Raw genomic sequence first — 144,179 nt, 5'->3', positions numbered from 1 at the left:
TGTTGAATCAAACCTTCTTTATAGTTTTTATACACAACTCTGTTTTATTCTTTTACTTGTCAACTCGACTTAATGTCATTCTCTCCATAAAATAAAATGTTCATTGTTTTACTTTAATTATCGTTTATTTTAAAATTCACAACAGTTACTAGTATAGGCTTTGCTTTTTACCCCGAAATATCCTAAATCCTGGTATTTTTAAAATTGTCTTTATCATCCAAAATATCAGCTATTTTTCCCTAAAAAAGGGAGAATTCCCTAAAAGTGGAAGCACTGCTTCAAAGTACGCTAACATTTTTATTGAGTCAGAACTCGTATCTGCCATCTAGTGAGTTTATTAGTTCATTAAGGCCAAAACGTTTCAAAAATGACCTCGCCGGTTCCTAAAGATGACGCTAGTTGAATGTTCTTTTCCTTTGTATGGGAGTTGCACCCCCCTGAACTCATCGCCCGCGCCGTCGCCGCGTCGCGCAGGGCCGGGACGTAATGATGACGTATCGAGCAAGCGCTAACTCACCTCAAATGAGGGGTACCTCATGAGTACCTCACGAGGTGAAATGAGGTGCTCCCTCATCCTCATTTAAAATAGACGAGTTACCCATCGCTAATAGTAGGTAAACAATAGAAAAACAAACAAAAGAAACTGATCACTGCTTATTGGCAAACGGACTGTCAAAACGTTTCGTTTCATAATTTCGACTAGGATAAAAATAGCAATACGTCCAATTTAAAAAAATCTACATATGTTTTTATTACTTTTTGTTATAAACAAATGTGTTTATGATAGTCTACAATATGCTGGTTAAATTATAGTTATAATTTAGAATAAAATAAAATAAGTCTTGATCCTGATGTTGTTTCGTATTTGTAGTAGAACGAAACGTATCAAGAGGCTCGGATAAATCGGAGGGAAGAAGCTATCTACTGTTGGTTAAAGAGAGATAGCACTTATCCGTGATTGTGAAACGCAAACTAAGGATAGATACGCTCTTGCTGATTTTCGGAGATAGCTATCTATCCGAAAACTCAGATACGTTATTGAAAACGGCCGTAAGCAGTAATCACTCGAGCCGAGGTGCGAGAGGACACGAAATAAGTTTCAGTACTTGCAAAGGAAACGTTAATAATGTTCAGATAATTATGAAATAAAGGAAATTCATCATATAATCCATTTCCTCCATCGTGCATACAAAAACTACGCCATCTTTTAAATAAAATGCCTTCTCCGTTGAAAAGGTTTCAGAATGTACTCGAATCTTGATCCCGGAATCCTAAACCCTTAACATGCGACATCAATAAGTGTCACTTTGTGCTCCACTCAAGTATAAAAGCAATAGGATAATAAACTTTATGTTTGTAGTGCATAGAATTGAAATTTGTGTATCTCACAAATAACAAATATTTTTAGATTAGCGTCACAAGCGAAATTGTAACTCGCCTCGTACAATGTAAAGGCTACTTGCTACGGATATATTTTTAGTCTTATGTGACATTTTTAGTGTCACGGCATCTGTATGCAACGACTCACCTAGAAGTGTACGTGCGTGTGTCGAGTAGGTAGGTAGGTATGTTGTGGCCAAACTGCATTGGTTCACACCATGCCTTTTTTTTCCTACCTATGCCTTGAGAGGCCATTTCAGCTTCAACCTAACGTGTAGGTGAGCTCACGGGGCTCAAACCGGATGTGTTGTTAACACTGACCCTAGCAAGAGCCGTGCTTCGCAGAATCTACCACCGGATCGGAAACGCGACCCACTGAGAAGATCCGGCGCGATACTCAGTGGGTTGTGTCTATGGGTTAATTCACTCGTCGAGCCCTTCGTCGCAAGCGACTGATTCGACGAGGACGGTGACCGGTGCTTGAGGGACCTAAAAGCATTGTTAGTGGATCGGGAGGATCCGTAATGACATGTTTAGGGGTACGTCGACTGTTTACCATTCGGTCCACAGGATCGGGTATGATAATGCCCTGCATTTTGTGGCAACGTATTCTTCAAAACTCTTCACAAATAATCCTGTATTTCTATGTTAGTTAGTAAACGTTTATTTAATATTTGAGAAAAGTATGAGTACATTTGCACGATAACACCTTTAGCAAAAAGCTGACTGATTGGAAACCGAACCTGGATCCAGTGGTATAGTAGTCAGGCTCCCCGATCACAGACCAAAGATGTGAACGATAGTATATGATTTTAAATTAAAGTATAATATTTTAAGTCCTATCTCTTCAAAATTATAAGGTTTAACATAAGTACATATATTAAAACCAGTATACTATTTAATTAATTCTATCTGCGGCACAAAAGCGAGGGGAAGGCATTCACGAAAAACTCACTACACCGGAATAAAAACCGACGCGTTACCGCCGAGCTAAGAAACTTAGGGCGTGGCATTTGAAACAAAAATGGCGCTTATTTGTTCTTACATTAATACTTGGTACGTAATTGATATTAGTCTAGTCACCCATTATTACTTTATATACATCTCTTATATATAATTCACATCTCAGGATATTTGTCCGGGATCAACTCCAAAACGAACTATCCGATTTTAATGTTATTTTTTTCTAAATATGTGCTGTGTTCCGATTTGTGAGATAGGATAGTTTACGGCAATTTAAAATCGATAGCAATATTTATAATTGTAAATATATTTTTTAGTACACGACAAAGGGTTATTATAGTCTGTGTGCTTATTAAGTTTTTAGCATGCGTTTTTGTACGACCTTATAAGCTTCGATACTGGGTTGGGAAAGTAGCTAGTAGGGGGCGCTGTGTTCAAAGTCTAAGCATTTCATTTAAATACTACAACTTGTTTACATATTTAAATAAAGTTCAATATGTCCTCTGTGAGTTTTTGAACAGTTTGCTACAGTTGTGGTTAGCGCTGCAGAGAAGGTTTCTATCGTAGTATCATCAAGGCAGATGGTGCGTAGAAATAAATGTTATTCAACCAATTAGCCATAGTCACAGCAAAGGGTGACCTGATTTGTTAGTTTTATACACAAACTAGCGGCCCGCTCCGGCTCCGCTCGGGTCTTTAACAAAAATTTCAACGTTTCAATTCATTCAACAACGTTGTTTTATTTTTTTAAATAAAAGAACGCTTAATACGGCATAACTACAATAGTTAGACATATGCTGTCGCGACACTTTTTGTAGTTAATAATGTATTCTATAAAGTCTATAGTCTAATACATTATTTTATTTTATCAACAATAGTTTTCGCAGGGCATGCGATGTAAATAATATTTTAGGTATTTTTTTTTTACACCTTGGGTTACATGATTGGAGTTTTAGTAAAGTTCCCTAATTTTTTTCAAATAAGATTTATTAGCCTATGTTACTCGGGAATAGCGTAGCTTCCAAACAGTGAAAGAGCCTATTCAATACAAATAAACAAACAAATCTTTTCTCTTTATAATATTAGTATAGATATAGATTTCAGGGACGGCCTGCAAGTAAGTGACTTTCAGAAAACTGCCACATTCAAATTTCTCACATCTCAGACTTACAATCAATCTGACATCGGGGCGCGACGCATTGGCACTGACAGCTGTCATTAAGTTCCCAGTAATTCGGGAGCGTTCCAAGTTTTACCAAAATTTAATTCGCCCATGAAAATGTTTTGTACAGTTGCGTACGACGCCGACGCGCCGACGCTCTGATCAATTGAATTATTTATTAGATAATTGACATATTTAGAAGCAATTTTCTTTCGCTTGCTTTAACGATGCTTTTTATCGATATTGTCGGGATGAAATGCTTTGTATAATCACGTTCTTTAAGATGGAAATGTTGAGATTCACGCGGTTTCAAGGAGTTAGAGATTCCTGACTGGGAACGTACCGCTGTGGCTTCAACCTATGATAGATATATATGAGTGACTAGCTGACCCGGCAGACTGCCTCAATCGATAAATAAAAGACCTAAACTTTTGTATAAAATTAACTTAAAAGAAACAAAGGGAATCCGTCCGACAGGGACACATCAAAGGAAAAACAAAATAGTTATTTTTATTTAATTCCGAGCATTTTCATTTTTGTCTACTTTTTAAACCTTCTCTGGACTTTCACAAATAATTAAAGACCAAAATTAGTCAAATCGGTCCAGCCTTTCTCGAGTTTTAGCGAGACTAACGAACAGTAATTCATTTTTATATATAGGTATATAGATATAAGATTAAGTTTGTATCGCACCAACTTCAAGACATTTCGCATGCGTTTCAACAACGGCTTCACTTACATTCTCATCTATATGTGTACATATATATCTCTTAGCAACAATGACAGTATTTACTGTGAATACAGTTTATAAGTATTGAGATGATCGATTAATATTAGCATTTTAGAAATGTATCACGCCAGGCAAATATTATATAATAACTATACTAATACCGATACGCTAGACTCAGGAGAGGGGATTGCTAATTCAATCAACATTGAAAAATAAATAGTACCTGACGTATTTTTATTTACATACATGTAATGGAAATAACGAGCATTTTGTGTATATATATATATATTCACATTTAGTTAAAAGTATTGTTATTGTTAGTAATAACTTTATTCCTTCTCTTTGCAGTTATAGAGCAAATAGATTTGGAGCAGAGAAAAATGTAAAAAGGTACATTTAGAAAATAAGAAGACAGCACTAAATAAAAAATGCACTAAATGTGCAGAAAGTATGCACTAAAATATACCAACCTAATTAAAAAAAAACATTGCACAGTTATCAAAATAAATATTTAAATTAAAAATATATCAAACAATGAGGTAATTAAAAATATCAAAAATTTTGCAAACGGTTATTCGTTCAAAAATAAGCCTTACCTTTTTACAATTAGGGTATATTTTGCACCGTAGAGCTTACGAATAGGTTGAATCACGTATAATATTAAGCCACGTACACACGGGTACAAAACGCGCGTCGCTTGCGTCGCGTTAGGCTAAATAAATGCTGATTTATACCGCTGTGTAGCACAGGCCTTGTTGATATGTAGTGATGTGCCTCGTCCCTAAACATAAATTCGATATGAGACAAGCTTTCTTAGATCTTAGAGAATCCAGACTCATACGATTGGATAAATCGCTTACTTACTGATCTTATTATTGTGTCTCGTCTGAACATTCAAACATTCCAAACTTCGCTCTGAGTATACTTATATTGATAACTGGCCTCAATCAACGTTTAAAGGACTGTATTGCAGCCAATGGAGACCACTTCGAATAAGCTTTTTATACTTTAAATTGTTTTATATTTATATATTAAACTAACACACTGTAAAAGTAATAAATGTTATTTGCAATAGAATCTTTTTTTTCCTTTGTCTCAGTATTTATGGCAAGATTAGGTATATAACAGGAAGATATTAGAAGGGTGACCCTGCAACCAGTCACAGCCATGCCCGACCCACGGAGCCCACGACGACAATTGACTCTAGGTGGCCATCACAGCCAGCGACTCGTCCAGTTACTTATCAATGAAAATTATCAGAAATAGGGTAGTTAAAAGGGTGATAATTTCACAGTAAATTGTGTTGAATAGTGACTCTTTGTCGCATTCGACGATAACGAAGAGCTGAGCTTGGAATTCCTAAATGCATCGGGAGGATCCTAAATGGCGTGTTTAGGGCGATAGCGCTTGTGCGTTGTCCCGTCTTCTGGGTCGAGGATCTAACTTGCAGCAGATACGATAATAGGTGCTACGTGCCGTACCACACTCTAAGAACTTATCGGTCCTAATTCTGAATAACATTAAGGGTGTATAGCAAGTAGGTGCGGGCCGCGTGAGCGAACAATACACTTGCATAGGTCATAACCGCAGTGCATATGCAAGATCCGTATAGTTACCCCGAAGGGACTATATAGGTACTTCATTTGATAATCATGGAATAGGGTTAACCGGGTAGGGACGCGACTGATTTTGTGTGGGAGTGGATTTTCATCCATGTATCGAGGATAACTCCTAGGTATTTGACCTATGTCCCGGGGTATATATAATATAGTCAAAGAAAGTGTTTGCTTGGATGGGATTGCTGCGCCTAATGCGAGAGTCCCACTTTCTTCTCTTATATGATAGCTAACGCTGCACAAAGGCCAATCTTATTCCCAACATACCTTGTTAGATCGATGTTTCCGAGCAGAGAGCAGAGGACTGCCCTAGCTACGTTAGTGCACGCTTCGAGGGTGTCCCGATGAGACGATATTATCATGACAGCTTTTTGTATCTCACGTTTATTTGAAAATATTGTTTATTCGCGTAACTTACTACTACAAGCTGTTATATGGAGGTGCTGGAAGAAAGGGTGGGTTTTATCATCCTATGAGCCAAAAACGTTAGCTACTACTTTACTTAATTTGCCATCTGAAAGGTAGTAATCTGGGTTCTGGAAGGAAGCAATCTGGGAAGTTAGGAATCGAATAATCTTTATCTCCATGAACTAGCGGCAGACTCAATGATCAAATACTTTAAAGTTTTCAGTGCAGTGTTTTCGAACGGGACTCCTGTGAGGAATTGTTTCAGATGTAACTCACGTTACAAGAGCTCATATCCATCGTCCGGAGCTACATTTGTCCACAGTGCATTACCAGATATTATATATTGTCTTCTGCAGATAAGGTTTTAAAAGAGTTTGGTTTCTTAATATCATAGAGGGATGTTAACAACACACCATTAGGTGCCTATCTGCTGAGAACTACAGCCTGCACTAGTTTAGTTGTCGTGGCCTAAAAGATAAAAGACGTCCGGTGCATCGGTGTACGAATTGCGCAGTTATATAGATACTAATTTTTCTAACGAAATACGTACTTGTCAAGTGTTCACGATTGACTCCCACGTTAAAGGAATAACATCGTCTAATAAAAATCAAACCCACAAAATTATAATTTGCGTAATTACTATTGGTAGGACATGTTGTGAGTATGCACGGGTAGGTACCACCACCCTGCCTATTTCTGCCCTGAAGCAGTAATGCGTTTTGGTTTGAAGTGCGGGGCAACCGTTGTAACTATACTGAGACCATAGAACTGATATCTCAAGGTGGGTGGCGCATTTACGTCGTAGATGTCTATGGGCTCCGATGACCACTTAAGATCAGATGAGCCATGTGCTCATCCACCTTTCTAACAAATTAAAGTTCTTCAACAAAGAGGAGAGATGTTTTCGACCTAAAGCCCTGAATTAAACAATACAATAATATTACATATACCCGCCTGTTATATGTATATATATACGAGTATAAAAGTCATCCGTGATTTATCCGGGCCACATATTGAAGGCGCGACGGACGGCGGTCACACGTCACGCGCGACGTGTCATATTTCATCCGTTCAACTTTATTACGACTCCTACGATTTTTTTTCATTTCCTACAACCCTAGGTTTGATAAAACTGATTTTTTTATAGAGATTATTTATGTGACTAGTGGATGTAATATGGTAGTAGTCGGATATTGATAAGAAGATATGGATTGGAGACAGGCGACCTTATGCTACAACTCCTAGTGTCTGTCATCTGACCATTGCCGTAGTATTTGTACCGTCTTTTTTCTCTGTAGCTTCCTAAATTCTAGTCTATATCTTAATGACTGATAGTAGGGAATGCTCAATACCTGCACCATTACCCGTCGTTCTTCCGCCGTGAAATAAGAAAAATAATTAAACATCAACTTTATTGAAGTGAAACTTCTTTATCGACGTAGGGAGGAAAAAACGTATGTAACGTTTTTCGGTTACGCGCCATGTTCATTTCTTCCGTTACGCGCCATGTTTATTTTATTTCTATTTAGTTTGTTATCAACGTCGAACGATGTCGTAAATCCCACAATTCCTGAATCGCGGTGACGAGATGTTACACAGTTGATAGACGTTCTCGTATTTCTCTTGCTAAGTTATACCTACCTGGCGTCGGGATACCGTGATCATGCAGGTGGTTCCCCCGGGATGCGGCTGCTCTATTGCACTGCGGAGTGGTTGACCCTTGCGATTATTTTCATATTTATATACATAAATATACAACTCCTGAAGTATCTTGAGGATCGCCAGCTGATCAGTGACCGACAGTACGGCTTCCGTCACGGTCGCTCAGCTGGCGATCTTGTATACCTTACTCACAGGTGGGCTGAAGCCTTGGAAAGCAAGGGCGAGGCTCTTGCTGTGAGCCTTGATATCGCGAAGGCCTTCGACAGGGTCTGGCATAGGGCACTTCTGTCGAAGCTACCATCTTACGGAATCCCCGAGAGTCTCTGCAAGTGGATCGCTAGCTTTTTGGATGGGCGGAGCATCACGGTCGTTGTAGACGGTGACTGTTCCGATACCATGACCATTAACGCTGGCGTTCCACAAGGTTCGGTGCTCTCCCCCACGCTTTTCATCCTGTATATCAATGACATGCTGTCTATTGATGGCATGCATTGCTATTCGGATGACAGCACGGGGGATGCGCGATATATCGGCCATCAGAGTCTCTCTCGGAGCGTGGTGCAAGAGAGACGATAAAAACTTGTGTCTGAAGTGGAGAACTCTCTGGGGCGAGTCTCCAAATGGGGTGAATTGAACTTGGTTCAATTCAACCCGTTAAAGACACAAGTTTGCGCGTTCACTGCGAAGAAGGACCCTTTTGTCATGGCGCCGCAATTCCAAGGAGTATCCCTGCAACCTTCCGAGAGTATCGGGATACTTGGGGTCGACATTTCGAGCGACGTCCAGTTTCGGAGTCATTTGGAAGGCAAAGCCAAGTTGGCGTCCAAAATGCTGGGAGTCCTCAACAGAGCGAAGAGGTACTTCACGCCTGGACAAAGGCTGTTGCTTTATAAAGCACAAGTCCGGCCTCGCGTGGAGTACTGCTTCCATCTCTGGGCCGGGGCTCCCAAATACCAGCTTCTTCCATTTGACTCCCTACAGAAGAGGGCCGTTCGGATTGTCGATAATCCCATTCTCTCGGATCGTTTGGAACCTCTGGGTCTGCGGAGGGACTTCGGTTCCCTCTGTATTTTATGTTCCATGGGGAGTGCTCTGAGGAATTATTCGAGATGATACCGGCATCTCGTTTTTACCACCGCACCGCCCGCCACCGGAGTAGAGTTCATCCATACTACCTGGAGCCACTGCGGCTATCCACAGTGCGCTTCCAGAGATCTTTTTTGCCACGCACCATCCGGCTATGGAATGAGCTCCCCTCTACGGTGTTCTCCGAGCGCTATGACATGTCCTTCTTCAAACGAGGCTTATGGAGAGTATTAAGCGGTAGGCAGCGGCTTGGCTCTGCCTCTGGCATTGCTGAAGTCCATGAGCGACGGTAACCACTCACCATCAGGTGGGCCGTATGCTCGTCTGCCTACAAGGGCAATAAAAAAAAAAATATTTTATATGTTTCACTTCTACCGTGTGTGACTTGCACACACACATTTTTTTCTCAATGTGAACAGCATCCCTGTGCTTGGATAACCGCTTAACTGTAAATGAGGCGTGAGCTTGGCTAATAATAAATATAACCAAACAATTGACCCTTAAAGCCTACAGCTAACAAAACAGCCAAGGGTCAAAAACGGCCTAAGATCAATCGACCGCAAAATCGCTGTTAAGAAGGTCATGCGGCCCTTTCCTAGTGATGGACTAAACATCGAAAATTTCATAATATCGATTATGTTGTAGCCTTTTCCTAAGGCGTTTCAATGCAAGCTTACTTATTGTTATGGAGAGTTAAATGATATTAGTAAGTTTGTATCTCTGTCTGCGTGATCTCTGAGGCCGTAATCAAGTTCTGGTTATTGTAGCGCAACACCGCTTGTAACAACAAGCGCCGTCTTCTACTGTTGAAATAGGGAGACTAAAGACTGTGAGGCAGATCAAATCGATGACTCAGGCACACTCACAATCAAACTCACGATCATACACACACTCAAAAAGGCGACCTTAAATCAAATTTAACTAAATAAAAACAAACTATCGTTTTAATTTGGTTAAATACCCCTTATAAATATTCATAAAAATTTAAAATTTCATTTGCATCGTAATGGTATTTATTATGAATCGATATGAAGAGTCGTTCCATCTCTTTTATCGTCCGGAGTGGAATATCAGCCGTCCCCTTCTTGTTTTCAATCGGATCTGGAAACGGCTTTGCAAGAACTACTAATAAAGCAGTCTATTCAATGCCGTATTTGTTGGGTTGTTTTATTACGTTAGCACAAGAATATCATTAGTGATGTCGGAAGCTCTTGCTGTGCGTTATGAGTAGTCTGGACACAGTCAAGCCTAATTAGTTTACTACGTGGTAACCGAATTGTTCTGGTTTTTTATCAGTTCGCATGTCTTAGGACGTTGGCGCGCACTGTGCACGTGTCGAATTCACCATACTGTCTATTTAAAGCACGAAGTAGGCAAGCGTTCCGTTTTATTTTTATTTTATTTTTTTGTTGCTTATATGGGTGGAAACAGTTTATATAACTCACAGCCCACCTGGTGTTAAGTGGTTACTGGAGCCCATATCCAGGACGTAAATGCGCCACCCACCTTGAGATATAAGTTCTAAGGTCTCAGTATAGTTACAACGGCTGCCCCACCCTTCAAACCAAAACGCATTACTGCTTCACGGCAGAAATAGGCGAGGTGGTGGTGGTACCTACCCGTGCGGACTCACAAGAGGTCCTACCACCAGTGTTTGTGATCTTACAACTCGATGTAGCTCGTTCGCTCGTTTGTAGCCGATTTCGCTTTTAGCACCGCACCGCCCGCCACCGGCGCGGCGCGGCGCAGACTTCATTCATTCTACTTTTAGCCGCTGAGTTAATCCATAGCGTGTTTTATCACCCGGACAGCCTCATCCCAGCGTTAGGGAAATTATACCGCTATTAAGCAAACGCCTCTGTGACTTCATTACCTTAATAGGCATCCTCGACGAACCATTTGGATTCCGCGCAAAACTCTCGTTTATTCAGCAAGTGCACCGCCTTACGGAATACATCTTAGTAGGGCTAAACAGACACAGACCCGTCCCCACGGGAGCCCCCATGAAGCCGTTCGATTGTTTGACCGAAACGCAAGACGGAATTAAGTTTATCACACAATATGTATATAGAAATTGCGCCAAAACCACTCGTGTTGGCCATTCTGCTGATGTTCATGTGCTTGTGGTGTAAATATAAATATATCGGAGACGGTCATTAGTTTGGTGGCTAAACGAAACGCAACACGACTCCCGAGAGATGGCGGCACGATTGCGGTAGCGTCGGGTGGGGAATTCGTTTTTTATAAAGGGAGCTTCTGTCCGGGCAGTGGGGTTTGCCCCGAGGGCCGTTCCGTGCCCCCGAGGGCCGTTCCGTGCCCCCGACGACCCTTCTTACTTATAAGCCGCCCCTACGACCGAAGGTCGACTGGGAGCTCTTTAAGAGACGCCTAGTCGACTTCCCGTAATTCAGGACCCCAACACCCCTGAGGGGGTCGACGACGCGGCAGTCCGCCTTGTCGACTCCATCAGGGGAGCGATCGACCAGGCGACGACTCTTGTGCCCAGCGGCGGGCCCAGAGATATACTCCCGGCCCATCTGAAAGCGATTATTCGCCGGAAGAGGGGCCTGAGGAGGCTCTGGGCGACAACTCGTTGTCCCAGGATCAAGCGCGAGCTTAATGAGCTGGAAGCGGAGTTGGCGGCGAAGATTAGCTCCTATCGGGGCTATGCGTGGGAGGAACGGATCGAGGAGGCCCGTGAGGACCCCTCGTCCGTGTCCCTCCACCGACTTTGCCGCCAGCTCTCAAATCGGCCTGCCCCGACTTGTCCACTCGTGGACGAGAGGGGCAACCGATGCTTCTCGGCTCAGGCCCGCGCCGATGTCCTGGCCGTAATGCTGGAGCGGCAGTTCGCTCCAAATAACTCTGCACCCTCAGAGGCCGCATTCCACCAATCGGTGGAAGAGAGCGTAGCAAGCCTACTCTCCTCCCCGGTGCCACCGTTGGGAGATGGTGATTTCATCACTCCCAGTGAATTGCGCCTCTCCATCAAGCGGATGAAGAGGCGCAAGGCGCCGGGCGAGGACGGTATTCCCTCCCTCGCATTTTTCCATTTCCCCGAAACGGTCGTGTCATTCATGACACGACTGTTCAATTCCATTCTGTCCACAGGACACTTCCCGGGAACTTGGAAATTGGGCAAGGTTATTGCCCTGCCCAAACCCGGCAAGGATAGGAGAAATCCCTCCAGTTATCGTCCGATCACTCTGCTGTCGCATATGGGCAAGTTGTTCGAGCGGCTGCTGCTGAGAAGGGTGTCGCCGCACATCCTTCTCAGACCCGAGCAATTCGGATTTCGCAGCGGTCACTCGACAACGCTGCAATTGGTCCGCGTTATGCACCACTTGGCGGATCGGTCCAACGCGTGCCAGTACACGGCCGCAGTCTTTCTCGATATCGAGAAGGCCTTCGACCGTGTCTGGCATGCGAGACTGATCTACAAGCTGTTGCAGAACATGGACCTCCAGCACGCCTATGTGCGACTGCTGGGGTCGTACCTGGAGGGAAGATCCTTCCTTGTCGCGGTCGAGGGCGCAAAGTCGTCGGTGCGCCCAGTCACGGCCGGAGTTCCCCAGGGAAGCGTCCTGGCACCAGTCCTCTACGCTCTCTACACCAACGACATTCCCACGCTTGAGGGCAACCTCCAAGCGTGGGAAGCCGACGTGAAGTTGGCGCTGTTTGCCGACGACAGCGCCTACTTCGCGTCCTCAAATTTCCCTTCTGCGGCCATTACGAGGATGCAGAGGCTGTTGGACCTATTGCCCCAGTGGCTGGACCGATGGAGGGTCGCGGTCAACGTGGGGAAGACCGCAGCTATTCTCTTCGGTCCGGTCCGCACAAGAGTCGTCCCAGGACAGCTCAGTCTTCGTGGAGTCAATGTCGAGTTTAGGCCCAGTGTCCGATACCTGGGAGTCAATATCGACCAGAGTTTGAGGATGACCGCCCACGCCAAGTCGGCGTTGGCGGCCGCCCGCTATGCGAGGTTTCTCCTCCGGCCGGTGTTGGCCTCCAGGTTGCCGACCAGGACTAGACTCGGCATTTACAAGACGTATGTTCGTTCCCGTATCACGAACGCAGCTGCGGCCTGGTATCACCTCATCCCGCAGATCATGCGGGTGAAGTTACAGGCCCAGCAGAATCTGGCTCATCGCACGAGAGTCGGAGCAGGGCGTTACGTCAGAAATGACGTAATCGCCCGGGATCTAGATGTGGAGTCGCTCGAGGAGTTCATTCGGAGGCTAGCTCGTAATATGTACGAGCGGGCTGACGGTGGACCCCACGAGCATCTCCACAATATAGCTCCCTTGCACGCCAGACCACCTGATGGTAGGGCGCTACCAAGGGAGCTACTGGAACCCCCGGCTATGGTAAGATAGTCGGCTTAACCGAGTGATATGGGAGTGCTCATAATGAGTGCCCCCATGGGACTGAGCTGTCCACACTCTTCATTTCCTCCCACACTGTTGGGGTGTCCCCCTATGGGGACCCATTCTACCGCCCGTTTGGGTGGACCACTCCCCCTTAAGGGGAGTGACTTTACGTCGGTCCCTCCCCGCGACGGTCTTCCCCTTCTGGGGAGCCCTTAGCGGGTGAGCGCCAAACTAGTGCCGCGGCTCCCCCTCTGACTTGTAGAGGTGGGGCCGCGGCATGGGGCCGGTGGCGGGCCCCACGGTGCTGACTGTTATCCCGCTTTGTATATATTGTAAATAGTAGTAGTTAATAGTTAGTATAGTAGTTTAGTTTTAGTTAGTTATAGTTAGTAGTTAGAAAAAAAAAAAAACAAGCAGAGGACAGCAGCCGGCGCCGGGGTGACTCCTCCGCGGGCATCACTCCGCCCAAGAGAACCAAGCCCATCGTATTATGTATAAGTATATATGTTTTGTCGATGCTATGCAACCGTATACGCGCTGCGAACAGTCCTCCCCCGTCTCGTCCTGCATCTATACCACCCCTGCCCTATGTAGCAGGGAGCTCCGTCCCGGGTAGTGGGGTTTGCCCCGAGGCCCGTTCCGTGCCCCCGAAAGGGGGTACGACGACCCTTCTTCTACTTATAAGCCAAGCGCTCTGGGCGCGCATTTTGAGCGGGTGCGTCTTGGTGTATGGATCACTGTCTTTGGACAGTCAGTACTGCACAGTATTGGATGTGGAACGTTGTCTTTGACGATTAGTACTGCCCCTATTGCAGTGGGTCCACGGGAGTCCGTGACAGATAGTACTTACTGCCTTATGTGCCCGTTATCATTCACGATTGTCATTTAATTAGTTCAGTCTCCATTTTTAGTTCAGTGATGATTACATTCCTGATGTATGAGTCTTTAATCCGACAAATATATAATTATTATGGAAAGCCCACAAGTGGCGCCGTGCATGCTCCGCATAAACTGAGACATTTGAACACGGCGCTTGATTTGCTGATCGGTGCGAGTCGGTGCGGGCGGCGCGGACACCTGACCCAGTAGAAACGAATTTATACTCCGCCCGAACTCTGCTGACGTACACGGAATAACAGTTTCATTACAGCGATTGTAGAATATGAGGTAGCGTTCAACAATTCAGAGGTTTAAATCGAACTCCATATAAAATATATCGACCGGTGAAAGCTGGTGTAAGCTCCATTTTTGCAACTTTACCGGACAACCATTTAAAATTTGAAAAAATATCATAACAAAAAAACTTCTTAGCTATTTCAATGGAGAATACCTCATTGAAGTTAACTTTCATTTAAAAAAAAAAGTTTTTAGGTGGATTTTCTATAAAAGCGTATTTTGTTAGCTTTCTTAAACTATTATTTATTTTTCATTTTTTAGTTGAATTTCAATTTTTTCAATATTCTTTTTAAATATTGTATTGTCATCGATCCTTTAAAAGTATACTTAATTTCGAGTTAATTCGACGTTTTGAAGGGGATCAAAATCATGTTCAAAGATTCCGTTACATACTAACATAGTAATACATACGTCTGAAGCTAATAAAAGTCGATGCTAATACCAAATAAAACAGACATTTAATTACAAAGATAGATGTTGCGTATTAACCAAAATGGCGCTTAAACTAGATATCTACCCCCCTCGTTATCTACTTTTGAGTTTATGTTGCGTATTAACCAAAATGGCGCTTAAACTAGATATCTAGACCCCTCGTTATCTACTTTTGAGTTTATGTTACACTAGCGACCCGCCCTCGCTTCGCTTCGGAAACATTAAAACACACATGAAACCAAAAAAAAAAATAGAAAAAAAAAAAAAAAGTAGCCTATGTTCATCAGGGACAATGTCGGCTTCTAATGGAAAAAGAATTTTTCAAATCGGTCCAGTAGTTTCGGAGCCTATTCGAAACAAACAAACAAACAAATCTTTCCTCTTTATAATATTAGTATAGATATAGATCACGTGTTACACAGGACACATCAACACGTGGGTAGAACCATAGTTGAAGAATGAGATCGAATTTATTGTATATATTTTCTAAATACTGCATTAGAAACTAGCTGCAAACACTAGCATATAGGATGGCTCTTCCGCAGTAATAGACATGTCGGTGGTATTAGCACTGTAGGTACAGTTGTCTTGAACAATACTGGTGCAGTGTAGGCTCAGTGGTTAGCGTTGTTAGTAATCCGGGGACACACAATGAGCGGGGCCGGGAAGTGCCCGAGACAATGCGCTTTTGTGCGTCGGGTACGTGCACAGTGAATATTATGTAGAGAGTTCACTTGAAATTTTGATTACCATAATTCTAATTAGAAAAGATTAAACTATAAAATACTCTTCCATCTCCCTGTGTAACTTCATTAAATTGGTAATTAATTACATAGTCTACCTATGAACACATATGTTTATTTGTTATTTAGTATTATAGAAGAGGTTTCATATTTTTTTATATTATGATACTAAATTCTCTAATGCTGACATATTTTGTGTATCACTCGTAGCTTATAGAAATGCTATTTTGGAATATTTTGATGTGACAACGTCTTATAATTCGATGGAGCTGGCTGCACGCACGAAAAAACATGACTCATGCGGCGTTATCTCGCTCTGAGGCGTTTCATTTAAGGCTTGAAGTGCAACCGAGAGCGTGCAACGAGCGACAAAGAGGCACAATCGGCCTCCGCGTTCGGCAACGTTCGACATCTGTCTCTCTCCTACTTGAGTGAGCGATGCATCCGCGTGGACAGCTGCTATACAATAATACATTTACATGTTTTCGTCAAGTATGAAGTTCAGTGAAAAGTGAATGTGGTCTCAATTGTTTATAGCAACAATAATTGTGATAATTGAAAAATGAAACCATTCCATCAGTATTTTCTTATGACGTTGTCACGTTCAACTATCGTCAGTAAACCGACTTTACAGACAACCGATTTTTTTTTTGCGATTTAGGTCCGATATTATGTATTATTAAGTTTAAAAGTATATATACACATGTATACAAATGAATTAGAGGTGGACGTACATATTTACGTATAGTGTTGCTTTCCGTTTTCTTTTGTGTAACTTTTATTTATAAATATCTCTTTTTTTCTTTTCCTGTTCACTTTCTACTTATATGTGATTTTGATGGTGGAAACTGGTTTGGTTATTGTTTTAGCTATGTTATAATAAATTATATGTTTGTTTTTCACTGTGGGTTTCCCAAATAAATAAATAAATAAAAGTAGAGACTAAGAAAGGAGTTGAAAAAAAAACAGCCTTCTGCCCGATATCAAACGAATCCGTAATTATTTTGTAATGTAGCTAAATTTAGTTATTTTAATTAAAAGTTTTAAATTGGAATTTCTACTTCAAACTTATAATATTAAATTAGGCAGTTAAAATTTGTAAAATTAAATAATTGATAATAGGGCCATTGAACTTCTGTTTACAAATAAACTGTGTAAAGCCCCCGACTTGAAATGAACGTGGTATCTTACTGGAAATGTTCATTTTTCTTTCAGTTTCTACCAGAACTGGTTTGTTGTGGTCAGACGCTCATAGTAAGGAATATGCGAGTCCGTCTCACAACGCAGCGAGTCGCACACATCCGAGTACCTGTTTAGTTGAAAATCACATTCACACTCAAGAATGCTCGGTAGGAATAATTGAGAATTTCACAGCTCATTTGAAGATATGGGTTTTTTTAACATTAAGATAAAATTGCCGTACAATATAAAAAAAAATTTAAATTTTACAAAATCTATTACTATTTTGTATTCTATGTGGTAAAGCATACATTGGGCTTCCTATAATACCGTATGCAAATTTTACATTTGAATATGATTTAAATGTTTTTTGAAAGAAGCTCGTTTTAAAAATGTATTATAGCCATGTGGAACTGTATTTTATAAACATCTACATCTCATAACAATTTTAAAAATAACCTGTGGTTTAAGATTTATTTTTTTATCAATATCAATAGAATAGTAAATTTTTGTAAGAAAATAAAATACATAGATATTTATCGAAAAGCTTTTATTACAATCCTTTATTTTATTTTTAGTACTAGAAATGCTTAAAATATCTTCGTCTAGCTTCTCTCGCCATGACTTCGAGACACCGCTCGAGAAATATAGGCGGGATGGTGCTGGTGACACCCGCAGATGAAGCCGGACTGTTGGTCGTCCCCGTGTGGCTGTCGGATACATTCCTGGAGTGGAGCGGTTATTTGTCCCCTGTCCTTTGTTATTTGCCCCCTAGGCGCGGACGCGTCTCATGAGGTTCGGCCCCCTACCCGAAATAAATAATAGTTTTAAAAAACTAATAAAATACGCTTTTATTGAAAATCCAACTAAAAAATTTAAACCAAAAAACCAAATTTTGAGTTAATCCGACATCTTTGAAGGGGGTCAAAATCGTGTTCAAAGATTCCGTTACATACTAACATACTAAAATACATACGTCTGAAGCTAATAAAAGCGTATTAATAAAAAAGCCGGTTATTTATCATACACAGTCAGAGTTTTACACAATCTTATAGCTTTCAACGTTTGCATGAAAATACTCGTGATACCACTTAGTCTTGTATCAGCACTTGGACTCACACGACCCCCACTTCTTACTACAAAAATGAACTCCCAGTGAAAAATTCTAAGGTCCGCTTATCAACAATCAACACGGGATCACAATCTGTATAAAGCACGTAATAAACTGAACTTAAATTAAAAAGTTTCATTCAAAGCTTTTCAAATAAAAAATGGTTGGTCCATTGTTAGGAAGCCCTTATCTCGAGGGTAGTCTAAACAAAAGTGTGAATGCAAGATAATGCGGTGTTAGTCTTATACTAGCGACGTCGGGGGTGAGGGGCGAGGGGTGAATAATGCCTCGAACCGGGAGGGAGTTATTGTCATTTATATTGTACAATGTCATGCCGACACCTTTATTTTAATTCAACTAAAAAGTTAACAGTTGCCTTTTTTTATTGCTTAGATGGGTGGACGAGCTCACAGCCCACCTGGTGTTAAGTGGTTACTGGAGCCCATAGACATCCACAACGTAAATGCGCCACCCTCCTTGAGATATAAGTTTTAAGGTCTCAAGTATAGTTACAACGGCTTCCCCACCCTTCAAACCGAAACGCATTACTGCTTCACGGCAGAAATAGGCAGGGTGGTGGTACCCATCCGCGCGGACTCACAAGAGGTCCTACCACCAAAAAGCCTCGGGAAGGCTCGCCGTAGCTCGGCAGGGGAACTTTAAAGGGACAGCTTAACACTTGATGTCCATATATCAAGATGGTGGTTGTGGTGGATGGCGTTGTGTTAGCTGCAGGTCCGATATCTTTTTTTTTTAGGATTGAAGGATTACTGGTGTCCCGGAGGCCTTTCCAACTTTACCAGGACAGGTGGGATTTGCTAACAGCTACCCAAGCGCTTCCGAAGGAGACCTAACAACTCAAGAGCAGCTGCTTCGCGAATGAATCTATTACCGGATCGGAATCGCGACCCGCTGAGAAGATCCGGCGAGAAACTCAGCGAGCTGATTCATGGGTTAGGTTGCACGGCGAACTCTTTGTCGAGTTCGACGAGTACGGTTACCGAGGTCCGATATCTGCTGACCGTCTGACTGTGAGGTTATTCTTAAACTAACATATCTTGTTTTCAGCTCGTGCCGGGTGTCTTCGCAACGTATTTTTGTCGGATGTTCGTTTGACGCGCGTTCGAAAACACAAGTGAAACTTTAAACGCTTCAAAAGCCACAGAGATATTCAGATATTCACAGTTTTGATTGTACAAAGGAACGTCGGCGCGACTTCACGCAACATTTCATAGCGTTTTCTGGTTTGAGAAGTTTGAAACTCGAGGAAAATAGCTGCGGCTCTAATACAGGAGCTACACGTTGTTTACTCGATTTTGTTGTGTTGCAATTGCAAGAGAAAATTGCCCATAGACACAGCCCACTGAGTTTCTGGCCGTATCTTCTCAGTGGGTCGTGTTTCCGATCCGGTGGTAGATTCTGCGAAGCACTGCTCTTGCTAGGGTCAGTGTTAGCATCACTCCGGCTTGAGCCCCGTGAGCTCACCTACTACGGTTACGCTGAAATAGCCTCTCAAGGCTGTCAGGCTATCAGCTTAGGTAGGAAAAAGAAAATTGAAAGGAATTTCGTTTGAAGGGTTTGTCATATCTCTAGGGATCGATGCAGATGTGAATAATGACGGATCGGGACTGACTGCTATTATGTTAAGCCCTCCAGTCTCGAATCTACATTAAACTGCCCAAAAGTACTAAAGATAGTCGAGCCGCATTCAGCTCCCGCTATTTCTTGTCACTTAAACCTAACACTTTTAATACATAGTTGTCACGTCCTCTGACACAGTGAGTCTGCGGTTATTTCCTCCAATCTCGATACATTTGATAGCATTCTGAAAGTTCTTCCTGATGTGGGCCTGTCACATGTAATGCTAATTTCTGTGCGTAGCTGTGCACACACATGCACACTACGACATATTCCAATCTATTCATTTTTAACCAATCATATGTTGCTTTTGCTGATTCATTAAACCATGTTCGAATCTTGGCTATGATTAAATATATATTTAGAGCTATCATGCTCACTTCATGATAAGTGTTTCTTTCTAGTTTTAGATACAATATTCAAATCTTAATAGAATCAGTGCAGTGCGGAAATCGCATTACATTCAAAGCGAAATGTATGCTTGCTTTGAAGAAATAGGCGGCATTGGGAGAGACTTGCGTTGGGAAATTTGTGAGGAAAATGCTGCAACGAATAGATGATAAGGAGGTAGCTGCAGAATTACGAAGAGTCCAGGGTTCCATACGTTTGTCATCTCACAATAAAAGAAGCAAGAGCTATCAGCGTTGAACAACGAACATGATCACGAAAATTAGTTTTCAGTACGACATTACCTTAAATATAATAGTGGTTCTATAATATCCGATACGAGAGGTATAGTTTGTGAGAACAACGTAACCAATAACTAGTTATTGATCTAATAAAACTGTTATTGTATTAGACTTTACTGTAATAATATTGTGTTTATTCGTCCATTCCATTCGATGGGCCCGAAGTTACCGGGAGATACCTATGTGGCTACTGGACATGAATGAAACGCGGTTATTGTAGCCGGCTGATTCCCGTGGCAATTAGACATCCCAACGTGAATACCAGTTCCCATCTTGAGACATGAGGTGAAGTTTGCTCAAACTGTGACGTTTATTGGATCTTAAATCGAAGCCCAGGCTTACTTCTCGGCAGAAATAGGCAGGGTAGTGGTAGTAGGTACCTGCGGACTCCTCTGTCGCTCTACCGCCGATACAAACATGATACACAACGACAAAATTAAATAAAATGGCGAATTTTTTTGCAGCAATTTTAATAAACAGGAAATTAAACTAAAGCATTTCCTATCATCAGAAAACACTAAAAATAATTTAAAACCATTTACTATCCATGTCATTTCAAAAACTATAAAAACGTCAATAATATGGGACACAATAAAGTAGATAATATTTTGAGTCGTAAAATCAGCGTTCGAACGCCCATCCCCGGGAGCGAACCCGATACGAGGAAACTACCGCCCCCCCCCCCAACACCCACCACCCCCTCTTCACAACGCAGCTCAAATTCGACGGCCACTTACCGTTTTAGTGATCGTTGGAACATAAGAAAATTTATGTTCACAGAAGATATTATTTCCTTCATAAAACAGCATTGGGTAAAAATGCAGTCTTCAGATTTCACGTCAGTATGGAATAATTCAGCAGATTCCTTTACTTCCATTTAACTTTGTCGCAAGCTCACGGATACTCAAGGCGCCTTGGAGCGGCGGTCTGCTGCTCGTAGTAGTCTACAAGAACACCCCAGGAAGCGTCTCCGTGTGTTTGTCATCAACATTATATTGGTTTTGTTTTAATACAAGTACAGTTCTATTATAGTTGGAGTCGGAGTTGAGACTGATCACAATCGAATCAAAATCGATATCATGTCTCAAGGTAGTGATGTCCATGGGCACCGGAAACTACTTGACAGCAGCGGGCCATGGATCTATCTGTCTACAGTTGTTGTTTGTTCATGACATTAATTTTGGTGTCCGATGGAGAGTGTATGTACATGATGTCACTACTGGGTTTCTGTTATCGTATCGTCACGTGGCTATAAAGTCCTGAAACACAGTTAAACAAAACTCACTGAGGTATAAAAATACTTGACACGCACACCTACTCCGGAATACGTACCTACAGCCAAATGGAATCTCGCAAATTGCAAAAAGCACTCTCTTTTTATAATGATTTGATTGGAATTAAAGAATCGTCCGGACCTCCCCCATTAATCTTATAGAGAATGAAATATTAATGTTTTTTGTTCACTCTTAAAGCCGGCTTCATTATCTAATTGGCCAGATGATTTGCTGACGATGGCGAAGGTTTTTCTGTGCGTCTGGCGTAATGCTGGTGTCGGTGGCCTGCCACTTCTGGTAATAGAAAAGGAGTTAGCTCATTGGTCAACCACAGTGGACTCATTGGTTCACCATCAACTACAGTAGACCCCTGACACCTTAACACATGGGAACGAGAAGTTCTCGAACTGAACTATTATAAACTGTTGAGATTATTATTTATTTGTCTTGTCTCAATTGAGGCCGTCAGAACCTGGTGTTGAATATAAATGGAGAAGATGGCTGCTGCTGGTCATTGCTACCACATAAGGGTAACGGTTTCTCAAGCGGCTGTATTATTTGAAAAATACATCTGCACCTATCAGTCTCTGAAGGCTTATTGAAGGTGGTATCGGCTAATGTGATTCCTGTTGGTATGGATATGTCTTTCTGTGGCAGGTTGCAAGTTATTTTGTTTATCACATGACAGTTAACAAGTGTAGTAAATGAGGAAGTCAGAGAATGAACTTGTAAAGGAATACAGTAGCTTACTTTGCTTTTGTTTTCAGTTACCCCGATTAAATTGATATCACTGCGATGAGGTGTCAAACCTAATACTTCTACAGCCTTTGTAGTAATGAGTGAAACTTGAGAACCAGGATCAAGAATACATTTTACATGCACTTCCCTGCCAATTTTGGAAAACAACTTAACCCGAGCTGTAGGAATTAGAATGTTGTCACCAGTACAGCCTCCGGAATGGAGCACCATTGGTTCTGGCTCAACTTGCTCAAGGTGCAGGAGGGTGTTATGCTGTCCTTTACATATTCCGCACCTAAAGTGGTATTTACATTTGCCATTATGTATGTTGAGACAGATGTGCCATAAATTCTTATCCTTACTGAAGGTTACTCTTTCTTTGGATGATAATAATTTAACAGCGTCTTGGCTCTGCCCCTGGCATTGCTGACGTCCATGAGCGACGGTGACCACTTACCATCAGGTGGGCCGTATGCTCGTCTGCCTACAAAGGCAATAAAAAAATATAAAAAAAAAATAAAAAAATTAACAATATTTAACTTAGCTATAAAAGCTTACAAAGCGATACGAGTAATCATATATGTAAAAAATTTAAAATTTGTCACTCGATAACAAAAATTATGGTCCTTGTAGGCAGACGAGCATACGGCCCACCTGATGGTGAGTGGTTACCGTCATTGATAGACGTTAGCAATGCCAGGGGTCAAGAGAACCGTTAAGAACTCTCCACAAGCCACTTTGAAGAAGGACTCGTTTGTAGTCGTCGTGGCCTAATGGATAAGACGTCTGGTGCATAAGTGTTGAGCCGATGCACCGATGTTCGAATCTCAGGCGGGTACCAATTTTTCTAATGAAATACGTACTCAACAATTGTTCACGTTTGACTTCCACGGTGAAGGAATAACATCGTGTAATAAAAATCAAACCTGCAAAATTCTAATTTGCGTAATTACTGGTGGTAGGACCTCTTGTGAGTCCGCACGGGTAGATACCACCACCCTGCCTATTTCTGCCGTGAAGCAGTAATGCGTTTCGGTTTGAAGGGTGGGGCAGCCGTTGTAACTATACTTGAGACCTTACGGGCTGTGAGCTCGTCCACTCATCCAAGCAATAAAAAAAAAAGAAGGACATGTCATGGCGCTCGGGAAACACCGTAAAGGGGAGCTCATTCCATAGCCAACATGAAAACGGCTGAAATGGTTCGGATAATATTTCGCACAAAAATAATTTATAACCTAAATTAACGCATAGGATTTCTATTGTAACTAGCAGTAGTCGAAATTCGACTATAATTAATTGAAAAAAATACAAAATGTGTCCAATTCACACGTGGTAGAAGTGAAACCTTCCAAAATTAAAATACAATTATCCTAAACGTCTTAAGTATATGTAAAATTTTGTCATTAGTAAATAATTGTAAGGTAGCGCCCTCTGTGAATTGATATTTTAATTTCACGTATAATCCTAAATTAAAATTCACTACAAGAGCTTTCATACACACGTTAGTATTAAAAAATCTCACAGATGGCGCTGTATTAAATAGTATGTATATTTCTGTCTCATTCTTTGCTGGCTTCATCCTACACATTTTTGTATTTGTGTCTCTTACCTGTCGTTTTTTCCGTTGCATCCGGTTTGAAATCACAATGATTCTAAAGAAGTTTTCACTTCAATAAAAAATTTAAACATTATTATGGTTCTATTGTCAAACACTATTATATTCTATAATAATATATAAGTAGATGTTAATATATTCTATATAATACAGATTTCGCCTAAACTACACTATAGATAAATAATATTAAAGACAAAAAATATTAATCTAATCCCAAATTGACCACAGACTTTAAACAATAACAAGAGTTTAACAATTGACAATACACAAAGAGTATATTTATACGCATGTTTGTGTCAAATACATGGTAGTGTGTGTAATGTTTTCTTTATTGATTTAATGTATCTTTTATGCATAATTTTAAAGAAATATTAGCATTCTGCACTTCTTCTCTATGTTCTCTATAAGTGTGGGAAATTTCATACTCCTCCCTCCGCGCAATTTTCGTAAAAAGGGATACAAAGTTTTTGTTTCACGTATTAATTTAAAGATAAGAATTACGGTCGCTATAACACAGTAACAGCATTGTGTTCACTGGCTCGTGATTGTACATAACATCGGATCTACAGAGCGTCTGCTAGTTTACGGACCAGAGAGCGACATCAGAATCTCTACGCATTTCATTACTTAGACTTACCTTATCCCGGATAAAGCGCGCACACGTCTAGTTAGATAATAAAATCTACATACGAACTGTTAGCATGACCCGATGCAATTCTTCCGATAACCGAATCCAATCGACTTACGCTAGCAATTCAATATAACCAGCGCGGTAATGTAACAAATGTCTATTGGTAAGTGGGTAGGGATGTTTCGCGCGTGTAATGGTACGCCAAGACCATAGACGTGCAGTTAGGTTTTTGTGAGTCAATTTACAAAGGTGGTATAATGGATACGACACATGAATTGTTCCCTATCTTAGCTTAAATAACGTTTACCTAAACTATGTCGAGTTGGAAATTATAAAAAGCTAATAATGGAAATCTCATGAATTCCCGCACACTGTAGGTAGATAATGTATTAAATGTATGTGGTCAAGGTTGTCCGTATCTGTGATTCCCTCTCGCCTCTTTCTAGCGTTAGGGTGTGTGTCGAGTCGCGTGTAGAGGCATCACCATTTTTCGCGAAGCAACTGCCCTTGAGTTGTGAGGTCTCCTTTGGAGGCGCTTGGGTAACTGTGGCAAATCCCACCCCTGCTGACTGAGCCCTTGCTGGCCCATCTGTCGTGGTGAAACTGGAAAGGCCTCCGGGCCACCAGTAATCTCTCAATCATAAAAAAGTGTGTGTGAGTGTGTGTGTGTGCAAGGCACACACGGTAAAAGTGAAACTTTTAAAATATAAAAATAATCGCAAGGGTCAACCACTCCGCAGTGCAATGGAGCAGCCGCATTCCGGAGGAACTGCCTGCACGATCACGGTATCCCGACGCCAGGTAGGTATAACTTAGCAAGAGAAATACGAGAACGTCTATCAACTGTAATATCTCGTCACCGCGATTCAGGAATTGTTGAATTTACATGCAAGCGACATCTGTTGATAACAAGCTAAATAGAAATAAAATAAACATGGCGCGTAACGGAAGAAATGAACATGGCGCGTAACCGAAAAACGTTACATACGTTTTTTTCTGCCTACGTCGATAAAGAAGTTTCACTTCAAAAAACTACTAATTACTTCCGAAACAAACAGTAAAAGTATTTTTAATTAAAATATATGAATTGAAGAATTTAAAATTTTTGAAAGGTAAACAGTTTTGTCGTAGGTACCCGCTAACAGGAGTAGGACAGATTAAATATATTCTGATTGATGTATGTATTTTGTTTTTAACTCAAATTTATTTTACGAAGTTTACGGTTCAACGCTTCGCCCCAAGGTTTGGTAGGTTCGTTCAAATGACAAGATTTTAAATATTATAACCGACACCGATTTTAGTGTTTATTTTAAAAGCCTTATTTCATTCTTTAGCGACCTACAATGGATGTTCAAGTCGAATAAAGGTAACAATGTAACTGAGGCAAACTGATGTCTTATTATCTCATGACTAGTATACAATAGAAGGTCAACAAGGGGTATTGAATGAATTAAAAAGACGCAAATTTAACAGGAACCTATCAGTGACAGACAAAAGATCAAGTTTAGTTTCCTAAAAATAACTGCTTAGAACCGTTTCTGAATTACAAGTCAACTGATTCGGAGTTTCATAAAAAAACGATTTGTTCTGTCACAATACGATAACTCTTTATCTATAATTATATACATTACTGGTGGTAGCGCGATTTGTGAGTCCGCACGGGTAGGTAGCACCCTGCCTATTTTACCGTGAAGCAGTAATGCGTTTCGGTTTTAGGGGTGAGGCAGATGTTGTAACTATACTAAGACCTTAGAACTCATATTTCAAGGTGGGTGGTGGCAGTTACGTTGTTCATGTCTATGGGCTCCAATGACCTCTTAACATCAGGTGGGTCGTGAGCTCGTCCACCCATCTTAGCAATAAAAGAGTCGTGTCGTGTTATATAATAGTGCCCGTCGCCACCCTATCCTGGGCTAAAGTTTTTCACTGACTCAGATATCATCTGGCGTATGATTTATTTGATCGCGACGCAAGAACTCGCCCCACCGACCGACAGACATTCTATTGCTGAATATTTTTTACTTCAATTCCTTAAGATAAGCCGTCGGGCGCGTGTTAAGATGTTATTAATGGAGTCAAAACTTTTTGCGCGCTTGCAATATAAATAAACGTAACCAACGCAGTGTTGCCGAATCACATTAGCTAATGAACTATTATTTATATATTTATTTATTAAGCACACTATACATATCACAAGCTAAACAGATATATAAAAAAAAACACAAGTAAAAAGAAACAAAACCTGGCTTGCAACATAAGCCACATACGCACCACTAAGCAAGACAAAGTATCCCGTTAAATTGCATCAATCCACGAATTACTCCAGTGTTATGTACACAGGAAATATTCGAGATCCGATGAGGAATCGATCTGAAGATATATAATTTACTAGAGGTCCCGCAGTAGTCGAAACTCGACTATAATTAATTGGAATTGTATGTTTGTACACTATTATGATTGTATTTTATACTTCTATAATCACAAATTTCGCCAGGACTACTACTATAAAAAATATTAACAAAGACAAACAATATTTAATCTCAATTTGACAACAGACGTCAAGAACAAAAGCTTGTCAATAAATAGTATGTATGCGTGTGTGTGTCAAATACATGGTATGTAGTGTGTGTAATGTTTTCTTTATTGATTTAATGTATCTTTTACGCATTATTTTAAAAAAATATTAGCATTGTGCACTTCTTCTCTATATTCTCTATAAGTGTGGAAAATTTCATACTTCTCCGTCCGCGCAATTTTCGTAAAAAGGGATACAAAGTTTTTGCTTCACGTATTAATATATAGATTTCCGTGAGCGTCCAGTGTTCAAGCTGTTAGCGCCTTGTTAACGAATCAACGTCGCGTCATACATTGATGGCTGCGATTGGCTAACGATGACGTCATATCGCACGAACCAATCACAAATCAGGAAACGCAATAGTGGCACCAATTGTCAAAATTTTAAAAATTATTACACGAAGGAAAAGATGGCCGCGCATGTCAATTCTATTTTGTAAAATAATTAAAAATAATATAATGAGTATTTGAAGAAGTAAACGCATTTATTCATTTTCTTGGCCACCTCAAGATACTTCTAAGAAATAGACGCAACGCGCCTAAAATATATATGTATATGTATAGTGTATAGTATTCGCCAAGTGACTGAAACATACCGTCACTTATTATGAATAATTTTATATGTAGGTATGTCTACGTAGGATTTTCGAGTTTTTCGGTCACGTTGCGAGGATGAAGGGCGACAATCTCGACAAGACTACTCATTACCGGCACAGTGGAAGAAAATAGGCCAAGGGGGCGTTGCCTCACGCGCTAGTAGACATTGGACTCCAACACCCGTATCACTATCCACTGCGTGAGGACAGGAATGAATGGAGGAACATAGTCCAACCAAAAATTCTCCTCGTGACCTTCATCACGACCTTCAGCACTGAGGGACACGATACAAGGAATAAGTCGTATGAAATATAATAATAATGAAAGGTAGATAATAGTAAAGTTAACCATCAATCAATTAAATAAAAGTGAGCTTGAACATCTTTGTCAGGGTCAGGGTGAGATTACTGGTAGTAATGAGTACCTCTGCGATACAACAGTAATCGGGTTGTGGTTGTCTCATATCATAATTATTTCCGGAATTCACAACATATAAGAAATACTTAAAAAAATATTTATCGTTCCAAATCTTAATAACAATAAGGTGAACCTATTATTTTCAAAGTCGGTTAAAGATATTGCTGCGTCCACAATATATCACAGAGTAAATACGAAAGCCCGAGTTATTGAGTCCAATATTCTACGTCACGTAGACGAAGTGGCCAAATTTATCGAATTTACTGACTCGGAGGCTCGCTTAGTGATGGGACTTCGAATATTAAGTCAATCAATTTCGTTCTATCGTGAATGATCGAACCAAAATTATAGGCACAGATCGATGCGATAGAGAGCTATTGTTCTTGTTACTTTTAATATGTCATTGTATAAAACAATATTATTAAATGAGCGTGGTGGAGTCGTGACCAACAATATACGCCACTGTTAAAATTAAATGTGTAAAATGCATAATTTTTGTATGGTTTACTCATTACAGCGTTGTGGACATTTTTCGACCTACTGTTTCAAGGTTGCGGCCGTATCTACGTTCTATTGTCTATGCACGAATCTTGTGGGCTCTGGCACTGAACATCGTAGTATAGAAAAGATACCACTAAAAAAGAATAATGGCAAGCTGCTGGTATCGTAGAATAAGATAATTGTTGGGTTTACGAGAAGAAGAACACAAAGGGAATATCTTTAGGTCCGAATATTATTGTTCGGAAGTTGCATAGATCCAAATTTATCTTGCAAATGTCGTAAGCGAGATTTAGGCATCTGTTCAATATATTGTGGCTATATATTATAGCTATCCCCTACAAAATTCTTGGTACAAATTTGTACAAAGTTCTTCGTATTTTGCTCAGTAAGTCACATCTCTACTTGTAGTCGAGTTTTACAAAAACTCCTGACACAGCGTACAACGTACAACATTCTTTATTAAACGCTCCTGTAGGGAGCTTGTAGATGACTCACCCTGGGAATTGAATCTTCAACAAAAACTACACAAGGATTTTGTTTTGGAATTAACAAATACGAAAATATGTCCAGCAAGCTATCAAGTCAGCGACGCTGGAGCACAACAGCTAAGCCAAGTTAAGAGGCTGACTCCAGCAGTGGTGTCCTAAGACCGTACTTGATATGCATAAGAGCAGTCGGACTTAGCTCACGGTGCATGACCCACGACTTGACTATGATTGATTGATTTTACTGGTGGTAGGACCTTTTGTGAGTCCGCGCGGGTAGGTGCCACCGCCCTGCCTATTTTTGCCGTGAAGCAGTAATGCGTTTCGGTTTGACGGGCGGGGCAGCCGTTGTAACTATACTTGAAGCCTTACAACTTATATCTCAAGGTGGGTGGCACATTTACATTGTAGATGTCTATGAGCTTCAGTAACCACTTAACACCAGGTGGGCTGTGAGCTCATCCGCCGATCTAAGCAATAAAAAAAATTAAAAAAAAACTTACCAACAAGAATGCATATACCAACCGTTTAACATTGAATATTGAATAAAATCTAAGCAATAGCATATTTTAGAAGTCAAACGATAGCATGTCCCTTGTGTACAGAATTCTCTACGATACTACTTCACGAAGACGTAAAAATACAGATCTATAAGCACTAAAATTTTAAATTGCCGATACGATTGTAACTCGGAATTGTTGTCACAAAGAAAATTGAACTTGACTCGCACGAAATAAGTCTTATTATTGGATTTTTCATAATCTCAATGTACAAAGTTTTTATATTTGTTTGTTACCAATTCCAATAAGTTTGGTTTCCCAATGTATTATTGGTATTCGAGAAATTTCCCAAACAACTGCGTCGTCTTGTTTTGTTACTTGTCGATGGAGGTACTGTTTTTTTATTAAAATGCTGTACAATAACAATTTAAGTTGTGGTGTATTTTGAAGACCTGTGGTGATAATTTAGATAAGGTTTTGCTTTGTTAATTGTTAGAAACGGGAATTGATTAACAAAAAAATAATCTATAAATTTATTAAAAAAAGTAATTCATATCTTTTTGTAATATTCGTTGCAGCTGTTTCTTAATAATTAGTTGAAAATGTTTCCGTTTTTCAAGGTACTCACGTCAGTGGCATAAAGAAAACAAAGCTGCTGTCTCGTAAAATTAATTATCAAAATAACTTGTGTCATGGTACCCATTCATTTAATCAATATATTATATTGTTTCTATGACGTAAGTAGAATATATCTGAAAACGCGTCCGGATTATTACAGGCCGCCAGGATAAATGAGTCTTAAAATAAAGACAATGCGACATCATTTGGGGACCAAAAAATAAAATAAAAGAAAAAAAAGATCAATGACAACTGTTACACACGACTTGAGATTTGCGCCGCTGTGCTGGTAGGACGTGTTTGGGAACTTACTAATATATAATATTGTATAGTGAGTTTAGGTCTGCAATTTTGAACACGCAAACAAGTGTAAAACCGGTAAGCCGATATATTCGATTTATTTGAGTATCTATTTATTTTGTTAACGGATCTATATAGAAAAAATAGCTTTAGTTTTCGCTTCTAAACATTACTTTGGAAAGCTAAATTTATATAGAACTAGCTTTTGCCCGCGACTCCGTCCGCGTGGAATAGTTACTTTGACATAACGCTAAATTTTACCCCTCACTTCCTTTACCTAGAAAGTGAAAATATTTTGAGGCATTCTTTATTGGTGCTCCACTTGTATGGATCTCATGATGTTATAAAGTCTATAGCCTTCCTCAATAAATGGGCTATCTAACAATGAAATAATTTTTAAAATCGGACCAGTAGTTCCTGAGATTAGCGCGTTCAAACACACAAACTATTCAGCTTTATAATATTAGTATAGATGATCGATTATCAAATGCAAACTTACATACATACAAACATCTGCATTCTGGTTATGATTATTATTTAATTTTTACGAGAACTTCGACAGTCGCCATATACTATAGACTCGTAAAGAAAACAAACAGTATATTGTATCCTGTATCTATTTGAGTTATATTTACAAAGGTTCGTAAAGTTGCTACCGGTCCGGTCCGATATCACGCGTCGCTGATCAGCGGGCCGCTCTCTCATAAATTAATTTTATTAAAACATTCCTTTCCTTGTAAACCTTCGACTAATAAACGAATTAATTAAAGAGGAATGAGAAAATTCGGCAAATACCCAGCGATGTAGAGCGATGACGCGCTCTTGTACGTTGTTTTAGCAATTTAATGAACAGTGCCGGGTTGTATAGCAATACAACGGCAGTCGGTACAGAAATAGCCACAGGGTAGGCACCCAACTATATGGACTTCAAAGCGATTGTGACTTCAACATCGTGCCCCCAGACGGAAGGCGGTGTTCACATTGTAGTAAATTGACCATCATGTTAATAAAGTGTCTTAAGCCCTCTGTGTGCTGTCGCGAAACAGTAACTGATTTTGGCGAGGCTTGTGGCGTTCAATTGTTATGTTTATGAACTCCATTAATCACTTAACGCCAAGTGAGTCAGTAGCTCGTCCTCTATATATAAAACAATGAGAAAGACATTGCGTTAAAGTACTGATGGTCATTGATCATGTAATAATATAGGTGGTGATAATAAACGTGCCAAAAAAAAACATTAGGGCAAAATAAAACTCAAAAACATTTTGTTGTATTATTTATTAGTGTATGCATTTTATTAGATAAAAATGTTCATGTCCATCACCGATACAACAATCATATTAAATTAACATAATAGATGTATATTTAAATGTAAATACTATAGAGTTAACTACGACCTAAACACATCGTAGTACATACGAGTATTAGGTATTGGCACGGCAGCGCGCGGCGGGAGGGACGTCGGTCTCGCGCGAACAATATCAGTCTCACACTCCGATGGACATTCTCATAAAAATATCGTTTACTTATTTCCGATTTTATGGATAATTTGAAAGTAATAAAACATTCTCCGACTAGTTTGAGAACTGGATTCATTCTTGCCTAATTTAGATTAAAACATTTATATTTCGTTATTCTATGTACTGTTTTTTAGTTATGATATAGTTGCTTTATTGTTAAAATACAATCTGTGTTTTCTTTTCTGTCAAAACCTATTTAGTTACTTGCTCGCCGCCTAACACACATACTTTATGTAGGGACTAAACAAGATCCTGATTTTATGATGAACGAATACAGGAAAAAACAGTTAAAATAATATACTATACAAATATTTTGAACAACAATACAAAGTCTCCAAAAGAATAAACTTGTAACTTGTGTTGATCGAGTGATCTTGAAAGTTATAAATATTGTTCGGACAAGAGCAATACATCATCTAAGTAAAGCAGAGGAGGCGGGGGTCGCGGTGTCTACACAAGGGACTGAAAAATTGAAGGAAAAGGGTTCAAAGTACTACAAAAATAAAGATTTATCACACGTGATACATTTCCTTTTCTAAAAAAATGGAAACAAGAAAATATTTCTACACGGGGATCTGATAGAAGCCTCAGGAGATGACTAGAAGGTGAAAAGGGATAGAAGAGTGATTCCTTAACTAACTACATCGAATCCCGTTTTGGACGGATAAGTTCCATGGCCAAGTACAACAAACCAAACAACGAATCTATTATACTTTCGATTCGTTTCATGTATCTATTGTCGATGTTAGGCTTTCTGTAATAAGCATTTATATATAGCATCCTATCTAAATGGATAAAATACAACATTTTGATTTTTAGGTGAATCTTTTGTGGTAAATCGTAAATCGAATCAAGATACATGAAACATTTATAACAATTCAATTGACATTCAATTATCTGTACAAAAATATATCTCGTCTACTAACTAACTAAACCAATATAATGGTTTTTTCCGTTCTCTCCAACGTTCAATATAATTTGATTTACAACCCGCGACACGCCCGCTCCTTTAATCACAACTTTAATAATATTTAGTGGATGCTCTACCAATATTGTAAGCTAAGATTTCGATGTGAAAATGACAAAAAATATTAAAGTAATAAATAATATGTTTTTAACACAAGCAATCAGTCAATTGACATATGGAGAACTTAAACTACAATAAGTTTGTATATTATGTTTTAGTATGAATCGCTTTAAAATCAGTCACGCGCTTATCTCGTTGTAACCCTGAAAACGAGGGTCCCTTTGTGTCCGCAGTTGGAACCCCATTCAGTAAAATTGACTTGGAGTAAATGCAAAAATAATTAGTTGGCCAATTCGTGGAGCTGCCCTTGTCTTGCATGCTTACTCGTTCACCCGATTTTGTCTACCCGACCTCTCGACTCTTGATAACTGATTTATTGAAGCCATTTTCCTTTAATCTATATAATAACCCACTGTTTCAGTTTTCTTATTATAATAACAATTGTATTTTACCAAAATTTCGCAGCTAAGAAAGCTGCCTGATATTAGCTTCCTATGGGATGGTATCCTTTGAATTGGCAAAACAGCATGTGAATGTGAACACACGTGGTGTGATATTGGGAATTTGAAGTTGGAAAATGATATGTATTTGTAGTAATATACTACTAAACAGAGAGTAATAATCACCATGTCAATTAATGTTTTAAAAAAAACTTAACTAAATATTTGCAAAATATGCCTACCTAGACCAAAACATTCTCGCTCACGACTCGGTCGTGCGCGGACGTGCTTTCCGATCCGTGGCCCGCTTGCGAGCTGCGTCTCTGAACTCACAGTTGTGCTCGACAGTGTAGTGACCGTGAATACATCGTGCGTACAATTCGGTAGTGCGGACGTGCCGATCCGTTGGTCGCTTGCGATTTGCGTCTCGGAGTCCATTTTTGTGCGCTAAAGTTTTGTAACCGCGAACCCACCCTTACCAACTGCCTTTTTCAAGGCAAAACCAATCGCTACGTTCAGGCTTCCTGTGGCACTCACAGGCTAGCGATTTCCTAACCCTTCCCAAAACAACAGTCTTTTTCAAGACTAGACCCCCGCTCGCGATTCTGCCTGCTGTAGCACTATACAGCCCGAGCGGGTTCCTTTCCTTTTCCCCGCCGATTGCCGTTTTCACGGCATAGGCATTCCCCCCCCCTGCTCCTTGCTGTCCTGCAGCACAGGGGGGTTACAAATCCTATCCGGGGCCTCGCCTTTCGGCGAGTTCAACAAAAGTCCCGGGGCCGCCCCCCCCGGGCAAGAAGACCGAAAAATGGACGAAGATTGTGCTAGTGATATTGTCGGGTTCCTCCGGGATAGGTACCCGTCAATTAGGGCCGAGTACCTAGAGTTTAGGGCCGCCCGTGGCAATCCCTCCCCCCCCGCGTCCGTCGCCGCGTACTTCAAACGTGCCTCGGAGGCACGCCGCGCGCCCCCCGCCGCCGCGTCAAATTCGAGCGCACGTTCCGACGTAGCGACTCACGAAGCGCCTAACGCTACCCCCACCCCCGCGCCCGCGTCGACTACGTCATCGCGCGTTTCATCCGTCGCGACCTCGATCGTTTCGAGTTCAGGCTCCGATACCGAATCGGAGATGGATTTCGAATCCGCGTCAAGCCCTCAGCCTGGAACTTCGGATGGGTTCCAAACCGTAACGCGCGGTAAAAAGCGTACTCGCGCCGTGGAGTCCCGGAGCTCCACGACGAAGCAGACTAAATCCGCGACCGCCTCCCGCCCGCAGGTAGTCGTGACACCGGAGTCGGACTCCGCTCGCCGTGTAACCCCACCGCCGCGTCCCAAACCCGCGCCCGCTCCTAAAGTAGCTGCCCCGCCCCCGCTGATTCTCCAGGAAAAAACTGCGTGGAACCGCGTTTCCCAGGCCCTTCAGGCAAATAAAATTAATTATACCCATGCGCGTAACGTCGCGCATGGGATTCAGATAAAGGTCGCAACGCCGGGCGACCATAGGGCCCTCTCTTCATACCTCCGAAAGGAGAACATAGGTTTTCACACCTATGCTCTTCAGGAGGACCGCGAGCTCCGCGTAGTAATACGCGGAGTCCCAAAAGAGCTAGATATCGAGTACATTAAGGAGGATCTGACCGCTCAGTCCCTCCCGCTAGTTAGTGTGCACCGGATGCACAGTGGGCGGGGCAAACAGCCCTACAACATGATTCTAGTAGCGCTAGAACCCACCCCGGAGGCCAAAAAGAAGATCGCATGTCTCACGACAATTTGCGGCCTATCCGGGATCTCAATTGAAGCCCCCCATAGACGTGGCACTCCCAGGCAGTGCTACAGATGCCAGCTTTACGGCCACTCGGCTCGTAATTGCCACGCGCGCCCCCGCTGCGTAAAGTGCCTCGGCGACCACGCCACACTAGATTGCTCGCGTGTTAGGGAAACCGCGACCGAACCTCCAAGCTGTGTCCTATGCCTTAAGCAAGGGCACCCCGCGAACTACCGTGGATGTCCTAGGGCTCCGCGAAAACGTCCGACCCACCCAGCCCCCCGAACCGTCGGCCCAAAGACTTCGGCGCCTTCAGTGCTGAAACCCGCCTTCGTGCCGGCTGCAGTTCCCACGGTGTCGGCGTGGAAAAAACCGCTGCCGTATACGAAGGCGGGAACGGAAACCGCACCCCCGCCCCCGCTCGTGACACGCCCCGCGCCCCAGCCCCTGCTCGCACCTCGCCCCGCGCCCGCGTTCCGTCCCCCGCAACCCTCTGCCGTCAACGACTTCGCGCTCGTGCGTGACTTCGTCACCGCAGTCAACTTCGACCGTCTGCGATCGTTCGCAGACGCGATACGTAGGTCGGTAACCCCCGAACAGCGGCTCGCGGCCGCTTTCGATCACATGGACGTCTACGAGTCCGTGTCGCGTACGTTATAAAATCTTTACCGATAATCAATGGCGCAAAAAGGTAGAGAAAAACCGTATTCCCTTACGTTAGCATTCTATAATGCTAACGGACTCGCGCGGCAACGCGATCAAATTTTTGAATTCCTCCGCGATAATCTTGTAGATATTCTATTAGTGCAGGAAACCTGTCTGAAGCCCTCGCGTCGCGACCCGAAAGTCGCGAACTACGTCATGGTTAGGAATGACAGACTCACCGCCTCCAAAGGCGGGACTGCCATTTACTATAGACGGGCCCTGCACGTTGTCCCTCTCGATACTCCCTCGCTCTTACATATCGAGGCGTCAGTGTGCCGTATCTCGCTGACGGGACACCAGCCGATCGTCATCGCATCCGTTTATCTCCCCCCGGACAAGCCCCTTCTGAGCAGTGACATCGAGTCACTGTTCGGCATGGGAGACTCTGTCATCCTGGCAGGCGATCTAAATTGCCACCACACTAGGTGGAACTGCCATCGTACAAACGTCAACGGTAGGCGTCTCGACGCGTTTATAGACGACCTCATCTTTGAAATAGTCGGTCCCCCAACTCCAACATGTTATCCGTATAACATCGCGCTCCGTCCGAGCACTATAGACCTGGCATTGCTTAGGAACGTAACTCTGCGCTTGCGTTCCATCGAAGCAATGTCAGAGCTCGACTCAGACCACCGACCTGTCGTTATGCAGCTCGGTCGCCCTCACAACCCAGTCACTGTTACGAGGACCATGGTGGATTGGAATAAGCTGGGCACGTGCCTAGCCGACGCCGCTCCGCCAATCCTCCCTTGCGGCCCGGATTCGAATCCATCCCCCGAGGACACCGTCGAATCCATAAACATCATTACCGATCACATCTCTTCCGCGATCATTAGATCTTCAAAAGAAGTCGATGTGGAGGACAGCTTCCACCGCATCAGACTGTCCCCCGATCTTAGGAATCTCTTAAGAATTAGGAACGCGGCAATCCGGGCCTACGATCGTCTTCCCACGCATTCAAACCGGATTCGGATGCGTCGTCTACAACGCGAAGTCCACTCCCGCTTAAGCGACGCGCGTAACGATAATTGGCATAGTTATCTAGAACAACTCGCGCCCTCCCACCAAGCATACTGGCGACTAGCTAGGACTCTCAAATCCGAAACTACCGCTACTATGCCTCCCCTCATACGCCCTTCAGGCCAACCACCGGCATTCGATGACGATGACAAGGCTGAGCTGCTGGCCGATGCACTGCAAGAGCAGTGCACCACCAGCACTCAACACGCGGACCCCGAACACACCGAGTTAGTCGACAGGGAGGTCGAGCGCAGAGCTTCCCTGCCGCCCTCGGACGCGTTACCCCCATTACCACTGACGAAGTTAGAGACGCGATCCACAACCTCCAACCTAGGAAGGCACCCGGCTCCGACGGCATCCACAACCGCGCGCTAAAATTTTTGCCAGTCCAACTGATAGCAATGTTGGCTACAATTTTAAATGCCGCTATGACGCACTGCATCTTTCCCGCGGTGTGGAAAGAAGCGGACGTTATCGGTATACATAAGCCGGGCAAACCGACAAACGAAACTTCTAGTTACCGTCCGATTAGTCTCCTCTCGACGATAGGAAAAATTTACGAACGGCTCCTTAGGAAACGCCTCTGGGATTTTGTTACCGCGAACAAAATTCTCATTGACGAACAGTTCGGATTCCGCTCCAAACACTCGTGCGTACAACAAGTGCACCGCCTCACGGAGCACATTCTGATAGGACTAAATAGGCGTAAACAAATCCCGACCGGCGCCCTCTTCTTCGACATCGCGAAGGCGTTCGACAAAGTCTGGCACAACGGTTTAATTTATAAACTGTACAACATGGGAGTGCCAGACAGACTCGTGCTCATCATACGAGACTTCTTGTCGAACCGTTCGTTTCGATATCGAGTAGAGGGAACTCGTTCTCGTCCCCGTCAACTGACCGCCGGAGTCCCGCAAGGCTCCGCGCTCTCCCCGTTATTATTTAGTTTGTATATCAATGATATACCCCGGTCTCCGGAGACCCATCTAGCGCTCTTCGCCGATGACACGGCTATCTACTACTCGTGTAGGAAGATGTCGCTGCTTCATCGGCGACTCCAGATCGCAGTAGCCACCATGGGACAGTGGTTCCGGAAGTGGCGAATAGACATCAACCCCACGAAAAGCGCAGCGGTGCTCTTCAAAAGGGGTCGCCCTCCGAACATCACTTCGAGCATCCCACTCCGTAGTAGGCGCGCAAACACCTCCGCCGTTAGTCCCATCACTCTCTTTGGCCAGCCCATTCCGTGGGTCTCGAAGGTCAAATATCTAGGCGTCACCCTCGACAGAGGGATGACATTCCGTCCCCATATAAAAACGGTACGCGACCGCGCCGCGTTTATTCTAGGACGACTCTATCCAATGCTTTGTAGTCGAAGCAAACTGTCCCTCCGCAATAAGGTAACTCTCTACAAAACTTGTATACGCCCCGTCATGACGTATGCAAGCGTAGTGTTCGCTCACGCAGCCCGCACCAACTTGAAATCCCTTCAGATTATTCAATCACGATTCTGCAGGATAGCCGTCGGAGCGCCTTGGTTCCTTAGGAATGTGGATCTCCACGACGACCTGGAGCTCGACTCTTTTAGTAAGTATCTACAGTCGGCATCGCTGCGCCATTTTGAGAAGGCGGCACGACATGAGAACCCTCTCATCGTAGCCGCTGGAAATTACATACCCGACCCAGTAGACCGAATGGTAAACCGTCGACGTCGCCCAAAGCACGTCATTACGGATCCTCCTGATCCATTAACGGTGCTTTTAGGCACCACAAGCACCGGTCACCGTCCTCGTCGAACCCGTCGCTTGCGACGAAGGGCTCGACGAGCGAACTAACCCATAGACACAGCCCACTGAGTTTCTCGCCGGATCTTCTCAGTGGGTCGCGTTTCCGATCCGGTGGTAGATTCTGCGAAGCACTGCTCTTGCTAGGGTCAGTGTTAGCAACTCTCCGGTTGAGCCCCGCGAGCTCACCTACTAACGTTAGGGTGAAGCTGAAATAGCCTCTCAAGGCTATCAGCATAGGTAGGGAAAAAAAAAAAAAAAAAAAAACTACCTAGATTTGAACCAGCCATCCCATGGCTAAGAGCAGACATGAGCATGAGTTGTTTAGGATACTTTCCTAGTCAGAAATTTATGTTAACTGTACGTCAAATCACGTTTTGACTAAAATACCTTTTCACATTATTCTATTACTCACACTTCGTTTCCAGACTGAATTACTGTCAGGATTACAATTAGATTTTGTTTTCAGAGGAAACATGAGATGCTGCAGCAAATTTATAATAGCATTTTAATTTCATTTACTCTTTGAACGTGGCATATGATGATGATTTATATATTTCGATGATATTAGGCACAAAGAATAGAATCATTTATGATTAGAGTCTAGTATGATAATTTATTCAGAATGCATTGACGTATTATTTACAATCATAAGATGGTTATTGCTACAGACTTTGCCTTCAGACCTGTGTTTGATTAGTTTCTTATCTTTCCCAGCTATTGACGAGTTTTAATGTTTTACAATAAAATATTTTAAAAATCGGTTTTCCCTTTTACATGAAAGTAGTAAAAATAAAACAAAAGACGAAACATTGAATGAATTTAAATCTTGGAGTATCAATGGTTAAGGTCGAATTTTGATAAAGGAGGAACACAATAATTTTTTAAAATAAATTAACGATTTTTTTAAATTAAGTCATACTCTAATTATTTATGTCATTTTCACTATTTCTTTATTTAAAAAAGACAACAAATCGCTCCAATATTGGTGATTTCCAATTCTATCGTTATCTTTATATTTAGAAAACAATGATACACAAGAAACAATAGGAACTCAATTATCCAAAGCCTGATTTACTCACGAGCATTTCTTTGTTCGTTGCAAAATTCCTTAGCAAATACATTTTTCATACAAAATCCCGTCCGTCTCTAAGCGGACGTCTACAATTGACATCGAATATTACACGACTCATTTTAAGCTATGATACATCGTTTATTAAATTTACGAATTTAACATCTATACAAAATATACGGGGTATAAATAGCTAACTTGGACATTTCGCGTACTGAACGGAATAGTAGCACAAGTCAAAAGTTTACACTCTGAGGATCGGACTTCAACATGCTCACTGCCGTATGGCCCACATAGAACTTTCTTGCGGCCCGGTTTTAAAGATCATGTTCTTTCAATAATATAAGTCCGCGCAAGCCACGTTCTCATTTTATTTTAAAAGTAAATATAAATTTCATTACGCATCTAGGAACACGTCACAGTTGTTTTCCTTCAAAGAGTGTGGTCAATTTATACAAACCTTATAAAGCGAAAATACGTTAGTTAGTTTTTCAAATGATTGAGCGCCAAACGCACTTATTGAAAGATGTACACCGGGAACGCGCGCATTATTTTCTGCACTGCACTTTCAAATATTTAATGTTGAAATTTGGTTATTATGTTTATACTCTTTTAATTTTTAGTCACAGTTTTGGGAATTCAAATTCAACTTGCGTTACTATTGGATTCATTCGGCGATTTGTTTAAGGGAATTTCATACCGAGATAATTTTCGAAGACAGGAACTATTTAATGAACTGTAATGAACTGTAATATCTTCTTTGACTTTTAAATATGAACCTTACCTTCGAAAGTGAATTATAATAGCTTTCATTCGTGGTCCAATTAGTGGTCCAATATATCTGTCTTTGGCGATTAATTATTTAATATGAATTTCCCTGAAACTTACACAATAAATACTAAACATCTAGCATAAACTCATCCATCTCACACATTACAATAATCACTAATTAATCTTTGGTGTTTACATTGCACAGAAATTCTCATTCTTACAAACGTAATACTTAATTCAAGATCAAATATATGAAAAAAATCTAATAATGTTTTCATTAATAACAACGATTTGGCACATTCGCTTCCTGCTTCTAAATTACATAAATATTAGATCAAAGAGAATAGAGTAAAAGTAACTAACACAGAAGACACAGGTTAGATAATGTAAGTGTGTTCGTTGCAATTATATTCAGAGTCAACGAACTTACAATGAGTTCATTAAACTCAAATGATAGCTTTTGTTCACTGATAGGAACACATAAATATGCATGTTGATGCAGATTATGGCATACTCGATCAGGATAAGGTCCTATATAGCAACGAACACATTAATACTAATACACATATACTAGGATAACAAATAACTATTAGTGATACAATAGACGCTACAGGGACTAACAACTGAGAAGGGCGACGCAGTGACGTCATTTTGTAAATAACAGTAAACTATTTATGAATATCTAATCATATACCTCACCGTATTACAAAAGCCTGTTAGAATCTGTTAAAACACGATATTCATTATTATGCACTAGCAGAGCAAGCTATTGCAGTGGTTTTTGAATAGGTGGGCTAACATTCTTTTACCAATGTCATTGCTGTCTCATGTCGCATCGAATTGTCTTATTGCTAGGATGAGCGAGTCGAAAAACCTAGAAAACAGCTAATCAAACAAATAAAGCACATTTTAAGCAGTTCATTTTTAAGACGTTATTGTGAGTACAAAACGTCGCTTTCTCGTGCAGTTACTCAATTTTTTCCAGTTTGCTGATGGCCATTGTCGATATAACGTGCTTTGAAAATAATTTCAAACTTTGTTAAAGCTTAATTTAAGTTTTTGTATAAAGTAAAATCATGTAGCACAAAACGGCGCTCAGTATCTTGAAGTTTTCGTAACACCCGCAAATATACTCGTATATTGTTTATGATTTGGAACCAACAGAACGGATATTCACCGTTTGAACGTAACAAACAATTTGTTTGATAAAATTCGTTAGATTTAAATTATTTGAGATGACATTCCATTTTTCGTTCTATTAGCACGGTTAGATGTACAAGCAGTGGTGCTATGCGATCAGCTCATTAAAATGTTGAATTCGTAAAAAGCTGCCAATAATGAGTTCTTGTGAACACTTTATGTTATGTATTTATACCTTTCATAAGCCAGTAGCTGACACAGACGCAACAGCGGTCTGACATCTTGGTCCAGACACAAATAACCCTAGCGCAATGCTATAATTTACCAATTCTGAATCCAAATCTTATATACGGCTACTGTCTGATAAAAGTAAAATGATTACATACAGACTTTTGAATCCTGTCTAGTGTGCATGGTGTAAAATGTAGTATTCTTTTGCTATTATTCATCTGAATTTATTAACCCCTCATTAAATACACCAAGCTACCCACAACACATTATCAACCACAGCTCTAATACGTTTAAAAACTATCCCACTGATTACTCGAAGAAAACATTTAATAGTCCTAGCAGCAAGACAAACCTACACACCTCCTCCTACGTTCCTAACCTCATTCGGGTCCCACACAGTCAGATCATCATTACCGACTTCAATATCTAAAGTGGATTAAACCTAACCGTGTCATTCTGTTAAATCTCTTCACGCATCGAAGTACAGCGCTGATTCCGAGCTGCGACAACAATGAATAGGTTTCATAGAAATGTGATTATTGGTATAACGTCACTTGAGCTGGCATTATATACGGCTTTTCAATTGGTAAAGGAGTGTTAGTATGAATATAAGGAAGAGGGTGGGTAGATTGCGATGTGCGTTGTTGTACAGAGCTCGCACGGTGTGGCGGGCGGGCGCGGGGGAGGGGTGCGGGGCGCGACGCGGGAACACCGCCACCGACCCGCCGCCCCCGCTCCCCCCCACCGCTATGCACCATACCTATAACAACATATATTATGTACGGATATGCAGTGCCGGATGGGTAGCGACAATAAGGAAGCAAGCATCGACTATCGGCGGACCAATCACACGCCGGTGAATCAAGAGTACAGTCGCCCGCGCGTGATGCACCCGATCTGCTTGGATACATTGGCCGATAGGACCGATCACGGCCCAACGACTATTGCGACTTATCAGGTATTCAAATGATTTAATTCTAACGACTAGAGATTAAACTTAAAAATCATCTGAAAATAAAAAAAATACGTAAAGGTTGCTGTTAAACGCCTGCTCTCCGAATACATTAAAAGGTCGACAACGAGGCTTCTTTGAAATTTAATGCCATATATTTCGCAGCAGGACGAGTATTCCGAATGTCACTTATGCGGGACTGGTCCCCACATAATTATTATTATATTTGTAGGAAGCATGATCTCGGGTAGACACGACATGAAGTGATCTTGTATTACACGCTCTATCTGACGTGGGTTGAGGAAATAATAATGAAAATGAGGGGGAGTCATTTCTGAGATTTGTTAAGATTTTTATTCACCTACCTCAGCCTTTCCCAAAGTGGGCGCTGCAGGCCTAATGGAGCGGGGAGAGACCCAGAAAAAAATTGGGGGAACTGTGTAGAAGCTTGGGAGGCGATTTGTAAATTTATCTAGGAGGACTCTTAGATACCGACTGAGCTCTCGCTATAGTGGACTTTAAGTAGGTGATAAAATGGGGGCGCCAAAAAATAATTTATTCTCAAAGTGGGCAGTAGACAAAATAAGTTTGGGAGCCCCTGGCCTACCTCATCAGGCTCGGTGACGTGTAGCACGGCTCTCCAGCAGTGCTGGGCGAGGTCCGGCAGCAGGTCGGCGGGGGCGGTGACCCCACGCCGCAGCCACAGCACGCGGAGCGCCCGCCCGCATGCGCCGCACTCCAGCCGCCAGCCCCCGCGCGCCGGCTCCGCGCTCAGAGCCGTGGCCGTCGCGCCGCCTGCGTGTGCCACACCATTCAGCTAGCAGAGTCCGTGGACAACACAACGATACCCTTTTTGACGTGACAACGTCTTATAATTCGATGGAGCCGGCTGCACGCACAAAAAAACATGACTCATGCGGCGTTACCTCGCTCTGAGGCGTATTTTCTTATGACGTTGTCACGTTCATCTGTTGTCAGTAAACCGACTTTACAGACAACCGATTTTTTTTTCTTTTTTCGGGCCGGGGGCCGAACCTCCTACGAGGTCCCCGTATCTAGGGGGCGCGCAGATGATGTGGCACTCAACGGTCTGCAAGGTGTTGTGAGCAGACCGCGGGCCCAAGGAATTTTAGGGTCCACCCGCTAAACGACTCCCCTGCACTCTTACACCCGACGTCCGATTTTCGTGCGGGGTCAAAACCCGGTCAGAGTAGAGGGGGTTCCCGCGGTCAACACTACAACCAGACAAGCACAAGAATACCCTGACCCAACTCATAATAAGCTTAACGATAAGAAAAAAACATTAGTATACTCGAGGATTCTCTAAGATTGCAGTCTCCTGAGTTTTATTTTTTATTTTTTTATTTATTGCTTAGATGTGTGGACGAGCTCCTAGCCCACCTGGTGTTAAGTGGTTACTGGAGCCCATAGACATCTACAACGTAAATGCGCCACACACCTTGAGATATAGTTCTAAGGTCTCAGTATAGTCACAACGGCTGCCCCACCCTTCAAACCGAAACGCATTACTGCTTCACGGCAGAAATAGGCGGGGCGGTGGTACCTACCCGTGCGGACTCACAAGAGGTCCTACCACCAGTAATTACGCAAATTATAATTTTGCGGGTTTGATTTTTATTGCACGATGTATTCCTTCACCGTGGAAGTCAATCGTGAACATTTGCTGAGTACATATTTCATTAGAAAAATTGGTACCCGCCAGCGGGATTCGAACACCGGTGCATCGCTCGATACGAATGCACCGGACGTCTTATCCTTTAGGCCACGACGACTGAGTCTGCATTAATAAGACAAAAATGATAGTCTACGTTGTGAATGATTACAAGCCTTATTAGGTTAGAAAGCCCATATTAAAATGCTTTGTCGTAGATATAAGGTCAACCAACACTTGGTTCGTTCCATACTAACATAAATGAGATGTTTTTCTACGGCATGCAATCAAACGCATTTACCAGTAACCCTGAGCGTGACCCTCTTCAGCTCTCGAAGCCGCATGAGATCAGGCGCCCGCGCACCGACGCACCGATACTCCCCTCCCTCCTGGTACAACGCTTCCTTTATACCTGACGTGACAGGATATCGCATCGTTAATTTATCTACCTTGTCCTGCGCCTTTACCGCAGCAGTCTCCGAGTGCCACACGTCTTTTTTTTATTTAAAGTTTATTTTATATAAAAGTTTAACTTAGATTGAGACACTACGAAGATTGTCGGGTCAGCTAGTGTACAATAACATTAATATTAATTGAATATAAGTGAAGGAATTGCAGACGAGAACTTTACAGTTTACTGACCGAGCACTCCGTGCGCGTGGTGGGAGCCGGCCGGCGCCCAGCTCTCACTGGAGTTGCCGACCACACGTCGCCACCAGCATCCAACACTACCTGTTGCGTTTTAAACAAAACCTGTAACGTCTCCTCAGCAAGTAGATCTTACGTAGTAATCTATACTAATATTATAAAGAGGAAAGATTTGTTTGTTTGTTTGTATTGAATAGGCTCCGAAACTACTGAACCGATATGAAAAATTATTTCATTGCTTGGAAGCTACTCTATTCCCGAGTGACATAGGCTATAATATTTTTTGAAAAATTTTAGGGATCCTTACTAAAACTCCAATAATGTAACCCAAAGTGTAAAAAATTCAGGCGACATCATATGTCTAACTATTATAGTTGCGCCGCAATAAGTGTTATTTTATTTAAAAAATAAAAAAACGTCAAATATCGTTGAAATATTTGTTAAAGACCAGAGCGGAGCCGGAGCGGATCGCTAGTTTTAGGATTAGGATCATAATTAGGAGTTTAAGCTCCTTTTTTCTTGATCAAACTATTATACTGTGAGGAGCTGCTAATCGGATCCATAATATTAGCGAAAATCATGTTAGCACACCGGAAAGAAGAGAAAATAAGCATTACGTAAAAGTGGAAGAACATTCCAACATCAGTTAACATCGCATCATATCAGCTGATTCAAACGGTTATTTTAACATCCTGTATTTTAACGTGTGAAGTGTGTATACTTATATATTATAGCATAGCATAGCATAGTATGAGCGTAGCATTTAGTATATAACTTAATTAATAGGTGTAATCTCGTATGTCCCCCTAATAAGGCGGACCACCCAGAAACATAGGCTTCTTCATAATTGTAAGCTAGGATTAAGATGATTATTAAGCATGGAATACACGCAGGAAGACATTTTCCTTTAACACCTCCCAAAATACAACAATACACGTGCAATTGGTAAAAGCTCCATCTCCTTACTACCTTTGGGGCAATGTAACTGCACGTTTCCACCGAGAGCCACCTCTACTTTTTGATGATCTGGCTCCTCTTCGACTTCCTCTGGCTCCGTTACTGGTTCTGTGTTCTCTTCGGGAGCTAGACAGGTGGAGCAAATAATTAGAGCATCTCTAAGAAAAGAATGTCAAAGCAAACTGTAACTTAGTAAGATACTGCTCAGGGTTCAGTCGAGTTTGAATGAACAGCAGAGATATGTTGGTAACGACACGCGCAATAGAACTATACAGTATTAACCATGTGTACATTATGTAATAATTGTGCTATGTTAGCAGTTTGAACGGTTATTGTCTTCAACCCTTCTAATATTATTTTATTTTCAGGTTTTTTTAATTAAAGTATCGAACGAAATCTGCGCTCAAGCATTTGAAACTAAGTCTGTTTTCATGTTGTTCCGACTATTAACTGTACATAGTGTATATTTGTAAAAGTCACGCTTATGAGTAGGCAGCGGTATGATGATGTTATGGTAACTAACACCTACAATATGATCTTCTGTTTTGGACTCGTCTATTGCTGGCGCTTTGTTAATCTGGTACTCCTTGACGACACAGATTTGACGGTATTTTCTCACATAGTAAAATTAATTAGGGTAAGCTTAGTACAGTAGTAACATAAGATAGGCAGTGGCTTGGTTCTGCCCCTGGCATTGCTAAAGTCCATGAGCGGCAGTAGCCACCCATCATCAGGTGGGCCGTATGCTCGCCTGCCTACAAGGCAATAAAAGAAGGTTAATTACTTAAACTTAATTTACTCGTGTAAGCCGGGAGAAGTCTATATCTGGTAGTGGACGACTGTGGGCTAATGTTGATGAACTAGAACAGAAGCTTCGCATTTCCAAAATACTCGTACAGTAATTACTCACAGAGCACGTTGAGGTAGTACCCAATGGAGGAGTAGTCCGTGTCCAGCCAGGTCGCCCTGCACCGGTACCAGCCTGCATGAGCGGCGCGGAGGGTCTGCCAGCGGAGTGTGGCCGCGCCCACACCTGCATCCCCACCCTCCTCTGCAGGGGGGGAGCTACACCACACAACGTACGACGTCAGGAGAACAGTGGGAAAAACTCTTTGTAAATTTTCACCACGGCGGTGCGCTGGTTCTATATTTCTTGGAAGGAAGTTTTTGCGGGGGCGAGTATCGCTAAAGATGCACAAAAATAGGGACAGGCCGAGGCTAGGCTATGAGGAGTAGACGTACACGCACACGCCGCTTGTTTTGTACCTAAATATTTTTATGGAGTCTTATTAATTTTCTATTAAATCACGAAATCAATCGGCAAACGAGCATCCAGCGCACTTAGAGTTAACTGGGCAGTCGCAGATTTCGTCGGTGCGGTGGCGTAACACTCGTTATTAACTCTTAGTCGAAGAAAGACAAGATAGACCATCAAAGGATCTTAGGGCATGTAATGTAATAGATCGATGCCGCAACGTACTTGTGAGCCTCAGTCTGATGGACAAGGTACTGGTTATGTCAATACAGTTGGGACTTCCACTTCATTAATGAAGGATAGAGGGGCAGTTACACAATGTTGTTCTTACGCGTCGGTAACCACGTGTATGTATTTACTCGTTTACACCATTAATCAAGTTATTGTCTGAAATTCCAAAGCGTACGGATCATAATACCTTGTGGGACTGGCATCGTCCCTTTGCCACCACGCTCTGGCCGGCGGGTTGGCGTCGACGTCACATCTTAATGCAGCCGCTCCTCCCGCTGATAGTGATACTCCAAAACCAGGCCAGCGAGATATCACGAATGATGGAGGATCTAATTACGAAGTAAAATAGATAAACAAAACACGTAGCAGTACGGTTGAAACTCTTCAGAAAGTTCTACACATACTGCGCCACTGCGAGAGTTTGGACAAATGCTGATATGAAGAGCGGTAAGCTTTTCTTTTATTGCTCTAGCCGGAACCGCTCTCTCTTTTATTTTTTGCCCTAATCCAACTACGTGGAGTCGGCATGTTCTCTTTTGCCATTCAGGCCTATGTATCCTAGATTGTATCCCAGGCCTAGTGATCTCTGCACTCACCCTCACTCACGTAGCCTCTTTCACGCAGTCCATCCAAGTAATATATGGTAAGTAAGTTTACTGGTGGTAGGACCTCTTGTGAGTCCGCGCGGGTGGGTACCACCGCCCTCCTATTTCTGCCGTGAAGCAGTAATGCGTTTCGGTTTGAAGGATGGGGCAGCCGTTGTAACTATACTTGAGACCTTAGAACTTATACCTCAAGGTGGGTGACGCATTTACGTTGTGCATTTATGTGCATTTATGTTCAGCAACATTCTCCGCGATCGAAAGATACTTTTGACAAATGATAAATATACTCACAAGTGACGTGTATCTCTAGTTTAGCGGTCTGCACGTCGTGGGAGGCTGTGGGCTCTATAGAGGGAGGCAGGTTTGGCTTCCGTTGCTTCGCTTCGCACTGGAGAGTTGCGTTATGTAGCTCGCGTGCTGCTGTAACGGCCGCGTGCGACACCGACACGCCCTCTGTGTGCGCGATTACACATTACTCCTTGAGGTCGGTCTGTTTGAACTGTATATATATATTTTTACGAGTGACGTATATCAACCTTTATCGCAACCCCGAATGGTAAACCGTCGACGTCGCCTAAAGCACGTCGTTACGGATCCTCCTGATCCATTAACGGTGCTTTTAAGCACCACAAGCACCGGTCACCGTCCTTGTCGAACCCGTCGCTTGCGACCTAGGGCTCAACGAGCGAATTGACCCATAGAGACAGCCCACTGAGTTTCTCGCCGGAACTTCTCAGTGGGTCACGTTTCCGATCCGGTGGTTGATTCTGCGAAGTACTGCTCTTGCTAGGGCCAGTGCTAGCAGCACTCTCGGTTTGAGCCCCGTGAGGTCACCTATACACGTTAGGGTGAAGATGAAATAGCCTCTTAAGGCTATCAGCATAGGTAGGTAAATAAAAAACGCTACATTCAAAAGCATGGTCGATTTACGCACAGTACTCTGTCGTGAAGTATCCTTTACTGTCCCTCCGGTTCCATTATTAATACAAAACATATGTTCTTCGATTTATAATGTCCACAATATGATCAAAGAAACTTATAACATTTGTGTGCTTGGCTGTTTATCGTAAGACACGATAAAGGAGATGCTATACAAAGTACGCACCGATAGAGTAATTAGTGTGATGTATCCTCAGATAGGGTCGATGGTCCAACGTTGGCTCCAGCGCTATCAGTCTCCACGACAACTCCGGTGGAGGAGCTCCACCTGTGCAATTACCAAATACTATATTTGTCCAAACTACAGACGAGTTTGTGAATCAGGCAATCAATTCAGTCTTAAAATTTAGTAGCTACATTTTGTTTCCTTCTTAAGATATGCTGTGCCGTACAACGTGCCTGAATTTATTGGTTATGTCAATACTATTTGAAATTATATATTAGTGTGCTAGTGACTATCAAATATTCAATTGTAACAAAACTGTATGCTTGGGATCTGCTGATCAGCTCGAAGGGATATTTTAGGGAAGTTTTCTTCGTGGTCAAATAGTTTCACTTTAGCAACTATTCCAATCAGAGTTAGCAAACTAGTAAAATAAATCATGTGCGGAAGTAGTGTGTAGTAGTGTCCATCACCTAAAGCAGATTTCACCTAAGAATTAAAGTATTTTTTTACAATGTGCAGACAGATACGCTTCTGTCGCGACCCGATACGGTGAGGTTAGCTCCATCAGCGACAACTCACCCTCAGCGACACACCGCACCTCCAGCTCGGTCTTGTCCCTGACCGGCACCCAGGTGTTCCCCGCGTCGAGTCTCCGCCCGTCCACCGCTAGGTACACCGACCGCACCGGCTCTGTGCACAGAGACAACCTTTACAATTATTACAATTAGGTTAGGACTTTTTTGTGGTCTTAATTTGTATCATTGGTAGTTAGTAGCTTTCTGTATGTATACTAACCCTTCTCTGAATGGCAATAATGTTTTATCATACCACCAAAACAAAGCTTATTAACACGTCAATATCTCAATGTTTCTTCATATTTCTAAGTCCTAGGTGCTTCAACTAGACAATTTAGGCACCCTAAAAGATAGAAGAAGGTATTCGCATAGCAGAACTGACAAGAGAACGACCCAATCTGTGCAAGATTAGGAGTTAAGTATTAAGTATAAGACTCTCAATGGTCTGCTCATTCCATCCATTCCATTTCCATCAAATCGGTTCTCTCTCAAACTCAAATAATAATTATTGTTAAAAACAATCATTACTATAATTTAATGTTGTACAAGTCGTGTGTGTCCCGTAAATATGCGCATCTAAGTAAGTCTCGCAGTTGGTCCCACAGAAGCCGTCGACGACACAATAATGTGCGTAATGCGGTATTGATGGCGGCAGCTGTGGCCCAGGCTCCGCTAACTGTGGAATGATCCATCGGACGGAGAACTTTTCTGTCTTGTCGGAAGCGGCTCGGCAAAATTTCGGGTTCAGCAGACATTTTATTTTATTTCTATTGTCTAGGAATTAACTTACATCTTACTTTTTGTTAAATGGTTACGAGAGCACATATACAACAGACTGTGTAAATTCCGTCGCCCACCTCATGACATGAGGTTGAAGTCACAAGGGTATGCGGTAACGGTTGTCCCATCTGTATTATTGTTTCGCGGAAGTAATAGACAAGTCGGCGATGCCTACCCGTGCGGACTCACAACAAGATCGGTTAAGACTGTTTTGGGACTCTACGTGGAGAATTCTAGATTCTTTTTATTCGATAAACTCAAGGTCCATGTGATGATAGGTGGTTATTACAATGTAAATTCCGCTGCCTACTCTTAGACATTACATCTAAGTCATACCATAGATGAGCAGCCTGGTTGGTTTCCCAGCAATAGTCTTGCCAGCTTTGTCAACTCCAGCACAGCGCCAGTTGCCGGCGTCTCCTCGTGTGGCTCGTCCTACCACGGCTGTGTCGGCTTCCTTCCATATTGCTTCTCCCCCACCGCTCGATGAGGGCAGGTTCATTTGCTGGTGGAAATAGCCATATATTTATTTACGCCTTCAGACTAGGATCGGTACATTTATTGTTACTAGTGGTCCCGCAGTAGTCGAAATTCGACTATATTTAATTGAAATTATAAGTTTGAACATTATTATGGTCCTATTGTCAAATACTACTTCTATAATCACAGATTTTGCCAAGACTACACTATAGACAAATAATATTAAAGAGAAACAATACATACTAATCTATTCTCAATTTTACCACAGACTTTAAATAATAAAAGTTTGACAATAAACAAAGTATATATGCGTGTGAGTGTCAAATAGATGGTAGTGTGTGTAATGTTTTTTTTATTGATTTAAAGTGTTTTTTTTTTAATATTTTTTTATTGCTTAGATGGGTGGACGAGCTTACAGCCCACCTGGTGTTAAGTGGTTACTGGAGCCCATAGACATCTACAACGTAAATGCGCCACCCACCTTGAGATATAAGTTCTAAGGTCTCAGTATAGTTACAACGGCTACCCCACCCTTCAAACCGAAACGCATTACTGCTTCACGGCAGAAATAGGCAGGGCAGTGGTACCTACCCGTGCGGACTCACAAGAGGTCCTACCACCAGTGATTACGCAAATTAGAATTTTGCGGGTTTGACTTTTATTACACGATGTTATTCCTTCACCGTGGAAGTCAATCGTGAACATTTGTTAAGTATGTACATATTTCATTAGAAAAATTGGTACCCGCCTGCGGGATTCGAACACCGGTGCATCGCTAGATACGAATACACCGGACATCTTATCCTTTAGGCCACGACGACTTCAAAATGTTTTATTTATGTACCAATGTATATATAATTCATGCAAGTATGTCGCTAAACAGATTATGATTTATCCGTTTTTATGCATAATTTAAAAATATATATATTTACATTCTGCACAGCTTCTCTATATTCTCTATAAGTGCGGGAAATTTCATACTCCTCCGTCCGCGCAACTTTCATAAAAAGGGGTACAAAGTTTTTGCTTCACGTATTAATATATAGATTGAAAGTTTGTAGATAAATGTTATAAAAAGAGGTATATTCTCTTCAACTATGAATTTATTTATGGCTACCTATGTAAATGTCATAAAATGTTTTAAATTAATAAATACAGGTTAAAGAAATAAATAGTATGAGCCCGTGAGGACTCGACTTTTTTTTATTGCCCTTGTCGGCAGACGAGCATACGGCCCACCTGATGGTGAGAGGTTACCGTCGGCCATGGACTTCAGCAATGCCAGGGGCAGAGCCAAGCCGCTGCCTACCGCAATCAGCTCATCCCACGCAACGAACAAAGATCCTCACCTCGTTATCCTTGTACCACCTCACGCTGGTGACGTTCAGGAGGTCGCACGGTATCGCGGCGCGGGCGTGGGCCTCCACCACTAACTCCCGGTCATACTTCGGTACCTGCAGGGGTACCAGCACTTCCATGAGACTTACCACTTAACTGGATCTTTCTCAAATCGACTTTTATAACATGTTGTTTTTTTATTGCTGAGATGGACGAGCTCAGGTCTCAGCTGGTATTAAGGGAGCCCATGGACATCAACAACGTAAATGCCGCCACCCACCTTGAGACATGAGTTCAAAGTCTTAGTTTTTAGAGTACAATGACTTCCCCACCCTTCAAATCGAAATGCATAACTGTTTCACGGCAGAAATAGGCAGGGCGGTGGTACCCGTGAGTTAATTTATATAACATACTAGCTGACCCGGCAGACTTCGTAGTGCCTCAATCGATAAATAAAAGACCTAAGCTTTTGTATAAAATAAACTTAAAACAAACAAAAGGAATCCGTCCGACGGGGGACACATCAAAGGGAAAACAAAATTGTTATTTTTATTTAATTCCAAGCATTTTCATATTTATCTACCTTCTTCTCTGGACCTTCTCTGGACTAACACAAATAATTCAAGACCAAAATTAGCCAAATCGCTCCAGCCGTTCTCGAGCTTTAGCGAGACTAACGAACAGCAATACATCGATAAGTATACTAATATTATAAAGAGGAAAGATTTGTTTGTTTGTTTGTTTGTTTTGAATAGGCTCCGAAACTACTGAACCGATTTGAAAAATTCTTTTACTGTTTAGGAGCTACAGTATTTCCGAGTGACATAGGCTATATATAATATTTCTTGAAAAAAGTTAGGGATCCTTACTGAAACTTCAATAATGTAACCAAAGGTGTAAAAAAAACACCTAAAATATTCTTTACATCGCGTGCGCTGCGAAAACTATTGATGATATAATAAAGTAATCTATGCTAATATTGTAAAGAGGAAAGATTTGTTTGTTTTTATATATACAGATTATTCTTACTTGACTGGTCGAAGGTTGTACTCTAGGCTGGTCGTGCATGGGCGGCCGGTGTTGTTGCGCCGGGCGTATGACGAACGTGTCCAGTCGGGATGAAGCCCGCGGCCCGGGGGCAGCTCCGGCGTCTCCGATGGCGTCCCGGACAGCACCGCGGATGTTTAGAATCGTGTCCCCAGTTTTAACACGACGACTCGTAGTCTACCCGAAGAATATCAATTGGTATCAATTACTATTGTTACGCCGGTAAGAGTAGCGCCATCTATCGCCGAATAGTCGAACGAATATCGAAGGATGCAGAATGCTCGAGAATTTTTTTTTTTTTTTTTTTATTGCTTAGATGGGTGGACGAGCTCACAGCCCACCTGGTGTTAAGTGGTTACTGGAGCCCATAGACATCCACAACGTAAATGCGCCACCCACCTTGAGATACAAGTTCTAAGGTCTCAAGTATAGTTACAACGGCTGCCCCACCCTTCAAACCGAAACGCATTACTGCTTCACGGCAGAAATAGGCAGGGCGGTGGTACCCACCCGCGCGGACTCACAAGAGGTCCTACCACCAGTAATTACGCAAATTATAATTTTGCGGGTTTCATTTTTATTACACGATGTTATTCCTTCACCGTGGAAGTCAATCGTCAACATTTGTTGAGTACGTATTTCATTAGAAAAATTGGTACCCGCCTGCGGGATTCGAACACCGGTGCATCGCTTCAACACGAATACACCGGACGTCTCATCCGTTAGGCCACGACGACTACCATTACGACGAATTACAGCGCCATCTATTGTGAGATAGCCGGAACTGCGACTAGATAAGTGTGGAATATTCTCGATAATTCTAGGGATGGGGTATCGGCTATAAAAGCGTTGTAGAGATGGCACGCAGTGAGTCATTAATCGGAACTACTCGAAGCGAAACAGCGAACGGATCACCTGAAGCGAAGCGGAACAAGCGAATTGGGAGTTTTAAAGTGTTTGTTGAGTGTTTTTAAGTGTTTAAGTGTTTTAAGTGTTGCATAAAGTTTTTAAGTTGACTTTGGTTAAATTTTATTTATCCCGAACCCCAGCGCGTAACAATATTGTAATATACGATTTTGATGTTATGAAAATGTATAGTACAGCTTAAACTTTGCACTAAAGACGGAAATCTTCAAAATGCCAGCAAGAACACTAGTTTAGAAAATTTCAAATAACTGGAGCTGTCAGAGGGCATAAAGTACACGTCGTCGCTTGCTTTAAGACAAGAAGTCGATACATCAAGTGCATTGGAATTTATTCCTGCTCTACATAAAGTCATTACTCTCTCGTTGTCGCAGTGGCCACTAGATGTGGACCATCTCTGCCATTTACAAAAATACGACTAGAAAGATCAAAATACGATGTAGCAATTAAATCATCCTTATTTAAACTTACCTTAGTTCTGTCCCACTCCTGTCCGGTACTTCTCTTATCTCTTTCTCCGTTCTCTTCGTTTTGTACCTTGGTTACGCGTTCAATCTCATCGGGGGTGACTAGGTCTTTTTCGATACTGGTTTCTACGTCGTTGTAAGGGAGTTCAATTTCGTTAGTGTCGCGGAGTGGGGGGTAGAGGGGTGCGTCTCGGACTAGCTCCGCGTCCAGTTCAGGTGAAGGGGACGCGGGGGAAGAGGAGCTTTCTGAGCTCCAGTCTGTTCTGGCGAAGGGGAGATCTGTAAATAAACGAAATGGTTAGAGCCAGTTTGTAGACATCTAACGTCTAGAGTTGGGCGTTATCATTTTGTAACCACTTAACATCGACTGAGGTATAAGCATCTACTCGACATTAACAATTTACTTTGCAAAACTAAGATCAAATTTGATGAGCACGCAATGCAAGCCAAATACAACAGTGGCTCCCTGCTTTTCAACTTCACAAAATATGCATATAAGTAAATGCTTTTTCGAAGATACATATGAGTGTCGCGTGGACCTATGAACCACAACTGGTGTCCTCAGAGGAACGGTTCCCAAGCATCTTTTACAAGGCACTAATAATATTCAGATGATAATATATGTACTTATAGTTTTAACACATTTCGTTTTCGTGCATCTGCTGCTTTGTAAAATCGTTACCTCAGAAGCAGAAAGTGGAACTGATGACACCCCTAACGCTAACTATGGTTTTAAGTTAAAGTACTCAGATTTACCAGCACTAGCAGCAGTTTTCGTTTTGATTGGCTTTTGGCACAATAGAAAAGTCAATATTTCCTAAATATTTACGTATCACAAATTCGCTCGGCTAAACTTTAAGCTTTAAAAACCTTCCCGCTGTGGTCTTCCATCAAACAAAATTGATGAAACAAGAGCACTTTCGCCCCTCGATTTAAATAACCAATTCATTTCGGCTAACTCCAATTTGCAAATTCTCAGACAAATAACCGAAAAATAAAGTTTTTAATTCGGCAGGACGCTGATTCACGCCTCAAAAATACGTAACTACGTACAGAAACAAATTGAACGGAAGCCGGAAAAGTTTCGAATAACTTCGGTGTTTTGTAGCTTATCGCTAGCTTGGTAAAGCTTTGAGAAATGAACCTAAAACTGTTTGTGTTAACGTCTTATTTTGTTTGTCTTCGATTTACGTGAAACGAGTTTGGCGGTTTGGAAGTAAAATGTTTTTTAACGGCTAACAAATAGGAATGCTATTTACTTGATGTTGGTTTGCGAATTTCACCAAACAGCTTCAAGATAATTGAGAAAATAACTGGGCTGTGTTAGCAGTTTTTCATTGGCATAGTTAAAGCCATATCGAATCATGTATATCTGCATGATTCGATATGACCTTCGATTTGGATATCAGAAGTGGATGTTAGAGTTTCTGATTGAGCACCATTAACTCACGACGAGCGGTGGACAAGTCTCCACAACTGAAGCGTTTCATTCCGTACGCTAAATACATAATAACGATCGGCTTGAGACATCAGATTGAAATCCCAATTCCACCGGAATACGCCTCCCTCCATAGCAGTAATAGTCAAAACTGGTGGCATCAGCTTGATGAAACTTCACTTGGTCTTATTTCTCTGAGCAGTAAGATTAAAAAACATTGTCTTAATGGCGCCAAGTCTTGGAGATACGATATCGAAATTCCTCACGCGAAGCCGGTATCCCCCGCGCCCCTCCCCGCATCTCCTCAGACTCCTTACGTTCCCGTCACACTGATAACGCCAGGCGCTGTAAAACTTGATAACGAAACTATATAATCGCGATCAAAATAACACGAACTATTTATGTATTAAATTATGATATTCTCGGTAAATAATATTTTCTATTGTACGAATGTACAGTGTGCTCCTGGTCAAACTTAATTCTTTTTTGTTTGAACCTGTATTACTGGTGATAGTGCGTACCGTGCCCAGGCGAGGAAGTCTTATTACCTTGTTTATTTCTGTCATCCAGTATTCCGGTGTGTTCAGTGGGGACACCCATTACAACTTCTACTCAACACCAGGTGGGTGGTGACCATCGTCTTGCACACCGTCAGATTATTATTACTTTGTCAGTAGAGCGCTTTTAAATCTAAATTGTGAGGTGTTTGCAACTCTATAGTTAGTAGTAGTTAGTAAAGCTGGACCATTTCTCGTACAGGACATGTGGATACCTTTGGTGACGTAGGCATTAGAGGCACCTTCCTTCCCAACGATCTCTTCTAGCGGCACTCTATTGTGATAACCTTCCGTGATTTATAAGTATTCCAATAAACAATTGTGTGTGTCGAATAAGTATATTGACTATAGCAAATATCCGTCTGTTTGCAGTAGCGCTTTGCCCGAACAAGAGTCGAGTCCTCAGTAGTCGCGAGGTCACCCCTCGGACCTCCTCGCGGGATGTTGACTTTGTTACGAGGCCTGTGTATCGGATTATATATTTAGACCTTTGACCCGACGCTCAGCTGGTCCGTTCAGATGTTCACTTTGGAAACCAATGAGGCTTTAACTAATATCACTACACACTACAATGAAACTAAAATATAGATACGTGTACAGGACTACTCGACTCCCTAATCTGTAACCACAAGAGCTCATTTGAAGTATAGCTCACTACTCTACGGAGTTATAGACCGCACCAATGATAATAACCACTCACCATCCACAGTATGCGGATGATGCCTTTGATGGCAAATATATTATATCAAAAATCTGCACTAAGAAGGGTTGTAAAGAAAACCCAAAATATTGCTCAAAAGTAACGAATAACGTAACAGTATTATTATTTATACTAAAGCTGTGCACCGATCCAGTGTCGGGCGTCAGCTGGTCGCCAGCGGGGCCGTGCTGCCGCGGTGTGCCTTATTGAATGAATGAATGAATGAATGAATAAATGAATGATTTATTTTATTTCAGACAACAACAAGTCCATATGTGTACATAGTATCATTGAAACATACTTAAAATAAACAAAACCAATCAAATAAAAAAGATACATTTATTAAAAATAATTATCAGTTGAATACATTTCAAATATTCCGTTCAACTGATATTATTATTATTATTATTTTTAACGATAATTAAAAAGTAAATTTAACTGGACCCAGTGACTCCTGATAAATAAATTGCTAGATGTCAGCACGACAGAGTGTTACTTGTACATTGCCCTCGCAGGAGATGTGATCTTGATGTCTTAGAAATCTCCGGATACTTACATCTCGAAGTCTTCTAATCTCTGGTACTGCTGTCGCCAGTTACTGGACCAGTGTGAATTCGCAGTAACAATATATTTCTCGCGAAGCTCCGTTGAGATTGACAAATTCATTGAAATTTCCAATTGAATCAAATTATCGTCACAACTATTTTAAAGCAATTTAATGAAATTTCTTCAATAAATATTGGACGGAGACGATTTATTCTCCGTTTGATCCTACAAGGGACAGATTCAATTAAGCATTCACGATGAATCGTTTCCAAGATAGCTATTAGATTACAAAACTGTTATTTATTTATTTCAGAGTGTCGGTCGCGGCTCGTAATGGTATCACGCGTACCTAGCGTATATAGCGTATCCCAAATCACAGGTTCGACGTTGGCTCGTTACTTCTGTTTACAGTTTTTCTGATGAACTTATATAGAGCATTTTTTTATTTTAAAGATAGGATGAAGCTTGTTTTTGCTTGTTTATTATTTGGAGTCGTAAAATTGCAAACGCCGAATTATTTGTATCTTAAGTTGACTTATTTAGGAGATGGCGGTAGGCAATCGCGACAACGCTCCCAAGTGTTTGCGACTCCTCGACACTGCTCTGCTGCTTTTAGAGGCAGCTTCCGCTACTTGGCTTCTAAATGTTGGAACAATATTCCTCCACCTATCCGGCACCAGAGAACGCTAAGGTCCTTTAAAACAAATTTAAAAGTATATCTTTTAAATATACAAGAAAAATTCGGAAATATCAAATATAATTACTCCGTACTATAATTAATTGTGCTTTGCAACTGCAATTTTTATTTAATTAATTTAATAATGTCATTTTGTTGTCCTTTTCATAACTGTTTTTTTAATTTTTTATTATTCATGTTCTTTTTATTTTTTAATATATTTTACAATGTTGTGTATTGGTCGGTCTGATGCTGGTGTGCGCGTCACTCCGCAGGTGCCGGCGGAAGATCAGCGCCGCAGTACCGATTGTCTCGATACTGTTAGGCATTGCTGAGCTGGTAACCGTTTCCAAGCCTCGTTATTTTTGTTATCTTTTTATTTATTTTTTGTACTTAATTTGTGTTTGGAATAAATGTTTATTCTTATTATTATTTATTTATATTTATTTAAAATCTAATTAATTACATAATATTTTTTAATAAAGATATTAAAAATGCAATTTTTAAAAAACACTATATAAAAATAGATTGCCGCTGATGGCGGTGTCTACGACACAAGCCACCAGTGGTTAGGACTCCAGAGTGAGAAACCTCCTCACAATGCGTGCAGTATCGAGGATAACTGCTTTCTGTATTAGGCCCTTAACCCAGCTGGATAACGAAAGTTTCTTAAGATGTTGATCGAAACTTTTCGCTATCAAGCCATGTACCGATACAACTATTGGAACAATGATGGTTGATTCAACATGCCACATGGCGGTAGTCTCGTGGGCCAGGTCTAAATATTTTATTAATTTGCCCTTTTTGCCTTCACGAGGTTCTCGTCATGAGGAATGGTGACATCAACCAACACTGCTCGACGCGCAGATCGATCTATTATCACAATATCAGGTTTATTGGCAACAATATACCTATCCGTGATAATAGATTGGTCCCAGTAGAGCGTAACATGACCATTATCAAGAACTGGTTGAGGTTGGTATTGGTAATAAGGTACAGCAGAATCAAGAAAACCATATTTCAGAGCAAGTTGTTGATGGATAATCCTAGCCACTTGGTTATGTCTATGCAAGTACTCGCCGTTAGCAAACCGAGAACAGCCAGAAACAATATGTCTAATAGACTCTCCCGGACGGTGGCATGCCCGACAAATGTCGACCGTCCCATCCTTTAGTATATATTTCCGGTAGTTTTTCGTCATGATAACTTCGTCCATAATTGCAAAGATAAAACCTTCAGTTTCCCCAAAGAGGTTACTGAATCGTAACCAGGCCACGGAAGCTAATTGGTCTACATCAGGCCCTGTGAGAGCCCGGTAGAACCTACCGTGTAACTCCTTGCTCCTCCATACGGTTATGCGATCTGAAATACTTTCTACCTTCAGCCTCTTCCAATTCCCGTTAGCTAAGGATAGCGGAGTTAGCCCCTTATCGACTGCAACGACATCCCGATACATATTCACGTTCATCTTAAGGAAATATTCCCTAAGGTTGTATATCTCTCGGTTATGTAGATCCTTGGCATTCAAAATACCACGACCCCCACATTTCCGAGGAATATACAACCTCATTACAGACGAATGTGGATGATGCATTCTGTATGCCGCTAACAATCGCCTGACTTTTCTGTCCAGTACGTCCAGCTCTGATTGCGTCCACCTTAGTATGCCAAAGGAATATGTTAACATAGGCATGACCCAACCATTAAACGCTCGGATTTTGTTTCCGCCTGATAAATGGCTTTTTAAGACCTTTATAAGACGACCAAAAAACCGATCTCTAAACGATTGTTTCATATCTGCGTCAACAATATTCAGCACTTCAAACACACCAAGGTACTTGTAAGTTTCCGATTCACAAAGAGACTTGAGGACCACACTATGGTTAGGTAGTAAGCAATCTGAGCTTACAACTTTACCTCTCTGTACATCTATGAACGCACATTTATCAACACCAAATTCCATCCCAATGGCTTTACTAAGACTGTCGGTTATTTTAAGTAAACTCATTAAGTCTGGTTTTTTGGAAGCAAATAATTTGAGATCATCCATGAACAAGAGATGTGATATAGCCTCAGCTCCTCTGCGAAGTCGGTAGCCTAGCGTTGAATCTTTAAGTAATGTACTTAAAGGATTAAGCGCCAAACAAAACCACAAAGGACTCGGACTGTCGCCCTGAAAGATACCCCGCTTAATCCTTATTAAATTCGGGGCAGCAGAAGAAGTCATTTGACCTGGTTGACTAAGAAACGTAGACCATTGACCCATGCATGAGTTAAGAAAGGAGCATAGTATGGGATTTATTTTATATAGCTCTAAAACTCTCATTAGCCATGTATGAGGCACAGAGTCATACGCTTTCTTATAATCAATCCAAGCCATATGAACGTTCCTCTTACCCCGCCGAACTTGTTGAGTAATGGTCATGTCAATGAGTAGCAAATCTTTTGTACCTCGAGACCCTGCCTTACGTCCATTCTGATTAGGTGATAAGATGTTATTATTAAAAATGTGATTTTGAATTTTGATTCTCAAAATGGATGTAAGTAGCTTATAGATGGTAGGTAAGCATGTAATTGGTCTGTAATTCTTGGGATCCGAGGTATTGCCAAATTTATAAATCAAATAAGTGATACCAGATGTCATGAAATCTGGGAGTGATCCCAACTCAATGGCCTGTTGGAATTGAGCTGCCAGGCGTTCATGTGAACTTCGGATCCACTTGATCCAGTAACTGTGCAGTCCGTCCGGTCCCGGACTTTTCCAATTTGGCATCGAACGTACTACACGAGAAACATCAACAGCGGAAATTGTTATTGGATCCATCTCTTTATACGATTCACATTCCCGCCTGACAGTTTGTATCCATTCCCCTTCAGAGTGACTAATGGGTATCGACCAAATATTATTCCAAAATGTTGACATGTCCTCTTCGTTGACATTATATGGCTCATCGGTCACTTGGGATTGAGACGACTCCCAGTTTCTGTATACACTTCTTTGATCTCTTTGGAAAACTCTATTCAAATGGTATCGCTCAGATCTTAGACGATACCGACGAATACGGCTTGCCCAAGCATAAACTTTTTGCTTCCAGAAGTCTATGCGCTCAATAATACAGGTCATGTATTCGTTTGATCTTATTTCAGTTCCGGCAAAGGCCTGATCGACGAAACACATAACCCGAGGACGAGTATTTCCTTTCTGGAAGCACATAAGCTTTGCTATAAGAATCCTGGCCCTATCAATTCGCTTCTCAATTCTACACTGCCATTGTGCCATTTAGTAGGGGGTCGATAGGCTGTCTGGGTTAAATTTGGAGACTTAACCTCAGCTACACGACAAACCGCTACCGCACCGCAGTACAGAAGTGAGTGCGTATCAATTAGATCCGTACTTGATTCTAAATAGGGTTTTAGAATAGAGTCCAGGGCCCCTACAGGCGAAACATTACGTCTATGCATAGGCAAACGTGGTAATCGTGGTCTAGAGTAGGCAGAGACTAACCTATATTCTTGAATAGAATCCTCCAAAGCACTACTCAAACGCTCATAGTCCTGGTTACTTGCACAAACCTGTTCTTGAATTTCCTCATCGTGTTGTATTATTGGGGCGACGGTGTCAGTTACCACTTGGTTTTCTTGTGGTTCGATGGGAACAGGTAGCGCTTCGTAGCGTAGTCGATCCAGAAGAGACTGGTCCAACAGCCTAAGCCGCTGGATAGCCCTCACCTGATCTGACAGTCGTTGTGTCGAAACATTCACGGTCGGGCACAATGTCTGAAACACATAGAACATTTTTGAGCGATACGCAGAAAGGTTGGTTTCTCCCTCCGTAGCCTCATAGTACGCTCGCATGACATTCATATTTATATTTTCGTTCCAACGCATGCGAGAGCGCACTACACCACTGGTAGCGGGGACCGTAGACGGGGCATTTCGCCTCGTTGATCCCAAGCGTGCCAATGGTGGGCGGCCCCGGCGCACAGGTCTTGGCGGCGCAGGGGACGGCTGTGTTTCGTCGCTGGATAAACTTTCAATTCTCGTCGGACTTGGAGAGCCATCCGACGAACACGACGGAATACATGGTGATGTTTTTTGTGCGCCACAGGTCACCTGTCTACACCGTCGACTTGGGTTTTTCCTTAGTGCAGTTGTCGTCGACATGGACGTGTCACATTGCAGTTTTCTTTAAAGTTTTTGTTTTAATTTTTGTATCCAATTTTTAACTTTTTCTTTTTGTTTTTACATTTTTAAAATTTAATTATTTGTATTTTTTCTATAAATTTTGGTAAAATTAAATAAATTTGAATTTTGCAAATTTTGACACGTCTGTTGTTGTATTATTATTATTATTATTATTATTATTATGAAGCTGAGAACCCAACTGGGGTTAATAGACGTATTAATAGACGTTAATAGACGTGACTGAATGTGTTAGAAATCCATAAAAAGGGAATATAAGGTAGCAAAGGGTATAAGTTAGGAAAATAAAAAAAAACTGTAAATGGATAATGTACAGAATTCGAGAGAAATATGAGATTGCCCAAACATACGTGAGAACAATGAAATACGCGGTTACGCTTAAAGGAATCGCTTTACACATTCCTGTGTACGTCGATCAGCAACAAATGGACCGTAAGGCTTCACGCGTGTACTGACATTGTTCTAGAAACACAGCGAGCAACATCAAAACATTCGAGAACATTCGTCACAAAGGAACCGATTATTTGATGTTTAGTAGCTCCCATTCTCTTTGAAACATTTCCTTTGAAAAATCAGGACTGTTTTCCGAAGCGTTAATTTATAGCTTCCGAGTTATTTTTATTATTCTCAATTTGTACTAGCATTACAACGACTCAGTGTTGCTTATTCTGTAATTTTTTATTATTTTTGTATTAAATATTCACAATTGGGAAATTCTATCTATGAGCTGATATCACTAGACCACAAACACCGCAAATTGAATTTTATCATCTCAATACGTAAACTGCAAACGTTGACTTAATGCTGTTTTACGAATATATGTAATGTTGAGAAGACAATTGCAACACTCTTCGAATTGAATTTGGAGTATACACAATATAAAAGGTGTGTTGTTAAAAATTGAAATTCCATGTTGTGTGGCAGTTGTGTGTTACATGGCGTGTTCGATAAATGAACTATTTTATTTAATACATTTATTTATTTATCAAACTAATATGGCACTGTACACTTGATTTTGCGCATAGTGCTTTAATTTTGGTTACACAGACAAAGATGATAAATAATGATGATGGTGTAGGGGAATGATACCCCGCCCCGCTTAGCTTACTATGCATTTATAGTAATGAGCAACATACGTTAGTCAGTCAGTGGTCAACGTGCAGCGATCCACCGCGGTCGCTGACGCGAATAAGCATGTAATTATACGTAGTGTTTCAGTGACCGCTCCGATGAGGTTTCCGGAGGACAACACGCAACAAACAACCAACACACACACCTCTTCCTTCATCTCCCAATAAACCTCACAATGGTATAGACCTGTGATATGGTCAAAGTGGTTGGTACGGACTAGATGCGAAAGGCAAGAGACCGAAGAGAATGAGGTGCATTCGAAGAGACCTACACTCAGCATTGGGTGGACACGGGTTGAAGAAGACACAGACAATAAAAGATTAATGAATTCCTCTTCATTCATTCATTCTTTGTGTTTATTTATACCTATGGATTAGGTTACTTCAATAGTCAATAGCCGATTTTTTATTTAAGGTGACACGTAAAATATAATAAACAAATTACAATAGAAAAACGTTATTTTAAATAAAAACCAAACATTATAAACTCATATGTGATCAACCCTAGACACACAGCGAGTGTCCCAGTCAGTACGTAGGTAGCCCTACATACCAAAATTACTCTTATAATAATTCTACGAATTTGTGCTACGAAGATAACGTAGACATGCTACGGGTGCTACGGCGTAGAGCGGTAAAGCCGGGGATTTGTTGGAGCTGAAATTTTCATAGTGACTAGGTGTTAGCCGACGTGTAGCTCTGAATATAAATTGAACTCTTCTACTCTCTGTAAAGTAGAGAAATGCAATACAAGCTATTTTTATGTGAAGCTTTCCTGAATACATCACTACACATTAAACAAACGTAAACTTATGGTAAGACCCTGCTACACAAAATATGGTTTCGTTGATAAACTACTCTTCCAATCCGTGATCCTTGCTCGACAGTGGCATGAAAACTGGCGTATTAATTGCCCATGGTCCACACGATTTATGCGCCAAGCTTCATCGAGATAATGATCTCAGAAGTCCGAGTTACGTTTAGTATTTGGCGAACACAACCCTATTTTCAAATGTGTTATTTTGTGTTCCTACACCAATTTTTTTATATATGTATCTTAAGGAAAAGCCCCGAATCATTATATTATGTACTCGCAGTAGGACTGAATGTGTAATACGTTCACGTGTCACACTCGAGAACTGCTATTGCCCTACATCATTTTTCCAGTGATTATCTTTGTTAACCGTTAGTTTTTATGTTGTAAATCTAATCTATACTAGGTATGATAAAATTATATACGTTTACATTTTATTTTGTATTTGCTATAGATAGATTGTATTTGCTATTTGCTAACCAAAATTTTCTGCAGCTCTTGTAAATATATCGAAGCTGATTCCAGTTATGGAATACTTCCCAGCATTTATTTCTTCATAGGGTCCAAATCGAAGAATTTCTAAAATGACAGCTAAAATATAAACATCTCAATTTTCATTAATTACCTGAATTTTTTATCATCACGAAAAGTGAAATCCCCCGCAAATGAATGAACAAAGTGCGAGTCAGTTATCCACAAAGGCCATTATAAAATAAAATTCCCATAAAAAGAATAGCTCATTAACGAATCTGAAACGAAGACTACAAATAAATCGTGAACCGAAATTGTCTTAATCGTTCGCTTTGTTGAGGTCCCCTGCCTTCCTCCCTCGCTCCCTCCCTGCGGAGGAGTGCGCAGCTTTCTTTCATTTTCGTTTCTTTGTAAATTTCGTCTCATTAGACAATCCAGTCTCGTTAGCATTTCATTTCTTTTTTTTTTCATGACTTAAAAGTTGTTGATGTTGTAGGAGATTGTACAACAAACTACAGTACCCGGCAATAAATATTGCACATCGATATTTAGAAAGAGACAGTCGTCTAATTTTGTAATTGTTGTAGAACGTTACCTGTGTGCGATGAAACACCAAAGATCCCGTATCTAAGAAGATTAAATGTCAATTAGGTAATGTGCGACAGATATAACGCTCTACAAAGCAAAAATTAACCGTCTCTTTCCCACGGTCGATGTGCAATATTTATCGCCGGGTACTGTACAGAGCTTCCATATGAGCTGGAGTGTTTGAGATATAAATGAAGCCCAGTTTAATCTTCTACTCAGCGGGAATCAGTCGAAGGGTATAACGGTAGTATCAGCTCGTGCGGCACCGCAAGCCCCTCCTATACTAACCGCGTTAGAATTACGAAGCCGAGCAGAGGGAGTTGAGTCAGAACATCAGTAATAGTAGCTTGAAGAGGACTTAATAGGTTCGATCAATCTCAATATATGAGTACGTCCTTACATTTTATGTATACCTATTCCATTGTCTATGGAAATAAATTAGATTGACACACGTGCAACTTTGAAATTCTTTTGTTTCTTACTTTTAAGTCAAAATCACTTAAACCAATACACATTTATTGTTAATCTATGTATGTGGTTCTCATTTTTATTGGCATTTCAAATTGAAATCAATAATACTGCATGCAAAATTGGATAAATAGGTACCTTATTTTATTTGTGAATAAACGGTCCAGAACAACAACGATTGATGTGCTTCGTCAGAATTATGTGAGTGACTCCTATGAAGCCCGTGGAATGCACAATAAAATCGAAAATATGATCCTGTGTGAGTCTTAGAATATATTTTTGCTTATTACTTTAACACATTACACCGTAGAATTTATGAAGACACTGCCATTTTTCTCTATTTAAAAAAAATAAACATTAAAGCCTATCTCTCCGATGTAAATAAAATATTATAATTTGAATATGAAATTGTAAGCTCTTTGAAGTGAAAGCCTTCAGTAACAATGAATTTTGAATACAACAACAATTATATTAATATTAAATTAATTCGGTTGAAGCTTTGATTGTACACGGCCTGCTGTATCTTAGCATAAATTAAAATTTACTTTAAATTAATTACAAAATGATTTCACAACTTATAACTTCTACACGGCCCATCCAAACTAGTACCTACTCGGGATTGAAGGGGGAAGTGGAGACTAGAGTTTTAGTTCAGAGATAGCGATTATAACGATATGTCCGCTGTTAATGAGACCCCTGACATCTAAGCGCTACTGTACTCTACTGACCATTGCAGCATAAATCTCATCTACCTCATTTCCTAAATCGCAACGCTCTAACATACGGCTTATTGCCAGGACCAGATGGTATGATGCACAGAACAAACGGTGTCAAGCACAGCAGCCTAGAGTGGCGGTCAACGGAACAGTTGTATGGTCTAGACTCCGACCGTGAGGTGACCACCACAAGTGCCCCAATATGCTGGTCAACTGATCTCAAGCCTAGGGCGTTCCTAGATGACCACAAATTCAAAACGCGAAAGACTCATGTAATGTTGACCGAAGGAAACATGTCGTTACCTTCGTGTGTCCTATGGTGTTGTGTCGTGTCGTGTCCAAAGCCGGAGGGACCGAAGAGGACATCACCTTTAGGGAAACTAAATTATGGGCTATGTTTGCGCGACCTATATGTGAGTACATAACAACCTTGAACACTAGTTGTGTTGTACCTATTCAGTCGGCAGGCCCACCTACTGCCTTAGAAAAGAATCGATAGAATAATAGATTGATTGTCTATACTTTTACCTGTCTCTTAATAAAGCTATGAAAAGTTTGTATAAATTTCAAATCATTTTTTTCATTGTATATTGTAACCTCAAGCTGCTTTCTAAATTTTGTCTGGAAATATTTGATGGCCGACCCTCAACAAGTCCTCGAGGAGTACGAGCACGCTCTCGACATAATGTACCGACGAAATCTGCTAAATATTTTATTCAACAAAATGTTCCGTACATTGCACATAAGAATAATTAATGACTTGAGGTTAGAACGAACTACCTAGTCCTATCCTTGAGGTCTTATACGGCCTCGAGGCGAAAGAGTCTCGGTCGTGATGACGAAGATGAGCATAATTGTTAAGATTTAATTATCTTTTTTTTGGAAAATTAATGAAAGGATGACGTCACACCACCCAGCGTGACGTCACACCACCCGGTCGACGTCCACAGCTCACTCGGGTGTTCAGTCTCATTTACATTTGGAAAAATATGAAACATTCATTGTAATGTACCACTTTATGCTATTAAAATAATTAGCATAATGAATAAGTACTTTCGAATCTGCTTTTATTTGTTTCGTAATAAAGTATCCTGCCACAGGACCTGAACCCTCGCGGACTTGAACCGCCCGTCTGTGCTTACTCACATAACGCTATTGTAAATAATTTACTGTTTATTTATTTATTAACACAATAAAGAGACGTGTGGCACTCAGGGACTGCCGCGGTAAAGCTATTGCAAAGCATTTTTTATCAACTTATGCAATTACAATTACACAATAATAATTTAATATTAAAACAATAATAAAAACAAAACCACGCTATATTTATAAACATTAACAAAAGCAAAACATTAACTGTCCCCTTCACACTCACAAGCTAGACCGCGTAAGAGAGATATGGGCAGACTTTTCATGTTGCTCATGCAGTGCGACGTCACGCCGCGCGCTTATTCACAAACTCTACACCAGCGCAAAGTGTGAATTTTTTTTTTTCCCTACCTATGCTGATAGCCTTGAGAGGCTATTTCAGCTTCGCCCTAACGTTTGTAGGTGAGCTCGCGGGGCTCAACCGGAGAGTTGCTAACACTGACCCTAGCAAGAGCAGTGCTTCGCAGAATCTACCACCGGATCGGAAACGCGACCCACTGAAAAGATCCGGCGAGAAACTCAGTGGGCTGTGTCTATGGGTTAGTTCGCTCGTCGAGCCCTTCGTCGCAAGCGACGGGTTCGACGAGGACAGTGACCGGTGCTTGTGGTGCCTAAAAGCACCGTTAATAGATCAGGAGGATCCGTAATGACGTGCTTTGGGCGACGTCGACGGTTTACCATCCGGTCTACTGGGTCGGGTATGTAGTTTCCAGCGGCTACGATGAGAGGGTTCTCATGTCGTGCCGCCTTCTCAAAATGGCGCAGCGATGCCGACTGCAGATACTTACTAACTGAATCGAGCTCCAGGTCATCGTGGAGATCCACGTTCCTCAGGAACCATGGCGCTCCGACGGCTATCCTGCAGAATCGGAATTGAATAACCTGAAGGGATTTCAAGTGTGTGCGGGCTGCGTGAGCAAACACTACGCTTGCATACGTCATGACGGGACGTATACAAGTTTTGTAGAGAGTTACCTTATTACGGAGGGACAGTTTGCTTCGACTACAAAGCATTGGGTAGAGTCGTCCTAGAATAAACGCGGCGCGGTCGCGTACCGTTTTTATATGGGGACGGAATGTCATCCCTCTGTCGAGGGTGACGCCTAGATATTTGACCTTCGAGGCCCACGGTATGGGCTGGCCAAAGAGAGTGATGGGGCTAACGGCGGAGGTGTTTGCGCGCCTACTACGGAGTGGGATGCTCGAAGTGGTGTTCGGAGGGCGATCCCTTTTGAAGAGCACCGCTGTGCTTTTCGTGGGGTTGATGGCAATTCGCCACTTCCGGAACTGTGGGTGACTCACATGTATTTATTTATTTTATATTTTATTATAATTACACTACACAACAACACATACATACTTTATTTTATAACAACACATTCATTTATCTCACAATCATACAAAACATTATTTTCACTAAACAAAATTAAATTCACAAGTAAAGTCGGGCGATAACTGCAGTATAGCGGCGGCGACAATATTTCGCGAGTACATCGGTGCATAGACGAACCGGTCGTCGCATTTTTACCGATCCACCGCCACCAGTCGAAATCTGACTTGCGAGCGCGCATCCAGTGTTATTCTTTCTGTACTACGCCTTTTAATTATTGCTTTTTGTTTCGTGTACCTGCTTGTGTTGCTTGGACTATCTATTTCTTGTGTACTTTCTCCTTCTTTGTATATTTTGTATTCGTCTTAAATAAAAACTTTCTTAGTCTCCATTTGTGTTTGGAAAGACATTATACTACAACCCTCAAGACGACTAATGTCCCATGGTGGCTACTGCGATCTGGAGTCGCCGATGAAGCAGCGACATCTTCCTACACGAGTAGTAGATAGCCGTGTCATCGGCGAAGAGCGCTAGATGGGTCTCCGGAGACCGGGGTATATCATGATATACAAACTAAATAATGACGGGGAGAGCGCGGAGCCTTGCGGGACTCCGGCAGTCAGTTGACGGGGACGAGAACGAGTTCCCTCTACTCGATATCGAAACGAACGGTTCGACAAGAAGTCTCGTATGATGAGCACGAGTCTGTCTGGCACTCCCATGTTGTACAGTTTGTAAATTAAACCGTTGTGCCAGACTTTGTCGAACGCCTTCGCGATGTCGAAGAAGAGGGCGCCGGTCGGGATGCGTGTGAACGTGTTGAACGCGAGCTATATAGTAGGCGTAGTGGGGGTGTCAGGTTATTTTCGTTACGGAATTTCTTGATTCAGTCGCCGCGCTCAAGGACCGCGATAGAAGCTATGCAATAGCTTAAAAATGCTTATTTGCTAATATTTAATTTCTTTATCTGCAATAAAGCAAAATACCTAAATACGGGGCAATGAGCTACTACATTTTGTACCTAGTAGAGTTAAAATAAAAGTCCGTTAAAAATAAGGACAATGCTGTTTTAACAGGAATCGCTAAAACCTAAGTCTCTCGAGCGGCCCGCGAGGCGGTCGGGGAAACAATATTAGTGAAGCAATTGCTGCGACTCGGCCATCATGCTAATCCTTAGATAATAACGCTATGAGCGGCGTGAACAGTAACCCACCCCTGAGAAAATAGCTACGATGAAAAGGCCGGCGTTGTAGACCCGCATATGCTCCAACGTCGTGCGCCACCGCGCGTACTGGTTGGTGTAAAATATTACAACCACGAAACTAAGTTGCATAACTACGCAAACGCTCGATGGAAAAATTCTCGGAACATGTCATCAAACATGTTGCCACATGTATGTATATTATGTATTAAATAAAGCGCAACAGTGTGCAGCGTTGTATACAGCCGTCGAGCACTTATCTCGATTGAAATGGAGCCATTACAACACGCCATGCTACAATTTTTCCAAGAATAATTTCATGGCCTGCCTCGTGGGCAAAATTTTAATAGATGCTCCTCAATTTTGGTTCTGAAATGCAATTCCTCCTTCACTGTTCTTCCGGGCACTGTGATATGTTTTCGTCAAAATCTTCAAAAGACATTAAAAACGACATTGAACTTTTTGACAGATGCCTGAATTTTGCTTACGAAATTATCAAGGTAAGCTCGCATATATACAAGTTCCGAACAACATTCGGACCGTCGGTCCACCGAGCAATATCACCCGCTCGGTGGAAGATCTTCTCTCTGTCATACATCTCTCTACATTAATATCGCGTTTTCATACGGTTCCTTCACAATATCATGTTGAAAATATACAGAAATCGCTTATTGTAATTTAGTGGCCGGTGGTGACCACAGCGACCGCGTAGTTCAGAGACGCACATCGGCACGTTACGATTTCTACGGAACACTCCACCACACCACACAACACTCTGATCACAACGGCCGCGGCGTGTGCGGTCACGGACTGACATTATCACACATGTCAAGGTCATAGAGCAGTTGTCGTACAAGCGAGCAGGCATAAGTGCTTACTACAGACTATCACATTATGTCTCAAGCTGGGTTACCGCGTTTACCTCGTACTGGCCCTGAGACAGCCAGCCAGCCAGCTGAGAGTTCAATCCGTCTAGTGGGCAGGCTCATTGCTCACGTCGCCGCGACGGGTAGCAGCCTATAATTGTCAGTATACATTCAAATAACGTACTGATTTGACACTGTACTGTACTGTACTGTACTGTACTGTACTGTACTGTACTGTACGCTAATGAAATAATATAGGTACACTTGTGATTCTAAAATTTTAGAATCTTTTAGGATTCAACAAATGTCGTCTAATGACATTTAAATGATTTGATTTTGAAATTGTCTAGAATCCAAGTTCGAGTCAAGAACATAATTCCGTTATGAGCTTGATAATAATGTAAATCTTTTAGAAAATAACAGCGAATAATTTTTGTTGCGCGGAGCGGAGCGCCTTGTAAATTAGCCTCATCTTAAACTATATTTATATTACTATAATTATCGAACCCCCGACCTCGGGCCATGAATACATTACCAGGCCGTCAGTAATTACAACATTCTTTGGACTGATCACCCCCCCCCCCTCCCCCTCCCTCATTATGCAGTTCGACAATTTGCGTGGCGTTTGATGTGCCCGCTCTACGTTATAAGAGTACATTAGTGGGGTTCTTTATATTAATTATTCACTACTTGTAACGAATGACGCGCGAGCTGGAGCTGTGTGACGATCATATCGACGTATTACACGATATTGCCGGGTTTACTGATCACGTCCTTACGGATCCATCAGATCCAATAACCTTTGCATTAGACGCCTTCAGCTCTAATACTAGGAGCAGGCTTAGGGACCTCGGTAACCGTACTCGTTGAACTCGACAAAGAGTTCGCCGTGCAACCTAACCCATGAATCAGCTCGCTGAGTTTCTCGCCGGATTTTCTCAGCGGGTCGCGATTCCGATCCGGTAGTAGATTCATTCGCGAAGCAGCTGCTCTTGAGTTGTTAGGTCTCCTTGGGAGGCGCTCGGGCAGTTGTTAGCAAATCCCACCCCTCCTGGCTGAGCCTTTGCTCGCCCACCTGTCCTGGTGAAACTGGAAAGGCCTCCGGGCCATCAATAATCCTTCAATCCTAAAAAAAGGTTTACTGAGTTGCATTAATGTCTACGTGTCTGTTTGTTTAGAACAAATAAAATCGACTATTAATAGTTACAGGTTTATAAGGAAGGAACGATATTTCCTGTATACACTGTGCAGGGTTCGTGAAGGCGAGCTCCACGAATCAACGGGCGCTCAATCACACGGTATCGTCGCGGACTTCTCTCAACCGCGATCAATCACGCGCCGCCTGTCCCTGACTTTGCCAACTTCATAACGTTTTGTTAATACATCCGAAATAAAACTGTCGTCAATCAAAAGCATCATTACTCTATTCGATTTACAAATACTCGTACAGTTTGCCGCGACAGATCCGGCGCCGGCGCATCTCAACCTGTCCCGGGGGACGCGGGGGGACACGAGGGAACGCGAGGGAATCCTCCGCACTTTAAGAGTTATATCATTGATAGATATAATTCAATGGAACAAAAAATTATGTTGAAAATGTTGCATATATAAACAAGCCACACTAATGACGCCGTGAGTGATGGAGTATACGCACATTGAGTTAACGCTGAAAAAACTTTGGAATTTGATTTCGTTGTTTGTTTCTTGTCCTTCGCGGCTATTTCACGATAGATACATGCCGGAGAGGGTGTCGCGTACCGCATCGTACCATACTTTGAGGGCACTGAGAAGGGCAGTCCTTCTAGAGCTGGATGTATAGAGATGGATTTACTGGTGGTAAGTTCTCTTGTGAGTCCGCACGGGTAGGCACCACCATCCCGTCTATTTCAGCCATGAAACAGTAATGCGTTTCGGTTTGAAGGATCGGGCAGCCGTTGTGACTATACTGAGACCTTAGAACTCATATCTCAAGGTGAGTGGCAGCATTTAACGTTGTAGATATCTATGGGCTCCAGTAACCACTTAACATCAGGTGGGCTGTGAGATCGTCCAACCATCAAAGCAATGAATAAAAAAAAAAGGACGCGGCAAGCATCGAAATGTTTATGGACGCAGCGACTTTGTGGGTACATATGAATATGTACACGCAGCCAGATACGGACAATAGAGAAGCCATATATAACTAAATATATATGTAGAGTGCAGCGCGATGCGTCGGGTCGATACTGCGACCGGCGGCGGCGTGCACGACAACCGAGCTTTCATCTCATATTGCACGCATTTTATTATATTGACGGACGTTCGGTCAACGATGGCACTGTTCCGAAGCGTCTCGTCCAATATTCCAATGGTTTGCAGTCCTAGAGCATATAGTTCCCCTTCTCTGGTATTCATTGTTTGTAGAGAGCACCTCTACCACAAAGCTATTACCGACAGTCAATAGATACGTACTTATATGATCGGGAGTGTCGCCTCCGTGCCGTATACAAACTCGTACCCCGTTAATCTGGTATCGAGTTTGCAGAGAGCGGCACCTTTGAACCGGGCGTCCTACATCATGCTGCGGTCTGTGGTCGGCTTTACCCTAATTGTCCCTGATACGTATAGTTTGATTTGGAACAAACATTTTCAGAGCGATTATCGAGGAACAAACCTGTCATTATTTAGTTAGATTTTCAACAGGTCACACGTGTATTATGTTACTAACGAGAAATTTTGTTTCTATTTTTATCGGTTAAGACGGGCGCAATACCCCAACCGATGTTAGAGGGTACTGGGGCCCATAGCCATGTAGAAGTGAGTCCCGGGGAGCAGTAAGATTGAAGTCTCAATTGAATCCGTGAAGTAGTTGTCTTATTGTTCAAACCGGCGCATGTGTATGTAGTTAACGGCAAAAATAGGGAAGATGTGGTTGTTAATATTGTGAGCTTAGGTGACCCTCGCCGCCGGTAAAGTTGTGTTTAAAATTACCAACTGTATCGCATGTAATACTTTTAGCAATGTGTATTAAGTGCCTAAATCTACTCAAACCACATAACCACAGACTTTTCAATGTATCAGACCTGCCACATCCATTATGTATAGTGTTATTAATTCGCCACTAAGTCTTGAGTATTTTCAATATAAGTAATCACAGTATCCTTTTACCTAAGTATCGCTTACAAGGAAGGGTTGCAACTTTTCTCTCCAGCTCATTACCGCCTCCCCTCCTCTAACCCCTGTCAACCCTCACACCCCCTCTGTTTGCCCCATGCCGATTGCTTTCGGCATCGGTTAAAAGCTATTAATGTCTTCCGTAATATAAGACGTATAGTAAGATTATCGACAGAAAAGTGAGTTCGCGAGAATACGTGTACACGTGGAAGGACTACCTTATCTGATATCTGTAACAAAGGATTAAAAGTCCAGATGCGTATTAAGAAGTTGCTTCAACGATGGTGGTAATGCGTTGACATGCAGCGCTTAAAGTAAATAGTTATAGAGGCGCCCCGATTAGATCTTTTAGAGGAGCTCACCACGGCTCACCAGGGGTCAGTAGTTGCTCAGCCCCACTAACACCACATCGATAACGATGGGTTTGCGACAGAAATAGAATCGTCTACCGCACCCAACTCGATCATTTATTGATCTAGAAAACAAGCAGTTTAATACATCCATATGAACAATATACCTAGTCAGGTCATAAGTATTGTCACACAGTAAAAACTTTTCTTTTAGAATGCTGGCCACAAAAAAGTTTATTGAATTCGAATTTCGAATTGTTTATGAAAATAAAAATGTATACTTTTAGAATTTTACTCATTTTTAAATATGGAGTGGACGCTTAAAGAAGACCGTGTTGCAGTTATTGCGTTGCATCGTTGCGGTTACGCGCCAATTCAAATTTTTAACATACTGAAAAATTTGAATATAACCAAAAGATTCGTTTATCGTACCATCAAACAATACAATGAAGACTCTAGTGTAGATGACAGGTCAAGAAGTGGTCGCCCTCGGTCTGTTAGGACTCCAGCAGTGATAAAAGCTGTGAAGGCGCGAATTCAAAGAAATCCCAAACGTAAGCAGAAACTGTTGGCCCTTCAGATAGGGTTAAGCAGAACCACGGTGAAAAGGGTGTTAAATGAAGACTTAGGGCTTCGGGCATATCGAAGAAAAACAGGACATCGTTTGAATACTCGTCTAATGGACCTGAGACTGAAGAGATTCCGCGCTTTGTTGAAGCGGTACGTGGGAAAAAAATATCGGGAAATTCTTTTTTCGGATGAAAAACTTTTTACCGTAGAAGAGAGCTACAACAAACAAAATTATAAGGTTTACGCACACAGTAGTGAAGAAGCGAGCAACCGTATTCCGCGTGTCCAACGAGGTCATTTTCCATCCTCGCTCATGGTATGGTTGGGAGTTTCTTATTGGGGCTTAACAGAGGTACATTTTTGTGAGAAAGGTGTAAAAACGAATGCAGTTGTGTATCAAAATACAGTCCTGACGAACCTTGTGGAACCTGTTTCTCATACCATGCTCAATAACAGGCACTGGGTATTCCAACAAGATTCGGCACCAGCTCATAGAGCGAAGAGCACACAAGACTGGCTGGCGGCGCGTGAAATCGACTTCATCCGGCACGAAGACTGACCCTCCTCCAGTCCAGATTTGAATCCGTTAGATTACAAGATATGGCAACACTTGGAGGAAAAGGCGTGCTCAAAGCCTCATCCCAATTTGGAGTCACTCAAGACATCCTTGATTAAGGCAGCCGCCAATATTGACATGGACCTCGTTCGTGCTGCGAGAGACGACTGGCCGCGCAGATTGAAGACCTGTATTCACGGAGGTAATTTTTAATAAACTTTAGTGTCATAAGAATCTATATTTTGTTAAGTTCATTTTGGTATATGAATGGTTACATAATGAATAAACTTGTTTCAATTATTTTACATTAAACATGTGACAGAATTTATGACCTGACTAGGTATGTATATATGTATACGTATCACAATAGATACATATAAAATGCAACTCAAAGTGCCTATTCATTGAAAAAAATTACAAAGGACTAGCCAGCCACTTTTAGTATTATTTTCTGTGTCTGTCTGTTTGTCTGATCCCGCACCTCTTCGGAAATAGTGAAGGGGTTTTGTGCAGTTATCTCAGATAGATTGTTAGAATCAAATACACATACAGTTAACACGGAATTAACTATATGTTAGTTACATTTCCACATTACGTATCGCTCATCCCACTGCTGAGCACTGCTGAACACTGCTGAGCACTGGTGAGCACTGGTGTTATATAGTCAACGCGAACCAGGTGTCAAAAACTAGTAGATATGTATGTATGTATGGTATATTATATAACTTAATCCCAAGGATGTCCGATAGAGACACGTCCGCGTCGGCCGGGCCGGGTTTTTTTTTCCTATCTATTCTAGTAACGTCGAGGGGTTATTCTAGATTCGTCGAACTAGTAGGTGAGCTCACGGGGCTCAAGCCTGACGACGTTGCTAACACGAACCCTAGCAAGGTCGTGCTTCGCAGAATCTACCTCCGGATCGGAAACGCGACCCACTGAAAAGATCCGGCGAGGAAGTCAGGGGGCTGTGTCTGTAGGTTAATTTACTCGCTGAGCCCGTCGTCGCAAGTGAAGGGTTCGACGAGAACGATGACCAGTGCTCGAGGTACCTAAAAGCACCGTTAGTGGATCGGGAGGATCCGAAATGACGTGTTTTGGACGACGTCGACTGTTTACCACTTGGTTCGCAGGATCGGCTATGTAATTCCCGGCGCCACGATGAGAGGATTCTTGTGTCGTGCCGCTTTATCGAAGTGAGGGGCCAGGAGACGCGAGGCGGTGCTACAGAAGCCACGTCCTGAGACTGCCGCCTCTATACTCTACTACTCGTCACTGAATACAGACTAACTTTTTTGTTTTTAATATTTATTGAATTAAATTAAGATAGTTTGCCGCCTCTCATTCCATTCTCACATTGATATTAAAATCAGTATAATATTAATAAGCAGACGTTTACGCAAAAGTATATTTGCGTGAAACAAATAAATAGTTGTAGTCGCCCGCTGTTGAGAGCAAAATTTTATATCTCCACTTATATTTTCATTTGCAAAATTTATTCACTCTACGTTTTGTGAGCAAAATACACTTTGTTTTTTTTTTATTCTTTATTAGAGCCATACACCTATTAGGTTAAGTCGGCTTACACTCTTTGTTTTATTGAAAACGAAAAATAAGATAGCGACATATGTCTCGAGCTGAGCCTCTGGACAAGTTGGGTCGTCTCTGGGCCCGCTCTGACTAACAACACTTGGCGGTAGTCAATGGACACAGGTTGGCTCTATGTTTGCGTAAAAAGTATTAATTATTGGATTGTGCAGTTTTTGGCTCCTTTTTTAAAGCTTCAGTTACACGGATTGGATGAATTATTAAAAGAAATATAATCCTACAAAGTGTCGCACCGATATACACATACTCACTTGAACTATAATTTGCAAATTACTGGTGATAGGACGGCTTGTGAGTCCGCACGGGCAGGTACCAACACCCTGCGTATTTCTACCGTGAAGCAGTAATGCGTTTCGGTTTGAAGGGTGGGCAGCCGTTGTAATATAAACTATACTAAGACCTTAGAACTCATGTCTCAAGGTCGGTGGCGGCATTTACGTTGTAGATGTCTATGGGCTCCAGTAACCACTTATCACCAGGGGAGCCGTGAGCACATCCACCCAATTAAGCAAAAAAAATAAAATTAAAAAACGAATGGAAATATGATCACTTCGGTCGTTCAGTTAAAGTCGTAGATAACCGACGTTATGCCTCTCACGACAAGACGCTTCAAAACATCTAAGTTGATTTCAGAACGGTTGCTAATTATAATTTTTGTTCAGATACTGAGTACTAAGTACCTACGGAGAACATTAGTGACGCGAACAACACAGATAACAAAGGACTGTCAATGAACAAAGCCGTCTGTACATGCGAGTATTACACATTCTAGTCCATTATATTTTACAGAGTTACAGCGCTTACAGTAACGCGACACGACTTGTAGTACATAGGTACGTTATGTACCAGCAAGCCTCAGGTTTGAGGTTTATTTTATCGACAATTTGTTACATTTTGTGTGGTCGTCGTGGCCTAACGGATAAGACGTCCGGTGCATTCGTGTTGAAGCGATGCACCGGTGTTCGAATCCCGCAGGCGGGTACCAATTTTTCTAATGAAATACGTACTCAACAAATGTTCACGATTGACTTCCACGGTGAAGGAATAACATCGTGTAATAAAAATGAAACCCGCAAAATTATAATTTGCGTAATTACTGGTGGTAGGACCTCTTGTGAGTCCGCACGGGTAGGTACCACCGCCCCGCCTATTTCTGCCGTGAAGCAGTAATGCGTTTCGGTTTGAAGGGTGGGGCAACCGTTGTGACTATACTGAGACCTTAGAACTATATCTCAAGGTGTGTGGCGCATTTACGTTGTAGATGTCTATGGGCTCCAGTAACCACTTAACATCAGGTGGGCTGTGAGCTCGTCCACACAGCTAAGCAATAAAAAAAAAAAATATTTTGTTGGATCAAGTTATTGGTTTGTTGGCCAAAGTTTTTTCAAGTGGTCACCGGAGAACATGGAAATGAATCCCCCCTCACTTCCCTCTCCTCAGACATGAGGCAGGTGTTTGGATTGTGTCGTACAATGTTTGTCCTACAGATAGCATCAGACGGACCGTGGGAGCGTTTGCCAATCTAACATGACGCCAACACAAGAAGGTAAATTTCCAGAGTTTGCGCAACATCACAACACATAGATAACTTTACTTAATGAAGAATTGGCTCGAAAAGACATACAAAACTTATCGCTATAGATGCATTGCGAGCGCTGTGTTGCTAGCTGCTGATGCTGTTCTGCATATTCAATAATCCTCTCTACGAACAACCTCAATACAATCTCAATGTACCGAGACTTACCGTACCCTTCCATTTTATTCCAATTTAAAAAATATGATGACTTGCCATGTCATTGTGCTCTGTCAATAAGTATTTACCAATTTAGTTTTAAATTACCATTCTCCATCCACGAGACTATAACAGAGATCCAATAATGTTAAAACTGGAAGTCCCTATCAACCATTAACTCTTGGAGTGAAGGTCCCTAATGAAGTTACATTTAATGAATCCCTCCAAGTGTCCTCGGATGAGGCTGTGTGTAATCGCCTCTCATTGTAATTGAATCTGTCCTAAAGCGCTCATTTGAGTTTAGAGGTCGTTAAAAACTTCTCGAAGCGTACCTGGCGGCCGCGCGATACGATTTCCTTTAAACCCTAGGCAAAGAAGTGATAATACGGGTAATTGGGTATTTAGTAAACTGGAAGGGAGCCGGGCCGGTGCCGGGCGGTGTCCGTGTCGCTTGCTGGGTTGGATCGAGGCCAACTATTGTTAAGTGATGTACGATTTAGCTTCTTTATCTGCGAAATGTTTCAGACTGAACAGATTTCTGTAAATTTTAGAATTTCTTCAATTTCAGAACTCAAAAAATTGCCCATACATGTGTGGATTACATTACGTTTAAGAAAGTTATTTTTTATAAAAATAATCATGCTATTTAGCTCCAAGTGATTTTTTTTAAGATTTTTTTTGAAACGAAGTTCCTTATGGGACGATACGGAGGGGTACCATAACCAGGAAAAACGTCCGTAACGTAAGATTTTCATCTTCGATTCGTCTATTCGAATGCATGTGTCTATATCATCTATATGAGCAGTTTAAATTCCACTCAAAGTACTCACAAAAGCATCGCCTCACAGAATACATTCTCGACACGAGAGCCCTCTTCCTCGACATCGCAAAGGCGTTTGACTTTCAAACCGTACAACTCGGGTGTGCCAGGCAGTCTCACGCTTATCTTTCGAGATGTCTTTTCATATATAACAAATAGTATAATATACTATATAATAAATAATAGTATAGTGATATTTTCAACTTTTATTCGCATTTATTCACATTTTATGATTCGTTTCATTATTTTATACTAACTCTTTATTTATTTATTTAATCATTACTTAATACAAACAGAACATTAGTTCCATCCACTCAATATGTATCTCTCTTTTTATAATATCGGTTGCTATCGGAAGGCGAGTTGTCAGCTGTGAACAACTTGACAAACAATAGACACTGCAAACAGCTCATCGCCTACGCACGCACACAGCCGCGCGTGTTGGCAGCTTAGTGGTGGACTTGAATTAGTTTTATTTGTTGCTGTAGTTGCGTCAAACTTGGTCTGGAAGTGGTGGACAATTTCGTCTATACAACGGTTCGTGCAAACCTGATATAAGAAGACGCATCGGCATGATAAAAGACGCTATGTTCCAACTTTACATGATCTGGGCTAACAGGTGTATGTAACGCCTCATGAACGCACTAGTATTCTCCATCTTTTTTTATGGCGCAGAGACGTGGACCATGAGAAAAGCCGCTCAAACACGTCGGTCGGCATACGCATTTGAGATGTGGTGTTGGAGGAAAATGCTAAGAATCCATTGGTCAGAATATCGGACCAATGAATCTATACTACAGCGCTACAAACTTTATTAACACAAAGCTTCACACCACATGTTTCAGAAGAGTTTTCGACTTCTTTGGGCAAGTAACACCCAAGAGTGGCAACAACATAGAAAAATTGTTGTTAACTGGGAAGGTTGGAGGCAAAAGACCAACGGGCAGGTCCCTTGTGCGCTGGTCAGACCAATTCCGCACCACATTGAACACCACCGTATGTGAGGTAGTTCAAGCCGCCGAGGACAGATCGACATGGCGTGATATAATCCACCGACAGATTCTGAAATCCTACAGAGGTCATGACCTTCAGCATTAAAGATTTACAACTCAAGCAGGAGAGTAGACGAGCTGGGCTGACGAATGAAGAAGAAGAAGAAGGGGTCGTCGTACCCCCTTTCGGGGGCACGGAACGGGCCTCGGGGCAAACCCCACTACCCGGGCTGAAACTCCCTACCACATAGGGCAGGGGTGAAGTAGATGCGGGGAGGACTTGGGGAAGGTACGCTGTTCGCAGCGTGCACGGCTGCACTACATCGACAAAACATATATACTTATACATAATACGATGGGCTTGAATGGCTCCAGGGATGACGCCCGGCAGCAGGATCCTCCGGCGTCGTGTTGTCCTCAATTTTTTTTTTTTTTTTTTTTCCCTTACTAACTAACTACAAGCTAACTAAAACTAAACTACACTACTATTTACACGGGGACAACAGTCAGCGGCTACGAGGGGCCCGCCACCGGCCCCATGCCGCGGCCCCGCCTCTACAAATCAGAGGGGGAGCCGCGACACTAGTTTGGCGCTCACCCGCTAAGGGCTCCCCAGAAGGGGAAGACCGTCGCGGGGAGGGACCGATATAATCACTCCCCATAAGGGGGAGTGGTCCACCCAACGGGGGTGGGAAATGGGTCCCCATAAGGGGGCACCCCAACGATGTGGGGGGAAATGACGAGTGTGGACAGCTCAGTCCCATGGGGGCACTCATTATGAGCACTCCCATATCACTCCGATTAAGCCGACTATCTTACCATAGCCGGGGGTTCCAGTAGCTCCCTTGGTAGCGCCAGACCATCAGGTGGTCTAGCGTGCAAGGGAGCTAAATTGTGGAGATGCTCGTGGGGTCCACCGTCAGCCCGCTCGTAAAGATTACGAGCTAGCCTCCGGATGAACTCCTCGAGCGACTCCACATCCAGATCCCGGGCGATTACGGCATTACTGACGTAACGCCCTGCTCCGACTATCGTGCGAAGAGCCAGATTCTGCTGGGCCTGTAACTTCACCCGCGTGACCTGCGGGATGAGGTGATACCAGGCCGCAGCTGCGTACGTGATACGGGAACGGACATACGTCTTATAAATGCCGAGCTTAGTCCTGACCGGCAACCTGGAGGCCAACACCGGCCGGAGGAGGAATCTCGCGTAGCGAGCGGCCGCCAACGCCTTATTGGCGTGGGCGGTCATCCTCAAACTGCGGTCGATATCGACCCCCAAGTACTGACGAATGTTAACCAGTTACTAGAGCCGGTACTGGAGCACGCGCCGACACCAGCCTCGTGTGACCTGAGGACACCGGACTTCACAGCCTTATCAGAGCTCATAATTCTGAACAGATGTAGTGCTGCACAGACACTGTTGACGGTGGCCAGTTATTATTATGTTCGTGTATTTATTTACGTGTTGTGTGCGCGTTGGGTGTGCGTGTGTTTGTGTGTGCATAGCTTCAACCGCGAATTGAACGCGGACCCCGTCTTGTAGTTACCATCTGCTCTAACGAAACACTATTAAAAACTAACTGAGTAAGTATGTGTATATTATTAATTTTATAAGAGCAATAGTAGTTTAAGAAACGTGGACAACGATCAACATATTGTTAAATGTCGTTATATAGATATGCACATATTTTTTAAGATAGAGTTCTTACTGGTACACCGGGGGGCCTATCTACTTTTACTCGGACAGGTGGAGGAGCGCGGGCTTCGCCAGGAGCGGTGGGATTTGTTAACAGCTGCCCGAGCGCCTCCGAAAGAGACCTAACAGCTCAAGCATCAAGCTTACGATTGAATGAATCCCACTAGTGGATCTGCTGCCTCTGCGCCTTTCTTCTATGTTCAACCTTACAAAGAAGGTCTATTAACAATTGAAGTCTAAAACCGACAACCCTAACGCGTGCTCGATGATTAGTGGTCGTATCTAGTTTACAAAACGGCCGGTTACACGGTACCTTAATATCGTTAGTAACATAATCTAATAGTTTATAACAAGAGAATAAACAAAACCCTCTGTTTAATTCTGTACAGAACTTATCTACATCGCATCGGACCCTTATTGCCTTTAAAATACACGACACGATTATCCGATGTCATCGGGATGTAAAATAGAGATTAAAAGATAACTTAAATGTTACGTACAAAACCTTTACTGTATACGACACGATTATCGGATATTAATTAAAATTATTGGCATTCGACTTGACTATTCTTCTATAACTCAATTCCTATTCGTGATGTTACGGTTTATAGATTCGTTTTGTCACCATTGAAACGATAGTTAGATTTTAGAAATATGTATAAGCCTCTTCCGTGTATACTGGTGATAGCATGATAGCACCCACTCTCCCTCCTCGACTTGACTCCGCTACCACCAGACGTATTAGTAAATTAATTTTTTGATGAATTTAAATTGCAGTACGTTTCATCGTAATAACTTCGTAATCACTTTAGTTGTTTGTAACTTTTTTTATTAATTAGTGATAAGATGTGATTAATGAATCATTGGTAAAGTTCTTTATTACAGAGCTGGTACCTCCGCCGACGTGGAGACGGCTAACGCTTTGATTAATTACACTCACACACTTCACTCACTCGCATCGAGTATTAAATACATATTAACATATTGTGAGTACGCTCGCGGCGCTCTGTGTTGCGCCACTCTCTGAATAGTATTTTTGTAGACGGGTAGCTTAGCATTGCAGTCAGTTTGTATATTAACGACATATCCCAGTCGTCGGCGACCCAGTTAGCCTTCTTCGCCGATGATACAGCGATCTGCAATTCGAATAGGAAGAATTCGTTCATCCGCAGTAAGCTCCAGATCGCGACCACCAATCTAGGACAAGGTTCCGGAAGTGGCGCATCGGCCTCAGCTCCTCAAAAGCACCGTCGTGCTCTTCAAAAGGGATCGTCCTCCCAATACCACTGCTAGCATCTCGTCCCATATTAGCCCCGGTAACTCCATTTTCGATATTCAAATCTTTGACCAGCCAATACTTCGAAGGCCAAGTACCCAGGTGTCGCCCTGAACGATGAGAGAGGGATGGCATTCCGTCCCCACGTTAGGACAGTCCGGACCGAGCCGCTTTTACTCGGTTGACTCTACTCCATGATTTGCAAGAGAACTACATAAGTTGTCCCTTCATAATACAGTGACACTACAGAAATTGCATACGTCATTACCTATAATGCGAGTGTAGTGTTCGCTCACTCGGCCCATAGACACATTTAGACTCTCCAAGTCACCCAATACCGTTTCTGCAGGATAGTCGTCAGAACACCGTGGTACGTGAGGAATTCACTCGAATCAGATAAGTATCTAAAAATTTAAAATCTTCATGTACGTAGGGGTCGTTGGCATTTGTCACAAGTGCATGAGACTTCCATATCTATTCACTACAGCAAGTGTGCCCGCTGGAATGATCACTAGTACAAATAATAAAACACTATTGTTAGTGATTAAGTCAATGAGAGATTTGATGCTATCATCTATGACTTGTAACACAGAGCGACCGTCTGCTATCTATGAACACAGCAAGCCCTCTATAATTTTGTGTACAAAGTTTTGTTTAGACTTTTGATTAAATTAAACTAGATAGAATTATATCAATTAGTATTTTGTTAACATTTTGCGATTATTGTTATATAACATAATTAGATCGTGCTTTAATGATCTTTGAACCTTAAAATAATAGTTGTAATTATTTGACAGCCTCGTTAGAAACTTTTCTAATGGCGGATAGTTTCACGATCGTCAGTGTCTGATCGTTGCGGCTTTACAAGTTTGAATGACTTGTTTTGTGTTGACTGCTAATATTTGACTCCTTTTGTGGTCGGTTGAGAAGTGTTGTTTAATTTACACTCAGTCGATAATAGTATTCTAAAAGCTCAAATAATGTTATTTCGTATTGTTTGAATGAACGCGTTCTTGTGCTCATGAGATTTACAATGCATTCAATCAAAGTAATCCGATAACACATTGTAATGTAGAGAGAAACTTTGAACTGAAGTCAGTCTCAGGTTATAATTACACGGGGGTGGTGCGGTCGATGGCGCTGTACAGGGATCCCGTGTGACGCCACGTTCTCACCCGCGATAACGTCGCGGTGTTGCGAAGTCCGCAGCGCGCGATCATGGTCAATGTGGTTCATGGTCATCAAACTGTCTTGTTCGAGACGGCATGCTTGCGCGCTGGGACGTCTTCCTGGGACCTGGAGGTAGAGGCGCTCGTCGCGGATTTTACGTGGCGATGCAATCTCCGCTCCAGTGATGAGCAGCGTTTAGACGCGACGAAAGTGGTCTCGCCGCCTGACGGACCTCGCCTACGAGCGACGAACCATCGAGACGATCCGCCCGGTCTTCTAGGACTGGGTGTATCACGACCGAGGACGTCTCATCTTCCGGGCGACGCAGGTACTCACGTGACACTGTTTCGGCCTCTACCTGCACCTCGTTGCCCTCCTCGTGGATTCCCTGTCCTCCATCTCCCAGAGGGAGGTGGTGGAACGGCACAGGGAGAGCTGTTCTTCGCTCTCGGCGACGTGTCACCGCCGCTGAGCTGGGGTTCAGAGGAGGGCATCCGTCCAGCTCTGGCCCCTGTGAGGAGGTAGTCCCTTCCCGGTAGTGGTCACAAGGCGAACTAAGGGGATCGGACTGTGCCGCATGCTTCCGTCACTCTAGCGCGCTGGCAACCGGAAGATAAGATGACGCGTCGGCAGCTATGGTCTGCGTTGTCATCGTTGCTGTCCTCGAAGAATGTACTGTGGAAGAGCAACTCTGTTGGCAGTATATCGTGTTCCTACCCGGCAGACTGGTTCTGACCTAGACGGCCTGACGATCCCCCTTTTCGCACAAACCGGTGTCGTTGGTCGTCGACAATCGCCTCGACGACCCGTTGGTCGCGCGTTCTTGGGGTGACGCCGAAACGGCGTTTGCAGATGTCGGTCCTCCCGAAACCGCCAAGTCCTACATACCCGTGTGCCCTCTGTGCCTCGGAGGTTCAGCGCTCTGCGCGAAAACAAAAATCGTTAATAGTTAGTGAGGAGCTTCAGTACGGTCCCTTACGTGTGCTCTATATTACCCTGTAACCACGTGCATTTATAGTATACGATTTGTGTGACGATTTTGTCGCTTATTTTTTAAATTCTACCCTCGAATTTTTAAATCCATTTCCTGTATTTTTTTTATTTGTCGGTACATCTGAACAGAATCTCTGACATATTCATTGTTCATTTTCTATTAATTCTTTCTATTTTGAATTAACTTCCTGTATACCACGTTTCACATTTGAGAACAAGTAACAATAGAAAAGCGGTCGCTTAAAACACATTTACTTTCTGCACTACTTACTTACAATGTTACAATCTGATGTGAGTGACAGTGTTCGAAGTGTAACATACATGTTGCGACGTATGAGCTGAGAGTTGAAAAGTCGTGTCGTTAATTGTGAAGAGGGCGCGCGCGTCTCTGAACAAAAACCGTCTGATTTTGTATAATATTGTAACGAACAAATTGTTGTTCTGGCCACAGCTTTTAATATTGATGAGAGTCTGAGGGAGTCGACTTCCTAACCGCTGTCTATGAATACATTAAGTCGAGCGGAGACTGGAGACGCCTCCGTTCCCTCACTGCTCTGTTCCGTTTATCTTCGCAGAGACACGGGACTCTTTTAATCATTCCTCTTGAACTTTTCATTATTTTTGTTACATTTTTTTATAAGATATTTATCACAAAGAGCGCTTTGTTATTGTCGTAAGGTTGTAATGAAGAGGATGGAGTGATGCCGTGATCTTAGAGGCTCGTTTATTGATGCTTTTGTCGGATAAAGAATATTTTACGTTTCAATACGGAAAGGAGCGTAAGTTTTAGTGGCGCGCAGCCCAGAACTTGTAGAGAACCGCTGTGCTTTATCTTTTATTTCAATCTTGACTTTTGTTCTTTACAAACTAAACATCCAACTTAATCTTTACGTGACGTCACTACATTTTTTAATCTGTTGGTTGTGATGGCGATCATTCCTGTAAAACTTTATTGATTTACAGTTGCTATGTTAGGTCAAATATAAAATTCAAATATTTATAGTTACATTGTTTGAAGCCAAATCAGCAACCCGCACGATGTGTGCTTCGAATTATCAGAGTCCGCCTGACACCGAGTGACAGACACTGACAGTATATTTATTTAATTAACGTACACAGAAACACGAGTCGCACTTACTTGTTATGAGTTGTTGTTATTGTAGCAACGTCACAAGCAAGCTTTCATTCAAATTTATCGATTTAACCGAGGAGCTCCTGTGTGTGGCACGTGTGTGGCACGTGTGCAGCACGTGTGAGGACGTACGGGTCAGCTGATACTGTTACTGAAATCTTTCATACATTTAATCGTCATCGGTCAATTCTTGCGTCCATGGATGCCGGTAATGCCTAGAGCACTCTCCACAAACATCATTTAAAGAGGATCGTGTCACCGCGCTCAGGGAACACCGAGGAGCCGGAAGGTAGTTGTACGAGTCATGTATCGTACAGGGCCAGCGCGCACATCATATTGCAGACCGATGCATTTTACGTCAAAGTCATTCATTTTCGTTCAGTTCGTGTACCGCCATCAGCAAGGCGTCGCGTACAGTCGCGTACTCGCATAATGTCATTGTTATCATATAAATAATCATAATCAGCATACTCCTATCAATAAACAATTAATCAATATCGGAGTTGTTATCATTATCACAGCAGAGGGTTGTGCGGACAAACCGTACAGTAGTGAAGCGAGCCAGAAGACGTACTGACACAACATTTACTACACTTTTTTACTGGTGTTAGGACCTGTGAGTCCGCAAGGGTAGGTACCACCACACGCCTATTTCTGTCGTGAAGTTTGAAGGGCGGAGCAGCCGTAGTAACTATACTGAGACCTTAGAACTTACATCTCAAGGTGGGTGGCCCATTTACGTTGTAGATGTCTATGCGCTCCAGTAACCACTTAACACCAGGTGGGCTGTGAGCTCGTCCATCCATCTAAGCAATATTTAGTCTCTCATTAGGAAGCCTCGAACGTTTCAGATTACATTTTATATAATAACTAGCGACCCGCCCTCGCTTCGCTTCGGAAACATTAAAATATACATGAAAAAAAAAAAAAAAAAATTTTTTAGAAAGTAGCCTATGTTCATCAGGGACAATGTCGGCTTCTAATGGAAAAAGAATTTTTCAAATCGGTCCAGTAGTTTCGGAGCCTATTCGAAACAAACAAACAAACAAATCTTTCCTCTTTATAATATTAGTATAGATGTACGTCGTCGGAATCTTTCTAGTGCCGCTCCTTTTGTTCCCTTCACGTACTGTCTTCAAACAAATTTAATTTGACGCACGAAATTACTTGACAAGTTTCTGAGAATGTGCCCGAGTTATAGCGTATATAATGTACATATTGATCTGTTTTTGTTTAGCGCGTTGAACGCATTGCGACCCACCGGTCGGCCTAGCGTACAATACCATTTGGATCAGGGAATCAGTAATATCTATCAACTTGAGATTTTCATTCTAAAATTTATAAAACGCGTTAATTTGCACGGAAGATAAAAATCAGCAACTTTTACCGTCTTAGTTTTTAAGATATTTTAAAAAGCTTGATAAAATCTACAAGTTTCTATTGGATTTGAAAACCACGCCTTGCGTTTCGGCTCAAAGGGTCATGTGACTATCTCCCATACGCATTTTGTTTGATAATTTACATGTAGTAATATTTCCTCCTATTTTGATTCCTAACAACGATACACTATCACTATAACTTTCGATGTCCTTGTGGAGTACAAAGGACACTCCGGTCACCGCGCGACTCCCGACCAAGAAGTGACAAGCCAGTCTGTAATTAATTACTGTTACAAACACTTTGGACAGAATGATATTGAAATTTTATTATTACATGTAAGTAGTTCGGATCGCCTGAAGATCATGGTATTTAGGCAACGGCTTGCCTCTGCCCCTGGCATTGCTGAAGTCCATGGGCGACGGTAACCACTCACCATCAGGTGGGCCGTATGCTCGACTGCCTACTAGGGCAATAAAAAAAAATTTTTTTTTTCATTATAGCAAGCCTCGAGAAGTGATTTGAAGCTTTCATAATAGCAGCTTTAGGAAAATCGCTCTTCGTAGCTCAAGCATTAATAAATAGTGTCTCTCATTCAGGAGATCGTGGTTTCGCAACTGGGCATTTACTATGCTTTACATATAGAAGTAACTAGTAGATAGCACTTCGAAAGGCATTCTTATCGATAACCGTCGGAGTGCCGTGATACATGAAGAATGTAGATCTTCACGACGACCTCAAATTAGAATCATCCCGTTGAGCCTCACGAGCTCACGTACTAACTAATCTGCGCGTAATTGAAATAGCTACTTAGGCTACCGACGCTCATGTTTGCTCACGACGACGAATTACGAAAGAACCTGCTCCTCGTCAAATCGTTTCAGAATAAAATTAAAGTCTCAAGCTATAATTGTGAGCTGAACGTTGTGCTAGTTCGAGAAACAATTCAGAATTATTTCGAACCCAACGTCGAACAAGTAAATAGGAGGAGTTGTTCCCACAACTTGTCTCGTGGAGGCTGCGTGGCCCCGCGCACACACACACACACACACGAGACGGAACCTCTTGTGTTGATCGTACGGATTACAGTAGGATCAACTCGATACTAAACGATTTCGTAAAGACAGGCGAATTTAAAAACAGTTCTATAAGCAGTAAAGCCTCAATTTATTTGACAGCGAATTAGATTGGATCGCATTCGCGCGAGTAGTCTGAAGTCCTGACAGAACCGCCTCGGAGGGACGCCCGATCATCTTGTAGATTGTAGTAGGGAATTAACATACATATACAACGCACCGAGGGGCCGGGGGGGGCGGGGGGGTCAAGCTCAGCTAAGATCTAACTAAATTACTTTAAAATGCGCTGCCATTAATTGTAGTTGAGAGGGGTCGGGGAGCCATCTCCTGCTGTGAATCGTTCCTCAGAGCATACGAGAGCGCGCCATTAAGATAAACATTACAGAGATTTGATTAAGTCGTTTGTTATGGCAACTTGACTAATTCCCTTATCTTTCCCTTGAGCGATTCTTCAGTCCACATATCTAGTCCCCTTTTTGCAGCTCTCCCCTTCACTCCTACACTAAGTGATGGTGGTAGAGCAGGGCGGGAACCTATAGTCCAATATCTCATCTTGCCTATCTCTGCCACGACGCAACTGTTTGGGTAGAGCTCACGTCTCGAGCTGTGCGGCGCCATAGCTTCCGTGCTCTCCAGCCGTGATCACTGAACATCAGTTGGATGTATCCTTGAACACATTTCTCCATTCACGCTTTTAAAATAAACAAGATGATGTTTTTTAGAATTTATATTTAAATACGAATTACATATTGATAAAATGATGATATATTCCAAGATCGTTTAGGCATTTTTAAGTGAACACGTGAGTTAAAAAGACACAAATAATAAAAATAAACAATTCATTTTCTTGGTCTGACCTTAAACCAAACCCTCGTTGACTTCAGGTGGCTTAACAACACCATCTGCTGAAGTAGCTTTAGTGTTATTGTCTTTAAACCTTAGTTAGTTGCTCTCAATTAAGACGGTGCATCGCTAGACACGAATGTACCTCAAATATAACTAATACCTTTAAAAAAATTCAATAGAGTGTTTTTCAATTGTTTTATTCAATCTAAGATTTAAATTGTTTTTGAGTATCTGAAAACATTAAAATAAAACAGTTTAAGGAGTAATCTTACTTGTTATCTCTAGACGACTAGAAAGAGAAAAGAAAGAAAGAGGAAAAATAATTGTATTGATATAGGTTATTGTTGATGCGCAGTATTTGTGTCGCGCATACAGTAGACAGTAGAGACATACCAGAGCGCGGTGTCTACGAGACGAGCACTCGCCCCACAGCCGCGCCGCGCTGATTTATTGTGGCCACTTACAGCTGAACAGACTTACAGAGGTACAGTACCGCGACTTGCATGTACCAGAATAAGCAGAAAAATATAATATTTTAATTTAATGACTTTGTTTTAGGGCAAATATGAAAACAATAGATAAGCGTGTACGACTTAGTCTATCTATCTATCTATCTAGTCTATATTTGGTTCTTTTTATCTCAATTCGAGGCTATTGCGTTAGTGTTCCTATTCTTGTTATTATAAATTAAACTTCTTCTCCTACCCTTAAACTTAGTGGAAGCATCGTGTTCTGTGATCCTCTCATGAGTCCATATTAATTTCCCATCTATGATTGTCGTGTTACAATGCACGTGGAACTTTCGCTTTTTAACTGGTGGTAGGACCTCTTGTCAGACCACGTGGGTAGATACCACCACGCTGTCTATTTCTGCCGTGAAGTAGTAATGCGTTTCGGCTTGAAGGGTAGAGCAGCCGTTGTAACTATACTGGAATCTTAGAATTTATATCTCAAGGTGGGTGGCGCATTTACGTTGCAGATGTCTATGGGCACCAGTAACCACTTAACACCAGGTGGGCTGTGAGCTCGTCCGCCCATCGAAGCAATAAAAAATAAATAAAAAATTATGTCACCGCCGACAGTTCCGTTTTTATGGGCTTCGGCGATCGCTTACCAATAGGGAACATGGCAGCTTGTCAATAAACGTTAAATAAAGTATGCTAGTTAAACTTGCACTGTTGCACTGTTCACTCCGCACGTCGTGTCATCCGGGGAGGGCTACATGACACATATCCCCAACTGCCGTACCGCGATTTAGATAATTTCTAACGACTTTATAGAGAGAGCGGCGAGGGAGCGCGGAGGGAGCGCTGAGGGACTCCGAGCCGGGGACGAAACGACCCTTATTTACAAATTTAACAATTTTATTGACATCCGAGACGGTGCAGTGTTTCAACGATATCCTCAGTGGACACGCTCTGTGACGGGCCACGGTTGGTGATAATTGTTCTACATGTGTGAGCCAGCTCGCGGCTCGGCTGGTGTTAAGTAGTTACTAGAACCCACGCACGTTATAGCGTGATCACCGTCACCCAGCTGCACTTATGAGGTCGATGTCTCAAGGCGGGCGTGCGCGTACGGTCTCACAGTGCGTCCTGCCACTAGTAATTACTTTTTTGATATCCGAGGTTTCGAATACATTTTTCAGGTTTAAAAATTGCGTCAACTATAGATAAGACTCGTATGTACAATGACAATTACCTGTATATTTAAATTAATTCCAAACAACATCATTTTTTACAAAGAAATAGTTTTGATCTGACGATTCTATGTCCCGCCGGGAAAGGACGACGTGTTCTATTTTGTTCCAATGCAGGAACGAACGCGAGAGAAATCGAAGTCCACAGTACATTTAGATCTTATTGGTAATATTAAACATAATATGTATAATAAAGTGTCTCAGTGTGCTTAATTAGAGTTGATATGTTTTATATAAGATGCAACTTAGATAACGTAACCAAATATCGGTCAGTTGTAGTGGGCCCGCGTGCGGCACAACGCGGCGACGCGCACTGCATCGCTAAGCTTCAGAAAATACTATTAACTGGAGCTCTTCAGTTTACGGCAAACTATTCCCAACTTGAAGATACTCGAGGGCCGACCGGATTACGTCGCAGAGAACGCGAAGGGCCTTTAGATTGGATCCCGTGGTGAGGGCGAGCAGGGCGCCTCCACTGATCCCACTGCGCGGTGTGACCCGCGGGACTGTCTCCGCCGCTGATCCCTTTGTTTCGCAACATTTAACTTTCCAACACAATTCAGATCGACGCATTCTAGATACGCATCTCTTCTTATTCATTTAATTTACAAATCTACTGCTACTTAGATGAGACCGGCGATATTCAACAGACAGTATACGATCCCAGCGTACACCTCACAACGGGGACTGTCACATGATAACTAAAAGATGATCTTCATGATATATTCAGACCGACTCTTCAGTAGCGATCAGTATCATCAAATCACCTATTCGTATAACGCAAGACTTTGTAAGCGTCGCGGTGTGATTCGTACAAAACTAGTCTCAACGATGAGCGATGAGTAACGAGTGACGTCGGGACGCTCCGCTGAGCCATGAAGCTAATCTCTAACAGATGTCACGAAGTGGACTCTCCTTGGCGGGTTCGTCGCGGGCACTCGCTCGATGTAATACAAGCATTATTCGCTTACCGTCTCAAGTCTCAGTCAAGAAGTCGACAGGAATTCGAGACACCGCCAATAATGGGCACTTAAAGCACGCGCTCCGAATATACAATCAATAGTCAGAATTTCATTGCGGAGCGCTGAGCCGCGGACTCGACGAGCCTCCGCGGTGGCGGGGTTTCAAAATCGCGTCAAGTTCTCGTCTCGCCCGCACTGTACCCGAGCGGATACAGCAGTTCAGTTGCAAGTATCCTGTAGTATCCAGCTCCGTGCTTCGGTAACTGATGGCGGCCTTACCGACGCGCGCCCCCACTCTTTATAATTGTTTGTTGGGAACATTCCGAGTCACGGAGTTAATTATACAAAAAGCTAAATGAACAGAGTTCCGTCTCGCGCTGAACAGATACTAATCCGAGGCTCATGAAGGCGGCGCCCCGTATTGGACAACCGAATTAATTTCCGCTGAAATTTTCAACAGTTTTGTCCACATCGATCTTCATAACTTGGTTAATACGGTTCACGAACACCGTCTGGTGTTCCACTAGAGATATCCCTCGCACTTTCAGAATAAAGTTTGTTATGAACGTGGAGGAAATTTACATTTTAGCGGATATATATTAGAGTTGCTTTTCTAAATCAACTGGCAAAAGTAAAATTATGACTGTATTTTTAATGAATCAGCCTCATTTATGTAGTAGTACAGGAGCTACGGACGTAGTTAGCATGCGGCGGGTAGCCATCGTACAATACAGATGCCTGAATCTCGCTTACGATATTTTCAAGTACAAGTATACACGTTCCGAATAACAACATTCAAATCGTGGGTCTACCGAGCAATATCGGCCGTTTGGTGCAAGATCTTTCTCTTCGTCGTTTAAGTCTCCCACAAGCACATGCAGTATCTTGAACAAGCTACACCGAGCCCGCGTCGGAAGTAATGCGTGGAGCATCCTCGCCCCGGCCTCGCCCAGGCCCCGCCCCCGTCTAATAGAGAAACTCCTAATTAAATCACTCCATTAGCTGAATGCGAAGCAACCGAGAATTATACGAATTTAAATGAAAGATTAATTTGAGAGGAATGCTGACGCAATGAAGTTAGGCGCAGGAACCCTCCGCGAGGTCGGCGGCGAACAACGCGCGGAGTGGGGCGCCGCATTCTTTATTGGAGTTTATTAAATTTAATAATAAGAATTAACCCTCATTATTACGTACGTTCTGTGTAACACAACCACGACCTTGACAGTGACAGTGAGCTGACGACAAGTGTCAACTAAGAAGCTGGAATGTTCATATATATTCGTTAAAATATGACATGTGCGATGCGACCGTCTGTCTTCCTTGGAAATGGAAAGTCAACTAACACTCTTCGGTAACTGTAGCTTTTGAATCGAAAATCTTTATAGGAGCTATCGGGAGGGTCATGTTAGAAAATTCATTAAGAACACTACTACATACTTCTGAACACATATATATTAAAACAAACCGTACTCACCTGCTTGGCTGGGCATTTAAAATTAACATTATTATTTATTGTCATTATGATTAGGAAGTCCGACACTCATATAAATATTAGCATTAAGTACATGCATTTTCTACATGGATACCAAGTTTCAAGTCAATTGGATGCATGGTTCCATTAGTTATAACGGAATAGGTAGGCAGCGGCTTGGCTCTGCCCCTGGCACTACTGAAGTCCATGGGCGACGGTAGCCACTCACCATCAGATGGGCCGTATGTTCGTCTGCCTACAAGGACAATAAAAAAAAATCCACTGTAAAAACCACTATAGATTTTTATATTAGTATAGATTATATCATAGAAGACCTTCTGACCGTTAATAACAATAGACAATTGGCGCTTTACAGATGCAAGATCACGTTGTAGTTTATCGGCATGGAAGCAATTAGGCGCTCCACTGACGGCTTAGTTCCGGAGGTGCCACTCGCGCCGGAACTAACGACAGATTGTACCGAGGGGGGTCACCCTCACCGCCCCAGCGCTCTGTCGTGTACAGTGACGTCACTGTATTTGGAAAACGATGATGCCCTAAGTACAAGGAGACGCAACGAACGCGGGCCACCACCACAACGCGCCGCCACGACACGGAGCGTTCCGTTTGCTTAGTGCGAGTTTTTTAACGTTCTCGATAGCGTAAAAGTTAGCCCAATTATGTATGCAGTTGGAACAGTGCCCCCTAGCGGCAAACGTACGCAAACGATCCCACTCCATACAAATATGAGCTAACTTTTACGCTATCGAGAACGTTACACAGCTCGCACTGAGCACACTGCTCGACCGTCACAGTCGCAGTCGCAGACACACAATTACTACGAGAATTATACATATTGTTACGCGCTGGGGTTCGGGATAAATAAAATTCTAGCGAAGTACAAATTAAAAACTGTATTCAACACTTACAACACTTAAAACACTCAACAAACACTTTAAAACTCTCAATTCGCTTCTTCTGCTTCGCTTCAGGTGGTCCGTTCGCTGTTTTGCTTCGAGTAGTTCCGAGTACTGACTGACTGCGTGCCATCTCTGCAACCCTTCTATAGCCGATACCACATCCCTAGAATTATCGAGAATATTCCACACAAGTCGAGTATTGTGTTTCCGCTATCTGACAATAGATGACGTTGTACTTCTCGAGCGTTCTAGATGCTATTAGATCCTTCGATATTCGTTCGACTATTCGGCGATAGATGGCGTTACTCTTACCGGCGTAACAATATTATTATGCAGCTTAACCGCGCATTCATTGCCCCCGTCGCTTCGAATACTATACAGTTTGCGTGATCACGAGCGACTCTGGTGCTGTTCGTCGACATTTCAATACTGCGCTCACTGCTCTCTAATATTCTATCACAATGATATAATATTGTCACTGGTCGTCGCCCTCAGTCCGAGTAGGCCTGTTACAGCAGGACCAGTTTTTTAATTGAACTTGACGTTGTCGTAGTCCACGAGGTCCCATCTTGTATTGATCTCATACAAAACCCGACGAAACCAACGATAACTTCGTATATTAGGAACCTTGTATACTTAATGTATGCGTAAAGAGTGACGGTAGAACAAAATGAGGCCCGCACAAATAGCTACCACCGTTACAATTTGAACGGTTGGAGAGCCGTCACACATAGCCATACAGATGAGTTGCGTCTGCGAGATGGTCTCATTATCTCAGTAAGTAAAGGAAATTGACAATAACCTATATTTGGTAGAGTTGTCAGAAATTTGGAATGTAATCAACGTAGCATTAGTTGAAGGCAGCGCAGCGCTCATACTAGCTGCGCCTGTGTGAGTTTGTACAATGGAATTGAACGTTTGATAACTTCCACAATATTCATGACGTGTTTTCATTCGCAGAGCTCGCGCCGAGATAGTTGGCAACTCCTCGCGGCGCCTCCACTGACGTCTGTTTGACAATCACGGCGTCACTCCGGCCCCGTAATGACTTGTAAACACAATACAGCCACACTACGGTTACACATACATATGTATGTACATATGTACTTGCTGCTTCTGAGGCGTCGGCTAAAACGAAGCATGCCAAGTGTGATGCTCTGAAATCTACATACCTGTTTGTTTCAGTGGCAGTGGAAACGACGGGTGTGTGGAGTTCAGAGGCCAAAAAGTTTATTGCCGCAATTGGCCACCGCCTCAGAGGGCAAGGCCACGATCCTCAGTCTGGGTCGTACCTGGTTCAGAGATTATCCATTGCCATACAGCGTGGCAATGCTGCTAGCGTAATGGATACTTTCGGGCCGGGTGCGATCCAGAGTGGCTTGTTTGACTAGCCGATGCCTACGCGCGCATGGCTGTTAGCGTGGACATATAGGTTACTTAAGACGACGCTTGCAGCTGAAAGTAAGTATTGTACTTTTTGACGAAGCATGTTGCTGATAACTCTATTTCTGTAATCTGACGAAGCGTGTTGCGGATAATAACATGTACTTTTAGGTTAGGAATATTATGTTCTTTTTTTATATAATACAATTTTATAAAATTTACATACATGTGGTATGCCTATCTGCGGCCACTTACATCAGTCCCGCCCGAGCTCCACTACGAGTGGGGACACTCAACAGACAGACTCGGGGAAACTTGGTTATTTCATAGAAAATGACATAATTATATATGTTTCTATTCGTCAAGATTATGTAAACCGGTTTACGGAATAGATTCATCTTTTCAATTTCAACCCATTGCGAACGAAGCCGCATAAAAGGCAAACCATACACTTGCATTAGATCCATACAGTAGTCGGATTGACGTTGATCCCATTCTGATGGATCCATATGCTACACGGAGAGTGTCTAAGTGTTTAAAATAATCCCGTCTACGGTAACCACTCACTACCAGGTGGGCCGTATGCTCGTTTGGTATAGAAACCCTCATGATGAGCGAACAGTTAGTGTAGCAAGTTGCAACTCAACGCTGTACGCGACGAGCAAACACTTAGACCATCAAACAAACAAACTTAAAGAAAATCACTTTATGTTTTAAAATAATAATAATAATAATATGAAGATTTTTCGTCCTCAGTTCGCGCTAAGTCAAGTCTGTTGGTTCCTTTTTACTATTTAAACCGAGAGCTGGATTTATGCGACCTCAAAGTACTGAAAAGACAAAGATAGAGTAAGATAACGCTACCGCTTTTTGTCATTATTCCAAAAAGGGTCGAATACCGCTACATTTTAATTTAATTTTATCTTATAATTGAATTATTATAAGGCTCAGCTGCTTGACAACCACTGACCAAAATTTGTTGACAAAACAGAATTGGTTGACAATACGCCGAGGAGTAGCACTGCGGCCGGATGATACCGAAGTCAGCAAGTCAAGCTAGACTATTGGGTAAGATATGTGACTGAGTTACTTGAAGAGAGAGGTAGCTTACTGGCCTCTAGCAGCAATATGTATGTATGCATGTAGCTGGCAGCGCCGTGCTGGCTTGAAGAACTGTTTCATAAACGTCTTCTTCTGCAGATGGGATAGGACTTGGTAAACTCTTTACTCTTGTATTGTAGACCAAGCTGGTCGGGACGTAATGCATTGAATATTAAAGTTGTAATAAAACAATTACATTCTGCATATCTGGTCGATGGGAAACTTTAAAGTTTTTGTGATAAATGGATCTATGCAAACTCCAACAAGCTTACAATAATTTCAAGAAATATTATTATACTTATTATTATATAGGTATAACGCAACACAACTGTCTTCGATCAGAACAGTCAGTCGGTTTGAACAATCCCTGTGTCCTGACAGACGCTAATAACGTCGCTTGAAAATATATCTATGTACTTACCTAGGAAGAGTGTAAAGAAGAAAAGTGCGTGGAAGAGAGTGCACGTTCGCAGAGGAGCGGGAGGCCGGTGGGAGCGCAGCATCGCGCCGAAGTGAACTCACACGCGGACAGAGAGGGAGAGAGAGGAGTGCGACGCGCAGGGGGGAGGGACGCTCATCTCGACGGGCGGTGCATCTGTAACAACGAAACAACAGTATTCATTCATCAGCTCGACACCCTCCATAATAAGGACGAGCTGACGTTTCGCCTGATAGGAAGCGACCGCCACCGGTGCCTCCTTCAGATATAATAAACGGGGCTCCAAGTCTCGTTTCAAGAAAGAAATGACAACGCTCTTTTTTTTCCTACCTAAGCTGAGAGCCTTGAGAGGCTATTTCAGCGTAACCTTAACTAGTAGGTGAGCTCACGGGGCTCAAACCGGAGTGATGCTAACACTGAACCCTAGCAAGAGCAATGCTTCGGAGAATCTACCATCGGATCGGAAACGCGACCCACTGAGAAGATCCGGCGAGAAACTCAGTGGGCATGTCGTCACAATCCGATAGTAATATTACGGTTACGATGTACTGATGTGATCATTCGTGAATTTTCATTTTATTTTTATCAATAGCCTTCATCTGCTCCAAGCAAACATCTTGATTTTCAGTGCCTCCACAGTAATTCATAAATTGACCTACGTAACGTAACGGATTGAATGTGGAGAACATTGCCTCAAGAACCATCAATAGCTAACTACAAATGTAACACTGAACTAGGCTTGAGAGGCTATGTTAGCGTAACCCTAACGTGTAGGTGAGCTCTCGGGGCTCAAACCAGGAGGCGTTGTTGACACTGGCCCTAGCAAGAGTAGTGCTTCACAGAAATCAGTACCAATGTAATGTCAGTACTAACGTCACCATGAAATAGCTTCATCAATCCCCGAATTAAATTCCGTAATATTTCACTGAAACGATGTCCTTAAAGACATTATAAGCCGCTCGACAGTCTACGTACATAAAGGGAGCCTGCGAATCGGCTTATCTTAGGATTTATCTCAGAGTCTAGATTGGAAGTTTCGCAGCCGCGTCTCAACTCGTCTCGTTTAGATTTTAACGTGAAATTTTATTTTTCGTTACCAAATCTTTTTGATGCGATTAATTCTAGACTTACTGATAGTATACAGTAAGGATTTTACAAAAATCATTTATAATGGTCGTGAACAGACTAACGGGAACCACGTACTTTTACCGCGAGCCATCTGTTGTTCCAAGTCGTGAATTAGGACATTTGTTTTTTTGTAAAAACCCTAAGACTTCAAACTCCTGGTTCAGTGTAACTGCAACCTGTCGCTCCGTGAGTGACCCGCCGCGCCGCCGCGCCGCCTCCCCTGTACGTGTGTACGTACGTCGATTGTAATGGTATTTGTTTAATGTACTGTTCGCAAACAAAATTACTTAAATTCGATCCAATGAAGCATGTCCGGGGCTCTCCGCGGCGTGGCGGCGCGGCGGCGCGGCGGCGAGGTCCCGCGCTGCCGCTGGCCGCGACTCAAATCGTTTTACATAAAGTTAGTCCTCATTGAGCTCATTCAGCGCCGCTCCTGCACTGCGCAGGGCTGACACTCCCTGCGATATTATAATCACTTTACTTTCATTAATAACTGCCTGGTCAAATATTGCGGTTGGGCATCCATGAACTATTACCATCGTATTATAAAGACAGTTTGAGTTATAAGGAGTACCCGTTAGTAGTACTCTTCATTTCAGGGTTATCGTCAGATAATTTTAATGGATTAAAGATTGAATTGATTGCCGATTGCCTTATAACATAGGTAGCATGATGGGGTCTAGGGGTTAGCTAAGAAAATAAGAAGAGGGTACATTATAGTACAGACGGACGAGGATCCACTGGCGAGAGCGGTGAGAGTGACTGGAACTGTTCTGGGGATACGAGCCGTTACACACAACATCAATAAAGAATACTCGTAAACAACAGACTATTGCATAAAAACTATGGCCTGTGCATCGTCGAGATAACATTATAATAATATATCGGCAGTGACAGTCCCACACCGACATATCGCTCGCGTCTGAGCCTGGACACTTGGCCCGGGACCAAGTCGTATAATATTTTCACACGGTCGGTCACCGCCAGCCGGTCCACTGAACGTGACAACCCTTTACTTGCCGAAGAGCCAGGAATAGTGGAGTCTGTGGGGGGGGGAGGGGGAGACGTTATCGACGACTTCAGAATGTATGTATGTGTCTGTGTAAAATGAACATGTAAAACTGAAGACCTGCATTCAGATTTTCCTAAACAATCGTAAGTTATCGAATGCAAATATTATTATTATTATTTCACTGCATCACTGAGCAATCCCACTGGAAGCGTGTTACCTACTGGACAATCATTATCACGATCAGTGTTAATCATTTCTGTCATTTCTGGCACGCACCGCCCCGGTCTGGATAGAACACCGCTTCTCGGTGGTCATGTCCTTCCTCGAACGAGGCTATTGGAGAGTATTACGCGACTGACTGTAGTTTCGTTCAGTTCCTAGCAATGGCGGTATCCATGAGCGACGGGCACTAGTCACTAACAGAGAGGCCGTATGATCGTGTAGCTGATATATGCGATTAAAAATATACAAATAGAAGAACAATAACTTAACCAAGTCTACTAGTAAGCACTGAATTCGTCAGCACAGACCAGGACATGGCTTATATATTCACAGAGTCCGATTCTGTATCAATTCTCAACATTATTATTATAAAGTCGATTCAACACTAAGTTGTATCATAGAAGCAGTCTCCGTTAGTTTAATCTATGAGGGAGCAGTGCGTCGGTGTGTGTGTGCTTGTACAGGTGCGGGTAGATGTGTGCGTGGTCCCGTCGCGTCGCGTCGTCCGCGTGGAAGGAAGTGTTTAAAGAGCTTCCTGCCGTATCTATTGCTTCGGGAAATTATATTTCACCGGGTCTAGAGCCGAGCGTCGAGCGTTGGGAGACTCTGCGATATCGATGTATAGTTTTATTATTTGATATGAATTAAAGTGAGTTTTATTATACACGCTGTACTCTTGGATTCTGATGTATTCTTAGAGGGATTTATCCAAATGTTTGACAAGACAAGCAGGCTGACTTTCGGCCTATCTGCTTTTAAGCAGGCACTAGGAGTTACTATCACCCGACCGGTTACAATGATGACCACCCGGCCTGAAACATGACGTCAACCCTACAGTACCTCAATGCGGCTGCTCCACCCGTTAGCGCGGAGCGTGTGGTGGCTTCGCGACAGAAATGTAGAGGTGAGCGGTTACAACATGGCAGAACCGAGGATTTGGAAACTAATTTTATATTGTTTGTTTAAATGTTCTCGGAGTGCTCATGCATAGGGATGAGAGCTTACGTTCGAGGCAGCTCGTTGTTAAAGTTTAACGTTAAATACAAAGTTACACAGAAGAAATCTAAAGTGTTTCTATTCCCACAATTGCCCCCCTGTGTGTTTGAGTTGGCTCGGTGGCCCGTGGATGGTGGGGGCTCCGCGTCGACTCCCGCCCGAGCCCGACCACTGGGTGACTGTTTGGCTTGCATCTCACTCCTACGAACGGCAGGCACGGACGGATCAGATACTGTGTCTCTCTGAAGCTGACGTAGATGACATTTCGCTACTATTTTTGTAGTCGCTGTACATTTTAACCAGTTACAGGAAATGATCATAGTGTCTAAATCACAATAGAGCCGCAACTATAGCGGAACGGAGAATAACATGCGGACACTAGCATCTATTATAAACAGACTATAGGAAATCGTTAGCAGTAACTAGTGGCAGTACGCGGAGGAGGTCGGAGGCTCGGCACACCTGTCTCGTCTGAAGTCCAGCCGGAGAGACTGTTCACGAGTCTGTCATATAATCGGCGCCCCAAACACCAGGCCCCTGACGATCGAACCGTGCCACTTTGGAACGATATAAGATTTTTAATCAATTTCTACAGTTTCAAACACGAATGCTCACTTCAGAAGGCACAAATGGAATATCTGAAACTGCCGCCAACTGTATATAAACAGAACGGCTTCGGTGACGTCACTACCGGTCCTGCAGTCAAAACAGCAACCATAGTGCTATATATCGCAGTCTCGGCTACAGAACGCCGCACTGTACTAAATCAATAACGGGTTTTCAAAGGATTTCATCTCGTAGCCACATCTATGTCACGTCTAATACACTAGTATCAATGCAGATTCCGGAGCTTTTGGTGAATATTGTATTAGTGCAAGGATTGTGAATACTGCCTACGTTACGTATTTGTTACCTATGTGAATGCTAAGTTATTTGTTTTAGCTGAGACTATCAAAATGTTAATGTTTATTTGGGTTCCAATATCTGGACTAGTAATTTTGCGCGATTTCATTCATGCGGTGGATAGGCAAATCAATTAGACAAGTATTTGTTGAGATGAGTTCCAACAACTCAGCTTTGTACTCTTCGCAAGCCGAACGTTCCACGACTAACGTGAGCACATGGTCCGCGCTCGGTGGTCTGCGGATACCGCTTACTGTCTCATCTTGGGACGCGGCATCAGCTTCCCTGCCGAGCCTTACGGAGTCTCTTACACGGTTGTCCTTAGAATTCCTCTGGACTGCCAGCATATTCTTCAGTTGGCAACGCAATAGGAACATCGACATATACTGAACGGCACCTCTTTAATCACATCCGTGTCTTCCTGTAGACGGCGCGCTGCAGTGTTGCCAGGATTGTAACGTTACTAACGGGACAGTGTTGCCAACACGGCGCTTTACCGAATTAAGGACATTAGGCGTCAGGACGTGCTCCGTCAGACTTCGCACGACGCTCTTCTGTATTCAGTCTAGGTACATATTACATTAGCCTTTGTCGGATTTGTTGCACTAGTTTTTGTTTCGTTTCTTTCTGCTGGATGTGGCGTGATTGGTTGTATCCTAATTATTTATGTTTCTTGTTCATTTAATTGTTTATTCTCGGTTTCTGCATACAATTTAATATCGTGCATGTAGATAAGGTGATTTAGGGCTGCTTCTCTGGTGCTTTTCTGTGTGTCATTGTATTTTAATGTGTATCCCATCGCAGTCGAAGTGATGTTAGAAAGCGGGTGTAACGCTGGACAGAACCGTAACGAGCCGACTGCATCACGTGGGCTGACGCCTCTCTGTGTTCCCGCACCGGCCGTCCTAACGATCGATCGATTTGATGTCGTGACTCTTAAATGTGTGTTCCAGTTGCTCACTGCAGTTTGTAGAAATGTGACTGTGACGTCAGTGTACAAGAGTTCTTTATACTTGCGATTGGAAACTAATGACTCTTATATGACTCATTATTGTTTCGATTATCCACATTGTAGTGCAACATAATTTTTTTTAATTGCCTTTTTAGGCAGACGAGCATACGACCCACCCGATGGTGAGTGGTTATCGTCGCCCGTGGACTTCAACAATGCCAGGGGCAAAGCCAATCCGCTGCCTACCATATGATACCACAGGGGTGACGTCATGGTAGTCCCACTTCGCGGAGATATGTTGCAATAAATGGTAGTAAGTTGTTTACTCGGTGAGTCTCTAAGCCCGCGCTACCTGACCTGTTGGTACACCCGACACACTGCCTCGTGAAATACGAGTAAGTACTACTGAAGCTTTAATTTGTTTATTTCAGAACGGGATTTAAGTCGTGATTGATTACATTCAGTGGTCATTCATTCATTCATTCAGCGCTGCTCAATGGTGGCAGACTCTCGCTCGGTAGAAAACATTTTCAGGGGAACGTAGGCGGACAGGGTGGTGATCAACAGACAAACCAATCAATACCTTGTTTAATGATCTTATGACTTTACAAAACAAAACTAATCAGACACAAACAGACCGGGAACGTATGCGTTTCGTGAGCTGAATCCGGCATACCCGCACGACCTGATCCAACTGACTTTATCGACATTGTGCCTCCAGGAATATATATTTTTTTGAAATTTTTTATGGTCTGTTAACGACATCTTCAAGTCAACTCTTCTACATATTTCCTTCTTATATTCTGTTATAACTTGAAAACATTATATGGAGCGAAATGAAATGAAGTTTATTAATTTATTAGATTATTTACACATATATTATTTAATTAATTTAATTTTAATGTGATATATGTTAAAATAAGGGCCAAATCTGGTAGATAGGCCCATCCACTAAACGATTCTCTTGCATTGTCGCCCGAGAATGAACAGAATATGAACCAGCGCTTTCAACAGTACAACCAGACTCGCAGCTAGCCCCAAGGATGCTCGGCGAGGCCCTTGACGCCGAGACGGAGCCCTACGTCGCCGCGTCGCCACCTGCCGGAGCCTGTCCTTTTTAACTGAACGTGGAAAATTCAACGATCGTCATATTTTTATTATCATTGCGTACTGTTAGACTAAACTCTTAGATAATACTAAAGAAGTATCACTGAATGTGCATGTGTCGAATAGGAATGACTCCCATACAATTGAACTTGAATTGCAATATATTTTTCTTAATAAAGAGGTTAATTTTGATTAGATTTCGATGTTCCGTTGTATTTAGTTATAATACATTTAGTACTGCGTGTACATTAAGTGGTCCTCTGACACCGCGCTCGCTACTTACTGATGACCACCGAGAGAGTAATCATTATGTACACACGATGCAACGCACAGTGGGTCGATACTATGATTTTAGTGACTTAGGCACCAACTTTGTTTTTTTACATTTTTCTTTATGTAGATAGATAGAGCTCGTTAATCTAAATAATAATTGTTTTAGGCAAAAATGAAAAAAACTTTATAGTTTGGTCAGAAAAATGTGTTTTGTGATTTTTTTGTATGGAGCGGGTCACATTAAATTAAATTCCTGCTAAGTACCGCGAGGTCCCGCTTTGAAACTTTATTTTCCTTACACCTTGTCTAGTCTACTATCATTTGATGCTATGAACATGTGCATAAAGTTGCAACTCTTCCAAATAAATGGATCGAAAAAAATGAAAAAATACATAGAATAAAAACCTTTATATTTTTTTTCGTAAGTGCTTTTAAGTTAAATTTGATATGTATTAGTAAGTAAAAGCACGTAATGATACCCATAATTACATAATACCTAACAACAATACATTTAGTAGGTCTCTCATTAAGCAATCTCTCTAAGTTTTATATATTTTGTTTCACCATTCGATCTTTAGGCCAGAAGACAAAAGAAGATTGTGTAAAATATCCTCATTAGTCGACGTTCTACTTATTTTTCTAAAACAACAACTCTCTGTATATTTCCGAAAATCTTTATTGAGAGTTTCCGCTGCCTCTTCCGAGAGCTTACCTATTCGAATGGCACCAAAGTTCTTCATTATTGTATATCACCGCCATGAGCCAACAATTTATGGATACTGAAAGGCATATAATACCAGGGATATAAATTAACATACAATTCTGCAGTATATCTACAAAATTCGGAAAAATTGGAAAGGTCCACGCGCTCTCCAGATGCAACAGTCTGAAGAATCACGTGAAACCTCTCTATTCAATCTTTACGTATTCCTGTTATGCGGGCTGTTCCTTCTGCATCCCTGAAAAATCTTCTGGCAGTATTGTCATCATTGGTTGTTCCTACTTCTTGCTTGAAAACATCTATAAATAAACCGCATTCCTTTTTAAACGCTTACTGTATAGCGCTCTTTCTGATTGATATTTTTTCTTTGTCATCCCCCCCTGTAACCCCATTTCTTGAAGTCCAAACGATAAGACGAAAACAAAAAAGTGTCATAAAAAAATAATCTCACAGGAAACCACGTACGATGAAAAAATTGTGAAGTAATAAAATTATATTTACCGATATGAAGTAAGCACTCCATGCATCTTATCCAGGCATGTAAAGATGGCATTCCATACTGGAATATTTCTTCATTATTTTCTCTTTGACAAGCAAGTGACTCCAAAAAACTCTGACGGTTTTGCTTTGCAAATATCACAGATAGCAGAAAATGTTTCTAACAAATATGAGGTTATTTTGCCGTCTATCATCGTCATGTGCAATTGATGCTTCACTTCAACTTGTTTGATTTTTGATGGCTGAAGTCATTCTATTTCTTCTGTTATGCTAGCTTTTATAATTGCCACTGTTGACTGCGTTTCTTTTGTAAATTTAAACATTATTGGACGGCAATAAAAAGTTGATTAGGGTAGATCGTTTTCCCAAGCAACTGTTCCATCAAATGTCTGAAGCCTTATAAGAACTAGACTGACCATGAAAATAGATGAATCATCAAACTCTGTTTCAGTTTCCTGTTTATAATTACTTTGACCTGGGGCTCTATCAAAGCCTATTTGCTTATAAGCAGTAGCTCTCTTGCTGAGTCCAAATCCGAAGTAATCACATCTAAGAGCCTATATAGCGCCAAGTTTAGTAATACTTGCATTTTAATAGCAGCTCCTTCTTCAGTAATAATTACCTCGTCTTTCCCTGGATAACATTTGGTTTTTCCTTGCTTAATTTTATATTAAGAAGGGTATAAATCAGACCCATTTTCACTTGCTGCTTCTCTTAGGTTTATATACTGCCACTTACTTAATTTAAGTGAAACTAATAGTGCTTTATCGGGAGAATATGTACTACTTTTCACTTTACTTGTACTTAAACACTCCTTAACTTTTTCTAGATCTTCGGGGTGATTTGACAAGTGGTTTATTATTTCTCCTACATCTTCATTTCCAGTGTTTCTCAAACTAGCAATTGTAGTAGTTTGAAGTCGTCGTGGCCTAAAGGATAAGACGTCCGGTGCATTCGTATGAAGCGATGCACCGGCGTTCGAATCCCGCAGGCGGGTACCAATTTTTCTCATGAAATACGTACTCAACAAATGTTCACGATTGACTTTCACGGTGAAGGAATAACATCGTGTAATAAAAATCAAACCCGCAACATTATAATTTGCGTAATCACTGGTGGTAGGACCTCTTGGGAGTCCGCACGGGTAGGTACCACCACCCCGCTTATTTCCGCCGTGAAGCAGTAATGCGTTCGGTTCGAAGGGTGGGGTAGCCGTTGTAACTATACTGAGACCTTAGAACTTATATCTCGAGGTGGGTGGCGCATTTACGTTGTAGATGTCTATGGGCTCCAGTAACCACTTAACATCAGGTGGGCTGTGAGCTCGTCCACACATCTAGGCAATAAAAAAAAAAAAAAAAAATAGTAGCTTTCATTTCATCCGGGGATAACGAAAGCGATTGGTAAATTTGTTCAATGCGTCTTCGTTTTTGCCTGGATCCCAATTCTTCAAAAGGTTTCGAGGTGTAAAAGTAGATGTCGAGGCTTCTGTAGTACATTTGAGGGTGGTACATTTTCAACATCTTCAGTAGTAGAAATCTCGAGTCTTTCCTGTACAGTGTTGATAGCTTCAGGTATCATTCCTACGGGCCAGTTTATTGCACCTTCTAACCAATCACATTTTTTCTTATAAACTGTGCTAACATGCGACTACTTCGTTTTTATATTGCACTTATATTTGAACAAAAGTGCGTATAGAATTTTTGGAGCTCAATACTTCGGTCACGTTTATTTGATTTTGTAGGAATTGAAAGAGTTTTTTATTATCAGACAGCGACTATAGTTGCTCTCTTAAAATCATAAATAATTCTAAATTGTTAACAAAATTATTCATTATAACGGAAAAAGGAAGATCACAACGACAATCACGAGATGTTAGTAGTAGTTAGTAGTAGTACGAATAAACGAACACTAGTTAGTATATAATAAACATGGTGACTTTATACTTCCAGAGACAAACAAATATTTACTATATTTTCTACTACCCAGTAATGGTTGCTTAACTAGTTATCCTCATTAAATAATGTTAACTATCCTAATAATTAGAGAGGTTGCTTAATTAGAGACCTACTAAATGTATTGTTGTTAGGTATTGTGTAATTATGGGTATCATTACGTGCTTTTACTTACTAATCCATATCAAATTTAACTTAAAAGCAATTACGAAAAAAAATATAAAGGTTTTTATTCTATGTATTTATTAATTTTTTTCGATCCATTTATTTGGCAGAGTTGCAACTTTATGCACATGTTCATAGCATCAAATGATAGTAGACTAGACAAGGTATAAGGAAAATAAAGTTTCAAAGCGGGACCTCGCAGTACTTAGCAGGAATTTAATTTAATGTGACCCGCTCCATACAAAAAAATCACAAAACACATTTTTCTGACCAAACTATAAAGTTTTTGTCATTTTTGCCTAAAACAATTATTATTTAGATTAACGAGCTCTATCTATCTACATAAAGAAAAATGTAAAAAAACAAAGTTGGTGCCTAAGTCACTAAAATCATAGTATCGACCCACTGTGCAACGGTGCGTGTACACACCGCCTTGTGTAGCAGGAGCTTGTAAAGATTGTACGGCACTAACGCGAGGCTGCGGGGAGCGAACAAGTCTGCAACCAGCGCCCCGTCTGATATATGGACGCGATAAAACGTTCTCAAGAAAAATTCAAGCAATAACATAAACTGTCAACCGCCGCGCCGCGCCGCCTACGTAGGCTGCGCCGCCCCGGCGTCACTTGTGATGGACGGAAAATAATAACAATCCCGTGTCTGCAGGATAGCCGCCGAGGCTCCGCGGTATGTGAGGAATATTGGTCTTCTCCACGACCTAAATCTAGAACCGATACCTAAGTTTTTTTATTTTTTTTATTGCTTATATGGGTGGACGAGCTCACAGCACAGTTACTGGAGCCCATAGACATTCACAACGTAAATGCGCCACCCACCTTGAGATATAAGTTCTAAGGTCTCAGTATAGTTACAACGGCTGCTCCACCCTTCAAACCGAAACGCATTACTGCTTTACGGCAGAAATAGGCAAGTATCTTCAAGTATCACCTTAAGAGTCAGGAGGCTACCTTATTAACGTGGTGCGATACGATAACATCCTTATCGCAGCCGCCGCTAATTACATATCCGACCCAGACGACCGGGCAACGCAAAGTCACCGTCGCCCAAATCTGTCTTGTCGGATCCCCCAGATGTACTCTGGGTGCTTTCAGGGTTTTCAAGCAGCCGCCGGCTACCGATGATGGCCACGGTAGTTCGATCAGAGAATTCACCCATAGATTCAACCTACTGAATGTCTCGCCGGATTTCCTCAAAGGGTGGCGATTTCGATTCGGTTGTAGATTCAGCGAAGCACCGTTCTGGTCAGGCTGCCAGTGCCCACCGGTCCGTCAGAATTTGGAATAGCCCCTCTGGCTACCAACGATTAGGTAGAGGAAAAAATCCTCTAATGCCCGTCCGATTACCGAACTTCATCTTTTATCGTCGGTAACGCCGGTTGCCGAACAGGAGAATATAGCACTAAATGTTTTAGTCTTTGTTGACATAGGAACACCAGTGGTCCGTTACCAACATTAACAGCTACTAAACAAAACAAAAGATTACAAAATCGGTTAACACACAGACACACAGGCGGTACATATTTTATATGTGCCTATTCACATCAAAATCTGTAAATCCATTTTATTAGCTATTGAGCTATGATTTAAGAGCTATTGTAGGACAGCGCTCTGACGAGGACTCGAGTGTTGTACACAGTGAGTAGGGGTGCGCTGGTAACATAGAGTCTACTATCTGTCCCTTAATTCCGTTAATGACTGCTTGGCTCGCTCATGTGCCAACCCTACGGCGAGGGCACGGGGGGAGGTGTGGTGGAGAGGGGGGAGTGTAAAGAATTTATCGCTTTACTTTTACAAATTCGTGTTCCCCACACATATAATATATTTTGTGCGGAAACTTTTCTAATGTTTCTTATTTATAACATTTACAAATTTCTCTGACTGTTCTCCCACTGGCTTCTTCTTGGGCGAATAATATATTGAAGTGTGTCACACACAACAGTACTCGTTATATGAGCATAGGATAATTGAGGGCGTTATATTTAGTGCTTACTTCAAAAATAGAGCTGAAACGACTCAAATTAAGTTAAACATCAGCGCACGCTTGTTTTAAGTTATTTTTATTATTTTTACGTTCGTTTAAATTTGTTCGTTGATGTACATACATACATACATACATATATTTTGATTTGAGCAATTTAGGAATAATCATGAATTAACAGTTGCGACTTCGAATGTGAGTACACGAGAGAGTGAGTGAACAGTAGGTCAGGAGCGCACTCAGCGCGGAGCGGGTCGAGAGCGGTCGACACGTGCCGACTGACGCGCCACCACGCCGAGGAAGCTTAGGGGCGTGAAGTAGCCGGTTCTTGGTTTTTTCTCAATAAGCAATAAGATAAATGTGGGCCGCAAACTTGTCTTAACCTCTAACTGAAGTCAACATCTCAACTAATTCTGGCACGGTGCACGTGACTCGTACACGTGCACGTCCGGCACGACACGCACGCACGTGCTCTGCTCGAAGAGTACCAGTAGTAGTGTGGCAGCCGCGCCGCGTGTCTGTCTCGTCGCCGAACAACAATAGGAGGGTGCTAGCCATTGTAAGAACTAAGCCCTGCTGCATTATGTTCTCTCAGTTTCTCAGCCTGTTTTGTTCCTTCATTTCGTTGAGTGAACGAGCTGGCGGCTCGCCTGGTGTTAGTGGAGCCACTGCAACGCGGGGCCTACAGACCTACTATTATTATATTCACAATTTTTCAACAGTTATATGTGCGGCGTGCGTACTAAATATAAAATACATATTATCTACGTAAAATGTATTTTATCTGTCGTGGCCAAAAATAGATTAGCAACCAACCACGTCTCGGTACAGGGTCGTTGATCGTCTGACCGCAACGAGCAGAACATTCCTCGCAATAAGTAAAACGAAGCTAATCAATGAATATACTTAATCACCTGACACAATGCCCACGCACACTAGGTACAAACAACACAAATAATATTAATAGTCGTTGACAGTACATGTGCGAGGAGTCCACGGCGGCGACTACGGAGGAGGCGACGGGCGCGTGGTCACGTCTTCATTAGGAGTGGTCGGAGGGAGCGCGCAGGGTTGGCACCTGTGTGTTACCGTGCTTTCATAATTTCGATATGTTATATCGAGGCCGAGGTTAGGTTTTTGTTTTTCCGCAATTCCAGATCTAATGCTTCTTCTACGTGATGATGTGATAACTCACAAGCATATTGTTTTACGAAGCTCGGGCGATGACTTGAAAATTGGTATGTGTATGTGGGCGCCCACTCATACTGTCGCTGCTGCTGTTTCAGCTGTAATAACGCTTTGTGATCCTGAAGCGATTACCTTGTAACTATCAAGAAACATAGTTATTGTAAAATAAATAATAAATGCAGAATAAAATCTCTAATCAACAGCTTAACATTTTAGTATTATTTATATTGGATCAGTAGCCCGAAATGATTTAAGTAAGTCATTATGACTTTACCTGGTTGACAAATTAATGACTGTTAATAATTGTTGATGTGGTTAATGTTGTATCGTATTGTCTTTGTAAAAATAAGAGAGTCATTAGCAATTATATTCCGAATGAAATGTGGAGTAATCTTATACTCTCAGTAGTAGCGGGTGCGGATATAAAACTGTAAAGTGAGGTGAAGTGTTTCACTATTAGTTCAATATTAGTTAGTATCCGTTCGTTGGAGAGTAAGGCGTAGAGCGTCACGTCCGGTGACAAACCGACACAGGGGGCGCGGCGGCGTGACCACCTCCGAGATCAGTCCTGCCCGCTGCTGGGAACGTTCCTGCCATGCCACGTCCTGCCAGACTGCAGGAAGCGCATACCCTCGGCGGCAGGAAGTTACTTTTTAAAAATAATCGTCGATCACGCGGTCTTTTCATTTGGACGCAAGTCCAATTCAAAATGTCAACTATAACGACATTATTTCTTGATAAAATCTAATCTACAGCATCGCGCCGCCTACCGAGCACACGCTCCACGAGCTGTGTAGCCGCTTGTACCATATATCAATTGGTAACGGTTGGCAGTCGTCGTTGTTAATGACTTTGGCGAAGACGGTTACGTGATAACCGCTCTGTCAGTCAGTCCATTATAAGCAACGTCAGTCTAATCAATATTATTGAAACTTCGATCTCGTGTCTCAAGCTGTGTGGCGACATGTCAGTTGTGGTGTCCATATGCTCCATTAGCCACTTCATACCAAATGGACTATGAACTCGTTCACCGATATGCCCAACTCCAACAGGTGCTTGTTCATATATTATACTAACGAGGATCAGTAACGACCTCACGACCTCACAACCACGACAAACGCACTGGTCTCTGAGCTTGTAACTGACTTGTAACTAGCATCGATCCATCGGACTTCATATCGGCTGTCGTTGTAGTGTTGGAGGTCAGCGCTAGTGCCGTGGACTTTAGTATACTGTCAGAGCAGTTCTCCAGCTAGTTGTGTTGTGTATCACATAGTCGTCCGTTAGCACAAGGCTAAGTAAGGACGTATTTCATTAGAACAATTGTCGAACAAGTATACCGGCCGTCCTGTCACGGGGCCACAACGACTTCCGTGAATGTACTTTGTTTTTCTTTTTTCTAAGGCACTCCATATTATGTTCATTATAAATGATTGATACTATATGGAGTCGACTAACGATGCGATGTAAAGCACACGGCACACAGCGAATCGTACCAGGCTGTCAAAGTACGTCAAAAGAGACTTTTTTTATTTCATAGATGGGTGGACGAGCTCACAGCCCACCTGGTGTTAAGTGGTTACTGGAGCCCATAGACATCCACAACGTAAATGCGCCACCCACCTTGAGACATAAGTTCTAAGGTCTCAGTACAGTTAGACTGTACTGAGTACAGTACTAAGCGTAGTACAGACGGAGTCGCCAAGGTGTTTCTAATCTTAACGTTAACGTCAGCAGCGACTTCTCTAACTTTGTAATAAATTCAAAAGAAACAATGTCGCGATACTGAAGCTCTCTCGCTTAATATTTGAAGAGTTGGTATAAAGTTACCGGAAACGGAAATTGATCGTCCGCCGTCTACTATCACGTCCTTCACGTGCCATCAGCGGAAGGGCCCCGCCTTCCGCTTCCCAGCGGCAGCGCCAGTCTTAAGACATTGTGTCGATCTTCAAACTGTAAATCCTATTCTAATTCCAAGTTGACCTCTTGTCATCAAGTGGACTGCATTCCCATTTGTTATGAGTAATTATATCCATAGACCAGCAAACAGCCAGGACGAGTGGTTCCGGAAGACACAACTCGATCTAATGGCCGCTGCATCCGCGGAGGCAAGAGATCGTATTCGCCAGTACTTTCTATACGTACATTTATGTCAGATAAAAAAAAGCGACAGTTTACTGAAGTTCTGGCCTGGAAATGCTTATTGCAGCTAAAACATTGCACGCAGAGCTGTAGTCATTCAAAAATAATGAGTTCATTCATCGCTATCCAAGAACAAAACGATTTATTAGGAAAAGAGTATTCTTTTATTCTTCTTCTTCTTCTACTACTAACATAAACTACACTACACTACTTCATAAAACACCATTAAAGATTTTTTGTGAAACTTTAACATCTAATGTGAATGGTCTGTCACAACCTCCTCCGGCCTCTGGGTGAAACTATCCTCACAGCTATCCTGCTCTTTATACATAAGTACAGACAGTAAATTCAAAATGCAAAGATCCGGCGGAGATCACTCTCGATGTTCGGAGGCCGCTTTGTACAGAACAAATACGAGATCCACGGACGTGAAGTTCTCAACCGTTCCGATATTTGCCACAACAGACACATGGTGAGTGATGTGATAAAAAGATGTAAGGAGGTGTGTTCTACTAAAACAGCAAAAGTTGGCTTTATGAGCATGTCGTAGCATCGGTATTGATCAGAAGGATCACCCGTGCCTCCGTCGACAAGCGGACGGCCCCGCCGATGACGAGGGGGCTGCACGGGGTCGCGCATCACGCGGCGCCGAGATCCTTATCAGCATTACGTCGGTCCGCGCTCGTCGGCTACGGAAACCCATTTCGCGCAAACAAACCGACCGGAAACGCTCTCTGTACTTCGCCTTTCCTTCTATACAAACAAAGGTGCGTCTTAAACTGAGTGACTGAGTACTCACTGTAGGGAATGTGAGGACGGTCCGGCGGGTATCGAGGCACTCACCGATAATGTTATTGTGCTCGGAACGAAGGAGCAGACGAGGGCGCCGCACGTCCGTACCGGACAGGGACCGCGGAGCTACTGTTCGACTACCGCGCCGCGCCCTGCCCCGCGCGGCCCGCCCCCTCGCGCTCCCCTCACACCCCGAGGGTGAGAACATCCCCCGAACCATTCACAAGCAGTTTGGTCACCATAATATATATAAATCTGTCGTCGCTTATCGAGTCTCGTGTCACACACACCGACACGCACAATGACGATCTCATATAATTGACTGTTTCCACTTGAGATCTGTGGACTCAGACTTATCGAGGGGAGCGGGCGGGAGCGGGCGGGAGCGGGGCGACTCGGATAATTGTTGTGTTGATCGGTCAACCCTTTAAAACTATGTCTTGGAAGTTGTAGAGATGTCCATTATGAAAATATCAATAAATTCGCTCTGGTGACGAGCAGATGACCCCTGAATTATTTACAGTTATTGCTAACCGTGCCCTCGGCTCTGTACGCATCGACTCAAGCATTCTTTTGCGAATGGAAATGCATTTCTATTCTATTTTAAACTCTTTAACATATTAAGTCTATTGAGTATTACAGTAAGCACGATTTTAAACTTTAGTACGTTTATATTAGATACTAGCTGACCCGGCAGACTACGTAGTGTCTCAATCGATAAATAAAAGACACGTCAAGGGGACACATCAAAGGAAAAACAAAATTGTTTGTTTTTATATAATTCTGAGCTTTTTTATATTTTCTCACCTTTTAAACCTTCCCTGGACTTCCACGAATAATTCAAGTCCAAAATTAGCCAAATCGGTCCAGCCGTTCTCAAGTTTTAGCGAGACTAACGAACAGCAATTCATTTATATATAGTATAATATAGATTAGTACAAATACCTTCCCGGCCGCGGCTCCTCCTGCCACACGCCAGCGAGCACACAGCGCGCGTGAGGGCGCTCGTGCTGAAGAGGGACGAGAGCTAGTCTACAATTGTTTTTTTTTTTTTTTTTCAGCCCATGGACGTTCACTGCTGGACATTGAACTCTCCCAAGGTTCGCCATGATAATCAGTCCTGCGCAGCCTGTATGCAGCGGGCTCCCGTGGCTTTTAGCGGGTCGTCTGTCCACCTCGTGGGAGATCTACCCACGCTCCACTTTCCGACATGCGATCGCCATTCGAGAACTCGCATTCGACTTAATTTTCGTTTTTTTCACACTAAGGCCCGCTTGGACAGAAGCCTACTGAGGTCATTGAGCATTTTACTAAGGTCCTCGCCGTTGATGCTAATGCCTAGCTCTATCCAACCCTGAACTTTGAAAATATCTTCTAATGCAGTGGTGAACACTTTCGGAGAAATAACATATCTATGTCTCAAGCGACGTTGCAGAAGGATAGGTTCCGAATCCCGGTCTTATAATCGGACTGACATAGTGACGTTTTCGTACAAACACTTCGATTCGAGTGACTTTTCAGCGCCTAAATTTGACGATGAAATTCTAGTGAAGTCTACGTGCTCGTAACGTATGAATCGTAACGACTCCTGAGAACAATTTATTCATATAAGGATCGGAACTGTCCATAGAATTTCTTGAGCTCTTTCAAAAACTCAAATTCAGAAGAAATTATGGTACCCTCATCAGCCTTTAGTTCCGTTAACTGGCTCTGCCCAAGAGACTGAGATCTTGCAAACCTTTTGACCTTTGTTTCGCTCTCAGTTCCTCTTCGAGTTGCCGTAGATTAGGGGCCGGCTTATATTTTATCAGCCATGTTGGGGGAGGTTGCCATAATCGCCATGCTTAGCATGCGATCGCGGCACGCTGTTATAATACTCGGAGAGCGTTGCTGCCTGTTCTCTGAAGGATCCCTTAATCGCCTTTTACGTCACGCACGGGAGAGGATGGGGGGCGGTGTTCTTTTGCGTGCGTGCTACACCACACAACCAGCTACATCTACTAGAATAAAAATATATAAAAACAATCTTTAAATGGTAATAACTGTGTTCTACCTCCAGTTTCATGAAACGAAAGCTAAAGCATAACTCTAATCTCTGTCTACCCGTAAAAACTAATTATAAATGGGTTTGTAGGGACCACGAATAGAAGTCCCCAACTCAACAGGCTCCTTAGTTCCGGACACATACGCGAACAAACAAACACAGAGAATAATTCTAAAAGTCATTGACCTTTATTTATTTATTGTCTTTGTAGGCAAACAATCACACGTCCCACCTGATGATAAGTGGTTACCGTCGCCCATGGACGTCAGTAATACCAGGGGCAGAGCCAAGGCGCTGGCTTATATTGTATTGTATTACTGTTCTTTGGTCGCCGCCTTTGTATTTTTATTTATTATTTTTCTTCAATAGACAGACAGACATACACCGCGATCTACAGTTTGTCGTATGTATTGATGAAAATATCACGATAATTACTTTTTAGTTAAGGACGGTGACTAAAAATTATAACAAAAAAAAGTCGAATTTCAGATTTCGGATTAGGTTAGATTGCGATATTAGAAGTAATCATAATATTATTATTATTACGGCGCACAATATAACGTTCTGGGTGTGGTGAAATAGTTTCATTTAGTAGTCAATTCACAATACATTACCTCGGAACGAACCTCGCAGCCGTACATCTGTGAGACGGTTAAGACACGCTACACGGTTACACCGCGGCTCAAGGCTTTGCACATTCAGCCGACACTGAGCGTGACATCGATTCCTGTTTTGGACTGATTGACACTCGAAGACACGCGACACAAGGTCACTAGAGCGTCGGGCGCGCTACGACTGGCGACCATAGACCACACAAGCAGCAGAGGTTGCGCTGATATAAAACCATTGTATTGTAGCTTACCTGAAATTTGTTTATCAGTTTCCGTTTAATCAGCCACAGAGCTTCATTCGCATTACCAACTCAAACAGCGGGATCTTTTTTCTCTTTCATTGATTAAGATGGTAGACGAACAATGCTAGGGACAGATTCCAGACCCGTTCGAACTAACTACACAAATAATTACAGATTGACATGTCGGATTAAATTTGAAATCTTTTTATAATCATCTATCTTGTAGCTCGTATCACTCTTGTCAGAGCAGTCGTGGTTGTCATCCAGTATCATTGCTGTGGGCAGATGCTATGCGCCTCACGAGCAATCGCCACCACTCCCGGTTTGTGGTGAGCCTGGTACACTCTTGCAAACAGTCGCCAACTGCCGACTTGATCTGGTCGGTCCATCGCATGGGCAACCTTCCACGCGGTCTGGTGCCTTCTACTTTGCCCTGAACCACAAAGAGCTCTATAGAGTCATTTCCTCGCCGGGAGACATGTCCGAAAAATGATATTGTTACAATTAGTGGATGCGTTGCGATCCCGCCGTCTACGCGCGGAACAGAAGGTATCTGCTCAACTACGACAAAAAAAAGACCCGATTAATTTGGGTACATCGTGTCGTACACATAGCGTGGTCTACAGCGTACGTAATGGCACATGTCTTTCAAGGTTAGACTTTTGTGATGTAAATGCGGCCCACAGTCCGCAGCGGCTCGGCACAGCCTCACTCGTGTAGCAGAGCGCCGGTCGCCATGTCGCCCCTGCCCTCGCTGCTCCTCGCTGCCTGCTGTCTGATCTTCCTTGTGGTGAGTTTTCGTAACGCGACCTCAGCTTGTCGTCTGTTCACGTCCGCGAAATAATATATTATTTTGAAATAAGCCTTTCGTTTAACAACAGGTGGGCTGCGAATCCGTCTCTACTTCTGTGACAGTGACAATAAAATTTTATAAATTAAAAAAAAAGATGTGTATACAATTTCATAATGATTTTTTATTGATAAAAAAAAACTACTTTACAAAGTTATCAACTTTATTTTATTCACAATGATTTATAAAAAATATATAATAAAAATATGTTATTTTTTGTACACTATTACAAAGTTAAGTCGTACACTGTGTACATTACTAATATAAATATTACGTTACGGACGTTTTTTCCCGGTTAGGGTACCCCTCCGCATCGTCCCATAAGGAACTTCGTTCCAAAAATAAAGTAAAAGTAGAATAAAATTGATTGAAATTGTTTTGTTTTTACGAAATAAATTACAAATTTACAGCAGGCGATTACAATTACATTCAATCACGTTCGTAACACCGGCCGTTGAGCATTCGACCAGCAAAGAAAATTATTAATTCCAATGAATTGTCGCAGTTTTCTGTTTGTCCTCACAATATTTGCACAACTTGCTTCAGGTTTCGAGATAGCATAAAGCAAATGATAAGTCGATATAACTATAGTGTGTCCGAATTAGAATAGTTATAAATTACCGTAAAAAGTGAAACTCGATATTCGGCAATTTGCATCACTTTTTTGCTGTCCTAAGAATTTGGTGTTAACTTTCATTTTCAGAGTGAGCGATATCATTCTTCCTTCGATCGTATTATGTAACTAGCAGACGCACAACACGTGGCCCACACGTAACGCACATTGTCCCATGTCCAGGTATACAGCGGCGAGACGGAGGGACGCGCCTTCTTCGGAGCCCTGTATCCCCCGTGAGTCTCCACACCACACGCGCCACGCACGCTGCCGCATGCCGCACTTTACTATTCACGTGTACATTGCACATTCAGACAGGAGTAATACTGTCGACGGACAGTCGCGCTGACGAACAGCTGATGTTAAGTGCTGACCGGACTCCCAGCGGTGCCCACACGGCGCTGGACCCAGCAGTGACCTCCGCGCGACACCTCACAAGTTTGTTAATGTGCGCAATCACTATGAGCAGGACGCTGATGGTATACACCGGCACCACCACCGCACCGGTACCGCGACCATGCCCAGTACTGCCACGAAGCAATCATACATTCCGGTTCGAGACAACTGTTTTAAAATATAGTTGAGACTTCGATCTCGAATCTTCTCGAGTCTCGTTGGCTGGACTGATGCTCACATCAGTCATGAATTCGTCGTGGCCTAAAGGATAAGACGTCCGGCGCATTCGTGTCGAGCGATGCACCGGTGTTCGAATCTCAGGCGGGTACCAATTATTCTAATGAAATACGTACTGAACAAATGTTCACGATTGACTTCCACGGTGAAGGAATAACATCGTGTAATCTATATATTAATACGTGAAGCAAAAACTTTGTATCCCTTTTTACGAAAATTGCGCGGACGGAGGAGTATGAAATTTCCCACACTTATAGAGAATATAGAGAAGAAGTGCACAATGCTAATATTTTTTTTAAATAATGCCTAAAATATACATTAAATCAATAAAGAAAACATTACACACACTACATACCATGTATTTGACGCACACACGCATGCATACTATTTATTGTCAAACTTTTGTTCTTGACGTCTGTTGTCAAATTGAGAATAGATTAAATATTGTTTGTCTTTGTTAATATTTTTTATAGTGTAGTCTTGGTGAAATTTGTGATTATAGAAGTATAAAATACAATCATAATAGTGTACAAACTTACAATTCCAATTAATTATAGTCGAATTTCGACTACTGCGGGACCTCTAGTAAAAATGAAATCGGCAAAATTATAATTTGCGTAATTACTGGTGGTAGGACGTCTTGTGAGTATGCACGGGTAGGTACCACCACCCTGCCTATTTCTGCCGTAAAGTAGTAGTGCGTTTCGGTTTGAAGGGTTGGGCAGCCGTTGTAACTATACTTGAGACCTTACAATTTATATTTCAAGGTGGGTGACGGCATTTTCATTGTAGATGTCTATGGGCTCCGATAACCACTTAATACCAGGTGGGCCGGGAGCTCATCCAGCCATCTATGAAATAAAAGATAAAAAAACAGGCGGACATTCTGGTAACGAACAGATTTGTCTGCGCATTATCTAGGTAGGTATTTATTATTATTATTATTATTTTTTTATTGCTTAGATGAGTGGACGAGCTCACAGCCCACCTGGTGTTAAGTGGTTACTGGAGCCCATAGACATCTACAACGTAAATGCGCCACCCACCTTGAGATATAAGTTCTAAGGTCTCAATTATAGTTACAACGGCTGCCCCACCCTTCAAACCGAAACGCATTCTGCTTCACGGCAGAAATAGGCAGGGTGGTGGTACCTACCCGCGCGGACTCACAAGAGGTCCTACCACCAGTAATTACGCAAATTATAATTTTGCGGGTTTCGTTTTTATTACACGATGTTATTCCTTCACCGTGGAAATCAATCGTGAACATTTGTTGAGTACGTATTTCATTAGAAAAATTGGTACCCGCCTGCGGGATTTGAACACCGATGCATCGCTTCAACACGAATGCACCGGACGTCTTATCCATTAGGCCACGACGACTTCATTTATTTACGTGTATATCTACATGCTGTATTGAAGCGTTCATAAGCACGTGCATGTACGGACTGTGCCCCCCCCCCCCGTACTACACGGAGCTGACGTGACAGTGACGTGGACGGAACAGAGCGTGGTCCGTCGTCAGTACAAGGGAGTAGAGTGTAGCCTGGTGCTGTGTGTTGTCAGGCAGCTGTCGAACTCCTCGATCCCGGTGGAGACGGTGGCCGCGTCGTACTTACAGAACAAGCTGCAGCTCTTCTGGTCCATGCTCGGAGTCGGGAACCTCCCGCGACCGCAATGTAACTATTACACTAATCACTAGTCACTAAGCTCACGGTGGCGATAACAGCCGGTGCCCCATGAGACATGTCCGGTATGAGCCAAGTCATGACGGCTCACTCGCTACCATCAACTACTTCAAGCTGATGTTCTACTAAGAGCGATACTTTCAACATTTCAAACTGCCTTTAAATATTACGAATACATTAACATAACAAAAATACAGCTCAATAATTTGAATATAAACAAGTGCTCGTCCTCGCGTATATTGTTATGCAAAGATGTGACGACCATGTGAATATTTACAACATCTCTGTTGACAGTTCCGTAGCGAGCAGCCCAGAGCAGCAGCGGAGTGCGCGGCAAACGCTGCACCGACATAATGACGCGTTTATTTCTGTTCCGGTTAGATTATAAATAATGATTATTCATACTTCATGTTTGTTAAGAAGCAATAATGTATAGTATATAAATAACAATTCAAAGCCAGTATCTTGTTTTACTTTTCTTTTTCACTACCCTACCTTGTTGGACGAGCTCAAGCTCTACCTGGTGTCGAATTACTGAAGCCCACTGCGACATCGTGTCACATGGAGGGAGCTCCACAGGCGTGTGCCGCGTAGGCCGACGACAGGGCTATACGACGGAACCGAAATGGTCATCTTAGAATGATCTGGGTCGAGTGGCGGCCCTTCCATCCGCTGCGTCAGCTCACTGTGTCCCGCGCTTTATTCAGCCTTCATTTTACCTTCAGCGTCTCATCACTCCTAGCTCTTCAAATAACAAATATGAAAGTAAAAAAGAGAAAGGTCTTTTTTGGCGAATTCCCATTTACATCAAAATGTGAATTTGATCAGTAGTTAGGGGTCTACGCAGCTACCTTGTCGCACACCCCCACCTCCAGACGACCATACTTTACTTGATAGAGCCGCAGATTTCTGTCTGTAGAATACTTATACCTCTCTTATACCTCTTCAGATTATTTTACACCAGCGACCCGCCCTTGCTTCGCTTCGGAAACTGTAATTTATTATTGATTTCTTCACTATTTAATGGATGTTATTATACATATAAACCTTCTTCTTCAATCACTCTATCTTTTAAAAAAAAACGCATCAAAATCCGTTGCGTAGTTTTAAATATTTAAGCATACATAGGGACAGACAGATATAGGGACAGAGAAAGCGACTTTGTTTTATACTATGTAGTGATTAGCAGCATATTTTAGAGCAAAAGAATCATTTAAATTATTTCCATTTTAAATAACAAAAATCACAGAACGTCGGCAATGCCAAGCATTGAGGCGTCATAGTGCTCAGGAAACATAGAAGATAGAAGTAGATGCTAGAACCCGGATGACGTGTGACAAAAAAGTCTCCTTCCCTTCCTGCTCTCGTGTAGTTCCAGCAGCTCTTACACCTTGTAGAATTGATAAAAGAGCAATGAACGCCATATTGAATTAGGCCGCCCACATTCTGCACAGCCATTGCGTGGGTACGATATCACATTTGTACGTATTAGGTACAAAGTTAAAATATTTTATTATTATTTCTATGAATCATAATGCGAGTATACAGCCATGGTATCGACGCATCTCTGCCAGCGCAGTGGTAAATTTACAATGCCCTTCTTGAAGTAGTCAGGTGTGCGAGAGAGCCAAGAAAGTCTTCAAAGACATTTTGTACTGCCTCTCGGGTGTTGAAGTCTGTATTATGTATTATGTAGTCCACGGTGATATTAATTATTAGCCCGCACGAGGAGGTACCCTCGCCCTGCCTATTACTGCAGTGAAGCAGTACTGTGTTTCGGTTTGAAGGGTGGAGTAGCCGTTGTATTGTAAAAACTAAAACTTAGAACTCGTGTTATAAGATAGCTGGCGGCATTTACGTTATTCTTGTGTATGTGCTTCAGCACGGTAACTTGAACACCAGGTGCTCGTCTACCCATCTTAGCTTTTAAAAAAATAAACGCGCAAGTGTCCGGCTAGGGGCGTTGTAGCGGCACATGACCGGTACACTCACGCTGACCGCGGCTCGTCAACTTAAGGAAAATAATTTAGAATCAGCACAAATATTTATTGTCGCCTGTAAGGTATCTGTAGTTATGTGAAGTTCTACTGCCACGCGTTGATGACCCAGCCGAAGTACCCAGGATTACCATCGACGTTTCCGTTGTTTCCCCAGAGCAGGCGGTCGCCGTAGCTGTCCTCGTGCGTGTCCAGCTTCAGACCCTGCCCGTACTCGTGGTTCTCTATGAGTAAGACGTTGCCGGTCTCCAACACTACAGGCGTCAGCTTCCACAGATGGCCTTTCTCGTTCGAGTTGTTGGAGCCCCACGCTTGCCTGTCTCCGTACTCTTCTACGTTCACGTCCAGCTTTAGGTACATAGTATATTCAGTATTCATTATTTTATACAGCAGCTTGTTATTCTCCCATACCGGGATAAGCTTCCAGCTCACTCTGTGACTAGTCTTGTCCTTGCTGTCTCCCCAGGCCAGGCGGTTGTTGTACGAGTCGACATTGGAGTCCAGCTTCAGAGCTTGATTGTAATATCTTCCGATGATTTTCACCCTTTCTTGCTTGGTGATCAATTTGACTTCCGAAGGGAAAAAGTCATTGACTATATCGTGGTGTCCGGCGGACCACAACTTGTCCGCGTATGCGAACAAGTTAGGTTCTCGTGCGCGCAAGAGTCTGTCGATCAGCTGCTCGATCATAAAACCGACGTTATCATCTTGCAATGACTTCGTGATAGTCACTGCCTTGTCGTAGTCCCCGGTCGACACGTACTTGAACAGCAGATCCATAAGAAGTTGCTTGTTGAGGAAAGCCACGTGCGAGTCCATCATTGTAGGTTCCTGTAAGTAAGCGGGAAGCTCGTAGTCGGGACAGTACAGCAGAAGCTTGCTCTTTAGCTCGGCAGCCAGGAGCTTAATACCCTGGGACTCTACCGGCATGCCGTAGATGACGACCATGCCCACGCGTTCGTTAACGATTCTCGTAATGTCTCTGGCGCTGTTCGGAATGATGGGCGCGCTCATGAGCGTCACTATTTTGACCGAGTCATCCTTGATGTAAGCCCGGGTGTCGCAGTCGTTCTCGTCGCGCACCGGGATCCTGTTGGGGATCTTGCGACCCTTGTCGGGCCCGTTGCTGACCTCTTGGTACTGTCGGTTCACGTTGTAGCAGTTGCGGAAGCCAGAATACAGTCCCCCGTTGACGATACTCCCCTCGCCCCAGTAGTCAACATGCTCGATCAGCTTTCCAGTGAAGGGAAGCTTGAGCAGCTTGTACTGCCCTATGTACGGCAGGTCTGAGTACGGATACTTCAGGTCCACGTTGGTCACGTAGTTGGGGAGCTTGTCCTGTGGATCCATCATCGTGTGCTCCTTCGCTCACTACCGGCAGACAGTATATCGTAGAGTCGTATGTCGGCTGCATGGAGTCGCATCGTTTATATATACATTCGACGTCAACTCTATGCCTCGTATTATTTTATGTTTTAAATGTAATTTGTTGAAAACCACAGCCGCAATGTTACTGGGGAGGTGATAAGAGAATTTAACTTTGGGTGAACTTGGGAAAGGTCAATTGGTTTGATTGCATTTTAACTGATAATATAACTATCGCCTTAACTGGTGACTAATGCTTGCAACTTTGCTTGTCGTTTATCGGCTGTCATCATATGTAAATAAAAGTTAAACTTTCTTGAGACATCCACCTGAGGTGGAAATGGAATAAAGTCGTGTGAGCGGAACAGAAGACTGATCCGATCTGAACGTCATCATCATCATTGTCATCGCGCGCTACTTCGTTTACTTTCTACGAGGATGAGCTCTTCATCACAATAAGCATGTTGGATCATCAGAACGTACTGCGAAATTATATAAAGTGCTGTCGGTTGCCTCGGCAGTACTTTATCTAATATACAAAATTCTCGTGTCACGGTGTCCGTGATTGAACTCCTCCGAAACGGCTCGACGGATTTTCGCGAATTTTAGCGTACATATTGGCCAGGGTTGAGAATCGAACAACATCTATTTTTCATCCCCCTAAATGTTAAGGGTGGTCCACCACCAAATTTTTATTTTTATTTTTTAGACAATTTTTTTTTTCTTTTTTTATGATACATCATACAAAAATACATACAACCCTAAATTTTCACCCCTCTACGATCAAACCCTATTTTTTTATTTGTTAATTATAAAGTTTAATTTTTTTGGCAAAATATTTTTTTTATTTTGTCGTGACTTAAAATAAATAATTCATATTACTCTCAAGTTTCACTCTTATACGATCAACCCCTATTTTTCCATCCCGATTTTTACTTTTTTATTCTATGCACATCTGTGCATAGAATAAAAAAAATAAAAATAAAAATGCGGATCTCCGCAATAAGGTTGCAATCAAATATTATAATTGTAGTACGATAAATTCTTATTCAGAGTTTATAATTACAAGTTCCTTTAATTATGATTTTTTTAAATTCAATTTGATCTCCCGCCCTCGCCGGTCGACTACTGATCAACTATCAATCGATCAGTGATCCCCGCCAGGTGTCACCACTCATCCAGCAAACATCACGTAGTAGGAGGCATGAGGACGAAGCTGGTCGCCTGTCTTACTCACTATACATTTTTCAGCCATGTTTTTTTGGTTTTATTTGTGTATCAATAGTATGTTCAGTAGGTCTGAGAATCGGCTACTATCTATTTTTCATACCCCTAAGTGATAAGGATTGCCCAAACATTTATTTTTTATTTTTATTTTTTGGAGTTTTTTTTTTGTTATAATGAGGTATTATGTGGTTGAATGAGGTTTTTTTTCTACACTAGAATTTCCCTAGAAATCTTATTTAAGGCAACACAGCGTTTGCGGGGTCAGCTAGTTATCATATAAAAACTAACCTGCATCATATTCAGTGTTATCTACCTACATTATCAGTGTTATCGGCTCGAAGCGATGTCCTCAGACAACTAACAGATAGGGAACATTTCGTATGTTCGTGAACCACCAGGACCGGGCGCCGTCTCCATATCCGGGAACCGATCCGGTACATTATGTGTGGCGGTAGCCATCACAGAACACAACAGATGTCTGAATCTCGCTTACGACATTTTCAAGATTAGCTTGCATAGGTATATTATACAAGTTTCGAACAACAACATTTGGACCGTCGATCTACCCAGCAACATCACCCGCTCGGTGGAAGATCTTCCCTCCGTCCTTTCCATTGTGTGGCTTCAATGGTCTGGGTATCGTGAGATGTGTCCGGCCCATCTTCACTTAAGTGAGAGTGCGTGGCTGAGAGCATCGAGAACTTTAGTTTTTTGGCGAATGTTTTCATTCTTAATTCTGTGTATTCTTCTAATTTTCAACATGCTCCCTTCCATGGCTGTTTGAGTGCATTAAATTTTTTGTTTTATTTTATTTGTAAATATCCACCTTTGGCAGCCATACAACAAGCAGGGTAGCAGGCATGTATCAAATGTTGCCCTTTTCATACGCAAGCCCTTTTAGGATTTCTTTTAGTGTCTAGAAATTGTTCCAAGTTGCGTTGATTCTTCTTGATTTGATTCTTCTTCGTTGCTTGTCGTTTTGAATGAGATTTGCTTCCTTAAGTAGGTGTATTCGCTGACGTATTCTATATGTTACTTTTTATCACAATCGGGTGTTCATTATTGTTGGTTAATATCTTAGTTTTGTTTACATTCATTTCTAGGCCGATTTTTGAACTTTCGCAGTCCAGTGATCTCATCATTTCCTCTAGGTATTTGTCCGTTTCAGCAATTATAACAATATCGTCAGCGAGCCTCAAATGGTTTAGGTAGTGTCCGTTTATGTACTCTCCTCTTTTTTCCAGTCTAGTTTTTGAAGAATATTAGACGGTCATAGTAGACGGTTGAGAATTATACTATTCTAATAAAAACAAACAAAAAAACATTTGTTCTCTTTTTATTATTATTATAAATGAACACTTTATTATTATCTAATTAATATATTATCAGATTGGTCAGTAGTCTGTTGCGGTTTGTAGTATCGTGTGAAGGCGATAGTAGGGCCATGAACTTCAGTATATAAGAGGGGCCGTCTAGACACGACCCACACGCAGCAACACGCGCAACCTCAATATGCTGACTAGCTCCAGCCCGTAAGTATACCCTTCCTATTTATATCTATTATAAAATATGTACTATTTTCTTTTAAATTTACGTGAAGCGGTAGTACAGTCCCCTGGTGGATCCAGACCTGTGAACTGCAGTACCTACTCCTAAAGTACCTACACAACGTACCTGAACCTACAGTCCTCGCGAAGAAACAGTAACGCACCCTTCAGCAGTTCCCTCGTGATATCATTCATCGCACGTCATTCAATTTTTATTTCATAGTTCACAGGTAAAAACACCGTCAGAGGCAGAATGGGAAGCCGCCTCTGAGCCAGACTACGACACAAATGAGGACCTGTTGTATGCGTACTCCCCAATACCCTACTTCGGTATGTACCACCTCGTGAAGATCCCGATCGACAGAGGGCTGGTACACCATGTCGATTACTGGGGAGAAGGAAAAGTGACTAACCTTGACAAGATAAGAGGCTTCCCTCGGAGCTACAATGTGAACGAACAGTTTGCGCTCGTCAGTAAGGGCCACAACGAGGGAAAGCAAATACCCAACAGGATCCCCGTCGTGTCCGTGGACGACAGCGACACTTCCAGTTACATCAGAGACGACAGCGTCAAAACTGTTACCATCAGCACGGGGCCGATCACTAAGGGGTGCGCTGCAGACGTCGCCAGGATTGTCAACGCGTCCGAAGGACTCGTCGTTGCCTACGGATATTCTGAAAATTCTGACGACATCCAAAATCTCGAGCGTGAGCTTGGCAAAAAGGGCTTATACTATGGAGCCGGGTACGAACTACCCGCAGACTTGAAGACCCAGACGGCATTCAGCACGAAGAGGGTCTTTGCCGACGCAACGTCAATTAACAACCACTTGTACAACTTGGTTACGGGCGGCGACTACATCAACGCGGTGAAGACTGTGCGCAGTCTCGTCGACAACCAGGGCTCCGACGTCTGTCGCGACGTCGTCTCGCAGCTCGTCTCGCATGGCATCAAGAACGCCATGTCGTTCGCGTACAAGCTGTGGCACGAGGGCCACAAGGACATCGTCGAAGATTACTTCCCGAGCGAATTCCAACTCATACTCGACCAACAGATAATTAAGCTCATCGGCAAACATTACAATCAAGCTCTCAAACTGGATGCTAACGTTGGCGAGTACAACGACCGCCTAACCTGGGGAGACGGAAAAGACTACACCAGCCACCATGTCAGCTGGCGACTCGTCTCTCTTTGGGAAAACAACAACGTGATATTCAAGATACTGAACACCGAATACGAGATGTACTTGAAACTGGACGTGAACGTGGACAGTTACGGCGACAGGAAGACCTGGGGATCGAACGGTTCCAGTGAGAAGAGACACACCTGGTCTTTATACCCGGTAAAGGTGGGAGACCAACAGCTGTTCCTCATCGAGAACCGGGAGTACCGGCAGGGACTGAAGCTGGACGCGAACGTGGACTCATACGGGGACCGCCTTGTGTGGGGGAGCAACGGGACAGTCGCCGACAACCCCGAGTACTACGGCTTCATAATCCAGCCGTGGCAATGACACCCTTCTAGATCCCAGACGACTGCGCCGCTACATCTAACCATGTTACAATAAACTTTATCACTGCATGACCTGTTGTTTTATTTAGTCTCTACAGAGGAAGCAGTTGTTAAGCATATTTATAAGAACTAGTGGTCCCGCAGTAGTCGAAAATCGGCTATAATTAATTGAAATTATAAGTTTGAACACTATTATGGTTCTAGGTATAGTCAAAGACTTTTTATTATACTTCTATAATCACAGATTTCGCCAAGAATATACTTTAGACAAATATAAACGAAGACAAACAATATTTAGTCTATTTTCAATTTGACCACAGACTTTATGCAATAAGAAAAGTTTGACAATAAACAAATAATATGCATGCGTGTGTGTGTGTGTGCGTCAAATACATGGTAGTGTGTGTAATGTTTTCTTTATTGATTTAATGTATCTTTTATGCATTATTTTAAAAAAATATTAGCGTGCACTCCTTCTTTATATTCTCTATAACTATGGGAAATTTCGTACTCCTCCGTCCGCGCGACTTTCGTAAAAAGAGGTACAAAGTTTTTGCTTCACGTATTAATATATAAATACTAGATGACCCAATGAACTTTGTATCAGCTACATAATACATAGGCGGCACTGAAAATTTCGGGAATTAACGAAGTGACACAACATTACTATTTAAAAATGTATTTATTGCTTTTCGAAGTATTCTCCGCGAAATTTGACACATTTTTCCATACGATGGAACCAATCATTGAAGCAACCATTCCATTCGGAAGTTGGGGTCTCCAAAATGGCCGTTTTGTAGGCGTCTACAGCTTCTTCAGGTGATGAAAATCTCTGTCCACGCAATTTATTCTTTATTTTAGGGAAAGTATAGAAATCATTAGGGCTTAGGTCGGGGCTGCACGGCAGATGGTCTAATAATTCTATGTTTTCTTGCTCTAAAAACTCTTTTGTTCTGTGCGCGGTGTGAGAACTCGCATTGTCGTGATGGAGGATGATGCGGCGGTTGCAGTTCTCTTTACGGAGTTCAGAAACGACCTGTGGCAAACAAATGCTAGCATACCATTATTTGTCCCTCAAGAGGAATAGTCGTAATATGGCCGGTTTTGGAGACAAACGTGGCCACCATTTTTTTTGCAACACTCCGTGAACGAACAATTTTTGTTGGCTTTAACTCATTTTCGAACATCCAAACTCGTGACTGGTTTGTTTCGGGTTCGTACGCGTATATCCAGGATTCGTCACCTGATACAATGTTGTATACAGCATTTGAGGATCCTGCGTGGAATCTTTCGAGAGTTCTGACGCAACAAGTAACGCGAGCCGCTTTTTGCTCTTCACAGAGCGAATGCGGTATCCATCGGGAAAACAAATTTTTTACATTGTTCATGCAAGATTATATGTATTTGACTCATGCCAATGTCTAAAGTTGCCTGAATTTCGCGGTATGTCACATGTCGATCTTCCTCAATCAGCTTACGCACAGCATCAACGTTTTCTTGGGTGACTGCAGTTTTTGGACGACCTTGACGGGGATCATCACTGAGCTTGACACGTCCACGTTGAAACTCAGCAAACCAGCGATAAATTGTGGTTTTGGATGGGGCTTCATCACCAAATGCAGAAATCATCCGGTCAACACACTGTTTTTGTGTTAAACCACTTCGAAAGTCATAATAAATCATCGCTCTTGAATTTTCTCGAGTCAATTCCATTTTCTCAACGACTAAACAAGTTTGACAAAACCTCGTGACAAGACCGAGAATCTTTTTTTAAATAAATAAATGGTATTCGATTTTTAAAACCAAGGAGTTTTCAATTAAAAAGATTTTAATATGACAGGGACAGTGGAAATATTCCATTCCCGATACTTTTAGTGCAGCCCTCGTATATGTATCTTGTATAAAATGTGGTCAACACTTAATAAAAATTTTTTATCTATATTATCAAATGCACGTGATGTTATGCACGTAACGTGTAATTGCCCATGAGCGAAACAATGAAGCTCTCACTTGATTCCGCAAACTTGCAGCAACTGGTCTTGCGATTTTTTTATTTTTTTTTATTTTTTTTTATTGCTTGGACGTGTGGACGACCTCACAGCCCACCTGGTGTTAAGTTGTTACTAGAGCTCATAGTCATCTACAACGTAAATGCGCCACCCACCTTGGGATATAAGTTCTAAGGTCTCAGTATAGTTACAACGGCTGCCCCACCCTTCAAACCCAAACGCGTTACTACTTCACGGCAAAAATAGGCAGGGCGGTGGTACCTTCCCGCGCGGACTCACCAGAGGTTCTACCACCAGTAAAGACCGGATGCCCGAGAAATTGTAGACGCTTAACATCAAATGATCTTTTAGAATCATCGGTATACGCGGGATCAAGCATCGTCATTAGATTTTGACTGTTCGTGCTCGTTCCGTTGCACAGTCGGGGTTGATTAATGTTACGCACTATATTAATAATATATAATAATATTATTATTATTAACGGATCCTACTTTTAATTGTAATTTGTGAGGTGACGTTTTGATTTCCTTAAATTTGTCCCTCAAGGATTCCCTCGGGTGCATATTATAAATAGCACGAATAGCCCTCTTCTGCAGGATGAAAATCGTTTCGACATCGGCAGCATTGCCCCATAGCAAAATGCCATAGGACATAACACTATGAAAATAACTGAAATAAACTAGGCGTGCCGTATCTTCATCAGTATACGTTCGTATTTTTTTTTTACCGCAAACGCTGCAGATCTAAGTCTACTCGCTAACTTGCATATGTGAGGACCCCACTGCAGCTTGGAATCAACTGTTATACCAAGAAAAACTGTCGAATCCACAAGCTTCAGTGTCTCTCCACTTACAGTAATATTAGTGTCTACTTGTCTAACATTAGGTGTGGTAAATTTTATACATTTTGTTTTTTTTGTTATTTAATAACAGATTATTAACACTAAACCAATGTACCACGCGCAAGATAGCATCATTCACATCGTCATAATCTTCCAATTGTCGTTTAATTTTAAACAATAAGGATGTATCATCAGCGAATAATACGACCTCGTGACGGGTTTCAATAAACTTTGGTAAATCATTCAAATAGAAAGGGACCCAATATGGAACCCTGAGGAACACCCATATTAAGTAAGACACCGGAAGATCTCTATTAGTAGTTTCCGCTATCTGTCAATAGATGGCGTTGTACTTCTCGACCGTTCTCGATTCTTCTATATTCGTTCGGCTATTCGTCGATAGATGGCGTTACGCTTACCGGCGTAACAATATAAAATAATGATATATATATCTTTGTATCCAAAAAATAAAAATGTCGGCGCAGCGCCAGGGATGGCTAAGCGGTAATTTCCGTCATCACTCGTATTTGGTTGAACTCAGTTTATAAAAAGTCAATAAAACCTTTTGAATAATAATTATTGAAACTCAACACACACAACTTTCACAACCGACAGTTTCGTTCCACATACCGACAGACCGACTGACTGACTGCCAGAGACTCACTGACTGAGACGGACGCACCGTCCGATACGGACTGAATGACTGTCTGACACGGAATGCCACGACTCCTTTTTTTTTTTTTTTTTTTTTCCTTCCTAATCTGATAGCCTTGAGAGGCTATGTCAGCGTAACCCTAACTTTAGTAGGTGAGCTCACGGGGCTCAACCTGACGATGTTGCTAACACGAACCCTAGCAAGAGCCGTGCTTCGCAGAATCTACCACCGGATCGGAAACGCGACCCACTGAGAAGATCCGGCGAGAAACTCAGTGGGCTGTGTCTGAGAGTTAATTTACTCGTCGAGCCCTTCGTCGCAAGCGACGGGTTTGACGAGAACGGTGACCGGTGCTTGAAGTACCTAAAAGCACCGTTAGTGGATCGGGAGGATCCGAGATGACGTGTTTTGGGCGACGTCGACTGCTTTCCATTCTGTCCGCAGGATCGGGAATGTAGTTACCGGCGGCCACGATGAGAGGGTTCTCGTGTCGTGCCGCTTTATCGATCTGTCCACGTACTGCCATTTTATACTGTGGCGTTACGGAGTCTACCCTACATGTTGTGAACATTTCATCATTCAAAATAATAGTCAAAACAACGTCTTAATATTACTAAAAGTCGTTAACCACGACAAATATATCTCTCTTTTCTTCTTAGTGAGTGATTTTGCCCATGACTATTGTCTCCACTCCTAAGGCCTAAGGCCTAAGACGACAACGTAAAAGCTGCTCTGCACGCGTTTTACGCAAGAGTGTCCGGATGATTGAAGCCGGCTATCCTCGACCCACACTGGTTCTGACCCAAAAGGATATTCCGTGGTATAGTTCGTAGGTTTAGGTTAGGTTAGGTTTTTTTTTTTTTTTTTTTATGCCTTTTCCCGCCCATAGGCTCGGCAGGACCTTATTATTCTATGTAACACATTCATACCATTTCTCGCTTGTATGCCTCTCGCACTGACATGCCTCATACTATTTCTTTCTTTTATCCATCACCTTACTTTCTTTGCCGGGTGGGACTCCCGCTAATTTGACTACCTTGTATTTTTATCTGTTGGGGTAATAATTTTACTACGTATGTGACCTTTTATTGTAACCTGTTACTACATAATGTTGTTGATACATACATACTACATACTGATGTTACTACATAACTTTTTTACTTAACACCTTTGACGACATTGTCCAATACAACATAGCTACAATATTTTTAAACTTCAATTTTCTTACAGTACAATTTTATAATGTTATGTCTACAGCTTACTATCTATTTCTTATTCTATTCACAGTTTCTTGTCTTCATTCTTTCATAATTCTTAACATCTAGTTCTTTACAATTATTCGTTTCTTACTTTATTTATCAATATGTTTTAACTTAATATTCTTACAGTACAGCATTATGTTGTTATGTCTAGAGCTTACTATCTATTTCTTATTCTATTCACAGTTTATTGTACTCACTCTTACATAATTAACATCTAGTTTTGTACAGTTTTTGTTTCTTATTCTATTAACAATATGTTTTTAACTTATTATTATGGTTTCTTCCGGTATTTACTCTATCTAAGGATGTCTTTTTTTAGTTAGGTACTATTATTTAAACTTAGGGATAGTGACATTTTGACTCAGTGTTTCTATAATTTCCATTGATTCTTCGTCAATAGTATATATATACTCTAGTATATATACTTATTGTCATTTCTTATAGCGGGGTTATTTCTTTGGCTTTTTTCTATTTAGTCATTTGCATATGTGTTCAGTGTTTGTTTGACTTGCTGTGTTGATATATCCATATATATTTATTATATACTTTTATATCAGTGTGTGTTAGTGTGTGTGTATGTGAGTGTGTGTGTTTATATTTGTCATGTGTGTGCGTTCCGCTGAGTGTATGGGTCATATATATGCGGTGTTTGATCGCGCCAGGTAGTCCCACTTTTTGCGGGTTGGGCAATCGACACTGAATGCGTTGTGATCCGTACTCTGCAACCTGGAGTGCAAGCAATTGCAGCACTGCGGTTTAATTCCCGCGATGTAGTCGGCGCATTCCTCGCGCAAGTGCGGGCCTCCGCAGTGGCTACACTTGTCTACACTCCCGGTGCAGAATTTGCGGCCGTGGCCGAAGGCGAGGCACCTCGTGCATTGGATGAGCGGAGACAGGTCCTCCACTCTGACCCTTTGCAGGTCCAGATAGAGGGCGCCAGCCTCCGTCATCCTCTGCCATACCTTCGGTCTCACCTGGATGACAACGTGAGAGGTCTTAGGATTCCTGGTCCTCTTTTTATATTTAATTGTCAAATCCATCTCCTCTTGTGATAGACCCATGAAGATGTCGGCGTTTTGAGCGTAAAGGGCCTTAACCATTTCGTTGTCGTCATTGTCCATAAAGACGTCTTTAAGGACGACGAGTGGGTCCTTATTCTTCATGGCCGCTACGATTAACCCATCACCGTGGCTTTTTATCCTTTCTCTCACCTTATCTAGTTCCACTTCCGTATCGCAGCCGAGTATGACTGTGCTATTCTTTGCCTTCCTTATTTTATTTATTTTAAGGCCAGTACCCCTGGCGTCGACTGCCTTCCTCACTCTCGCGAGTACCTCTTCGGCAGTCTCTTGATTGTCCTCGCAGGTCACCGCCATCGAGTGAAGCACCGGAAGACGCCCAGGTTTTGTTGCTGCGGCGCTGGCATATGTTTGGGGAACCATGTTGCTCTCAGCTGTCAACCCTTTTGCTATCTGGCTTATTTGCGTTTTGGCTTCGACGACGTCTCTGGCGACAGTACCAGCCAGATCTTCAAAGAGAGCCTGCGTCCGTCCCACGACACCTTCGGTCGATTTAACTATTTCGGCTTTGGTCTCTTCGAAATTTTTGAACATATGTTCGAGGATGTCAGCGCCTCGATCGTCGTTTCCTATATTAAGTTCTGATATTTCATGCTTCAGGTTAACTTCCATTTGACTAAGCCGTGAAGTTAGTGTGTTTTCCACCTCTTGCAATTTTCCCAGCAGTTTTTCTTCTTTGTTAGAAGATGACGCTACTGTATGTATGCTAGTCCCGGACGCCGCTGCTTCCAGACACTTCATCCGCTTACTCAACTCAAAGAGTATGCGGATACTTTTATCCGATTGTGACTCCAGGAAGGACTTGATGTCCCGCCTCATCTGAGGGTACTGCCGGACCTTTGAGGGTATATCCTCAAACGTCTTCATCACTTCCTGGAGTAATTGGTCGCTCGGTGTCTCAGCATAGTACTGCTGCTGCTTTCTATACAGGTCCATATTATCAAGCGACCTTCTTTTTGTTTCCGGTCTTTTAATGAAAGTCCTGGCAGCGTCCGGCATTACCGAAGGTGAGGTAGCGGGGCTGGGAATTTGAGGTTTTTTGGCAGCGCCAGATGTTGTTGGTGTATGGAACATTGTGTGTATGTGTGTGAGAGAGTGTGATGTAAGTGTGATGTGATGTAGTGCGAGTACAGCGGGGAAAGTTGTCGAGTGTATATGTCTGTCTGACCCTGTATAGGGGGGTCAGTGTCCAAATGTAAATGTTAATACAGTGCAATTAAAATTATAAATTAATAAAGATATATTTTTTGTCAAAGTTTAGTCGAAGTTAGTTTAGTAGATTTCAAAATCTAGCTGTCGATTTAAAAATTTTTTGTAGTCCCTTATGTACCTGTTATAAATAATGGTAGTCTATTCTATGACAAAGAATACTAAAGTCAGAGCTCTTATTTAGGTTTATGTAGATTTGTTTCCATTTTTATTAAGTTTACTTAGTTTTTTGATTTTAAAATTTTTCTTCCAAAATTACATACTTTCCAAATAGAACGAAATTTATTAAGTTAAACAATTTTTTAATACAACAGTTCCCCATGCTTACCAGGCCATATTATTCCTAATAAGGTGGAAGCATGGGTCAGGCTTCTTTATTCCGTTTTATTGTTCGTTCTGCTATTTTGGTTGCGTACTCCAGTAGGATGCCCCTTTCCTGTTTTTCTCGCATAATGTGGCTTATGCTGTTAATGCTCAGCCCCGTCTGTAGCTCCTGCTCCAACTCGCACCTCTCGGCCGCAAAAACAGGGCATTCCAGAAGTATGTGAGGGACAGATTCAATCGCGCTGGGCTCGCAGATGCACGATGGGCTCTGCTTACACTTAAATCGGTGCAAGTATTCGGAGAACCCACCGTGCCCTGTCAATACTTGTGTTAGCACCCCCCGTGGTTTTATTTTTCGCACGATTTGGTATGCATCTCCAGCGTCTGGGAAAAACATTTTTGTGACCCCTGCGGTTTCTCCGCTTTCATACCTCCGGTTCCACTCAGCCAGCGACTCCAAACGGATCTGTCGCCTTACGAATGAAACCGGGCAGAGGTCATAGTCCGGCTTTGCTTTTCTTTTTAGAGCCGCTTCTTTGGCCAGGTGATCGGCGCGCTCATTACCTTCCAGTCCAGCGTGTGCCTTTATCCAGAACAAGGATATATCTTTGCCCTGGGATAAAGCCATGTCGAGGTTCGCTCTGGCTTCCACTGCTAAGGCATGGAGGGCACTCTGGTTCGTGACTGTTTGTAGTGCGGCCTTTGAGTCACTATAGATGCCAAAAGTTCCCTCCCTGCGCCGCAGTATCTGCCTGGTGGCTACGCATATTGCCAGGAGTTCCGCCTGGTAGACAGTACAGCAAGATGGCAGACTAAGTTTCGAGGACTTGATCTCGGCCTCTCTATCCCAAAGGGAGAGTGCCGCTCCGACCTTGCCCTCGATTCTGCTGCCGTCTGTGAAGATTCGTACATCTTGGCTGTTGTGGGTTTCCACATGTGACTGGTCCACCAAGCTCACGAACTCCATGGTGATATGTTTCGCCGGGTGTGGCGTGTCTGCGAACGCCACCACCCGTTCCACCTCACGGCCGGCCAGCGATGTCACCCCCTTCTTCATCTCGTACAGTGCGGCTGCTTCCTGTATCCGGAGATCGAGTGGGAGTATCCCCGCCAGCACAAGTGCCGAATGCAGCGAAACGGTGCGGTAGGACCCGCATAGCTTTTGAGCGAACCCTCGCTGGACCGAGTTCAAGTGCTTCTGCACTCCGACCTTCCTAGCTGCCGGCGCCCAGGCGCTGGCTGCATACAAAATCACCGGCTCCACCACCGCCGTGTAAATACTGCGGATCACCTCGGGGTGTAGGCCCAGCTCACTCTTGCCGCTCTAGACAACTGTTTGTAGATGTTTATGGCCTTCTTACAAACATTCGCGACGTGGGTGTTAAAAGTGAGCTTGTGATCCACAGTAAGCCCCAGTATTTTTATTTCCTCAGACATGCCAATGGCGACCCCGCCCATGCTCAGGAGTGGGACATCGTACTTTAGCTTCCTCGTTACAACCATAGCACGTGTTTTGTGTGGTGCAAATTTCAGCTTGTTTCGGATGCCCTACATCCGAACACATTCGAGGGCAGCATTGGCATGTCTCTTCTGGACCTCTAGTGCTGTCTCCCCGCTGAAGATGAGGACGACGTCGTCGGCGAATGCCTGACCGTAGTCGCCTCGCTGTTCAAGGCCTTTCAACAGAGGGTCCGGCACCAGGTTCCACAGGATCGGGCCTCCTGGGTTGGGTTAGGTTTTTTTTTTTTTTTTTTTTTTTTGTGTCACTGTTTTCTCTGCAAGGGTGCAAAGCTTTGAAGGCTGGACATAAGGTCTTTCATTTTTGTTACTTAGTCTAGGGTCTTCTCAGGCATTCCGTCCTCTATTACCATTCCAGTTCTATCATTTATCCCTCTCGTACTTTCGTTCTTCTCATTCATACTTTAATTCTAAACTTAACTTGGGGTCTAGGATGTTTTGGGATGGGCAGTTTACTTTTATTACAATTTCTTAATCTACATAATAATTTACTTACAATTTTTCTTACTGACTATATCTTACGTTATACTTAACTACTGTGTGTACTACTCACGATATTGTGATAACATAGTTTTATTCTTTGTTATTTTTATTTACTACTTTTACTATTAGTACAGCATAATCTATAAACAGTTCCTTAACATTCTTTTCAACTATCAATTTACACAAATTTTCCTTATTTACAGTTATATTTATTTTGTTTTCTAGCTCGAACCTTTGCTTCCCAAAAATGGGACAACTGGTCAGCAGGTGTTCAACCGTTTCCGGCATGCCAGGTTCACAGGCACACGAGGGGTCCGCCTTACACTTGAACCTAGCCAAGTATTCGGAGAACCCTCCGTGCCCCGTAGTGAACTGGGTAATGTGCCCAGTTATCTTCATCTTTCTTACAGTGCTGTACGCCGCTACTGCATCCGGAAAAAACATTTTAGTGACTGATGCTCTGTCGCTATCCCGATATCGCCTGTTCCATTCGTCAAGCGAACCACTCCGGATGATTCGCTTGACGTATGAAACGGGGCACAGGTCGTAATTTGGGCTCTTTTTCGACAGCAGAGCAGCTTCCTTAGCGAGTTGATCTGCTCGCTCGTTTCCCTCCAATCCCGCGTGTGCCTTAATCCAGTATAAGGCAACGGTCTTATTTTACAGTGCGCATTGTTTTAACATTTTTCTTATGTCTACGGCTAGTGGATGGAGGGAACCGTGATTTATGACTGTGAGGAGTGCCGCTTTGCTGTCGCTAAAGACTCCAAAAGTAGACCCGTTTCGGAGCTGGGCTTCCTTAACCGCATAGCTCAGAGCCAGGAGTTCGGCCTGATAGACGGTACAGTAGGGTGCGAGAGCAAGCTTGAGGGACCTTATCTCGACCTCACCATCCCAAATGGATAAAGCGGCCCCGACTCGGCCCTCAATCTTGCTCCCGTCCGTGAAAATTCTCACGTCAAGGTGGTTGAGATTGTTGTATTGTTCCTCGTCTACCAGATTGCCAAACTCCAGACTCTGTTGCTCTGCGGGATGAGGGGCATCCATCGCTGATGACATTCGCTCGATCTCTCTGTCCCCAAGCCATGACTGGCATACTCCCTTCTTGGCCTCAAATAGAGAGGCTGCCTCTCGAACTCGGAGATCCAAAGGGAGTATCCCAGCCATTAACAGTGCCGAGTTCAGGGAGACCGTGCGATATGCCTTACAAAGCTTTTGAGCGAAGCCCCTTTGGATAACATTTAGCTGTTTTTGGACCCCCAGCTTATACACTGATTCGTGCCACACTGCAGCCGCGTACAGCACCGTAGGCTCTACTACCGCCACATATATCACCCTGATAACCTCAGGACTCAATCCCCAACTAACTCTGGCTGTGCGTGCGAGGATTTTATACATCCCGATAGCTTTTTACATACATTCCTAACGTGTGTGTTGAATGTGAGCTTATCGTCGATAGTGAGCCCCAAGATCTTGAGTTCTTTATAGGTGGCGATCTCCGTTCCGCCCATGTTCAAGCGTGGTGTGTCGTACTTAAGCCTCCGCGTTATTGTCATCGCACAAGTTTTGTGCGGCGCGAATTTGAGCTTATTTCGGACGCCCCACGCTTGAACATGTTCGAGGGAGGTGTTTGCCTGTCTTTCTATTTGCAGTGCAGAGTCTCCATCGAACACCAGGACCACATCATCGGCAAATGCTTGTATATATTCACCTCTGGCTTGAAGTTGGTGAATTAATGGGTCGAGGAGCAAGTTCCACAAAATTGGGCCTCCGATGGATCCCTGCACGCAACCCTTGCTGGTAGCCCTTTCACATTCAGCGCCTGCGTAGCGCACTGAGACTCTTCTATCGCTGAGATAGCTGCTGATGACCCGTCTCAAGTACTCCGGACACTTTTCCTCAGCCAATCGGACCTCCAAGGCCGGCCACCACGCGCTATCGAAGACTCCCTCTATATCCAATGACACTATGGTAATAATGCGTTTTTCCTTTAATTTCTCTTTTACATGTTGTACTAGTGTATAGAGGGAGTCCTCGGTGCTCCTTTGGGGCATGAAGCCGAATTGGCGAGTACTCATCTTCGGTAATAGATGGTACTTGAGTCGGGCCACCAGCATCTTCTCGTACAGCTTTCCCAGTACAGGCAAAAGACCAATCGGCCTGTGCGACTTCGGTTCAGTGTACAAGTCCTTTCCCGGCTTCCTCAGTATCACCACTGTTGCCGCTTTCCAGATTTTCGGAAAGTATCTATGTTCTAAGCACTTATTGATTAGGCCGAGAAAGAGTTTTTGATCCAGGTCTACTGCATGAGTGCATATGTCGGACGTGAGTCCGTCTGCTCCTGGTGCCTTCTTTGGGTTAAAACTTTTTAGAGCATGCTTGAGTTCGTTAACAGTAAACGAGGGTACATGCTCATCATGCACACCTTCGCTTATTTTAGCCCTCCTTCTGATTTCGGCATGCTCATCATTATCCTCCTCTTCTCGGTCCTCCGGGTAGAAGGTCTCTGCCAGGAGCTTTGCTGACTTTTCAGGGTCCAGCGGGGCTCCATCCACATCTATTAAAGGGCAATCTTCCTCCCTTGTCCGAGCTCTACTCATCACCCTATATATTCCCTCCCAGACCCCTTCCCTATCCTGCTTCCCACAGAACTCCTTCCAGCTCCCGGCTTGGGCCTCTCTAACTTCCGACTCATATTTTTCTTTTTGTTTCAGGTACTCATCAACCACGTGTTGTCTTCGATCCTGCGCTGCGTTCCTGATGCGGCGTCTCATCGTGTTCGTCTCCTTCCTCATCTCTGCGAGCTTCTCCGACCACCACGGTATGGTAAGTATTTCTCTGCTTGTCTTTTTTGGAATTGATTGTTCACAAGTTTTTGTTATTATGTTTGTATATGTATCGATTGCAGATTCTACTTTTGTTTTATTGTCTATTGTATCTATCAAAGTTGTCATATTGTTGTCTAGCAGTAATTGGGCCATCTTCTCATGAAATAGGCTCCAATTGGCTTTTTTAGTGTTAAATATCCTAGTAGTTCTTTCAATTTTGATGCTTTTTGATTTTTGTAGTCTAATATTGAATACCATACCGTTGTGGTCCGAGCTCACTAGGTCTTCATCGACTCGCCATCCGTCTATCAGGTCCAGCATGTCTTCGGTACAGAACGTCACATCCACGCGGCTTTTGTACCTCTAACCTCCTCTGATCGTATCAAATGTCGGGACATCTCCCTCGTTTAGAATCTGTAGGCCCAACTCTCCGAGAGTCCCCATCAGTTGTTCTCCTCGTGCATCATCTTCCTTACTCCCCCACCAGGTGCTCTTGGCATTCGCGTCACCTCCAAAGATAAGCCTTTTGGGTCCCGTTTTTCTCTCTACCCTTTTGATCTGTTCAAGATAAGACTCTATGGGCTTGTCTGGCTCGAAGTAATAGGACACCAGCGTGATCTCCCAGGCCCTGGTCCGGATCCCCACCACCACGATGTTATTGGTGGTGAGTTGCGGGTACTGTATCACGTCCAAGTCGTGATCAAAGACAGCTATCGCAGCTTTGACAGTCCCATCTCCTTGTGCAGTGCTTTGGAAGACCCTTACGCCCCGGAATCCTTTCATACTCCTTGCCCCGCCCACGTATGGCTCTTGAATTAAGGCTATTGCAGCTTTCCGAGTAGTGGCTTCAATGGCCAACTCAGCGGTTGCTAATTTTTTCCTTTGGAGGTTTGCTTGTAATACTCTGTAGGGGGGTGATGGGGGTCCATTCTTTGGTCTAACTTTAGCAGTGGTATTCCACTGCTCGCCGTGCTATATTGTCCCATTTTGCCATTACGGGGCACTCCCTACTAAAAGCGTTGTGTGCTGTGGTTGTCATATTTGCCTTCCGGCAGTTACAGCAGGTAGGCTCTATGCCCGTCAGTCTGTCCGGACAGTCGGCCCTCATATGTGGTCCGCCGCAATGGCTGCAGCTTGGTAAAGCTTCTTTGCAGAATTTTCTGCTATGTCCGAACCCCAGACAAAGGGTACACTGCACCAGTGGCGTTTGGTCCGCCACTCTAACTGGTTGTATATCAATGTGCAGCGACCCCATGCTCAGGGCTCGGTTCCAGATGGTTGGGGACACTTTTAGCACTACGTGGTGGGTGTGAGGGTTACGGGCACTCTTTTTATATTTTACCTCTATCCTGTCATCCTCTTTGTTGAGGTTACTGAAGAGGTCTTTATTTTTACTTCTTAAGGCTTTTTGGAGGTCCTCGTCGGAATGCATCTTTAAAACATTATAGAGTATCAATAAGGGATCCTTATTTTTTATCTCTTCAACGACGAGTTCCCCCTCTGACTTTTTTAATCTTTGTGTTGCCTTTGTTCTCTCTTCTTCTGTTCTATAACTCATTATAACTTTCCTGTCTTTAATCTTCCTCACTCTTTCCACTCTCACCCACCCTTCATCTTCACTAGCTGTTTTTCGGAGTTCCGTGAGAATACCATCGCCTGTTTCATTTTCGTCTTTAGATGAGACCATTATTGAATGTAATGTGGTGGATTTTGGGGGTTGCCTCCCCGGCTGTGATACCACCACATCCGCATAAGTCGCTTTTTGAGTCCTGAATATTTGTTTCAGCTCTTCCATCTTCTCGGAGTTTTCTCTTAGGAGGCTGCAATTTTCTTCCAGTTTTTTCTTTAATGCATTTAAGGTCTCATCCTGACCTTTATCCTTTTCCTTGGTCTCTGCTTCTTTCTCTTTATGCATTCCCTTTTCCTCTACTTTCTGCCCCCTTGTAGCTTTTCCTTCCACCTCTTTTACAAGCTCATAAAGCCTTTCTATTGCTTGTAAGACTGCCATTTTTATGTCTGTCTTCAAATTTCTCGAATTTTCAAGATTTAATTTGGCCTTACTAAGACAGGCTCTAGCTTCCGCAGTCTTGCTTGGAAAGCCTTGTATTTTTTGTTTTTGGGGGGCTTCAGATGGCTTTTTTGTGGGAGATGTTGGTGTTCTCAATTTTATGGCTTGGTCGGCCTTGGCTGATTCCCATTCTCCCACACTTCGTCTTACGCTTCTTGTAATATTTGGGTCATCTGTATTGGATGATCCAGCATGTTCTGCGTTTTTCGGAGGAGAGTTTAGATTTTTGGTCACTGGGGTTCTA

The 144,179-nt window shown here is 42.5% G+C and overlaps 6 protein-coding genes across 9 annotated transcripts; 2 read left to right on the top strand and 4 right to left on the bottom strand.

Moving 5' to 3' along the window:
- Positions 1 to 41,907: 41,907 nt before the first annotated feature.
- Positions 41,908 to 115,529, bottom strand: LOC114248650 (uncharacterized). 2 transcript variants are annotated; one of them, XM_089737842.1, is made up of 16 exons: positions 115,381 to 115,529; positions 99,263 to 99,436; positions 55,111 to 55,385; positions 53,698 to 53,892; positions 52,680 to 52,784; positions 51,187 to 51,355; positions 50,075 to 50,185; positions 49,496 to 49,597; positions 48,682 to 48,843; positions 47,973 to 48,114; positions 47,210 to 47,364; positions 46,312 to 46,425; positions 45,337 to 45,426; positions 44,996 to 45,106; positions 43,630 to 43,817; positions 41,908 to 42,830 (listed from the first exon to the last, which is right to left on the bottom strand). In XM_089737842.1, the coding sequence occupies exons 2-16, from the start codon at positions 99,342 to 99,344 to the stop codon at positions 42,636 to 42,638; spliced, it is 2,196 nt and encodes a 731-aa protein (XP_089593968.1). In that variant the 5' UTR covers positions 99,345 to 99,436; positions 115,381 to 115,529; the 3' UTR covers positions 41,908 to 42,635. The 2 variants fall into 2 exon arrangements, with proteins under 2 accessions (XP_089593968.1, XP_089593967.1); XM_089737841.1 differs by having other exon boundaries at positions 115,337 to 115,484.
- A 3,238-nt stretch (positions 115,530 to 118,767) lies between these two features.
- LOC149499908 (uncharacterized) lies at positions 118,768 to 122,470 on the top strand. Of its 3 annotated transcripts, XM_089738012.1 has the most exons (4): positions 118,869 to 119,016; positions 119,873 to 119,925; positions 121,889 to 122,001; positions 122,305 to 122,470. In XM_089738012.1, exons 1-4 carry the CDS (start codon positions 118,900 to 118,902, stop codon positions 122,310 to 122,312), a joined length of 291 nt encoding a protein of 96 aa, XP_089594138.1. In that variant the 5' UTR covers positions 118,869 to 118,899; the 3' UTR covers positions 122,313 to 122,470. The 3 variants fall into 3 exon arrangements, with proteins under 3 accessions (XP_089594136.1, XP_089594137.1, XP_089594138.1); XM_089738010.1 differs by lacking the exon at positions 119,873 to 119,925 and having other exon boundaries at positions 118,768 to 119,016; XM_089738011.1 differs by lacking the exon at positions 122,305 to 122,470 and having other exon boundaries at positions 118,868 to 119,016; positions 121,889 to 122,231.
- Positions 122,471 to 124,035: 1,565 nt separating this feature from the next.
- On the bottom strand, positions 124,036 to 125,428 carry Ppbp2 (paralytic peptide binding protein 2). The gene has a single exon (XM_089738009.1). The coding sequence runs from the start codon at positions 125,358 to 125,360 to the stop codon at positions 124,095 to 124,097; it is 1,266 nt and encodes a 421-aa protein (XP_089594135.1). The 5' UTR covers positions 125,361 to 125,428; the 3' UTR covers positions 124,036 to 124,094.
- A 2,547-nt stretch (positions 125,429 to 127,975) lies between these two features.
- LOC114244127 (microvitellogenin) lies at positions 127,976 to 129,728 on the top strand. Its single transcript, XM_089738160.1, has 2 exons — positions 127,976 to 128,131; positions 128,370 to 129,728. The coding sequence occupies exons 1-2, from the start codon at positions 128,112 to 128,114 to the stop codon at positions 129,658 to 129,660; spliced, it is 1,311 nt and encodes a 436-aa protein (XP_089594286.1). The 5' UTR covers positions 127,976 to 128,111; the 3' UTR covers positions 129,661 to 129,728.
- A 4,514-nt stretch (positions 129,729 to 134,242) lies between these two features.
- LOC114246137 (uncharacterized) lies at positions 134,243 to 136,748 on the bottom strand. The gene has a single exon (XM_089738201.1). The coding sequence runs from the start codon at positions 136,577 to 136,579 to the stop codon at positions 135,059 to 135,061; it is 1,521 nt and encodes a 506-aa protein (XP_089594327.1). The 5' UTR covers positions 136,580 to 136,748; the 3' UTR covers positions 134,243 to 135,058.
- A 330-nt stretch (positions 136,749 to 137,078) lies between these two features.
- LOC149499907 (uncharacterized) lies at positions 137,079 to 139,483 on the bottom strand. The gene is made up of 2 exons (XM_089738257.1): positions 139,154 to 139,483; positions 137,079 to 138,362 (listed from the first exon to the last, which is right to left on the bottom strand). Exons 1-2 carry the CDS (start codon positions 139,481 to 139,483, stop codon positions 137,079 to 137,081), a joined length of 1,614 nt encoding a protein of 537 aa, XP_089594383.1.
- Positions 139,484 to 144,179: the final 4,696 nt, after the last annotated feature.

This window comes from Bombyx mandarina, chromosome 24 (genome assembly GCF_030267445.1).
Source record: "Bombyx mandarina strain Sakado chromosome 24, ASM3026744v2".
Taxonomy (NCBI): domain Eukaryota; kingdom Metazoa; phylum Arthropoda; class Insecta; order Lepidoptera; family Bombycidae; genus Bombyx; species Bombyx mandarina.
Note: the sequence above shows the minus strand (reverse complement) of the source record. Positions and strands in the feature narration are given on the sequence as shown.

Excerpts from the sequence above, each read along its gene's own strand:
- Ppbp2 (XM_089738009.1), bottom strand. The coding sequence starts at position 125,360 with ATGATGGATCCACAGGACAAGCTCCCCAACTACGTGACCAACGTGGAC.
- LOC149499908 (XM_089738010.1), top strand. The coding sequence starts at position 118,900 with ATGCGGCCCACAGTCCGCAGCGGCTCGGCACAGCCTCACTCGTGTAGC. Across the intron at positions 119,017-121,888 it reads GCTGTCTGATCTTCCTTGTG|GCAGCTGTCGAACTCCTCGA; the intron begins GTGAGTTTTCGT and ends GTGTGTTGTCAG. Across the intron at positions 122,002-122,304 it reads GAACCTCCCGCGACCGCAAT|TTCCGTAGCGAGCAGCCCAG; the intron begins GTAACTATTACA and ends CTCTGTTGACAG.
- LOC149499907 (XM_089738257.1), bottom strand. The coding sequence starts at position 139,483 with ATGTTTTTTCCGGATGCAGTAGCGGCGTACAGCACTGTAAGAAAGATG. Across the intron at positions 138,363-139,153 it reads CTGTACTAATAGTAAAAGTA|AGCGGCAAGAGTGAGCTGGG; the intron begins GTAAATAAAAAT and ends ACAGTTGTCTAG.
- LOC114246137 (XM_089738201.1), bottom strand. The coding sequence starts at position 136,579 with ATGTTCCATACACCAACAACATCTGGCGCTGCCAAAAAACCTCAAATT.
- LOC114244127 (XM_089738160.1), top strand. The coding sequence starts at position 128,112 with ATGCTGACTAGCTCCAGCCC. Across the intron at positions 128,132-128,369 it reads ATGCTGACTAGCTCCAGCCC|TTCACAGGTAAAAACACCGT; the intron begins GTAAGTATACCC and ends TTTATTTCATAG.
- LOC114248650 (XM_089737842.1), bottom strand. The coding sequence starts at position 99,344 with ATGCTGCGCTCCCACCGGCCTCCCGCTCCTCTGCGAACGTGCACTCTC. Across the intron at positions 47,365-47,972 it reads GACGATGCCAGTCCCACAAG|CTCCCCCCCTGCAGAGGAGG; the intron begins GTATTATGATCC and ends TGTGTGGTGTAG. Across the intron at positions 42,831-43,629 it reads ACGTCACCGAGCCTGATGAG|GTATGGTGCATAGCGGTGGG; the intron begins GTAGGCCAGGGG and ends ATGTTGTTATAG.